The 121,896-nt window shown below is 38.6% G+C and overlaps 5 protein-coding genes and 2 pseudogenes across 12 annotated transcripts; 5 read left to right on the top strand and 2 right to left on the bottom strand.

Moving 5' to 3' along the window:
• Positions 1-637: 637 nt before the first annotated feature.
• On the top strand, positions 638-13,159 carry LOC112553676 (annotated as a pseudogene).
• Positions 13,160-16,568: 3,409 nt separating this feature from the next.
• On the top strand, positions 16,569-26,187 carry LOC112553694 (annotated as a pseudogene).
• A 4-nt stretch (positions 26,188-26,191) lies between these two features.
• Positions 26,192-30,790, bottom strand: LOC112553684. Its single transcript, XM_025221071.1, has 5 exons — positions 30,348-30,790; positions 28,227-28,383; positions 27,485-27,585; positions 27,070-27,156; positions 26,192-26,357 (listed from the first exon to the last, which is right to left on the bottom strand). The coding sequence occupies exons 1-5, from the start codon at positions 30,388-30,390 to the stop codon at positions 26,206-26,208; spliced, it is 540 nt and encodes a 179-aa protein (XP_025076856.1). The 5' UTR covers positions 30,391-30,790; the 3' UTR covers positions 26,192-26,205.
• Positions 30,791-32,196: 1,406 nt separating this feature from the next.
• Positions 32,197-35,337, top strand: LOC112572506. Its single transcript, XM_025252220.1, has 5 exons — positions 32,197-32,442; positions 32,918-33,388; positions 33,785-33,885; positions 34,109-34,186; positions 34,526-35,337. Exons 2-5 carry the CDS (start codon positions 33,027-33,029, stop codon positions 34,654-34,656), a joined length of 672 nt encoding a protein of 223 aa, XP_025108005.1. The 5' UTR covers positions 32,197-32,442; positions 32,918-33,026; the 3' UTR covers positions 34,657-35,337.
• An 11,689-nt stretch (positions 35,338-47,026) lies between these two features.
• LOC112568124 (syntaxin-17-like) lies at positions 47,027-53,869 on the bottom strand. The gene is made up of 8 exons (XM_025245241.1): positions 53,765-53,869; positions 52,685-52,907; positions 52,134-52,359; positions 50,021-50,160; positions 49,626-49,677; positions 48,957-49,042; positions 48,446-48,575; positions 47,027-48,262 (listed from the first exon to the last, which is right to left on the bottom strand). The coding sequence occupies exons 2-8, from the start codon at positions 52,877-52,879 to the stop codon at positions 48,036-48,038; spliced, it is 1,056 nt and encodes a 351-aa protein (XP_025101026.1). The 5' UTR covers positions 52,880-52,907; positions 53,765-53,869; the 3' UTR covers positions 47,027-48,035.
• Positions 53,870-54,234: 365 nt separating this feature from the next.
• On the top strand, positions 54,235-103,436 carry LOC112571784 (helicase with zinc finger domain 2-like). Of its 8 annotated transcripts, XM_025251106.1 has the most exons (45): positions 54,235-54,351; positions 55,264-55,339; positions 55,739-55,766; positions 56,553-56,753; positions 57,116-57,152; positions 57,569-57,690; positions 61,468-61,614; positions 62,911-62,953; positions 63,372-63,646; positions 63,779-63,824; positions 65,657-65,813; positions 66,152-66,326; positions 67,030-67,186; positions 67,429-67,685; positions 69,004-69,631; positions 69,887-70,035; positions 70,860-71,018; positions 71,408-71,635; positions 73,802-73,991; positions 74,246-74,558; positions 75,385-75,595; positions 75,982-76,014; positions 78,186-78,293; positions 78,773-79,042; positions 79,321-79,556; positions 80,061-80,385; positions 81,048-81,187; positions 81,454-81,645; positions 82,810-83,194; positions 83,774-83,917; positions 84,814-85,089; positions 85,875-85,950; positions 87,956-88,266; positions 88,456-90,465; positions 90,714-90,978; positions 91,195-92,623; positions 92,934-93,019; positions 93,535-93,807; positions 94,558-94,814; positions 94,942-95,067; positions 96,311-96,523; positions 97,556-97,777; positions 98,597-98,750; positions 99,140-99,307; positions 100,064-103,436. In XM_025251106.1, the coding sequence occupies exons 2-45, from the start codon at positions 55,269-55,271 to the stop codon at positions 100,174-100,176; spliced, it is 11,406 nt and encodes a 3,801-aa protein (XP_025106891.1). In that variant the 5' UTR covers positions 54,235-54,351; positions 55,264-55,268; the 3' UTR covers positions 100,177-103,436. The 8 variants fall into 8 exon arrangements, with proteins under 8 accessions (XP_025106891.1, XP_025106977.1, XP_025107228.1 ...); XM_025251192.1 differs by lacking the exon at positions 75,982-76,014; XM_025251443.1 differs by lacking the exons at positions 54,235-54,351; positions 55,264-55,339; positions 55,739-55,766; ... (1 more) ...; positions 57,116-57,152; positions 57,569-57,690 and adding an exon at positions 59,046-59,137.
• Positions 103,437-105,303: 1,867 nt separating this feature from the next.
• Positions 105,304-120,722, top strand: LOC112572438 (long-chain-fatty-acid--CoA ligase 5-like). Its single transcript, XM_025252158.1, is given in 25 exon segments — positions 105,304-105,980; positions 108,700-108,922; positions 109,348-109,456; positions 109,974-110,038; positions 110,962-111,063; positions 111,669-111,768; positions 112,063-112,166; positions 112,169-112,236; positions 112,361-112,433; positions 112,521-112,553; positions 112,923-112,974; positions 113,619-113,692; positions 114,034-114,111; positions 114,740-114,874; positions 115,685-115,767; positions 116,068-116,218; positions 116,733-116,805; positions 116,962-117,050; positions 117,743-117,859; positions 118,254-118,307; positions 118,655-118,744; positions 119,185-119,232; positions 119,234-119,287; positions 119,754-119,825; positions 120,013-120,722. Coding segments are annotated over 24 exon segments (2,145 nt in total). The 5' UTR covers positions 105,304-105,980; positions 108,700-108,742; the 3' UTR covers positions 120,154-120,722.
• Positions 120,723-121,896: the final 1,174 nt, after the last annotated feature.

The following is a 121,896-nucleotide window of genomic DNA, read 5'->3' on the forward strand; positions in this document are numbered from 1 at the left end:
TCCTTCATCCGGGCTTGGCACCGGCAGGTTACCCGTGGGATTTCCAGGCGGAGTTTTTCTTTTCCTCATTCCCACGTAATTAGGGATTTCTTCTGGGAAAAGCTCCTATAGCGTTGTTGGGTTCTTAATAGGGAACTGCGATTCAAAAAGGAGTCAAGAACTGCTGCTTTATTCCACTGCATTTTTTGCAGAGAGGGACCATTAGCACAAAGGTACTCGAGGGCGTGATTCATTCCATGACATGCAGGATTAAGGAATAACCAAAGTGCTTTTCATATCTCATCAATTGCTTGCTTGGACCTACGCAGCAGTCTTCTCTACCGAGCGTCGATCAGCTGAGATTGGACGGAGACAGGAGTTTATTGCGTACGTAAAGAACCGCAGAATCCAGAAATGCAGACGTAAATTATGTAAGGTCAAGTTCATTGCTCACTCGACCTGCTGTTTCATACTCCCCAACCCTACCACAATCCAGGATTCTGTACACCTTTATAAATTTTTCTGTGCGATACCTCGTGTCCTACATTCCGTGTCTAACAAAAAAAGTTACTAGAGTCCTACACGCTAGTTTGTAAACTACATTTTTAAGGTTAATTGTAAAAGTTTAGTAAAATAATTAAATGAATAGCAACCCTGCATACAACATCAATTAAACGTTTCAAAAGACTAGGAAATTAATTCTACGCCTTTCAAAATGTCCGTTCCCCGCTTCCCACACCAGATGAAAACATAGTAGACGCTATAAAGTGTTCAGATGTTCTCGTTGTCCAAACATTCACCGCCCGAGCTAATCGGAACGTCGGGCTCTAAGTGGTAAACGAGACTTTGCTCTCGAGGTAACAAAATAATATACTCTGCCATACATTTATGGCGCTTGAAGCTACTCACAAAAGCAATAATTTATAACCTTGCAAGTCATGCCCCATGGCTTTGGACAGCCATCTAGAGAACGCCCCTGCCTGGACAGCTGGAGGCACCTTAAAAGTGAGAGCAACACAAAGGCCTTCTGCATTCTTCAGTCCCAGGCAAACATGGCGGTAGGTACAGGCTAATATTTCTTGCAAGATGTTTTAATATCAAATTTAACTCATTCACCTGTCTTCATTCCAGACAGACGTGGCAGTATGTAGAGGATAATTTTTTGCGAGACATCTTACTTATATATTTTTTTGGTTTCCAGGTTAACATGGTCTATGTAAAAAAATGCTTTTAGGGCATTATAAATAAATATACACATTTTAATTTTAATCTGCTGATCAGTTTTTGCTTTCAATTAGAGTGCGGTATATAGATGATGCCATTTTGGCAGGCCTTTTTCATATTAACTTTCATTCTTTCTACAAAGTTTTAATTCCTTAGGAACGTTGGTACTTTTTTTTTGAGTTTCACTTTTCTTGTTCTATTTTTAAGGTATTATTCCTAATGACGTATTGTGTTTAAATATTATATATATTTTTTTATTAAAAATTTAGAGAATCGATTAGCAGTGTAATTTTTTTAGGTTTTGGAAAATGTATTATTAGAAATTATTAAAACACTTATGAAAATAGGTTTCACTGTCGGCAGCAACTCTAAAATCGTCTTAAGCAAAAAAAAAAAAAATCAGGTTTTTGATTACAATTTATGTACTAAATCATTAAAATTAAATATCCTGTAAGAGAAACCAAGATGGACGAACAAAGGACAAAGGTTACTTTCTACCTTCTGAAGCAAAGTGTGACTTTTAAATGTTTTGAAATTGTGCGAAGGGTGCGACCAAACAACTTTTTTAAAAAATATATATAGATTTTTGAAAACGTACGCATCTCTAAGTTTAGCGATATTCTTGCACGCACAGCTGAGAACAGCACCGAGGTTTGTATAGGCAAGCGAAAGAAACAGTGAGATCAAAGAGGTTATTTTCTTTGGTGATATCCTTATAAGAGAGACAGAAGCAGCGAGAATCTTAAACTGCCGAGACCAGCCCAGACAGTTTTACTAGCGACTGAGGTCACGAGTGTGTCATGAAACAGTCAAGCAGTGCTGAATTCTCTGTTTCTGCGGATATCAAGCAAGGGAATAGTGAAGCTGCTGCTTATTTTCACTGTTCCATCTGTAGGTGTAATGTTACATGCAGTAGGTCACTCCTATGCTCATCTTGCCTGTCCCCTGTCTCTTTTGTCCTCTCACCGAGACACTCCACTTTTTCAACGATGCAAAAATCTGAGGGAAATAAAGCACTTTCGCCGCACAATAGTGTCATAGATATGATTACACGAGGCCAGCTATCCACTTGAAAGCATGACGTTGCCAGAAATTATGATCATAAACCTTATCACACTTTAAGCCTTATGACTGTAACAAAGAAACGCGGTCTGTGTGTGAGAGAAAGGAGAGTGAGTTGAAAGAGAGAGAGAGTATGTGTGAGTTGTGAGAGTGAGTGTGTGTGTGTGCGGGAGCGGCTCTAGGACAAAATGGTTTGATTAATACATTCAATTCTTTCAGATTTAGCGCATTAGTAATTAGTATTAGGTTGTTTTTACTGTCGCATACTTCACCTATGTGTTCTTTTATTTCCCACCATCTACTAGCCATAAATAAAAGTCAATGGCGTCCTCATGAGAGCATGAAATAAAAGCCGTCACATTTACTATCATGCGAGAGGCGAAGTTGAGTTCGTAGGATGTCAAATAATTGGCGGATTTTGGCAACAGCACATCGAGAAGAATCCGTAGAGACAGCTACGAAAAACAAGGGGGTACCTTTCAGTGTCATCAAGTACCTTCTATGCGTCTCTTTTGTTACGACGGATCTGTATCTTTATTTTGTCAAGTTTATTAAACATTGTTCAACTTATTATATATTCATATCCTTCCATTATCGCTTTCTTTACTGCAAGACCCGACATGAATAATATGACCTCTCCCTCCCATCAAAAATTTGATAATGGCCATTCCTATGAGTTGTTTGTTGCTGCTTTTTTTAATTGCAGCGCTTGACATCACATTGCTAGAACTCCTTCATGGTAAACAAACAATATTTAAACCAATTGCAGTAGGATCTGAAGATTTCATTACACTTTGAACACATGCTGAAAGGACTCAGCAGAAACGTATATTTCTTGAAACTCCAATTTATCTTCAAACAGAATGATTATGTTAGCCATAAGTGGCATGAGCGGTTTGTGACGCAGCTTTTCATCCAAATTCTGACGATACATTATGTAACTCTCGTCTCTTTTTCTCTCTTGTTTCTCTGGCCGAAGGTAATTTCAGTTTTCAGGCTCATGATGACATAAATTCATAGCTAGCACGCGCATGAAGTGATGTATGATCCGGTCTTCCACAGGGCGAGCGCGTGCAGTGGGGGAGGCAAATCGAGTTTATTCTGACACTAGTAGGTTACGCTGTTGGCCTGGGCAACGTCTGGCGCTTCCCCTACCTGTGCTACAGAAATGGCGGAGGTGCGTACTTTCTGTCAACAGTTAGACTGAGGTGTATTGTGCCGAGCTAGTATTATGTAGCCTTTCTGAACCGGGAACGTCCTTTTGATGAAACGAAATAATTGTAACAGTAATGAAAATACTATTTTAAAACATTTTCATTGTGTTATTTTATGTATCTATATATTTTTGTTATTTACAATTATTTATATTCATTATGTTTTTTTAAATTTACAATTATTTATGTTCATTACAATTATAACAAATAAAAGACCTAATATACAGATATATATATATATGACGTTTGTAAAATTAATATGACCGATAGGTAAAGAAGTACACTGAAGACAAAAGAGTTATAGACTTGATCAGGTAGTGCACGAGGACAGGATGTGATAACCGTCGTCTTTGACTTGTCCGTAACGGCAGGAGAACAACAATCTTGCTAACGTTGTTTCTATGACATTTCTGTAACGTACAGGTGCCTTCCTTGTCCCTTACGTCATCAGCCTCGTCTTGCTGGGAATTCCCTCTCTTCGCCTTGGAGCTCTCCTTCGGCCAGTACGGCCAGAAAGGTCCTCTCAGTATCTGGGACGTGAACCCTATTGCCAGGGGTAAGTAACCCAGTGTCTTTGTCACTTGCATTAGATCGCTTACTGCGTTGCATGGCTGTTTAGACACTAAAATTAGCAGGAATGACTGTCAGCAGACGTTTACTAGGAGGTGAATTGAGTACTGTTTTTTTTAACTAAAAATACTTAGCAATTAAAATGCAAAATAATGCACAATACTTACAGAAAAACTGTGTGCATTCTGTGTCTGTATGCAGGTATAGGCTTCGCTTCGATTACCGTCTCTGGTATTCTGATGATCTACTACAGCGTCGTCATCGCATGGGGCCTTCGCTTCCTCATCGCCTCGCTGACCGACCACCTGCCCTGGATAGACTGCAAGAGCTGCGACTGTCTCATGTATTCGCAGAATCTTACAGAGGCAGAAAAGGAAGTCTTCAGGACGAACAACTCATTCGGATTAGACTGCAGTGAGTGGACAACAACAGCTTTTGAGAGTGAACTAGTATACGAAAGCAGTCTTCTCCACAAAAATTTCCCTTTGCTGTTACAACTTGTCAATACAAGAATAGTTGTACCAGGATAGTTCTGGTCTACGCCTTGTTTGCAGACGTGCACAAGTTCGTGCTTCGTTGCAGTCGCAAATGAAGTCGGCCTCTCTAGCGCGCTAAAGCTACAAAACTAATATTAGACATTTTGAGAATTGTGACCGTATACAACCTTTTCTGGTTAACTTTAATCATTTAAACTTAAGCTAGTCATTGCCTGTGATATAACAATGGTAAGCAATTATTTGTCGATTAAAACATTTCTGATGTCGTGCTTTCAATGTTTTACAAGCTCTAGTTGCTAGTTTTTTAAACTTTGTACACTGGCGCTGGTGTATACTAAGTATGCTGATCTATTTTGATTTCAGCCAACGTCACACTTCCAGATGAACCAGTGTCTCCCAGCGAAGTCTACTACACGTAAGCGCCATGATATGATTATAAAGACAACATTGGGGTGTCCTTACAGTGTTGACAACATAGTGACGGTTTTTATTAAAAAAAAGCACCATTCTTAACTGGAAAAATATGGAGGAAACGTTTGATCAAGCATGTAAAATTTCGCTAAATTTGTTCAGACTTTTGTCCACATGTACATTTGTTTAGATAAGACCATAGTGGTGTATAGACCTCGTTCTGGTATTCTTTCTATAAATATCCCTTAGTAGCGTGCTGACATCTGGAAATGTATATTTTTGTTATAGACCTCTTTTCCAAAACTCTGATACTAGCGTTGACACTGCGATATGTATGCTGAGGGAATGCGTAGATGTGTGTATGTGTGATTTTTGCGAACGTATGCGTGGGAGTGGGGGAGGTAAAGAGAGTAGGGAAGTAGCAGCGAAATGAAAGTGAGAAGAATAATGATGACCCTTTCTTTGCTCATTCATCTGATCAGGAAGGAAATCTTGTGGATGTCAGATGGTATCGATCAAGGTGGGACAGTGCAGTGGGAGCTACTGCTGTGTAACCTGGCATGCTTTGCCATTGTGTTTGGCGTTCTCTACAAAGGCATCCAGTCCCTGGGCAAGGTCAGGACACTGCAGGCAACACTGTTGACGGCTTATAGTGTTGCCAAGAAAGTCTCACGTGGGACACAAGAGAGAATCACTGACTTTCTTCATTTCCCTTTCTTGACGTCTATCTATCTTGGCGTCTGTTCATGTTTCTGACAGTCTAACTCTTTAACTGTGATAAACTTCACTGTGGAAAAATAGTTACGAGAGAAACGTAATGTCCAGACTGTTGTACTTATATGTTATTACGCTTTTCCTTTCTCAATCTTCATTTTGCATTTTAGTACATTGTACCCTTGTACCAAAAGCAATGTACGTCATGCGCTAATTGTGCTGCAGGTTATGCTTCACGTACTCATGGTGTTGCAGGTGGTGTACTTCACGTCGCTGTTTCCCTACGTGTTGTTGACGATCTTACTTGTCAGAGTCGCCATGCTGGATGGCGCGCACGAAGGCGTCAAATACTATCTGACTCCTCGATGGGATAGTCTCAGTGACGCTTCGGTAAGAACTCGTTTGTGCTTGTTTCACGTCTTAATTAAGTCTCATTAGCTGCCTTATCAAGTCTTCGTTACGGTCTAACGACGTTTTGCGACCCTTGAGCTCCGCCCTCGTCATACATTGCGATACTCCATGACGTCGTTAGTGTAGCTTTAGAGGAGTGCAAGGTGGTGGCGTTCTGGTATGACAGAAGGATATGTAAAAGCAAATAAGCCAGGAGTAGGAAACCTTTCCTACTCCAAGAGCAATATTGATAGTTATAATTTCATTCGCCGGACATAAAAAATTATCTACTTAAAAATTAGCTTGCTATTTTTGGTTAAGGTGTAGTTTCGCCACAGTGTGTTAACACTTTTGCACTGTTGTCTTCTGAGTAAAATGTGTTTATAATTAGGAAGTTCCTAGAGGAGACAGAGTATATAGTATGATGGAATTGAGATGTGGAAGCAGTGAAAACTGTACGGCCAGAGAGTCACATGACAGTACAGAAAAAACAATTTTCACTGAATCCTTGAACTTTGTTTCCCATTACCTTTCTTTACCTGTTTGTTAAACCGCGAGGTTTTTTGTTTTGTTTTTTTTCGTTTTTGTATTGCTAAGCATACTGAAAACATTTTCCCTGACTAATCATCCATTGTCTTTGCTGGCCACATATGTGAACAGGCTTGGAGTGATGCGGCAGTTCAAATCTTCTTCTCCCTCAGCTGTTGTAGCGGTGGGCTCATTGCTATGGCCAGCTACAATAACTTCAAGAATAATGTCATCAGGTGAGCTAAGTTCGTTTTATGTCGTTATACCCATGTACCAGCCTGTTCATTAATTCCGATCTCACATCAATCAGTTTCTCACTAAGCAGCAACTGTACTGCACGAGCGTTCGTTCATAAGTTAAGACACATTTTCCCTTAAAATTTATAATCTCTCGTGTGACTCTCGTGGCCAGGGCAGTGATTTCAAGTGCGGTAAACGGAGCTTCTAGGTGCTGATACGTGGTGTGACTTAAAACTATGTGCTGGTAAGGGGTGCCACGTAGTTAGGCGCTTGTACGGGATATCAGGTATTGTTAGGTGCTAGCACGTGATGTCAGGTGCAGTTATATATGTAGTGTTAGGTGCAATCAAGTGCTGTTAGGCACTTGTAGTTACTGGCAGATGCTGTCACGTCATGTCAGATGCCAAGAATCTTCATCTTTTAACAGGGACGCCATCATGGTGCCAATAATCAACTGTTCGACGAGTTTCTATGCCGGTTTCGTGGTCTTCTCAACCCTTGGCTATATGGCCAATGTGAAAGGAACAGACGTGGGCAGTGTAACCAAAGGAGGTAAGAGAGAGAACGAGTACATCTCCGCTACTGCATGTAGCAATAGATGGAGTTCTTTCCATGGGACTTTTTCTCTTTACCTTTACCTACAGCTTAAACGAGACTGTTTTCAGCAACAGTTTCAACCTGATCTTTAATTTACATGCGACATGCTTCAAATTTTAGCTTCACTTTGATCTGAAATTTAAAAAGAGGAAAGTACACGAATTCTTTTGTTTGTCATTTCTTTGTAGGTTTTTTTTTTAAAAAAAAAAACATTGCATATTTGATCTTTGGTATTTAGGTAAGTGAACCCAACCGTAACCATACCCTTAACTTATTTGCTGGTTGACTGGCCCATGGGGCCTGACCCACTGTGTTTCTTGATTGCATCATAACCTCAACAGTGGCGTAGGAATAGGGAGAGGGAAACAAGGGGGGCATCCGGTGCCTCAAAGAAGATACTGAGGAGGCAAGAATGCGAACGTCGTCTACTGTCAGCATGAAGTTGCTCTCATACAAAGCCGAACATCTTCCCACGCCACTGTCTAAGCCTTACAGTCACTTACTGTAATCAACACATCACCGAACACAGTCCTCTGGCCTTCTTTCGCAAACACAATGCTATTAGTTTTTTTTTATCCACGTATCCACCCAAGAAACATGCCCACAAATATCATGCACCATGCGTCGAAACTGCAGTCCACAATCCTCTGATTTTCTCATTCTATAGGAAATCAGAGGACAACAGTAGAAACTTCTTGGTACGCAAAGAGAATTACCATTGAGACCAAAAACGCATTTTATTTTCAAATTTTTCATTATGTTATTTATTCTTACTTTTTTGGTGGAAAATATTTCTACGCTCACCCTATTCTAATGTTTTTGTTAATTATTTAGTCGTTTTCAAGATCTCTGCTTATGAACACCATACGCAAGTTTTAAAAATTGGAATCGTTGTAAACGTCATGTTACAACAAAACTCAGCGCTTTGTTATAAATGATTATGATCGAACTTTGGATTTGTTCTTTAGGCCCCGGTCTGGCGTTCATCGTGTACCCAGAAGCCATCGCTCAAATGCCTGTGTCCCCTTTGTGGGCCATTTTCTTTTTCATTATGCTGTGTATGCTGGGCTTCAGCTCTCAGGTAACAGCTCTTGCCTACTTTCCATTGATATACTACCTTTCATGGAGGTTAACGTCGAGAAGTTGCCCCGCCGTTATCTTTCCTTTAGGCACCCCGTTAATATTTCTCTCGCACTCATTGCGTTTTCTTTATCTTGAGCATCAGCAGTATATTGTAGCTTGACAGAGAAACAGGCCTTTTGACAGCCTGTCAAGATGCTGTTCCACACACCGAAACCTACTTACGATTTGGAAGTCAGTGTACCTATGTATCTGCCTATGCAAAAAGCTGTACATGTATAATTTACTTGTTTTTTTTTTTTTACATTTTCCGTTTCAGTGTTTTATATGTAGATAATATTCCTAAAAGATCTAAGTGAATAAAGTTTCATTAAGTTTTAGACTATCTAACATAAAAATGCATAGAGTCCTTCTGATGAATGTGAGAGGCTTCCTGCTCTCTCTCTCACACACACACACAGACATACACACAACACACACGCATACACTGAGTGTTTCGAGAGTAAAAATAACAGGTTAAAAAAAGACAAACCCGAGTTCAACGTAGGCCCCATTACGAACTGGGGGATAATAACTGGGGGATAATAACTCGTCACTAATACGATGAAAAAATGAAAAACACGCAGGTTGTTTCCCTTTCAGTTTTCCACCGTTGAGACCGTGATCATGGCCTTCATTGACGAGTACCCGCAGTTTCTAAGCAACAAACGCCGTATCCTAGGTGTTTCGGATTGCGGTGTGCAGCGTCGCCTTCCTGCTGGGCATACCCATGATTACTGAGGTAGGCCTTTAGACACGCACCCACAGCGTTGACTTATAAGCTCATTGAAAACATCTGTTAAACTTGTGTGTTTGATCAAACTCTATACACCGTAAATCACGGTCCAGTTTGACTCTGAACGTGTCTTATTATTTAAACCGAAAGTAAAAAATGAAGAGAACGGCAATGACAATGACAGTGGATGATAAGAACAAAGCCAGTTCTTTATAAACGTTATTGGTAAGCAAGAAGTGTGTTTTTGTTTCACCGAATGGCCCATAGAGAGAAATCTACTATGTTCAGCTACAAAAGTAAATAAGGAACAAAATGCAGGAAACAATAAGAAATCAAAAGAAAATTCCGAGAGAATGTATAAGAATAATTACCAAGTTTGGAGTATCCTGGCTGGAATAAACATATTCACCTAATATTGATCTACTTAACGTATACGCAAATGTATTCACGCAGAGCAGTTCAGCTAATCGCATTTTCCTGATATACTTCTGTGATGATAGAACTCCATCATATCATCTTCCTAGTCACCTCGTTAAGTGTTGATTGTCTCCCAGAGTGGCTCTTACCTCCTGGACCTGGTGGATTCTGCTTTGCTAGGGTTTCCCATGCTGGTTGTGGGGCTGCTAGAGTTTATGGTGCTGATAACTCTTTATGGTGAGTCCAAGTAAAAAGCCAACTCTAGGTAAACTGTTATGGTGGTATAGTGTAATTTTTCCTAAGCATTTTACGTTTACTTGTCAATGTGACGAATATTCCTCACCCCAACTTTTCATTCTTCCTGTTTCCCACAACTTTGACAAAGCTGCGATGAATCTCACTTGAATTGCTGTTTAACAGGCTACAGAAACTTCGCTGACGACGTTCGATGCATGGTAGGAAGAGACCCGTACATCTACTTCAAGATATGCTGGGTGGCTGTGTCTCCTGTTCTGCTGACGGTATGAAGCTCATCTTCTGCGCTCGTCTTTGTACCATTTAGAGTATTTTTCCAGTTTTCATAGAAAAACGTGTGAAAAAGCTATATTTCGCCTTGTGAATTGTTGAAATAGAGTAATGATGCATTCAAGTATTCTTTCACTTTCTCTATCACACACACACACTACCTCTATCAGACATCTTATTAGACATATTGGCAAGATCGTAAGGGATCAAATTATCAAGAGCTAACAGAAACAATACTTTCATCTACTGCGCAGGCTGTCATCATCTTCAAGGGCTTCCAGTTTACACCACAAACTCCAGAATGGGCGAATCTCTTGTACTGGCTCATCGCCATTTTCCCCATCGCCCTAATTGTGCTCTGGGGCTGTTTCTACATTTGTGCAAATTCAGCGGTATGTTACTTGTCATTTGTTTACTCAATTGGAACCTAAGAGTCTGTAGGAAGTCCTGTTCTCCTTTATAGTTACATTAGTCCCATGATACGTATGAAAAGGGATGGTATGTTCATTGAACATCTAAATAAGCCACTATGTAGAGGGGTGGATGTATTTTTAAGTAGAGATCTCGACCACTCTAATAAATTGTGGAAAATTCCCCTTTATTAGCATTAGGACACCAAGGTGTGTAAACAAGAATAAGCGTTCAACCTAACATAAAAATACTGATAATCCGGATTTATCAGCATTTTGTAAGACAGTTTGTGTGAGCAATATATTACAAAATGACATGAAATTTTGTAGATTTCGTGATTGTCAATCTGTGGAAGTTTTACAGTGAATTTTTGACGTGTTTGTTGGCGGCCTTCTGATGTCAGTCTGAGTCTTTGGAATCTTTATGTTTACCAAGCAGTCAAACCATTTCTTTAAAATAAACTTTCTTGCAATTCTGATGACTCATTGCGAGGAAAGGCCTTTGCCTTCATATGGCCTCAACTGACCTTTAAACATAGTCTCTTAAAATCTTGATTTATTTTTCTAGATTTACTCATAGCTAATTAATCGCATTAAGCTTTCCCATTCGTTGTTGTCGTCATCATTTATTGTCTTTACTGTCAGTATCACTAGTACAAATAGAAACATACTGAAAGTTAATTTTCTTTTGTCTGTGTAGTTGACTCAACCAACTGCAGCTTGGTTCGCGCGTAGACAGACAGGTTCAAAGATAGAGATGTCCGTTGACGTGTCAAAAGAGGATTCTCCTGACAGCATAGAGAAAGGCAAAGGTGGCGATGAGAAGGGTACCAACAGCCAGTCAGGCTCCAGCAATGGTGTCTTCACGGTGAAAGTATTACCAATGGAAGAAGTGCGCGACCTGGATAATGACACTCCGTACGACATGCTGGAAACCATCACCAAGGCAGGTTCCAATAAGTGGGCCACTCCTGACAGCCCCAGCGGCCACGCCTACTTCAACAATGCCTACAACCCGAGAGGAGACGAGGAGATCTCCTTGACAAAAATGTAGCCAAAGGGGTAGGTGATGGATCAAGCCAGACGGCATCTACGTCACAGCACTTCACTCAAGCAGTCACTGATCACGATGGTGATACAGCACGTGCATGGAGGAGACCACAGCAGCTTGTTTGGACTCGATATCACCCTCCTCACAACTTTTGTAACTCTTTTACCCATGAAATTGCCGATAACGACGTTTGCCACGAAGTACAAATGTGTGTGTGTGTGTACCTGTTGCGCGTGCGTGCGTGCATCACAATTTTACGTATTTCAATAGGTTTCTGATCAAAGAAAATCTTTTTTGGAATGTCTTTAGAAGTGATTAGCAGTCTCAGAGAAATGGACAAGTCATTTCCAATATATGAAGCATGAGTGACTGGAAGTGCAGCTGCACTCTTGACTGCTTTAGAATTCGAACAGCATGAAGTCTTCACCTCTTAAAACTATAAGAGATAGTACATCTCGAGTGACCCACTTCTTTTAAAAGAAGTCTTAAATCCACATAAACATGTCTCGATAAGATTTCTACCCAATATTTTTACTTCTACAATTAAGATTGAATGAGGTCAGATCTTACAAGCAGTCCCGCTTTTTCTAATCTTCACACATGGCGTTTGTGTCATTGTACACCTGATGTACTAGTTACCGAGTCCGAGTTTTCAGTAGCACAAGATTGGAAACCTTCTTATGTCTTTGTTTTATATTAAGGTGCCTTAGATTTTGCCCTTATTCAGTATGATTCTTCAGTGAATGTTCAAAATAGGCAACAGAGTGCAGTTAAAGGTTTTAAGTTTTGGGACTGAACAAAAAATTACACATACAAAGATACATTCAGATGTGATACTTTCGCGGTAGCAATACAGCGAGGCATGCTGCGTGGTAGCGTCAAATAAAAAAAAAAAATTTGGTCAGTTCGACTATTACAGTCTACAAAACGTGGAGTTGTCAGTCCAACGTGTGCCTGTAATCGTGTACCAATTTGTACAGGATCTTGTGACCTTTTTATTACGATAATAATATAGATCATGTTTTGTAAGCAGATACTTCGCGCGTTTAAAAAGATTCCTCAACATGATGTCAAGAAATTTTATACATCATTGTGTACCGAAGCAATAATGGTATTAAGCATTTTGAACAGATCGGGAAGTCATCAGACGCTATCTTGGTAGTTCAATTCTTCATAATATATGGAGAGCATGCTGATCAAGTGTGTACACAATTGTCCTGTGTGTGAAGACTAAATTCCTACCGCCTAAAGTCATTATAAATCAAGGCAATGAGTATCAGAAAGGCAAACTCGTTGTATAATGCATATTGGCTCAACTCGACATCAGCTACAATGATGGCATCTCATCATGTCTCTGCTACATAGACGTAAGGCGACGCCTGGCAATCGCTGAGTGAGACTCACTGGGTAGAGTCGATGGGGTGGGCTGGTATGATTTGGACGCAAATAAAACATGTATACGACAGACACTCGAAATGCATTTTTTAGATATGCTGGAAGAAGGTTTGCAAACTGTGTGTGTGTGTATGAGAGAGTGTGTTCTGTGAACTAATCTAAAAATGGCTGAGTATTCTGTCTTAACATACTTAACATTCAACCTATCGAAATGTGATAGTAGAGTGAGTTAATTACTCAGAATGTTAAACTTTCCATCATCAATGTATCAACAAGTGCAGGTTCTTTGCTACGCGTGTTTAAAGTGTTTGCTGTTAAAGGAACTTTGTTCCTTTGCTTCGTTTGATCAAGTTTTTTTTTTAAATTAGACAAAACCTTTATCTGCACGAAGCACGCCCCCCCCCTTCCCAAATGATATTGTGTACCTGCACATGCATAGCTAACATACAGACCCAAACATGCAGGTAGACAATCCCACAGACCCAGCATACACATGCATCGAGGATCTAACACATCTAAACAGACAAACTCACAGGCATAAACATATGCATAGATAAACACCCTCCCTAAATTACATACAAGCTTACATACTAAACATACTCAAATCTAAGCGTCCACATAAACAAAGACATGCAGACATACTCATGCACTAAAAACTCACGTACACGAGACTCACTGACCAAACATATTTACAGACTCAAACACGCAAAGGAACTCACAGATCCTAACGTGTAGATAAAGTCACGTGCACAGACATGCACATCCAAACGAACATGCATTCATTCTCAAGAATACACAGGTGAGTACATACAGACGTATTCAACACTGTTCACTCACTCGCAGTGTGCACAGCATTACACAACCCTGTCTTGGCCAATCAGGTGTGAGGTCAAAGAGACATTACACGGCATGACCTTTGTTGCCCTCTTGTGGCCTGGAGTATAAACTAAAGTACAGACTCCACCGCCTGAACTGATAAAAGTGTCGAGTCTTGTCATGGATATCGCTGAGTGACAAACTGCTGTGGACAAAGTTTTTTAAATCCTAACATCCGAGCCAGTTATGTCTGTCTCTCCCTGTGTGAGTGTGTAAAACCGTGTTTTCAAATTTCAGTCTAGCAGACATCGAACAAAACTTGTTTTCGGTACACAAGAGGACAGACTTTTTCTCTAGCCACTGATCGTTAAGGTCATCTCCGTTTCGTTCGCATAAATTGTAATAACCAAAGATGTTCTTACATAGTGTCATCTAGAAGAGCACAGATCGAAAAGAAAGACTTACTGGCAATCACAACAGGTATGTTGTGCCTCGCTAACCCAGTTGCAGGATAAATATTCTGACGACAACGAAATGCTACCTACAAGTATAGACTGAAAAGTCATCCACGAAATTCTGTGGAAATCCGTTTCATCATTAAAAAAATAATCAAGCAGCTCTTGAGCGAGCTAATAGACGCTTTGCATGTAGATGGTTTCAGCTTATGGGCTATTGGTTTAAATAGCGAGGGGAAAAAACTTGCAAAAAGAAAAAAATCTAGAGTATTGATATGCGATATGAGAGTTTAATTCTATATCATTTTACAGAATGTACACATAATTTATACTTTCAAACCCATATTAAGATATTCAAGTTCTAAATCTGCTTTCTTGATGTACAGGAACTTCAAGAGGTTTGTAGTGAACAAAGTTAATGTAACAATTGCAAAAGGCCTAGTTCTAAAATTAGATGTTCCAGCTGAAAACCCTAATATCGGCATCTGAAATGTGAATGCTATTTTTTTTAAAAAAAAAAGATTAAAGATCCATGATACTTTATTCTCCCCCCACTTCCCACTCAGGGCTATTGAGATTTTCAAAAGTCAATTATGCGCATAGCATACAATGTACAACATATATAACATCAAATGTATAATATAAGAATATTAGCACCAATCTGCACGTGTTCACGAGCAAATTCTTGAGCAAGGATAGATGTTATTATTAGCGCAACTGTGTACCCGGCCCCAGGATGACAGCTACCCTTAACTGTCTGTATATATGACAAACGGAAGCATGATAACGTGGGGTACTTTTATCGAGGAACAATTTTTAAGTAGTTAATATTAGCACATGTTAAAAACTAACATCGGTTTTATCTCTCTCACCACTTGTCCCTACCTCTTGTCAATAGTTGTGTGTGTGTGTGTGAGAGAGAGTCTTTAGCTCTGCGCAAACATTACATTTTTTCAATAAGAAAACAAGGCTTCAAAATATTTTGCACATTCTAGATTAGATGCTGTAGGTAAAATAAAATACATTCAGTTCTTAAAATCTGGGATTTATTCCCCTAGTACAGGTTGTAGTACCATCAATACGGGCAAAACCTTTCTGATAAAAAGCTGCTAGCCAATATTTAATATACTTTTTGTATATGACATTTCTGCCCTTGACATTTAACAAAAAATTGGGACAAAGTCACAGTGAAGTATCTCTTTAAGTTGCCAATAACCACCTACAGTTATCGGATGGTTATAAGGGTTACTTGTGTTGGCACTAGATCACCTACTAATTGTTATTACTTTGATTGTATTTATTTATTGATGGAAAAGAAATTGAAGTATTTACCAAAAATAAGAACATGTTTGTCTGACGAACTCAGTTATGGTCATTAACTTCAAACCCGACAGGAACACCAACCCTTGGGGAAGCGAATAGCCGAGTGGTTAAAGCGCTGGTATCCGAACTGAAAGACACGCTGGTTCGAACCCGAGTAGCGCAGCAGATTTTCCCAGTCGACCGAGCCGGCAGGAATGGGTATCTGACTCTATAGAAGATTGGGAAGGTAAAGCAGCGAGGGAGAGTAGGCTGGCCCCTAGAAAAGGAGGTCTTTAATACCTCACTATCCAACGACCTGAAAAGGTTAGGGGACAACCTTTGACTTTGCGTTATCAACCCTTGGTAACAAATTATAGGGCATCAATTACTGTTCCTGCATAGATAGGCTCAGTATATACATGCATATGTACGGAAACTCAGTTTAGTCATTCGCTTTCTGTGGCTCTCCAGTGCTCTGTAAATGATGTCTTCAAAGGTTTCCTTTAAATTATTGTGGCCAGCTGCTTTTAAAATAAAAACCTTCATTAAATTAAAATTAAATTAAAAAATATTGTATTTGATGTCCTAATACCAGTGTACACTGTTTCTAGAATTTCGGCTATTTTGCCAGGGATTTGTTCAGAACATCTAAGAAGTGCTCAAGGAAATCTACTCTGGTTTGTACGTTTCTTCGAAAAGGAAGCTGATGTTGATCTTGAGTCAAACAGACAAAAAATATATATAATAAATACATAAAAATAGCCACTTCTTAGTTCGGCACCTGAAAGCCACTATTACCGACTCTCGGCAGAATGTCCTATTTGCTACCCGTCAAGTCTGATAGGAGTTCCGCAGAAGTGAAGTGACCTATGTTCTTCTCCACAGTTCTTGGCCCTCGCCAGATAACCAATGGCCGTCTGCACCTAATGCCGTGTGCAACACTTAAGCTGCTCCTGATCTCGTTTCGTAATCTCAGGTCTCGTCTAGGCCACGAGGAACTTAATCTGCTCTCTCGGTGTCAAAGATTTCGGGTGCTCTAAGGATCTCCGGATGCTTCATATGTTCTAAACAGAAACCAAGCGGAACACAGGGGCTGGCAGTCTTTTTTAACAATGGCCGTGAGTATTTGGGGTATCTTGATGGTTATTTTTTTGTTTTGTATACACGTGACACTGATACTTGTACTAATTCTCCATCTGATAAAGCGACAAAGTTTAGAGGCTTCATCCGTTACAGTTACCAGTAGATTCGATTCTTTATCTGTCTAAGGGAAACTAAGTGCATTTAATTTCGTTTAGCAGTTAATGAAGAAATACAAATATCCAAAATGCATTCTTTATAATTATTATCTTTGGCTTTACAAAAGGTTTAAATGGCTGAGCTCAAGGGTGTATATACACGAATAGCTCACGCCCAGAGACACAGCTATGACACTTTGCATATCAGCTGCTTAAAGCAGCTAAAGATCTCTGACCCCAAAACAGTGGATGGCCGAATTAATGGACGAGTGAAAAAGAGCAAAAAGAATCTTTTAGAAATTTGATACTACTTAGAACAAGAATAGAAATGTAAATAAATATGTTCTTTATGTCCCTTTTCCCATTTCCCGTGACAGCTTGCATTTTTATACGACTGTTGATCTACTGCTCCCTGAAATAACAGTAAACAGTGGTGTCTTGTTTATTGCACTTGTAATTCACTAAAGGATAAAAGGATCCAGTGGGGGAGGCAAATCGAGTTTATCCTGACGCTGGTGGGTTACGCTGTTGGCCTGGGCAACGTCTGGCGCTTTCCTTACCTGTGCTACAAAAATGGAGGAGGTATGGCATTCCAAACATTTTTTTGCAAAGTTCTAGAATTTGCAGACTGACACACAGTACGAAGACATGTAAGGAGAGAGCGAGAGAGACAAGAGGAAACTAACGAAAAAGGCTAAAAGATGGAAAACAAAGAGAGTAAGAGAGAGAAAGAAATATTTATTTAAGAGTAATCACAATAAGAAAAGGTTATGCTTTTTACATCTAGAAAGTTGACCAAAGAAACTCTGAAACATTATACAGGGAGAGGGGGAGTGAGAAAGAGTGAGATTAATTGGCCCAGGTCCTACTTCCTTCGCAATCGTGAGTTTCTGTGTCGACTGGGATCAAAAGATTACGATTACAGCAAGAGAGGAGGTTGGTTTTCTCTCAAACAGGCAGAAGTCCTATACAGAACCCAGAAGGGATAGTCCCAGAATCAAAACATCGCAGGTTGCGACTATGATTTTCCTACGCATTTGTGCAAACCGTCTCTTCATTCACCCTTTTAATGGGTGTAATCAAAATGGAATACTTGCAATAGTGCAGCTGGTGACTGCTTTTGAAGCTGCTTAAAACCAACGGTTGAAATGTGAACACTGCAACTTTGATTCTTACATCTTTCTTTTGGTGGTAATTACCTATATATAATTTGCATTTCAGGTTGATACATATATATATAATCGTGTGCCTATTTCTCTAGCTCTCTTTTTCTTGTTCCTTGTCTCCTCTCTTTGTGCTGATGTGTGTGTCCCTATAACATTTAAGTTTCTTATTTACTGTGATGCAATATTATATATTTTCCAAAATTCTTTGGAAATGTGTTTATGTGTATTGTTTACTGTTTAACTTACTGGGTACTGATATAGAGATTCATGTGAATATATCCCTATAACATTTAAGTTTCTTAACAACTGTGATGCAATATTATGTAATTTCCAATTCTTGTCAACCTTGACTGCACGCCGACTGTTCTGCCAAATCAAATGATTGTCTTGTTGAAGAAAAAATAATCAGTAGTCGGTTAACCCCTCCCTGCACAGCAACGATAAACAAGAAGCTATTTTCACAATATATGAAGATTGTCACCTTTTACTACCTGCTGTATAAACGTGTCTTGCTGCACCAAGTCTTTGTCCTGAGCATTCATGCTAAATACTCCTCCTATCAAAGTCTGCGTGTCAATAAGACCCTAAGATAAATTTATCCAGGATCCTTTTTAGATAAAAATGTCAGTTTGTACGCTCAGGTCATAGACAACTGTCAAACAGGCAAGTCTACCTAGAAAAAAAATATGGGAAAAAAGGAAGAGGTGAAAAATTGTATTAGTTCTGACATATGCCTTGGAAATTGTCACATTTTATGAACTACACAACTGAATGCGTATTTCTTACCCTCTTCTTAAAACTCTCACCCTCACCCACCCCCATTGCTAAAGGTTTTTTCTGTGATCTACAGGCGCCTTCCTTATTCCTTACACTATTAGCCTCATCTTACTGGGAATTCCTCTGTTCGCCTTGGAGCTCTCCTTCGGTCAGTTTGGCCAGAAAGGTCCACTGAGTATCTGGGACGTCAACCCTCTGGCCAAGGGCAAGTAGCGGCTCGTTCATTGTTTGCATTATATTTACTGACTTGTTAAACCTCTTTAATTGGCACACAGAAGAGAGAGCGGAGAATCAGTAGACTTTACATGCAATTTTTTTCTCAAGTGCGAAAAAGTGACTGAGCCTGTACAAAGACCAGACACATCAGATCGAGAGAGTAGAGTGGCATAAACTCGGTGCGGATATAGATAATACCAAGGTATCGGCAAGGACTGGCGGTTAAGTGTGTAAACATGTATGTGGTACACAGATGAGGTGAAGTGAATAACGACTCAAAACTACTCACCGCTATAATAAGCCTTACTGAAATCACAACACAGCCATTTACCACTTCAGATGTCATATAAACCGGATGAACAGATTGACACTTACCTCCTGATTTTAAAATCAAAGTAGAGAAGGAAGTAAGAAAGTGAGCAAAAATCATACAACGTTGACAGTTTACGGCAAATATGAAAATACAGAAGGACATTCCAGATAGTGATAGTATCATCAAAAGAATTCCAATATTGCAGGTAGCAGGCGGAGCCAGATATGGTCTATCCATAAGTTTTATATCACCTATCAAGAACTTTAAATAACTATGCAACGCATAGGAAGCAAAATTGAAGAGAAGACTAATAGAAATAAACAATTTTTTTTTTGCTGTTCACGTTTGTAGGTCTAGGGTTCGCCTCTACAGCTGTCTCTGGTATTCTGATGATCTACTACAGCGTCGTCATCGCATGGGGCCTTCGCTATCTCATCGCCTCGCTGACCGACCACCTGCCCTGGATAGACTGCAAGAGCTGCGACTGTCTCCTGTATTCGCAGAATCTAACGGAGATAGAGAAAAATTTTTTATGGACAATAACTCCTTCGGACTGAACTGCAGTAAGTGGACACTTGTGAACGTACCGCTGGAGCAATTACTAACCAATTCCTCTTTTTTATCTCTTTGTGTGTGTCCGTGTGAGAGAAAGACAGGGCACCCATGATGAACTTTACAATTCTGTTCTCATCTTTACTAGGCTTGCCAGTTATGATGTGAGCGGAAACAATCACTTGGATTCTTTGGTCATTAAAAGTATTTTGAGGACAATTTTTGTCTCTGTAGTTAGGTGTAGCTGTTTTTCCCAAACAGAAGTGTAGGTAACCTTTTTCGTTTAATTACAGCCGGGGTCAAACTGCCCGATGACCCGATATCTCCAAGTGAAGTCTATTTTAGGTGAGTGTACATTAATCTTGCTGATGTTCTGCTATGATAGACTAGTTTCTAGTTTTATTCTATGGAAATGATACGCTAGACCCCAAGCAGAAACATTATGCTCGGAGAAGACTGCATTTTGTAGATTATTTTATTGCGCGAAGGTGGGTCCATTATCTATATATTTATGCTCGCGTATGAACGAGAGAAAGAAAGAGAAGGATAAAGAATACTTTGTTCTGAACGTTACTCTTTTCATTTGATCAGAGACGACATCTTGAGTCGGACAAGTGGTATTGACGAAGGTGGGACTGTGCAGTGGCAGCTTCTGTTGTGTAACCTGGCCTGCTTCGCCATTGTGTTTGCTGTGCTCTACAAGGGGATCCAGTCCCTTGGAAAGGTCAGACCAGACGTCAAGAGACAGCATTGCCATCTTGCTAGACAGTTTTTATATATCTGTTGTTTGTCTGACTGACTGTTCGTGCAAGACTTCAGGAACATAAACAGTATTTCTATGTGGGAATCGAAGCATACCAACAGTTTTTAACTTGACATTTCGCTTCACTGTCCTCAGTTACAATTATGCGCTTCGTATATTTATTACCTCCCCGTATTATTGCGTTGCAGGTGTTTGTACGTTCCATGTTGGGTGTAACGCATGCAATGTACGTCACATACTCATTCCGTTGCAGGTGGTGTATTTCACGTCACTGTTTCCCTACGTGTTGCTGACCATCCTGCTCGTCAGAGTCGCCATGCTGGACGGCGCGCACGAAGGCGTCAAATACTATCTGACGCCTCGATGGGATCGTCTGAGTGACGCTGGGGTAGGCATTGTTGTTTTGGTTACATCTTTCTGACCTTATAGAGACACATCCTTTAGTGTTACTGACATCTGATGCTTGGGTATCCCATAATTTAATGACACCCTGTTGATGTCTGATACTTTTGGAACGTCGTAGTACCGACGGTGACATGATTGTAAAAAGAGTACAATACTACTGTTAGATACACTTGCTAATATCTTTTTAACAGGTTTGGAGTGATGCAGCTGTTCAAATCTTCTTCTCTCTCAGCTGTTGTAGCGGTGGTCTCATTGCTATGGCCAGCTACAATAATTTCAAGAATAATGTCATCAGGTGAGCTTCACTCATCCTTTATTTCTAACTCATGACACTTATTCTGCCTGTCTGTCGTGTCTTTTAGTCTGTCTATATACTATACTCATTCTGTTTGCTGGGAGCACATTCCATTTATCTTCTGTTAAATATTTTTTTATGGAGTCTTTGATTCCATTTTGTTATAACTGTAGCTAGAACAGATACTTTCTCTTTTAACAGGGACGCCATCATGGTGCCAATCATCAACTGCTTGACAAGTTTCTATGCGGGTTTTGTGGTCTTCTCAACCCTGGGCTACATGGCACATGTTAAACAAACTGACGTAGGCAGTGTCACACAGGGAGGTGAGCCTGTCATTTGTTATGTGTATAGTTCCTTTTTAATGTTTTTTCTTCCAAAGCTAATGAAGACAAACTTTATTGTAATTATCACTTCCTTTTGCTGCTTAATTAATGTTAATAGTGACTATACAATTACTTTTAATATGGAAACAATCATATTTTTTATACTTTACCCTAAGATTCCTTTGTGGATCTTTGTAAGACCTGTTGTACGTTGATGGATCCGAAGATTATAAAAGCCACAAGAACTTGTTTCTGGCAGAACATCGTGGATTTTTAGAAATCTGTTTCCCTTCTACCAAAGTTCTGTTTGTTGTCTTTTTCTTTCCAGGTCCTGGTCTCGCTTTCATCGTGTACCCAGAAGCTATTGGACAAATGCCTGTGTCTCCTCTGTGGGCCATTTTATTTTTATCATGCTGTGCATGCTGGGGTTTAGCTCTCAGGTAATGCTCGTCACGTGTACCGGGTAGATTCAGTAACAGAATGTTGTTCAATACACGCTAACAATGAACAGGTTCTCAAACATGATAAACTGATATCCTATTGATAAAGATTCAATAGGTTTCTTCGTACCCTGTTCAAAATGTTTAAGTGAACAATGTATCCTGCTGATAGTTTCAAAAAAAAAAAAAACAACCACGCAAACAAACAAACAAACAAACAAACAAACAAACAAACAAACAAACAAACAAACAAACAAACAAACAAAAACCCCAACTAAATGTAGCCTGCATTTAAGGCTTTTTGCTGTTGAAACTATGTGGTAAATGTAAATAATGTTTTCACTGCAGTTTTCGAATGTGGAGACGGTGATCACGTCCTTCATTGACGAGTACCCGAAGTTTCTCTGCAATCGTCGCCGTATTCTGCTGTTTAGGATCTTTGTGTGCGCAGGCGCATTTGTACTGGGCATACCTCTAGTTACTCAAGTAGGAACCCGTACAGACACAAAATAATATAGACACACACGTTAAAATACATGAACAGTACCATAAATACGCACAGCATATACATATCATACATATGTATGTACATATATGTGTAAAAATAGTGTTAATATTTCTGTGTCTGTCTGTGTGTGTGAGCGCGCAATTAAATTAAAAACATAGTACATACTTGGAAAGATAAAAGAATAGCTGCAGAAAATAATATTGTGGGTGTGTGGTTGTTTTATGTGGTCATGTAGTTTATACATTGCATATAGACAGGAATACAAATCGATGAGAAAATTTTTCAAAAATCTAATCATATTACCTGTCTAAACTTTTTATGGTGTCATTCAAGTTTTTTGCTTCTTTGACCGTCATTTGTCTCGCCATGCTTGCAGAGCGGCTTCTATCTTCTGGACCTTGTAGACTCGGCTTTGCTGGGGTTTCCGATGCTGACTGTGGGGCTGATGGAGTTTATGGTGCTAGTCGTTTTGTACGGTGAGTCAAATTCAAGTCTTGTACTTACAGTTTGTAACAAATGCTTCTCTTACCAAACCAGAAAGAAAACTGTACCTACTCTGGTGTGCTATCTTTCGCACACGTGTGAGAATGGAGCAATAGGGAAAAGATATATGCAAGGACAAATGAAAATTTCTTCCTTGGCATGCTCGATTTTCTTCAACCTCGTTAATTGTCAGACTCGGACTAAACTTTCTGCTTTACAGGCTACAAGAATTTTGCAGAAGACGTCCGGTGCATGGTAGGGAGAGAACCTTTTCTCTATTTCAAGGCTTGCTGGATGGTTATTGCCCCTGTCCTTCTAACGGTATGTACCTCAAAGCCGTTCATCTATAGCTTTTTTTCATTTTTTCCCTAAAAGGTTTGAGAGAATCTGAATGAACGGTATTTGTGAAGTTTTGAAAGAAGCATCATACGTAACTGATTCAGTCTTGCACCATATTTCCATTGAAACCTTCACTTCCAGCATTTAAACGCCTACCGGAGTACATTTTTTCTCAGTGTGGTTTAGTAGAAACAGTCGAATCCAAAGCCCCAGGAGGCCGGTATAATGTGTGTGTGTGTCCGTCCCATCTCTCCATCTCTGTCTGATCTATAAACCCTTATTAACCAGGTTACATAAAAGTTAGGTAACTTAGGGCTAGGTCAGTAGGTCAATCGGAAGGATAGGAGTTTCTTTGAATGTGGGTGTTTTATAAGCGGTACAAAGAAAATGGGAAAAAAGACAAAACTATATGTCCCAACATCCTGTGTCTGACTTGAAAAAAGATCAATGCACAAAAAATTCTTGCGCCATCAAGGTTACAGCCACGTGATGGTATGCCCCAACATGGCAACATGAAGATGACTACTTCTGTAGACAGTGCACGAAGTGTCTTGCAAAGGTTACAAATTCTAAAAGTTACACTCTTAATTTTTAATGAATGAATAATAATATCATAAAAACTTAACAAATCACTGGGGAAAGATCCAGTAAAATCTTTAAACTTTCAAACCTCATCCTTTCTTTCTGCCTGACACGGTTACACACACAGTTCCACAAAAGATTTTCTGTCTTCCAAACTTAGATTCGTTAATAAATGAGAAGATAACATCAGACTACACAATCGTTAATCTTGTATCCTGATCTGTGTACAGGCGCTGATCATCTTCAAAGCCTTCCAGTTCACGCCGCAAACCCCTGACTGGGCGAATCTCTTGTACTGGCTTATCGTCATCTTCCCAATTGCTCTAATTGTACTCTGGGGCTGTCACCACATTTGTAAAAATTCAAAGGTATGTTACCTGTCCTGTTTGTATTCTTTGGGAAACATCTAGTAGACAAAGATGTCGAGTAGTCCTTTATTGGTGTGTTCTTTATGTTGTTTGTAGTATTGGTGTGTTCTTTTACCTTACAGGACTATGAAATAGGTGACATAGAGGATTATTAGAAAATAATCCTTTGTTATGTTCATTGTTAAGTATCTTTTCTTTTAAAAAATGTCTCAGAAGATATCTTGACTCAATAATAATAAGCATTTCTGTATCATATTCCTTTCTGTCTGATGAGGAAGCTCATTATGTTTAAAAATACTTTGAAAACACAGACACACACGCGCGTGTGTACGCTAGGGAGTTTAAGAAAGAAATCTTCATTGTCTTCTTTAAGAATTCCACAATTTGCAGTTGTAAGAAAGAAAATGTAATATGTAGTTCCCTGTGTTTTTTTCTGTCTAGATGACACAGGCAACCCCAGCTTGGTTTGCGCGTAGAGAAACGGGTAGAAAACTCGAAATATCAATCGAAGTATCGAACGAGATGTCCCCTGACATGCTAGAAAATGGCAAAGGTGACGACACCACGGCAATGACCACGCACGTCAACAGTTACGACGACCACTCCTCCATCAAAACTGACCACGTCTACATAAACAATGCCTTCGACTCCAACATTGGCCTTACGAAAATGTAAGCAAGCAGCAGATTTTACACCTCGTGAAGAACATTTCGTCAACATCTCGTCAACTTTCCGACACTGTATGAGATGCATGTTCCTGATACCGATGTAGATGCAGCCTGGCACTGAACAGACTATATCATTCTGTACTGACATCATCATGCATTGTCAACAAAAAGGATGCTGTAGCTGACAATGAAGATGACAGAGAAACCGTTGACAGGATGGAAATGAAGATCACATATATATGGTGTGTGTGGATGTGGGTGTGGGTATGTTTACTTATATATATATATGTATAAATGTGTGCATGTGTATATTTGTGTGTGTTTACGTGCGTGGGAGTTTCCTTTGATGTTTATTCTCTCTCTCTCACACACGGAGAGAAGAAGTTTTTATTTGTGCGTGCACACTTTCGCGTGTGTCAGAATCAAGAGGAGGATAAGTGAATGGAAAAGTTAATGAGACGCCGCAAAAAAGGGAAGAAGATGAATCTACACTTTTCTGTTAAACAAAGTGACAGAAATTGCAACACTTCTCGGCTGCTTCAAAATTCTGATTCTTGAGGAAGGCCGGATGTGAAAAAAGGGAGTTTGCAAACTTCTCAAAATTTCTTCCACGACCCTTTTTCCTTATTAAAATTAAGTGTGCGCTCATACATTACCCGCAAAAGTCAGAGATTATTAATTCCCAAAGGGAGAAAACTTCTGATTGAAGATAAAAATGTTACGTGTTCATAGTATTATTACTGAGTGTTCACAACAATCCATCTGGGCGTTCAGTCATATTTTTTGTTCATAGCAAAATTTTTAACGAGTTCACAATCATATTTAGCCCTGGCAGAGATTGAGAAGGACTAGTGTGTGAGGCACATGATCACTAAGTTGACCCATGAACTCCAAATGCCGAAAATTTGTGTACATTTACAATATTTGCACTTGATCATGTAGATGCTTTTTTGTATACTGTATAGAAAGGAAGTTGCTTGCTGGAAGCATAAACTTCTAACAATACGCTTACTGCATGCGCGCACACACACTTTCATCCCCGAACAAACACACAAATAAACCTGTTTCCACATGCCATTAAAATGTAATAATGATAACAAAAACCATTTTATGTTTTAATGTCCATTGTATTTTTTTTTTAGATTTCCTGTTTTTTGGGGGGCTCGTCCTAAGAGCGTCTTTAAAGTGTATGGAGACAATACTGGAGAAGACAGGCTTTTATGTGAAAGTGTGTTCTGATCATCCTGATGCCCCATTGCCTTGTCAGCTAAGAAACAAAGGAAGGCATTATAATTTCTTTGATGATGAAAGCAGACAAAACTGTACAATTTCAATCCATCACACACACAACACAGAGGAGAGAATACAATATACTGCGCTTATAAGCAGATAGAAAATTTAGGGACGATTAATGCCAAAGTGTTGAAGTAGCAAGTCACAAAGTCTTAGAATTCATCTGAGTGTTAATTTTTGATAACCTCTGTTAAGTCCTTTTTTTTATTCCATCCTCTCTCTTTCTCGCCTCAATTATTTATGCGTAAGAGTATACATAGATGTATGTGCTTCTATGTGTGCTTTTGACTATAGCTGCTTGTAGTATATGCACAAGACATGTTAATTAAAACTAAACTCATCACTCATCATTTCCTTCCAAGCCAAAGAAGTCAAAAAAAGACATTGCTACTTCAAAATTTCCGAAATTCAATAAAAAAATTGAGCATACCTGAGCCATTTTGAAACTAGAAGCTTAAAAATAATTCTTTTTGTAAGAAAACCTCTAACGCAATAAGACGATAACAATGAGGATATTGAGGATGTAGTTAAGCTACGGATGAAAGCAGCTCAGCAATCTTCTGTTTCCGGTTTGCTGGTCTCCCTATCTGTATGTTGCGAGCTGATTGGTTTAGCATTTGACTAAAATAGAAAACATTTTGAGCTTGAATAATTAAGTATTAAGGACAGTACGTTGATAAACTTACATTTTGAGATGAGAGTGATGGGGGTTTCCTTAATATTATAACATGTCGCCTCCAAGTCCGCGTAAATGCAGTGGAACTGGTGTTGATCTGAAAACAAGGATGATGATTATAACAGCATCAACAACAAGGATTGATGAAAAAACAAACAAATATAGTTAATATTTGATAAACAACGATAACCTTCCAGACCGGACATTACTTTTGCTCTGAGACAGTGGAAGAACATACACAATGAGGTGGACATGAGCGTGTGAGCTCTCTCAGACACATACACAAGCCTCAATACAAACATTTACACACACACACACACGTGCTTTCATTTTCTCCATTTTCTCTCTCACAAACACATTCACTCACAAGCCACACTCACATAAATTATTTCTCTCATTCATACACACACTACTATTTCTACTACCTAGTAAGAAATCGAGAGTTCCTCTCATGCCATCCCAGCAGGCATTGGTAAGCCGAGTTTTCTCCAGATTGTTAATGCACGTGACAGCTTGCCGCGCAGCCCTATTCATGGTAATGAAAACATATTTAATAATATCAAAAAACTTTGTTATTTCCAATACCAATTTTCAATCACGATCTTCAAAATATATTACACTCATCCCCCTCCGCCCAAAAAAGTTATCTTTAGGTTAAGAGACAAACTGAACTCAGTCGGTCACGGACCAGTTCAAACTTGTCAATAAACAATTTTAAAACATTTAGGCTTTCTTTCTTGTGTTAAGAGAAATCAATGAACATAATAGCTAATCAATTATCTTAATCAATTTTAATAAGAAAGGTACTATCTGGACAATAAAATGAAAACTATTGTCAGACAGAGAGTGGCAATAAGGTGGCAATCAGGGAGAAATGTTAAGTGTGAAAGTATTTGTTGAAAAATTTGTGAAGGTTGCAAGTGACTGAGCTTACACCTTTAGAGAATATCCGTTACATAACTTCCTTTCTTTTTATTGCCTTCCTTCATCAATTTTCTCCCAGTAGGATATACCAGCATATCCGTGTATCCTACTGGGAGAAAATTGATGAAGGAAGGCAATGAAAAGAAAGGAAGTCCCCTAATATTAATCTAGTATACTACTGCTAATAGGGATACTAGGGTAAGGTTGCAGGGCGGGTACAAGGTGGGGTAACGGGGTACATACTGGCACTGGATGTTTTGTCGCAGGCAGGTCTGTGATGCACGCATAACGGGGAGGAACTTGAGGTGAGCCACTCCAAACGGAAGCAGACACGAGTTGAACAGGTAGGACTGCTCTGATTTGTTGCAGGCAGGAGGCACTGCTGCAGATTCTGCTGAGGCTGCAAACACGCACGTACACACAAGCACACACAGAGACATGCACATACATAAAACATACAGACAACAAGTAGGCACACACACACAAAATATATCAGTGGGCATCAGTGTTGAAAAAAATGTAATAAGCTTGTAGAACTAGTTAGCAATCCATTTAAGTAGAAAGTGGTCAAAAAGAAATATTATTATTAAATAGATTACAAAGCTATCCATGTAATGAAGGGGCTTTAAGTTCGTACACTGTTTGCCTCCCCTGGCTCACAGGAGGCGCCATCTCGGCAACTGGTGCCAAGCTGAGTAGTAAAGATTCCTTACAAAGATCTTTAATAACATTAGTTAGTACGACTTTGTATATTTAAAAAGCAACAGTGAACACGTTTCTATCAGTATGTGCATCACATATTTCGAAGAGCCGGACAACCAAGATGGCGTGTGATGTCGACGTCCACTTGTCTTCATAAAGGTAGTTGTTTGTTTGGCCTGGCGTGAAGTTCACTTGCTCCACAGTGGCGCTGATGTCAGTCCCAGACGTAGAGAGGAGTTAAAAATTTCCCTGACACCATCAAATGACACTGAGCAAGACAAAGAACCTGCTAGTCGGGGCTCGGTCACGCACGTGATGGGGTGTGATATATTTAAGTGCCTAAATAGGCAGGCACGAGAAGAGAGCGAGCGAGAGAAATGGCAAAAGAGAATGTTAGAGAGGTTCAGTTAGTAATCGCAGTCACATAATATTTTAAAATATCTAAACTTCGAGTTGGATGTATGGTGTTTTCTTGTATATTTAAGTAACTTGTTTCAAAACTATAACTCAGAAATGCATTTATAAAGTGCAGTCTTCGAAAGTTAAGACGGTGAATGAGATATAGACCTATTCACCGTCTTTGGTTTTCCATGATATCAACGACTGTTACTTTTTGCCTCAGAGTTTTTTGTTCATTCACTCATGTAATTCCTTCTCGGGACTAGTAGCTTCAACACTTTTGTAGCTTACCATTTGGAGGACAACGAATTAAAAAACCTTGTCCTCTCTTTTTTAAATCTCATTTTAATTTTAATTCATAATCATATATTTATATATAAGATAATTTGTTTTTTTTCAATATGAATTGCTCTACCACTCCATCATTGCTCGCCGCGGTGAGCGGCCGGCGAGAGAAGAGCGATGACTTACGTCTAAAATTTTGCTCCTAAACATTCGTACGACATAGGGGGGAATGGGTGTTTTACGCCGTGCCAGCAGCTGAGGCTATATTACGGCAAGGCAGCCAGCCCTGTAAACAGATGTCACGTGCAAAGAAAGAACAGCGTGCCCGAGACGAGAAATGAACTCAGGGCAGCCAACTTTCACTGTATTGGTGACAGGCGCTAACTGTTGCGCCACCGAACCGCCTACTTGTGTTGGTGGGGGGCACGAGGGATGCTATGACGACTGAACAACTGTGTACGAACTTATTTACATTGATGCATGCTTAGTGACCAGATTTATGCAACAGTGACTTGCAGATTCTTACTAGTATGCGAATGAGAGCTAAGTTGAAAAGAAGGCTAACGAGAGCAAGAAAAAGTACTAAAAAGCACGAGCAAAAGGGGAAAAACACAAAAAAAAAACCCCAAAAGAAATAAAGCAACACACAACACCACCAAAAAAGTGCAAGAAGACCAAGAAGACATTAGTGTTCATCAACTTTCCACTGAGACCATGCAGCGTGAAATGTTAGACTGATCAGATATGGGGTTAGCTGAAGACCGTCAACTTTCCAAAGGTCCATAAAGTCCCACAGTAGTGGGAAAACACTTTTGGACTTTGCTCTAATCCCTCGAATGTTCGCTCCAAAACCATTGGTTTTCTGTGACCTTCATACACAGCTAGCTTAGACACTTTGGTCAAACGTTCGACGACATTTTCCGGGTAAAAAGGGTCTTAACATGCATCCATCCAAGCAGCAATAGATGAGGCACTCACCCCAGAAGGTAGACAAGAAGAACAACACCGTGCAGGCTTTCATGGTGGCTGCCTCAAGTTTTGGTTTTTCACAGACTCAAGTCAGGTTTCGATAAAAACTGTTGAGCCAGTCTGCCTTAAGGCCGATAAATACTTATAGTAGGGGTGATAGGATATTCCGAGAAGGCGAATGATGAGTCAGGCGTAGTTCTCAAGAAAACTCTCGAAGACAAGAAAAGAAGGGAGTACAGGACGTCGTTTGTCTTCGAGTTGCCCGCAGGCGTCTACACATCCTTCTTACACTTAAGCTCCGCGTGACGACGGTGAATAAATTTCGGTTTCTTGTGATCACGTGGCTTTATTTAATGTGTCCACTTTCTTCCTTTTGGTTGCTATTACATTTTATGTTTTGTGCTTGTCGTTTTTTTCTTCCCATCTATAACTCACGACCCATCAACATCAGTGCTAGCCCTGTCGCAATGTGTCTCCCTTTCTCTCTTTCTGCCTGTCTGTTTTCAGTTCCACTTTAACCTCTACCGTCTTATGCTTTATCACTATCTGATTTTTTTTTTTTTTTTTTTTCGTCTTTACAGAGGCTTCAAATTTATGAAGTTTTCAAAAGTGCACATGCCTATTACATCATAGTTGCTGCTTTTTATATAGCTGGAATTCCGTGGGGAGTACTCATGGAGCGCAGGTAAGTCGTTGTCTCGGGTAAATCAAAGAAGCGCCCAGATTTCTCGGATGCTTGTCTTATCCCTGGGACAGTGGTTATAAAGCAGTGGCAAAGATTCCCTTGGGGTAAGGAACATCAATGTCTCGAGAGTTTGGACAGTCAGGTGTGAAAAACCAAAACGAGAATTTTTTCCTTGATTTCCTCATTTTGTACCCAGGTTAATTATGACTTCTCTTCGTTTTATGAATATGGCCCCAGACAAAAATAAAAACGACCGATTACTAACATAAGTTTTTAATGTTACCTTTTTACTCTTAGAATGTATAATGTACATTAGTGGGGGAAGGGTCGACACAAAGATCCGATCATGGATCGTTGTACTCGGTGACTGGAACACCAAGATCGGCCTACCAGCAATGGGCAAGAACAGCTGGTAAATTTGGCCTGGGCAAAATTAGCCACAAGGGCCTCAGAAGTTTGCACAAAGCGATTGATTCAACTTAGCCAACACCTTACATCCCCGCGAGAGATCGAGGACGGCCACTTGGCATTCACCAGATGAATTGGTCCATGACCATATCGACTTCCTCCTGCTACTCAAACGCTTCAAATCCAGCATCAACAAGACGAGGACATGGCCATGGGCTGACAAAGGCAGAGACCACGACCACAAGCCTGAAGTTGAAGATGAGGATGAAAGGCGCTCAAACACCCTAATTTGCAGAAGCTTCAAGACCCAAATGTTGCAGAAGTCGTCAGGAAGAGATTAAAAAAAAAAAAAAAAAAAAAATGTGCTGCCCTACAGTTTCCTAAACATAACAGGGCGGTAGATAAGCAAGTGCTCTTTTCTTTCTTTCTTTTTTTTTTTTTTTTTTTTTGCTTAATGGTTAATCAAGTGTTTCTAAGACAAGTCGCTACGCGTAATTATGTATTAATTCAAAATAGCTAAGATAGGGACTGGATAAATAAATAAATTCTCGCTTCAAGGAGACTCTATCTAGAATTTTCTTCCCTTTTTAATGCTAAGCCTTTGTCATGCCACGAACATGCATATGGATGGGAGACACTCGCCAGCTCTTCATGAGGACAAAGGCATCCCTTATACTGACAACTTAAACTCTCGTTGCCCACATGTGACAAGTGGGGCTGGGACTAAGTGTCTTTGTTTCTTGGACAGAAAGCGCAAGACAGAGAGCAAGAGAGAGAGAAGCAGGTGTCAGTATATTGTGTTGTAGAAACAATGGAGGAAATTTATAGCGGGCAAGCATATATAACTGTCTCTTAAGTCAGGCCCACCTGTCAGACAATTTTTTTTAGTCGTTGTCTACATCCTCTCTCTGCTTAAAATCCTCGTTGGAGGAGAACGTTTCTTGTCGACCGTTTCCTCGAAAATGGCGGGCTATTTGGGTGTTTTTCTCTTTGCCACTCTTCTAGTGAAAGGCAAGTACACTTTGAGGCTGCTGGGGATGTCGAGTTTAACAGGATGTACCTAGATTTTTGATGCAGATGTGTAGATGGTGCATGCAATGCTAAGATAAGCAGATAATAGCATCTAATACTGTAGAATTCTTGCAGAATGGGAGTAAGCGTGCTATTAATGTTTTAATGTTTAGAAATTAACACAATTTGAGTGAAATTTAGAGCATCGAAAGATGAGTGTTTTGTGTTACATTCATTCCATGATCATTGCTTATTAGACCGGACGCCTTCAAACTGTATGTCCATGCGTAATTGATCATGTTGTGCTGTTTGCGACAACAACAAAAAAATGTTTACTATTATTACTTCGACAGCTACTAATAATTATTCCGTTACTCATTGCAGACGCTTCATTAACAAATCCTTTCTATACATCCATCCTCGGCAGTCTAATATCGCCTTTTTTTTTTCTTTTTTCATGCGGTTTGACCCTCAGTCCATCCTCAGTCTCCGTCCCTCCTGGAAAGTCTCATCAACGATGTGCTAGGCCCGGCCCCTCCAACGCTGGTACAAGCCAGAGCAACATTGATCAGGGGCCCAGCAGCATGGCCCAGGGACCTAGCAGCATGGCCCAGGGACCTAGCAGCATGGCCCAGGGACCTAGCAGCATGGCCCAGGGACCCACCGTCAACGGCGATGCCTTCGCTAGTAACACAGGGCCACAGATGAACAGTCTCAACTCCTTCGGCTCGGGCTCCTCTGGGCAGCAGATTTCAAATTTCGGGTCATCCCAGAGCGGAAGTCAGTCGTTCCTCCTGCAGCAAGCGGGAGTCCGACCTCAGTGCAATAGCACTGAAAGGCAGACGCTGTACAGATCCTGCGCCATGAGCTTCGGAATGGCGCACATGCAATATTTCAGACTCATGGCCAGCCAGCGCAAGTGTCGCCCCGAACTGTTTAGCTGCAAGTAAGAAGTCTGATTATTTGTTTGATCACAGTAAACGTACAGCGAAAGATTTAGATGCTAAACACCATTCTTAAAGCAGGGCTTCTGCTTACGCAAAAAATTGCGTACAGTACGCATTAACAGTTCAGAGGACCCCTTCAATTTTCGTCAATGGGGTCCCCTTCAAATTTGGCCGAAGAACAGGAACCCCTTAAAAATCTGAAGAAGATGTCCTTGGGACCCCAAAGAATTTAGCCTTAGCAGAAGCCCTGGTAAAGCTAAAGCTGGGTAGGTTAGAATGTATTAATAGAGTAGAATGATATCACATGGCCTTTTACTATATTTTGTATATTTAGGCACCCGTACCGACATATTTTAACTCATTAAAATATTAATAATGTGGGCATTTCATGTCAGTCGGGTGGACGAACTGGTCCGGTGTACCAACAGTCAGCCCATCAGGGTCATCAGCAACAGGTGCTGGATGATGATTCGCAATGTTCTCACAAGCTTCTTGCGTGAGTTGACTCAATGATTTTTATTTTGATATAAGTTGATCTGAATAGAGTCTTGCTTACTTTTGTGGAACAGTGTATAAATATCTATATATCGATAAGCACCTCGAACAAGGCAACTTTTTAAGAGACTCTTTATCCTTGGTGATGATTTGAAAAGGTAAAAAGGAACAAGACAAAGAGCCTTATAGATAGAAAACATTTAATGTGTTTTGTTTTTTTCCAGAACAACAAAATGTTCCCTGTAGCTTTGAAGATATTTATAACCAATGCAGCACCAAGTCAGCTGACATCCTACCACTTGGTGAGTAACTACTCACTTCCTCACTACAACCTAACGTGCACTCAGGCAGACAGACAGATAGATGGAGAGAGATTTGGGGAGGAACAAACGATGTGTTGCATGCTTCAATGGCATTCTATGTGCACGCATCTTTGACACGCTTTTTGTTTACTTCATTTTATTTCCAGCTTAACTACCTTCTCTTCTCCAGAAGGGATAAATATAAAAGGGAAACAATTGTGGTCCAATGTACATGTGTGTGTGTTTCTGTGTGTGCGCGCGTGCGTCTTTGCCTATCCGTTTCTCCGTGCTCGACCCTTCTAATTCGCTCATTCGCTGGCCTTCGTCTCTTGTTTACAGAACAGCGTCCCCAGACCGGGCGGGGGATCGACAACAATCCCCTTCCGAACATCATGCCAATCGTCATGAGACACGTCATGCCTATGGTGATGATGATGTCTTCCGGTGGGGGCGGCATGTTCGGTTTCTAACATCTTCAGCTGAAGCAGCAGATCGGCAGCAGCAAAGAGGGACGACAACTGTTTTGAAATTGCCTCAGAACCGAAACTAGGATACTGGCATTTGAGGTTCTACTACCTGCAAACTCACTTCAGTCTACATAGACAGTAACACATGCCTGACGGACTGGGGTTTGGAACTGTGGATTAAACATTTACTCTTCCCTACCCCCTATATAAGTACTCTGTCTTCATGGCTCCTAATGACGAGGTTTTTTTTTTTAAAAAAGCTATTAAGGATGTCAGGCAATTCACATCATGTGTACTGTCTGGTGACGAGAAGTCCAGATAACTATGGCATTAACAAAAGAGTTGCCTCGTGATCATTTTAATTACCTCTAGCATGCATTTAGGTTGTTTTAGGACAAGTCCTAGAAGGGCTTTCATAGTCGAAAGTTAAGAGAGCGTGGATGGGAATAAAATAAGTGCCGGCTATTTCAAAAGAAAACCAAAACGTTCATTACATTCTTTGTTCTCAGCCGGGACTTCCACTTCCTGTGTACTCGTCATAGTCCTGTACAACATATCTACCTTATGCTATAAATTCATCTTCTTATGCATGATAAACAACTGATACAATCAAACACCCTGCAGACCTTGACTTTCCACTTCGAGGCGTTTTGATAAATAAAAACCATGAAGATATATGCAACACCTGGCAAGTCAAGTTTTTGTTTTAATGCGCATGTGCAAGCAGGAGAGTATGTCAGGTCATCGTTCTCTTGTGTGCGTGTGGGTATGTGTGTACGTGCGTGTATGTGTTCGTGTGCGTGTGTGAGCCATTCTTCTTCCTTCATGAGTAATATTAAGACTGTCGTAATAAGTGTTATTCTCAGCTGCAGCAGTGCATAGTTAGCAGACAATACAAAGCCTTTTGTTTCCAGTAAACATGCATATATTATCTAAGGCAGATGTTGTCTGTAGTCTGTTACAAGATGTTAAATCTGGTCTCGCATGCGTTTGTGTCATCCTGTTTTCCCCTCTTGTCAGTTTGAGTCTGTTCGCGAGAGACCGTGTCTTTGTCCTTAGACTTGAGAGATTATAAGATGCGACTGTGAGAAAATTTCACGAAATTTATGTGGTTTGAAAATTATCGTGGCTGCTTTGGTTAGCGCAGATTGGAACACGGTGAGGACTCCGATGTAGTTCAAAGGAAGAAAGGAGGGAGGCACGTATGTGTGTGACAGACAGAAAGACAGACTCCAGCATCATTTTGAGTTTGTACCTACATCCCGGGTCACTTGGAGCTGGTTTCAGCCGGTCGACATCGGTGGCGGACTCTGGTTGAGGCTTATGTGCAACCTGATGCACGAAGAGGAATAGATAGATAGACCTACAGCCCAGTAACAAAAATGGTAAGTGATAAGTACGAGTCTTGCAAATTTAAGTTCCCCCTTTAATCAAACCTGTCCTATCAGAGTATGAAAATTGACATCTAGAAGCCCTCCTGTCTCCGATGTACATGACTTCACTACCTTTGCTGGTGTGTAGACTATGGTTTCCTATGAACTCTTGAAATTAAGAGGCAGCATGGCGATGTAACGGGCAGATTACGCTTTTTTCACTCGAAGGACGTTCGGTGAATTTAAGGTTGCTGCACATCACTGGCTTTGAAAACGCATTTAACGGAATCTTTACTTTCGCAGAAAATTGTACTATCAAAATCGTTTAAGGAGTTGTTTTCGCGGGTTAAATTTATGGCCCCAAAGAGCTCACACATCCGTCTTCATACATCACAGTCATTGAGAACTTCCTTCTAAAAGGAAGTGACACCTTGTCTTATCTGTAACGGCGTATTTTATTAATTACCACGGAGTCGTCACACTATTGCTCTTGTTGAGGACATTCGCTGGCTGGCAAGACGCTGGCGAAATGCTGGCCAGACATTGGACGACAGTGTTGGAGAGCGACTCAGATACTCTGGCCTGCAATGAACTTGTCATCTAACTACAAAACGACCATCAGACTCAGCATCAGAACAATTTCAAGGACCAGTGGGGTGCTTTTTTGTTTTTTAATGATTAAGTAAAGTTCAGATAAAGACACTATTTCCCTTAGTCTGGTTAATTTTTTTTCCGTTTTAGATAATAATATACTCCTGCAAACATCTGATGAACAGAAAGAGGTCAGAATTTTGACAGTGGAAAGGGTGAAGAAGGTTATATCACTGGGCTTTACTTAGGTCTTCATTTTATCCGTTGTGTGGGTATACTGTTCACTCAAAAGTTTAAAAAGTGTACTGATTTTGTCTGTACATTACTTTTCTCTACATTTCTTAATGATTATTAGTCATAAAAAGTTTTTTTTTTCTAAAGCAAAAGTAGAAATAATGCGGGGCTCATTGCAGCCTGCACGATAGTTACACGGGAGGCACGTGGATTACCATTCCAAAGTTTTAGTTGTGACTCCTACATTTCAGGAAACGTTGAAAGCAGATCACCTATTGCTTGACTGATCGTGCTTTAAAAATGGCCAGAGAAGACAGTGTATTACTACTGATGATAATATAATTTGTAAAGCGCGATTCCACATGTTCATTCGAGCTCAGTATGTACGGAAGACAATGAAATAAATCGACAGCCGACTATATCCACATAAACCACATAAACGTCAGAAAGCTGCTGACAGTGACAAAAAAGGGAACTAAGTTCGCGGATGAAGGATGGGTGAGCGGGCTAGCATGCTTGATGGTGCAAGAAGAATCTGACTGGGATGGTAAGGCGTAAGTAGCTCAGAAAGGTATGCTGGTGCAGGGTCATGAAGACAACAGTAGCACACAGTCGCATATATGTTATAAACCCTAATTACACATAACACACATGTTCTGGCATGTGTACCTGGCGTTGCCCAGTTGCTCTATTCTCCTGACAGACTGTTAACGCTCAGCAGGCGAACCTGATAAAAAAAACAGGGGGGAGGGCATTGCTTTCTCTTAAAGTCTCTCTCTCACACATACACACAAATACGGTTATAGTGTGTGGTCTCTGTGCCTGTATCTGTGTGTCGGTGTATATATGAGTTTATGGATGACACGGATGCGACACTAATTGCAAACCCTGATGTCTGACCTCCATTAATTCGGTCAGCATGCAACACGAGGTTAACAAAAACAAATTCTGTACGTCCGGGTCTCGTGTGCTTACCTTTCAAAGAAAAAAACTGCAGTTTTCCACGCAAGTCATGTCTCTCTTTTCACTTCACGTTAACATCTTACTTTAGTTTCTAAGGTTTATCCTCATGCCTACGACTAACGGGAAAGCGGTTAAACGGTCCGTTTACATCGTGGTTATATTTGTCGGCTTGCTGCTCGAGAACAGAATTTAAGGAATGCTACTGAGCTCAGCTTGTACATTAAAAACTATATGTGCTCTGGACACCCTCAGAAATATTTTCAGCCAGGGTTAAATTTGACATTTTTCTTCCTTTTTGTAATAACCGTTGGGAGAATGCTTTGAGTGGAAACTCTAATTACATTATATCTGTCTGCCTGTCTGTCTGCCTGTCTGCCTGCCTGCCTGTCTGTCTGTCTGTCTGTCTTCTATTATAAATATCAGTAGCCACATACCATGACATCTAATTTATAAAGACTAATTTGGATGTTCACTTTTGTGTGTGATGTTCTGTCGTAAATGTTTGGGATTTTTTAATGTCTTCATGTGTACAGATTGTATTTATTCCTACCGTGTCTCCCATCTGTAGCGGCCCAAAAGGCCTATACATGGCCTGGATGAGTCAAATTTATTCGTTTATTCATCTTTGGCGTACATAATTATCCATTTATTTCAGGCACAATCTCCAGGGATGGATCACAACCATGAAGGCATAGAGAAACACACACACTCTCTAAATATATATATATCTCAACGCAATCAATAAAGTCACTAAATCCATCGGCCGTAATGACTCTAGATTATTTTATTCTACAATATCGAGCTTTCACTTTTCTTTGCTGTTAAAACCTCGGCAAGAAGACACGAAGAGATTCATAGAAGACAAAACCATAGGTGTTTCCTGACATGAATCATTGTACATTCTGTGCTATGTATTGATTCCACAAATCAGACCAGAGAATGAAAGCAAACAGAAATGCTGTAAGACCTCGAACTTTTGAGTCGTCGAGGACAACTATTCTTCTTAAAGATCACGTTAGGCAATCACGAAGAAGGGAAAAAAAGGGGTGGGGAATTTAACATTGTTTTCCCAAGGGAGCAAATCTATCTGCTGTACAACCATTTCACCATTATCTCCCTTTGTACGTGTTCGTGTGTCCATTCGACGAGAGAGCTGTTTGGACCGGCTAATCGACTTGGCTTAGAAAGTTACTCCATGTCTTGTTTGGTAGTGAAGATATGACAACCAATTTCACCAGACAGAATTTGAATGCCTGTTGTATGCGGTCGGATTTAAGTTCTCGAAGCCGGCCACTGCTTTCAGCATGATGGTGTATATATTCTTCGTTTCGTTGCTTGCAGACCTTCACCTGCATTGTTTTCCTAGCATGTAAGTATGCAACCGTATATCGCGAAAAGTCAGCGATTTTTGTCATCAACGATCAATCTTGGCGAATTTTTTGTTCAAATCAACTAGAAGCGAAACTGCTTTCATGCAGGAAGTCTTTCCAAAACGCAGCATCACCACGCCCAGGTTCTAAAATTACTCCTCGTTTTTATACTTCTCTGTTCGACATTTTCTTTGGCGAGCTGAAGGAAACAGTCGATTTTTCCCGATTGTTCCGCATCTTTTAAAGCTGCATGCGAGCATTAGGGACAGACGCTTTGCGGGCTAAGTATTTCGATCCACAACAAAAATCAACAAAACTACAAACGTTTTTCTACATGCTGAGCACTCCTTCAACAAACACTCACCGGGAGTTATCACCACCTGAAAAGTTGTCCCCCTTTTGCCGCCAAATATCGCCATAGTTTGCATACATCTTGAAGATGCGTGTATTAACGTACATGAGCAAATGAGTTTACAAGCTTTAGTAGAACTCTGGCAGGAAAAGCTCATCACTTTAAACCGATTATGGAAAAATGCTTCACATAAAAATCTAGAAATATTTATATCTTTTTAAACGCGTAAACGATTTCATTTACATGAACTTTGTGGTAGTTGATTTTTTAAAAATCATTACACGGAATTTATAATATTTACTGAAAATAACATAAAATGACTATATGAAGTATCAAGAAAAAAGTATTTTAAAAAACCCACTTCACGGACTAATACGGAATCCCGAAGAATGGCCATAGACCATCGTCATCAAGGGACGATATAACAGCAAACGTCATATAAGCAATTATATTAAGCACCATCTGAATTATGATAGTGAGTGAGAGAAAAAAAGAGAGAAGGGCACAGTTTCGATCTCTTTCTGTCGTGTAAAATGTAGGGGCTGGTATCTGCGAGAACGCAAGACGCATTCATTCATATAATTTAAGCAATAACAATATAAGGTCACCTGGAAACCTTTAAAAAATATTTGCAGGCAGGATGTAAATTTTAGTTTTATTTCTATGAAAAAAACATTGACAATTTTATTCTTTAGCTATTGACTGGCAGCTTTAAAGAGATTAGTTTTTTTCCTCATTCCATTTGCTCTCTCTCCTGTCATCGTTATAAAATTTAAAATGTCAGGCCTGCGAGATGAACACAGGGCGCATATGATGACTTTTTACGCAAAGCCTTGCTTTTTTTTTTTTTTTTTTTTTTTTGACTGTTCTGTTATATCTGCTCTTGACCTTTATCATTGTGTGCATATAGATTGAATTTGTTCTTGTCCCTTATTCCATCTATAGCAGCGTGCAAATGCCTGTATGCTGTCTGTAAGAATCATCTGTTCATTTATTATGAACCGTATACTCCATTTATCTCAGGCATAATATCCAAGGATTGACAAAAGCCTGGTAGAGAAAGGCAGAGAAAGTGACGAACATGGTCTGGGTCCCATCAGTGAGAGTGGTCGATAGTGTCTAGTGTAGCAGAAATGTCCAGTATAGTTAAGGCAGAAACATCACCACTATCGAAGGCAGATTATATCTGTGGTTACTTTGACGAGGATAGTCTCAGTACTGTGAAGAGGTCTATATGCCAACTGATCTTTGAGGGATTATGTGGTTCTCTTGTAAGCCCAGAGCTGTGTCAGAAAAGACTTTCTCCATCTTAGAAAGACAAGTTGTAAACTGGGCGGTTTTTCAACACGTAGACTTCTTAAGCAATAAGGAGTGGCCTCGCCATGGCATTTTTAAACAAATATGGGAAAACACTGTTGACAAACTAATATTTGCAATATTTGTGATGGCAGGAAATAAAACATCTAAGCAATCAAGAAGAAGGCAATGGTTCCAACTGGCAAGTTGTTGTCTTGACCTTCATAATAACCCTTTATATCGGCCTCAGAGATTAGTTGAAACTGGTCAGAAGCATCCCGGAAGGACATCACAAGAGACTGGCAGGTACCGACATCGACTCTAAGGAAGGTTAAATGTTTGAAATTTTTCTAGTGAAATAGTCACTAAGAACGTTGCGGTAGCTGTGAAGCATGGTAGGCACTGGGCAGTGGTGTTGCCTTGCTGAGTCCAGTCTTTCGGCTGCAGATGTCAAACAGCCTCTTGCTTCATAGATTTTATAATCTATGTGTTATACACACATGCATTTATTACATGCTTACCTGCATTTACAATGTGGTTGTAACTTTTTTTTCGCTCACCCCTGCTTGTGGCAAACGTCTGAGGCCAAGAGTCAGGACGACACTTTGGCGTGGTCATTTGCCACAGTATAGCGTGGCTTATATCTCTGGGCGTAGGTCTGGCAATGAATTGCCCAGGTAATTCATCACCTGCTATAAGTCACTCACGACCTAGTCTGACTTGACTGTTTTACTGGTTGCAAATATCTTTGTGAGCGCCCTTCAGACAAAAGAATAGTATACTTGGAAACATAACGAGTTCCATTAGCTGATTGTCTGTAAGGACAGCAAACTAATTAAGTAGCTCACACACACTTCACACACACACACAGTTATAAAGGATCAGTGGATGATCTTGTGTTCCTGCTCTGTACAGTTTCAAACTTTTTTTCCCAGGGATATGTGAAAATGGTGGTTTATTGACAGTTCATTGCATGTAGACATGCTGCTATGTCTAGCGTAAAGGGCAAAACCTCTCCTTTGTCAATGAAAGTTCACACAAAATCTCACCCATCGCTGTTTCTCGGTGTGCTGATCGATAGTCTACCAAGAAAGAAGAAGAAAATAGAAAATAATGAATAAATAAGAATGGATCCTGTATCAGAATATATAAGCGAAAGCAGCATTCTGTCAGCAATTGTATTTATCAGAACAAAAACAGAACCTTGCTTTAGGTCAGAAAAAACTAGCCTGGCCTTATTTAGTTGACCGAAACGAGGAAATGAAAGGTTGAATAGTGGCGTGATCGGATGCTCGGCTTTGGGGACAAACTTCATGCTGACAGTGAACGACGTTCATACTCTTACATTAAAAAAAAAAAAAAGAGACAGCCATCCACACACACACAACATATGCTGGATCCTATAGAACTTTATCATTTTCTTAGGGAAACCGCTACATCGGAGGTCAGATTACATGCGATATACATTGCAGGGACCAGGAAAAACGAACGTTATACTGAGGAAAATGATAATTCAAGGGAAGCAAAATCTAGGTTTTACTATATATATCCGTAGTGCGATAGCCCCCTTTGTACTCTGGATTTTCGCCCTAAAAATATTCCCACTGTCTTGCCTGAGAATTTTCAGGTGGGTGGGAATCTTCATCACCTGAAAAGAAATTTGATGGAGTTTTGGATCGGAAAAATCCCTATTTGAAAAGCCTGTCTTCAGCCTATAGGAGCAACAAGACAATAGTTTTGGGCAGACTTGAAATAAAATTTGTTCCAGATGGACGACTGGCTTTAGCACAGAGAATGTTTCGTTTCTTGCAGTCTTCAACTTAGGAATTGGTGTTGTTCTAACAGGCATAAGTATATATTCTTATATAAATGAGAAGTATATTTTATTCCTCTTGCTCCATTGACCTTTGTGATCACTCTATCTTCCTCGAATCCAGAATGACCACCGTGTGCCCAAACTAATACTGGTTTTTGATGATGATGCCGACGACGATTTTTTTTTGTTTTGTTTTGTTTTTTTGGCAAACAGTTTTAAGCCCGCCTTCATGGTGAGGAAAGTGCTGTATAAATCAATATCAGCGTCATCATCACTATTATTATTATAGCGGAGAGGAGTAGTCGATTTTCAGTATCATTGATCAAACACGGCGGAAATTATTATTTTAAAAAATTCAAATCCATAAGAACATAAATTATATGCAGGAGTCTTTCGCAGTAAGATGCAGTGTAACCACGCCCATGTAAAGCTGCCTCTGGTTTCTGCTCTTCGCGATTCGACACTTTCCTTGAAGAGCACAGTCGATTTTCCGATCGTTATTCATCTTAAGAATACTAGGGAAAAACCATTTCCCTGTCTCTGTCAATGCTCTTTACAAACTACAACACAGCAACAAATATATTTCTACACGATAAGCCTTTATACTTTTTTTTTCTCTTGGATGCATACAAAAGGTCTGCATTTATGTGTACATGTCATCAGTGAAATAAAGATGACTGGGGGTAGGGAAAGAGATGGATTGGACAAGGGAGAGAAATTAAATTACTATGAACGAAAAGAGTGAAATTAAATGGAGAGAGAAAAATAAAAGAGAATGGATAGAACGAGACAGAAACGTATCTGGTACTGAGGAAGGACGAGGAAGTGAAGGGTCTGAAACTGCAAGAACATCGGAAATATGAAACTGGGTAAATGGGTAAAGCAAATTTCACAGCAAAACGCTGAGGCAACCGAAGCCACGACAACTGCAAATACAGCATCACCCTCGATTACACAGTACGACGTGAGCTATACGCCATTCCTTACGACCCTCTACACTGCGACCTGTTAACATTTTTATTATCACAACTGCAATGATCAAAGCGTAAACACAGTATAGTAACAAATCACTGAACTTGACAGCATAAATGATGAAAAAGTCTTGAAAATGACAAAGGTAAACTTCGCCGTGTGATGAATGGCAAATAGAACACGGAATGTGATTAAATACGAATTCCTCGCTAAACTGCAGATGTAAACTTGATCTGCATGAATGGATGACTTAATGATTTCTTGAAGAACACTGAGGTGAACAACTTTAATGATTATGGAACGGTTCTATAATCTAAAATCTGATTATGAGCTATAGCAAACACATCAAAAAGCATTTTGGTGAATTTTTAAAAAGTTTCATACACAGTATTTTTAAATAGTTACTCAAAGTGCCATAAAAATTAGCATCAATATACAACCACTTAATGGAGAAAACAGGAAAAGATCCACACCCAAATTAGAAAGAGAAGAGAGAGAGTGAAGAAGAGCAGGTAAAAAATAAAGCCACTTGTAGACAATGGTTTATTTGATATAATTACACATTAAGTGACTATGCTTAAAAAAAAAACAAACAAGAAATTTCAACTGTCAGTAACCGCTAGATTTACCAATGAAAATATAGCCAATACAATGCATGGTGTACACGTTGTAAGTTTACATGGCCTATGCACTGTCGAGCTTTTCATTGCACATTTACTTGACTAATCAATGCCACAAATGCCATCTGAAATATGAAAATCTTTTCTTTTGACCTCAGATCGTATATCTATATGCACACAGAGACTAACACCATGGTTTTGCACAGTTCTTTTTTATCAGCACTGGAAGCAAAACAAAAACAAAACACCTTTGTAGTGTAGGATCATGCAGATCATCCAAGCATGACAATAGTCTTCAGAACTTTCTTTGAGTCATGCGTTATTGTTACTAAATAAGAATCTTTTACAAGAAATCACTGACTCCCAGCTAAATTTCAATAACTGAGAACAGGGATAAAGCTGGGGTCAAAGACAAAAGAGAATGAAAGAGCAATAAAAATGAACCATTTCACTCACTTTAAATGATATCTGCATCAAACACAGGCTACATAAACATTTTACACCATGAAATAGTAGCATCCACATCCATCAGTTTCCTCTTCTGTAAACACATTTTCAAAGAAAAATATACTTACTCTCTCACATAAAATGTGCTGAGATAATTCAGCATACCAGCAATAAAAATGGATTTGTTTAGGTACCTTTTCCAAAGATGTGAGACAAAGAAAACAGCACATTCGCGTTTACGATTTCATTGTCTATTTCACAAATAGACCCATATATAGGCTTTAACTTCATAAATGCTGCAGTGTTTTCTTGAAAAGGCAGTCTTTCCACACACATCTATCAGCTGTTTCAATCTAACCGTTTTTCAGTGAGTGGGTGTGAAAGACAAAAAGTTATTGTATAGCTTTATAGTATGTCTAAAATACCAAAACTATGTAAACAAATGCATATTTAGGAAGCAGTTTCTCTCCAAAATGAGTCACTGCCACATAGCACAAGAACAATTACACAGAAAAGGAAATTAATGTTTCATTTTTTTCCCGTTACTGAAATTCATGGCACCCATAATATTTACATGATTCGCTTAAAGCTAACAAAATAAATAAATAACAATAAAGCACTACCATTTAATCCAAGTGGTTTTGCAAGACGTTGTGCTATTGGCACCAGAGAAAAATCTCTCTGGTTGACTACCATTAATAAGCTGTACTATTCTCATTGCTTGTGTTACTTTTGAATTGTGCTTTTCCTACATATGCTTCACAACCCTAAATGCCCTAGGAAAAAATCTTTCTTCTCATTATCAGCAGAACCATCAGCAGATGAACTTGTATTGATTTTATTTAAGTACTTTTAAAAAGACCATACTCCATGCAATCATTTCTTAACGCAATACATCTGTAATAAACTTTTTAAAATAATACATCTTTCATTAAAAAATAACCCCAGTCAAAATGTAGCAGAAAAATAACGCTATCATTTGTTCATTACCAAAATGCATAGTGCATTTTAATAATTACTACTTTTGGTTTTTTTTTAGAAAGCGGGGGTAAATTTTAAGTTCTGATATCGCTGATGTCTACAGACCATGTAACTTTGTATACATGCTAATGAAATGTTGACCAATCAACAGGCCTACCAGAAATATTAAGTCTTGACATATCTCCAAAATTCCAAGCTGAGAACTGTGATGTTCAGAGATCTCATTTGCTGTTTTGAATTTTTTGTCTTGAAACAAAATTGTTCTTTCAAATTTGCGGAATAAGTATCTTTTAATGAATTAAACATACTGATCTGAAATAATTTTACTCTCAGGCTAGCCTTTACAATATATACATGAAATGAAAGTAAATGCCATCTCTCAAAAGCAATGAAGGAAAATAAATTTAGTTTAAAGTAGGCAAAAAAACCCATTTACCAATAGAAGTCAGGAAAATATAAATAAAGCCTTAAAAATGGCAATAATGTCTAGTTAACAAACTTAACAAAAAGGTAAGTTGCAGCCAGTTGTACATACTGCTACATTACACATTGTACACAAGTGCTCTGCAGGAACATTTGATGGCAACATTGTAAAAAGAATGTTCTGTGTTATAAACAGTTTGGAAAGGACTGGACATTCCCCACCCAACCACCACCACCAACACCAAAAGAAAACAGCCACATAAAACCCCTTATAAAACCAAATACTCTTATACAGAGCTTTCAGTTTCTCTCATCTTCAACAATATGAAACATTCTCAATGTTAATTTTCTCAATAATGTATGCATTCTCTTTTGGACTCTCTTTTGCACACTCAAAGGCATTCTTTGCAAACTACTGTCAATTTCAGACTATAAGCTGCAACTTTTTTTTCCCCAGCTTTAAACCCTCAAGTGATGCTGCTTGTTTGTGGATTTTCCGATACTGATCAATTTTTCAATGAGCTCCATGTTAAAGTGTTAATTGTTAACATTGTGACAGTGTTGACTGTTCACATTTTTAAATGAAAGCCATATGCAACTGAAGCATTCAACTCAGTTGCTGAAGCACACACCTTTATCAAACGAGACGAAATACCTATGATGCAGCTTTCAAGTTGCTATATTTGCAACTTATAAACCAGTGTGGCTTTTTTGAGCAAAATGCAGAAATTTAAAACAATTTGAGGATTATATATACAGATGCTCTCAACAGATCAAAATTTACAGTACATAATTCCAGGGAAAAGAACCAACCAGAATGTCTCTAACCAAGACATCAAAAAGCGCAAATGGGGCTGGATAGGACAGGACGCACCCTGCACAAACCAGCTGACACCATAGCCAGGCAGGCACTTGACTGGAACCCTCAAGGGAAGGGGAGAGTTGGGAGACCAAAGCAGACTTGGAAAGGAACAGTAGAGAGTGAGGCAAAGGACGTCAGAACCACATGGGCCCAAGTGAGGGGTGCTGCCCAAAACCGTCTGCTGGCAAGGTGTTGTTGCGACCCTATGTTCCTCAAGGACTGATAAGGAATAAAGTAACTAAACTAATTCTAGGGCAATAATGGCTTTCTTTGCTTCTCTGCATTTTCCTGAAATAGTCTGCAACCCCAAGGGCCCCAGTTGACTGATTTTTGGCTTTGTCTTGGATTTTTGTGACCTGCCTATAGAATTATGCAGTGCATATTGATGTTTGCTTTTTGACACTTTCAGCCATGTTTTTTTCTCACCTAATGATCCCGTGTTTGCCATGCATTGAAAGTAAATTGCTTGTTGATTTTAAAATCAGTAAATTGATGTTCACTTACTTTGCAAATACAGTATATTGTGAAAGACACTTCTCTACTTGTTTTCATTTTGTTTTTTTTAAACCACATCTGAATCTGCTACATCTGGTCCACTCTATAGTTATATCATAACAAATATGAGAAAAAGCTTTGCAAAGAATCCAGTAAAGGAGACAATTTATTTGATCCTAAAGATGTAATGGATAATGCAAACCCCTCTTTGGTACCTGTGGTTACAAGATCTCTTCCCTCTGTATGTTGTTCTGTGACCATATGTACCCTTCTGCTGTCATCTGAGCAACTTGTTATTTGCTCTTTTTGAGAATTACCATAATTCTTCATGCAAATTGTTTGTTTCTTCTGAAGAAAACCATGTTTCTCATATTACTTCAACTACAACTTCTTTATCAAGGAAAGGGTAAATAACTAGTAGATGTGATAAGTAAATCATTCTTCCTAAACACCACCAACTCATTATGATGCTTGTGCAAACTTTAAAAAAAAAAATCAGGGTAGTTAAAAATAAAAATTCACAACTAAAAAACACAACCATACTGAAGGCCATGATATGCAAAACCTCATCTCAAGTCACTCAACTGTCAGTCTTCACTTAAAGATTTTGATTTCCCATGTTCTCCAAAAACGAGTCTACTCAGCATGGAGCCCTGTGTACCATGTCCATCTGCAGAAGACCTGTCAGGCACTTCTGATATGGATGTTGACCGCTGAAGAGTATGGTTTGCTTTTTCTCTTTCCTCCATGTTAGTCATCTCCATAGCAACACTTTTGTTGTGACGTGCCTTCAATACTGAGCCTCCAGCAAATCCTGTGAAACATATTCAGTTAGACAGGTCACTGATTATGTTTTGAAGAACATCTTTGAGGGAAGGCCCACAGTCACATTGATGGATAAACTTTTCTTCTGAGTATGGAAATCTTTTTAGATTCTTTACTGAACTCACACACATGCACACACACACACAGATGTGTGTGATGTAAAGACACTGACCTGCAGCAACCCCTCCTAATGCTCCAGCCAGTCCTATCTTGGCACCTGCTATCAAACCGACTGGACCTGCCACCACACCACCAATGAGGGCACCTGCCACAGGGAAAATGGCAGCTTTGTACTTAGCTGCCTAAAAGAAAAAAGAGAAAAAAAGGCCTTCATTAAAATATTGTGGAGACGTGTACATTTATGTACATGCATGTGTATTTCTGCATATTGACCGCTGTCAGAGAGGCCAAAATGTTCACTCACAACATTTAAAATAAATAGTGATGCACTATACCGACCCATTTTGATAGACCTTTGCAACCTGACCAAGATCAATTTTAGTTTCAAGAAATTTAAATATTTTATCATTTAGTAAAAAAGTCATACAAAACTTGCTGATAATAATATTAATATTAGGAGACGTGAATCATGCATGGATCCAGCAAAACAGTGAATGACGCTCATTAAATGTTTACAAAAGTACCATAAAAAGAAAATGAAATTTAACTCAAAAGACACTAACCGATCCCAGACTGATAGTTCCTGCTCTCACATTCTCATGGGCTGTCTCAATATTATCCTCTATTCTATCCACAGCTTCACCTTGTTTCTGAAAATAATAAACAAATGATGAATATGGCAGATGTCAAAGTACTGTAAGATAATAAAGTACCAATTTGCATGACTATGGAAGTACACAAAGCTAGAGTATAGAAGAAAAAATGAAGATTAGTCTATTGACATCTTTCTACTTTGGTTAAAAAATTAGTTGCAATGATATGCACTTTCCTCAGAAGCAGTTTTATTTACTTTTTAATGTTTCTGGAACTTATTTCATGGAGACAATTTCAGGTGGATCTTGCTTTCTATTCGGTGCACTTCTAAAGGTGTATGAGTATTGTGTAGTGCATCTAAGCCAGGGGTGCTCAACCTACGGCCCGCGGGACATATCCAGCATGATCATTTTAACCAGACACAACATAATTTCCTGATTCTGGCAAAACTGCCATGTTTTGGCCTACGAGATTTCATATCATGTCAATGCGGCCCTTGGGCGAGAAAAGGTTTGGAACACAGGATCTAACCTCATCACAGTAAAATATAAAATGTAAAGTTTATGCTCAGATACAAACGTGGTTTAGAATTTATAAACATGACGAAAAAGAAAAAACACATCATAAGGTTATTTTACCTTGAACATTGTCAGCAAATTGGTGCACCAGCTCATTCAGTTCTTCCATGCTCTGTTGAAAACCAACCAAACAGTAAGGAAATAAAGTGAACAAAAGACAGAAGGATACCAAGAGGGACACACACAGGCAGAAAAGTATAGGCACATCAACACTTGATAGATTATGACCAATGAAAATAACAATGTATTTTAAATATTTAACAAGATATGGGTGTGAGAAGGTAGTTAAGAAAAGACTAAATATTGATATTTTAAAACAAATTATAAAAAAATTCAGAATGTGCATGTGATTGCAAATATATATTATTAGTGAAAAGCCAGTCACTGCCACTGGCATCACTGCTGCTATCCACAGTAAATTATCATCCTCATCAAGAACAGGCATGGCATCACACCTCCTGCAGTTCCTCCCATGATGCTGCAGCTGGCGTGTTTTCTGGCACAACATGAAGTTGAAGATTTGTATGCAGCACTGGAAAACCATCTGCTACAGCCAGCTTGCTACTTGTTTCCTTGGTCTCCACTTGAGGCAAATCTGTGTGAAAGTTCTAAACCCTTTAAAATAAAACTTGACTGATAAAATTGGAAGAAAACTTTATTTGTTTGTTATGTTTGGACATACCATTCATCCTGAATAGGTTTGCTTAATGCTATGAATGACTAAAATAATAAATATCTCCAGATATACAATATAGTCTTTTGATCTAATTATACCTGTGTCCATAACCCACATTCAACAGAAAAAATGAAGACATTAAAAGAAAATCATCAGCAAAGAAGACCATGCTTTTAGATTAAGAAGCAGGTGTGGTCAAGGAAAATTTAAGCATAAAAATGTCACATCTTCTTCTTTAAAAAGGATTTATATAGTGCTTTGGAAGAAAACAGCCTAAGGCAACAGATGACACCGAGGATTTTTCAAAACCATGAAAGTTCGTGCATTGAGCTATTGCTCAAAAGATTTAATATGCCACTAGGGGGGGGGGAGGGGCAAGTTGAAAACGCTGAGTGAAGAATTATAAATGTTACTGATTCCAGTCTGTGAATTGACGGATTGGGCCCCGCCCTGGCTTTAGCCTGTAAGCGAGAGGTTGAGTGCTTATTTCCTAGTTACTGAAACTTTCTGTTTCTCCACCACCAAAAAAAAAAAAAAAAAGAAAGAAATAACTACTACGTTAGTCTAACTGCACATGAAAGGTGACGGGTGTGGATATGTTATAGGAGGTAAGGAAAGTTAATGCCACTGACTTTGATCCGAGTCTCCGACTACTGCAACTAAAGAGAGGACAATCGGACAACCACCTCCTGGAATGACATGACATATACACTGATGGGGTCATTATTCTGCATTCCTTTCAGTCTCCTTCTTTCGCTTTTCGCCTACAACACAGAGTGAGCTTCGTGTAATGTTATTTTGATTTCACGATGTGAAGGACACTAAATGTTCTTAGTAATGTGTTATGGCACAACTGTTAACTTAGTTTGTCTAAGTTTTTTTTTTTTTATTATTAAACTGCTTCTTTTTCTCTTGCTGTCAATGATAAAACGAGATATCCCTGAGGAAAAAAGTGACTTTATAATAAACGTGTGAGGGCACAAGGCTAAGAACGGGCCTGCCTGTGTCCATAACCCCATTCAACAGAACAATGATTCAAATCATCAGCATGTTGTTTTAGAAGCCTTAAGAAGCAGGTGGGGTTTTGAATCTTCCCAATCCTCAGTTTCAAATATGTAAAGTTTAATACCTTCAAGGCTAGAGAACAGTGTTTCACACTCATATTTGCTATTAAAGCACGATAAATGGATTGTCTGATGAAACTGACGACACAAGCATGCATGCCAAGAGCCAATATGTTATGTATTTCTGAAAAAGAGATGTAAGGTATTCTTTTTTTAAAGTTCTGTGTGTGTGGCTATGTCTTAAATGCACTGGCAGGGAAATGCAAACTATGGATCTTAATACTTTAAAAGATTGTTTGCAAAGGTGAAAATGGAAAACTTTGGGAGTTTTTTGGGCAGAAAGGTATTCTCAGATTTTGGCTTACACTGATAGTTCTTCATATGTTACAATGCACAAAAATAAATCTTAGACAGCTTTTTCTGCTTTACCCATGCAGCACAATAAGTCATGATCATGGCTTTGACAGGGAAGCACACAAGTAGATAATTTTTACTGCAAAAGTCCAAGCCTTCTCCTTTCCATAAATATATAGGTTTCTTGGTCTAAGAGCTGTAATAATGAAAACAAACATCGCCTAATGTCGTCTTCACAATCTTTAGTTATAAGCAATTGTCTTCATAAATACTTATATGCAGTGCAATAAAGGTTAACACTGAGGTGAAGGTTTTCAGCTAGGGCTTGTTGGGCTTGTCTACCCCTCCTCTAAGATCAACATATTGTAGGTTCAAGTCAAATTTGTGTGTGCATGCATGTGTATGTATGTGTTAAAGGAGAGGACAGAAAGAAAAAAAGAGGTTAAAATGAACAGATTGTATGACACTGATTACCTGGAGTCAGATCTTTCACTTGAGACTTTTTCAAGAAATTTTCTACAGCTGCCACAGACTTGATTCTGACTTCCTGTACCTGGCTATCAAACTGTCCAATGTCATCATCATACACCTGTGCACGGGCTCTCTCAAGTTCTCTTAAATTGGCTTGCACTTGTTGGACAGTACGAGAAGCATTCACCTGTTCCTTATGCAACCCCACCCAGTCCTCTGCAGCAGTCAGCTGGTCATATATATATAAACAATTTATTAAAACAGAAAATACAAAATCCTTTTGACAGTCATTTACAAACATACAATTATTATTCTGAAATTACTATGTTTACTAATTTATCTTTTCTTTGATTTTCAGAGAAAATTTGCAGAAAACTTTGCTATTCTTTGTAGTTTAAATTCCTACATATGTGCACAAAGCCCATATCTCTATACATATACAGACAGAGAGTATGGATAAGATTAACATGTAATAAAGTGTGGGAAGGAAGATATAGATCAAGGACAGAAAAATATGAGACAGAAAGAAAAATAGTGATCAAGTAGCACCTTACCTTGTCAATATTATGCATATGCTTTAACAATCTGTCAAGATCAATATCAAGCACTGTCTGAAACTTCTGAATGGATGGCCGTAAACGGCTAATTGGAAACTTCTGCACATTTCCAGCCTTATTCTCAGCTTTCTGAGCTGCTTGTAGCAATGTCTCTTCAGACTCTGACCTCTTCAGTGATGCCAGAGATGCCATTTAGATGTATGTCATTAATGTTCCACCTCTGAAAGAAGAAGAAAAAAATGGATAGTATCTAACCAGAACATTCTGATGAATGTAGAGCTCTTCAGCAAAATGATAGTTTGATTTTCATTCAGTTTAAAATCTTAATAAAGTTCCAGTTCTGAAAGTTATTCAACATAATTAGTATCATAAATCCCAGTTATAATCAACATGAATACTATTTTAAATCCTGCATGGTCACACCTCTTAAATTAACTTGCTGCTCCTGATATTTTAAAACAAATTTTATTTTAAAATATGTTCTTCTGTTATAATTGTTGATCTGTATGGCTTGAAAAGTATTAAGGTGGAAACTACTGCAATCCAGTTCCAAGATAACTTAATTATTTCATCAAGTGACAATGCACAAGGAACACATGATTTATTATCAGCTTGTGGATTATCATGCTTTTTATTTGTTTGTTTGGCATGTGTTATTTCTAAAACAGTTTAAGATGTTATACAAGCACTTGTTTAATGCTTGTACGTGCTATGTACATATATAAGTTGTAACAGAATACCACTAAAACTCAAATTATAAAATGGAATGAGGCTAATTATATATAATGATTGACTGAATACAAATAAGAAAAGTAACGTTCTCGGTAATTGCATGACTGACAAATATTCCAGTGACATGCTTTCTATTTACCAGCGTAGTGTGCTACTATACTAGTCTTAAGACAGGGTGAAACGGAAATCCGAAGTTGCTTTATATTTATATACAAACTAACGCGAAACTTATTGTATTATAAAGTTTCAATCTGTCTTCTATAGCATGCATCATAAGTGACCTAATGGAATATTTTCTATTCGAACATAAACATTAGAATGTTGATGTAAATGATGGATACTCACTAATTTGACTATCCCCTCCCTTCTTCTAACAGGATAGATAACTCTGCGTTTGTTATTGCAGAAATTTCGGATATCCCCGAGAATTGTCTTTCATGTTAACCCACGTCTCGTTATTTCGTAAAATTACATCTTATTGCAAAAGCATGTTCTATCGTTCAATATAATATCTTACTTCACCCTATAGTGCCTAGTATATAAACATAATACAGCGCTGTAGTTAAATATTTTAAATAATTAAACATCTGTATACGTTTATCATCAGTCTTAAGTCGACAAAGCCCAATTTTATCAACATATTTTGATTTTTGCGCTGCCGCTCGATAACTCATTAAATGTCCAGCTAGAAGACAAATGAGAACATCTTTGATTAGTTTAATTGCGAAGAAATAAAACTTCTGTTATGAAATAAAATGTTTGTGACATCATCTGAGATTATTTACGCGTTTATCGCTGCGTTGCCAATCTAAGTTTTTGCATCACCCTTGTGTTTGTGCAGTGGCTGTACACAGCCATGTGCGGCCAAATGAAAGCATGTTTCCAAGTCATCATTGTTTAGTTGGTCGTGTACCTCTTTGATAACTTTAAAGGTACGTTTTACATCACAGTATTGAAGATGTAAACATTTATTCTAGTAGACCGAAACATGAAGCGGAAAATATACGATCTCATTTGAAAGTATCGCACTAGTCTGAGATACGCGAAAGTCGTCTTTTACCAGTCAGCCTTTATATACAATACATACCCTGATCCGGTATATGTTCATCGATACAATTATCCTGCCATTTTTGTAAAAATAAATTGTTATGAATACACTCTGAACCAAATGTAACAAGCATAACCCTAATGTTTTTCAAACATTTTTCTGGGCTAGATCGAGTGTTTACTCTGTAGACTAATGGCATGCTATCATTACTGTTAAGGAATTTCTTCCTGCCTCATACTTCATTATCTGTAGATCGTATAGTTGCATTTTAATGATTGCTTTTCAGAGTAATGTACTTGAAAAAAAATCTTTACCTTTTTTTTTGTTGTTGTATACAAGTATGCTTATATTGGGTGTATCAGAGTTTATTTACTATTCCTTTATTTCTTTGTTAACCATTTTAAAAGCATAGTTTGACTGTCTAGTACAAGCAGCTGCAATTAACTTCTGAACTGTTTTAGTTTCATGAACTCTACAGTAAAGAATTCTGTCTCTTCAAAAGTTGTCTCATTTTTAAAATAGCGTGAAACAAGTAACATGCCATGATTAGCCTTATGTTCAGTAGAACATGCTGATTACCTGAAAGCACAAAGACTTCAGCCGAAAGAGAAATATATTCTCTCATCTAGTTTTCTTTCACTTTTTTAATCACTAGCTGGATTGCATTTTCATTCAGTTGTTGCCAATAATTTTTCTCAAATCAGACAAGACACATTTTCTTCTATATTTTAATCACAAACTTCTGTTTACGTCATTTCATCTAATCCACATTTTTGTTTCCATCCTTTGTATCTAGACAATATGGATTTAGCAGCCGAAGAAGTACGAAAGCAGCGAATTGACAGAATTCAGCCATTCTTACGAGACTTATGGTATAATGATTTTTTTTTTTTTAAATTTATGTTGTTGTGAAATTATCAGTTAACTTAAAAATAAAGCTCTTTTTTAGTATTCATCCTTCCCTAGTTAGATGGATTTTTTTTTAGATATAAAGCAGATTTAAAGTGTCCCCAGTAGTGTAGTGATTACATTCCCTTGTCACCACAGTGAGAGACATTGCAAGGCTGGCTGTCAGTGGTATTTTCCAGTTACCTTTTCTCTCCCTCTCCCCTTATGGTGTAAAATCACTTCTAGGTGGAAGCACTTTCCTTCCAAAACAACCAACCACCTCAACTTGTTTGAGACTCTCTCTCTTAGTTTACCTGGTATAAAATCATAATCATGATCTTTTTTATTTAGAGTGTAACATTCATTTTTCCCTGTTTTTGCAGTGCCCAAAAAGAACCAAAAACAAACAAGGTTTGTGTCTTTTACTTAAAATTTAATTTAGAACAGTTGTTTAACTGAATGTAACTCTTATGTATGAGACTATGGCATAACTATAAGTTAATTTGAGCTGCTTAAATGAAATATAATTTTGGATGCCTATTAAAAAGATATAGTTAGTGTTTCATTTACAATGGCTTTTACACAGACAAGGGTATCTGACTAGAAGAGTAGGTTATCTGTAAGAAAAAAACTGATATTACATTTTGTGTACCAAAATCTACAAAGAACTGTTTCTTTAGGCATCTTGAAATAATGGTAACCTAAATGTGCAGTTCCAAGAACAGCTCTCCCCTCCCTCCCCCCGACCTTACAATAAACCTCTCCTTAAAAGAACATCAACAAAATCTTTTTCAGTTTTCCTTGGCCTCTTATCGCAACAGTTAGTGCATGTCACCAATACAGGGTTGGCTATCCTGGGTTCAGCTCTTGTCTCAGGCACCCTGATCTTTCTCTGCATGTGGCAGCTGTTTACGGAGCTGGTTGCCTTACCGTGATATAGCCTTAGTTGCTGGCTTGGAATTAAACACCAATTCAAACTCCCCCCACCCCTCTTTTATAGCAAGACAATTTTTTTCTGTGCACATTTTTATCCAAGCAGTTTTTTAATATAAATTCTAGATGGAAGGCTTACTTCTAATTTTAATCAAAGATTATGACTATTTTTAATAATGATGAGACCACAGAGTTCAATAGCTTTCTTACTCAAAGCTGCATGTGTGTTTTCACATGTTTTTTGACTTTTTTCTTTATTTTCAGGCTGTGCTTCTGGTTTTAGTTCAAGATCTCAAGGATGAAGGCAATAGCTTGTTCAAAGATGGAAAGTTTGCTCAGGCTAGCGACCACTATAGAAATGCACTCTTTGTTGCTGACATTTTGGAAGAACGATATTATCATGAAATTGCTAATGATTTTCTGACAACTCTTTATGCTAATGGAGCCCTATGTTATCTGAAGTTGGTAAGCCTGAAGCTTTAAAATTACTAGTTTCTTTTTTGTCCCATTCTTTAAAGCATGTAGTACAACAGGATAACTTGGTTATCATCTTCTGTAAACCAATTCACTAAATGTATTAATGCATGAATATCTGTGCATGTGGTGAATGATGGAGGCTATTTATAATTTTCATTTCATTTCAGTTTCTTTTCTTCATTCAGATCATATTAACGATGAATTAATATAATACTAATGTTGAAGTAATATAAATGCAATTAGCAGCATTAATATTATTACTTAGCTTAGTTACATTAGTTCAAACTTCTGTGTGCATGTATGTGCAAACAAACAGTAATAGATAACATTCTAATTTTATTTTCCTCCAGAACAAATTCGAAGAAGCTCTTCATAATTCTGAAGAAGGTAAGGTACTTTGACTGGATAGCCACAACTAAAGTGTACATAATAGAAGAAACTTGATTTTTTATGTAATGGGTTGACCAATATTATCCATTACATTTATATCTACGAAACCTGCATTGCTTGTGTTATCAAATGGTCTTTTATAACAATCTTGTTTGCAGAGTATCTGAAAACATCATATCCTGTCTACTTAGTCACTAAAACTATTTAATGAATGCACTGTAACAACATGCACATTTATGAAAATAGCAACCCAACTCTGTCTAGATGCATGCAGAAGAATAAATTTTTTGATCTGCCAAGTCTTTCTCAACAAAGAGTAGTAGACAAGAGAAAAGAGAAGATGAGTGCTTGAAGGTGCTGGGGAACATGCCAGTAAATAACAAGTAAAAATGTTTTTTTCTTTACTTTTGAAGCATTAAAGCTGCAGCCTGAAAATCTAAAAGCAAAGTACCGTAAAGTGCAATCATTAATGGGACTAAAGCAGTATGAAAAAGCACTGAAGGAAGCAGAGGATGGTTTAAGAAAGCAACCGATGGTAAGTGTGCATAAATGTATTTCTATTGTCATTTGGTGTGAACTGATGTAGTAAATTGTGCATCTTTTGATTACTGTGCAATCTAAGGTTGTCATTTCCCAAACCTTACAATAAGATTCACTGCTATAAATCAGAATATGCTGGAAGTGCTGCTTGTGTGCTTGGGGGATGGGGAGAGGATGTAATATTTATAAGACTGTTGATAATACAGCTTTTTAAATGAATTCTAAGTGAATCTGTTGCACAACGGAAAATAACATTGAGAAAGATTTTGTAACCATCTTTCTTTTGCAATACAAATTTCAATTTTTGTTTGTGTGTGGTTTTTTTTAATCATTTTTGTTGTGGTGGTTGATGATAATGGTGATAACAATCAGTATGTAGATTGCTGTTGCATGCATCTGCTTTGTATAGTATATAATATATATAGAGAGTATAGTTTATTCATGATTTTTAATTTGAAAAGATTTATTCATCTGATCTGTTTCAAACCTGAACATTATCTTTCTATTTTTGATGCTCTACTAGAATCTATCTTACATAAATAAAGATTTTGATTGGCTTTATTTGTCGCATGGTATTTTACCTGTCACAGAGATGGGGGGGAAAAAGAGAACAAGAAGCCTGTTTTTAAAGTTTTTTGTGAGTCCAGTGGAGACTTGTCTTCCAGGCCAAGGGGTATTGAGATATTAAAAATATATCCATACATATTCACACGTTCCTATCATTATGACAGCTAGCAAAAAAAAAGAAAAACTAATTTTTGTTATCACTTACTCATTTTTTTCTTTTCCAGCCTGGATATGTAGTAAAGTAAAAGCATATAAACACATGTAAACAAAGGATAAACACACTCTTTTTCCCTCTTTCACATATGTTCTGTTTTGTTTTACCATTTCTTTGCCCTCCAAGGGGTTCAGTGCATATTAACACACACTCCCACCCATCCTAATCGAATTTTTTATTTTATCTTTTGGAAAGCCATGAAAGGATAATGTTGAACGCTCGATCTTAGGCCTGAACTGTACGCTAAGGTACACAGCAAATGACGAGGATTTTTTTTGTTTTTTGTTTTTTTTTTGTTACGTGTATCAATAGCCAACATCAAACTGGAAGGGTCTACCCCGTTCTTGGGTTGAAGGTCGCATGCATGATTCTCCAAAACTGGTCCACATAAGCCGTGGGCAGCCGACGAGCATTCGAATCTATCCCGTCATGTACTCGTATGTGTCATGTCATTGACAATCCCTTGCTCGTCCTCGAAATTTTCATGATTATTATTATTCACTTATACATTTACGTTATATGAAAAAAGCTTATAGATTTATTGAAATCTGCGGTTGCCTTTGGTGGGTAGGATAAAATTATTTCGCGGACCAGACGTTTCCACCCCGGGTCTGAAAGGACGTCTACGCATTGGCGGGAATGGAGTTGGCTAATAGTCGGTGTGAGTTTACAACAAACCTAAGCGGTTTTTTGTTGTTGTTGTTGTTTGCAGAAGCCATAGACATGTAGTAGGTGTCGTTCTTACGTGCCGTCGTCGGCAACACATCTGAGGGGTCCTCCCTCCCCTTCTTAGCACAGACTTACTCAGATCAAGGTCCGTGCTTTAAGAGTTTGAAAGAGTCGTCATTGGCAACTGCGGCCCCTGAGGGGGACGGATATCTGCAATTTTTGCTGATCAGAAGTTTTTTTTTCGTTGAATATTTGTGGCTTCTTTTGTTGTCGTTGATGTGAATGAAATATGAACGCGTAAAATCTATGTTTTATGATTATAGTAACGGCTGTCCGTTGGACACGGTCTATCCGAAAGGGAATTCCCCAACCGTTACTATTTTTAACCTCATACCGCCATTATGGTCATTGCAAAATCTGGACACTGAGGACTTCAAAATAGTATGTATGCAAGTGTAGACATTTGGATATCATCGCTAGAAATCTGCTGGAAACTCACAGATTTGAAACTTTCCTTCTAGCGAGTCCTTGGAGCGTTAAACGAGCACGATAGTCAGCAGACGTATTATAACAAGTGTGCAGGACAGCGTTATTAGAAGCGAAGCCAAATGTTTGTTTTATACCAGATTGCGTCGGTGTTAGCAGCCTTTTCAAGTTCAGCGAAATAAGCAATGTAATTGATTAAAACATATGTCGTGCAAGATGTGCTTAACAACTTAGTAGTGTAGAGTGACGTAACTTCCATTTTTCAGGAAGCCCATTTCTGAAAATATTGCTACTTTCAGTTTGTCAAGAAGTGAAAGGTATTGCCATGTCCGATGACTTTGTAGAAACATTAAAGGGAAATTGGGATTGCATAATGATACATGTCTGTCGTTTTGCACTGAGAAGATTTTATAATTATGGAATCGAGATGAAGTGTAAAATTTTAGAGGGAAAAAGTTCGGTTTTATAAACTGGAATGGTGGGAGACGAAGCAGGTGAATGTTGTTTTTTTTTATTTAAAAATCGTTCCTACGATAATAATTAAATTTAGAATCGGTTTCACGATGACTAGATGGCTACTGTAATAAACAAAAGTAACTTAGACTTGTTACTTTTTTGGTCAGGACTGCATGCATCATCGTGACCATGATAAATTTGCACCAGATGGTATACGCAGAATCAGTTGCTGACAGTCATACAGTTTCCATCTTGATAAACTAATCTCAAGAGGAATAAAAATCCATTTTCAAACAGTTCAAACTGCATCCCACAGAAACTTAACTCTGTTCCGCAATTCATGCGTTTTTGGAGATTGACAGGTGCAGTGGTATGGTATTTCTGTTAGTTTTGTATACTTAATCTGATATTGGTGAATTCCTTGTTTAATTGTTTGTTGTAATTTGTCATGTAGTTGAATGGTATTTTTTGTAAAGTCGTTTCCTTGCTGCAAGGGCAGAGCCCAAAATCATTTTAACAATTGATTTCATAATTATTCATAAACATACTTCAACTCCCTTGTGAATCAGATCAGATGTGTGTAATTGCATTCCTCAGTTGTGGATTTTTTTTATTAATATTTAGTCATTTACCAAAATATTTTTGTATGCGGAGTTGTAGAGTTGCTTAAACTGACAACAAACACTTACAGAAACATGCTTTGCTCTAAATATCGCCTAGGTCTTTACATGCAGACATCTATAGATCAAGACACCTGTCTTCACCTTTTCTTTTACAATCTGTGTTGTACTTTGTTGACTAGCATTTTGTAATCAATACCTTCTGAGTGCTTTCAGGGTAAGAGGCATTTCTGCTTTGTGCTTACTGATTCTGTGACCTAGATGCACCATTCAAAGAATAAGGCAGAAGTGAATAATCTCCATAATCTTTTAACTGCATTTGTGATTTTCTTTGACAAAAGGAAATTCTTAAGTTTTACTCTGATTTACCTATAGCATGCATTGATGCATGTGTAATGCTGAACTAAATGAGAAACTAAAAAGTAAACTGCAAGGGAAAAAAAACGATAGCTCTGCTTTGTTGAAGACTCTGATTGCTGAATGCATATCCATGATGCTGAGAGCCATGTTTTCGCCTATTTCACAGGCAAGACTTGTGCTCCTTTAAGTTTTTGATAAATTGTGAAGAAAATTCTATTTTCAGTTGATAGTTACATGATTCACGTTTGCTAGCCATATGGGTGTGGTTGTTGGGTAGTGATCTGTTTGGTCAATGCTGTGTTTTAGTTGAATTGTGTTCAAGATATTGAACAACCTTGCCTGTTTCTTTCAAGCTATACTGCTGATTGGAGTTAACACGTAAGTGCACTATATTTTACAGGTATTTCAGGATTGTGTGGCTTTTCTTGAGCAAACTCTTTCAAGTGAAAACAGTAAGAAATCTGCCTATGCTTCAGTAACTCTTGGATCTGCAACAGATGAAGGGAATGAGTGGTTAGCAGATACTAATGCTTTAAAAACTGAGAAGGTATGTTTTTCAGCATCTTTTGGCGTTATGACTTGACAGATTGTTAATAACCTATAGAAGCATGACCCCATAAGCGTGTGAGCATGTGTGTGTGTGTGCGCGCGTGCATATGTGGACATTCATATGTTTGGTGTACATGAGCATGATCAATGTACTTGTAATTTTTGCTTCTTGAATTTCTTGCTTTGGTGATCTGTAAATGGCAGGTTGATGGATTCAGTTTTACTGTTTTAAAAGGAAAGGAACTGTTAGACTATAAGGTTAGATACTGGTGGTCTGAATTATTTTTGCTCCTGATTTTGGGTTACAAATAAGTTGGTTCCCTTCAATAAAATCTAAAACGGCTCCAGGATGGTTCATGAAAACACAATGTTTCTATACTCATTCCCAAATTTGTGATGTACCAAACGTGGAATGCTGCGTGGTAGATTTTTTCAATCACCACTGGAACCCTGATTTACAGCTTCTAATCAGTGGGAAAAAACAGGCAGCTGGAAGTCTGTGAGAAAGCATTGGTAGTGGCATGTTTAGAAATTTTATGGGAAGGGTGTAAACAGTTCACTTATTTGTATCTTACCATTGAGAAAAGAGGGTGCTGGCTTCATTTGTCATTTGTAAAATGCTGCTTTCAGTACCATAAAATTAAATTTAAAAAATGCAGGGTGGGTGATTCATTCTTTTTTTTAAGCCAGTTTTCTCCAGTTTGCTAAGGTCTTCCTCACGTTAATCTTGTTCAAAATGGTACATCACAATTCTTAAATCCATGAGGCCATCGTTCTAACAATCATATTAGGAGACTTAATTTGAACTCTTGCATTAGAATCATAACTATAACATCACTTGACAACAAAGCATCTCTGCCTCCATGAGCTATACTGAAGTGATTCTTTAGACCAGCAGTTCTCAACCTTTTACTTGTGACGCCCCCCTGATGAACAAAGGTACGTCCGCGTGCCCCCCTTAGCCAGCAATGTATAAGCTAATTTCACTAATACCAGTATAAGAAACTTTAAAAAAATGACCACCTTCGCGCGCCCCCCTCCCCAGGGGGGCGTGCCCCACAGGTTGAGAACCGCTGCTTTAGACATTATTGTAGGTAAATAGTTCTTTTGAAAGTGAGGGGCACCAAAAGAAGTGTTGCATAGATCTGTTTTGAGGTGGTTGTAATTATTCTGGAACAGGAGAAAAATGCATTTATTTATTTGCTAATGATTTTAAAAGATAATGAATGTTTTGTTGTGTTTTTACTATGTGATTTCAGTGTAGGAACTAATGCTATGTAGTTTTCTTTTGCAGCAAAGAAAAGAAGTCTTAAAGAAGATGCCTAAAAAGAAGAAAAGTAAGGAGACTCTTTCCCCTTTATAAAGAAAGTCGTTTTTCTGGAATGGTGTTTCATCTTATATACTCTTAATGGCTAGAAAGTAGATAATTTGTGTTGGTGAGGAATAGGAAGCATTGGGTAAATGTTTTCAACATTGTGCCCATCTGGGTAATCATTCTCTTAGAGCAACCAAATATAGGGAAACAGTAACAAAATTCAAGCTGTGAGTAATACAGTCTACCAAATGGTTTCACAAAATGAAAATTTTAAGATGTGAATGAAAGTTATGGACAAATTTTTTATTTTTTATTTTGTATTTCTTCAATAACGTTTTCAAAAACAAAACATGCAGGTTATAAAATACTGTTTTTTGTTCAGCACTAAATGGCTATAAAATGTATGACTGGAACTTTTTAGTTCTTGTGATATCTTTCAGCCAAGAATAACCAGCCTTTAGTAGGTCAGCAGCGTAAAGATTCAGCTGACAGCGACGTGGACTCAGATTCTAGCGACCTAAGTGATGAACAGTTTGTTTCTAGCTACACGGCGATTACTAGAGGAAGCACTGTTGGTGCTGGTGCTTCTAAAAGTGCGTCTAATTCATTACAGACCAAGAAGGGGTCAAATGTTCCTCATATGAATTCAGTGCAGGTGGATAATAGCTCAGATGCACTGTATCAGTCCATGGGATTCAAGAAAGTTGGTGCTAAGGTGAGTTTTATTTAAGGTAATCTGCTTTGTGAATCTTTGGTGTTAGTCCTTGAACTCATTCCCCACAATCTTTATGTTACTCCCACATGTATGCATATATTTATTTTACAGGTTTAAATTATTTTGTTGCAGAAAGAATCAAATGGAATGGGCCTAGATGACTTTTCAGTGGTTCAAGGTACTTTTTTTTATGTTGAAAAAGAGATTTTCATTTTATACAGCAAAGCCTTTTAAGACCTTCCTGATTATGACCCCTCTTAGTTAGGGTCTACAAATTTTTAATGAACACATTTTGCTAGATAAATATCAACTCTATCATGACTACCTTCCCATCCCAACAGTTTAACACATTTGTGTGAATGTTACACCCCTTGTAATGTGTTTAATGCTGACAAAACTGGACTTTAATATAAAGCAATTCTATCCAAATTGGTGGTAATAAAAGGCACTTGGGTCAAAAATTGTGAAAGAGAGAATCGCTGTCTTGGTTTGTGTTAGTGCCACTGGCGAAAAGCTGAAGCCATTGGTTATTGGGAGAAGTACAAGACCAAGATGGTTTCATGGCCTTCAGATTTCAAATCTTGGTGATGATTATCATTATTCAGGGAGAATAATTACACATATAAATGGGGAAAAAAGCATAGATCTGTCGACAAAAGGGAAAGCCTGATTTGGACCAATCTCAGTATTACAAGCTGTGGATTGGTACAAAAGATCCCTATACATGCTTAGAGCAGACTAGCTGTTACTGTTGGAACCAAAAGGCTGCACTTTATTTGTTGTGTTATTGAATTTTATAGGATTACTGGATGTCATATTATTAACTTGACATAGACAATAAATGTTGTGGATTAGTGTCCAAGTAGAAGCTGGAGTAGAAAAGTCTCTTTAGATGAGAGTACACGTGGATAGTAATTTATAAACTAAACAGTTGCTAAAAAAAAAAACAAAAAACAAAAAAAAAACAGTTAGAATACACCTTCCTGTAGTATTGTATCTGTATTATACAGTTAGTAACTTGAAGACTCACTACTCAGGTTTGTAAAACTTGTGATTAATATTTTGAAAAAGTCATATTGTTGTATAGTTATGAGAACACCCAAATAGTTTTAAGGAAAAAAGGATATTTGCACATAAATGTGTGAAAGAAACTGTAGATGAGAAAAGGGGTAATGTGCTGTAAGTTTGTAAATGTATGGATAAATAAAAGGAGACTGTAGGTGTAGTATAATCTATTGTGGTGTTGTCAGATTAATCAGCAAATGTATAAGCTAAAGTAGAATTTTATTAAAGGTTATTGATCAAATTACAAAGATCACAAAAAACAAGAGATTTACTTTTAGATTAGATGAACACACATATACATAGATCTTGTGTACATCTTGAGTACATGAAGGTGAAAACGGGTAACTTCCACTACATCTGTTTTATGGTGGTTGTTTTTTTGGGGTTTTTTTTCTTTTACTGTTGATCAGTTAAAAAAAATTAACTCTAAATTTTGTATTTTTCCTTATCATTTAGTTGCTCATTTCCTGATATTCGACACCTAAACTTCTGTCTTAACTGCCCCTGTACAGGTGTTCAAAGTTGCGGTCTGTTGATCTCCCTATGAAAACCCCTTTCAGTCATGACATGACTTTGGTGCATTTTAGCAAGTCTTAATATGGAGGTTTAACTCTACCAAGTAGGATTTTAAACCTGTGAGCTATACAAAGCTTGCAGCTTGGTGTTAAACTGGTTTGGGATGCAGAAAGAAGAAAGCTTTGGAATTCTTGACACCACGGGTGTTTTTGCATCAATTGGCAGTAATTGTTCCTGGCATTTGTTAACTCTCAGAAGAGCTGTGAAGTTTAGTTGTTCTCTACCCACCCGTCCACTCTCCATAGGTTGCTATAAGAGTTTCTGTTGAATCTTCACAAAATACTACACTTTTATGCAGTTTAGCTATAGTGTAATTAAAGACAGATTTGGGTGAGAAAGGATTTTTGATGTCTCATTTAACATGTCTAGGTTCAGCACAGCGGGGTCATACCACAGGTGTTGCTGCAGGTGGTATACCTCGTAAATCGAAAAGTCAGGTGCAAGCATCAGCCACCTCTAAACTACCACTTGTTAATATCAGATGGCCTCTTGCAGATGAATTTCAGTTTCGGTTAGCTTGCAAGATGTGAGTATGCAAGATGGCTTCTGTTGCAGATTGCTATGCTATTGTTGTGGTTTATGTTAACCATCAGTTGACTATTGCTAAAATTTGCTTTGCTGTTTACATTTTCATGTTTTTGAGTATGTGACTGTTAGTAGTCACATTAAAAAAAAAATTACATATTCTGATCTTTGAAATTCATAGACATACCTTAACCTGATGATCTGGTTTTTTGAAGTTTTATCTTGCTTTGTCTTATAAAACTGCCTCATTTTCATTAGTCATTTTCCTTGTATTTTTTTTGCAATTTTAAAAGAGATCATTTTCTGCATCCATTAATGTGCTGTGCTGTTCTATTTCAGCTGTTTTATGAAAACTGGTGAAGGATACAAGGGCTATAATTATGTTCCAAATCAGGCACACAGTTGTAGTAGAGAGTACTTAATTATTCGACGTCTGAAACAGAATGAAAATTTAAACTGGATTAAAATACGTCCTTTTCCTCAGCTCTTTAACAATCGATTTGCTGAATTTAAGGTATGTAATCACTTCCTTCTACTGCATATAAAATCTTTCATTGCTGCAACCAATATTTTAATCCACAAAACATGGTCATCATTGTTAGCTTAATTATTCTTTTGTAAGGAGTTGTACATCATGCCAAAAAACAAATTTTGAACTCACTGGACACATTTTCTTGCATAATTCTGACCACTAATGCATTGACATGGAGTGATCAAAGCTGGTATGATGACTATAATATGATCCAAGCCTAATTTATTAATAATCCAAAATGCCTATAATAGAAATGCTACTTTTATTTTATGAACCTACTTTTATTGCATTCATTCATTTCATTCCGTAATACAATGGAACTCAGCAGAGGTGAACTCGCGCCAGCAGGCTCAGTCATGCACCTGTAAGAGAAGGTCGACCATTGAACCGTTGGTCGTAAAACATACTTTACTAAGCTGAAATGTTAACTTCATTGCAAAAGTCTTCTCAGAATTCCATTGTCGAAGGCATTTATCTTGCAAACTGAGCAAAATCTTTGAGAATTAATATCTAGTTCAAACTAGATCGAAATTCTAAATTTTTCATTTATGTCAAGCTTATGTTTACTGTCTGTTGCTAGCAGGCATGCTTATACACACATGCACAGAGGTGCACACTTCAAGTTAATTTTGTCTCTATTTTTTTAACAGTCTAATTTTTTTCTTATATAATTAATACATTGCAGATGTGCCAGCAATTTGCTAATGCATTGCCTTGCAAAATTGGGGAGATGCGGTGTACCTTTCCACACAACAATATTGAGATGAAAGTGTGGTACATGGAACGTGATGGAGAATTTTCTGTTACAAAATTTATAGAAGATCTTTGTAATAACGAAATTGGTATGTTAAAAGCACTTTTTTTCTCTCCTCAGAGTTCATTTGCCAAAGTTGACATTTTTATTTTGCATTTGTATATGTACAGGCATACTATATTGCACCATGTATCTTTCCCCCTCCTTTTGTATTTGAATGCTACTGTTGTGTACGATTTGAAATGTAATATGCTTGTCGTTGTTTAGTTTGTGTTAGTCCTTTGGTCTTAACAGTCTTTATGCTAACAGATATGTTTATATCCATTGCAGATACGTCGGAGCAGCTAGCTGCACGTCAGCCACAATCCTTATCTAAATGTGAACCAAGTATGATCCCAGGTCTTAATTTCACTGAAAGTCAACGCCTTTCTTCTCCTGCACCAGTAAATGAGCCACTGCCTATGCGACCTCAGGTCCCAGTGTATAATCCTTCCCAATTTGTTCCTCCTCCGTCCCCTTTACGCACTAGTGCCATTCCACAAGTCAGACCTCAAGAAACTGCTGGTCCTGCCATTGAATTACTGAAGGTAGGTAAAGCAGTAACCATCAACAACTTTTCATCTAAATAGGATATGTTTTAGCTTTAAATACTAACCTAAGTCGCTGTAAGTAGGTTTAAACTTGCTGTCAGGTAAACAAAACAAAGCCCCCTAATAACTTTATATATTACAAAAAATGATTGGGGTATTTTCTTTTTAAGAAAGAAATGTTTGTTGACCAAAATTCTAGCTTCTAACATCATGACCTAGTATCAAACCTATGTATTTTAAAAAGTTGACACCTCCACCCCTCCAGTTTGTACTTATATTGACAGTTATCGTTTGCATTTTAGTAGGTGTGTAAAAGGTTTATATCAACGAGTTCTTTGTTTACTTAAGCATATTTTAACAATACTGCAATATACTTGTTTGGGGGGCTGGTTTAGTTTATGTTTTTTCTTCTGTGTTATACTTTTAGCTGCTTTCTGTTGTTTGCTTGATTGCTATTGTTTCTTATATGACTGGTATAACTGTTGTATTTCACCCCATGAGAACCAGCAGTCATTGTTGATCCTAGCTTCACTCTTAAGTTTAAAAACACATACACACAGAACTCTAGTTCAAATTTAGGCCGTAATCTAAGGTGGAGAAAAAGTGCCCACAATGTGTTTTAAGAACTTGTCTGCTGGTTGATCTTTGCAGCCGATTCACTTAGCTCTCGTGTCAAAAGAAAAGAAGAGGGTTGAATTGTAGTAACAGTCTTGATGCTTAATACTTTGCAAGAGTGAAGAAAGGTTACAAAGTAAAATGTATTTTAAAAATGTCAGTTTAAAGTAAATGTGACATGTAGACTAATCTATTGATAAGAATGTGTTAGTAAAAGTAATTTAAAAAATGGTGCAAGTTCCTGGGTGAGCATTTGGCAACCTATCTTTTACCTTAAAAATAAGAAAACGGGTATTACAGTGATTGCAAATCATTCACACTGGTAGAAGCAGTCATTTTCAGTGCGACAGCTGTAGACTTTTGCAAATTACAATAAAAACTTAACCTAATCACTGATCAACATGAGACCAGTTTGTTCTATATTGACTTTTCATTAAGGTTCATAATTTTGAAAAAAAAATTCATACGCCTATGAAATTGGCTTTTATAACAATAATAATCTGTTTTTTAAATTTGCTTATTATAACAATAATAACCTGTTTTTTAAGAAATTTTTAAAGACAGCTTTTTTATTTTGTAAACTTGCTTTATAAAAGAATGCACCAGAGATAAAATGCATGGGGTTGTGTGCCTGCACACAGTTGTGTTTGTGCTTGCAGGCATACTTTTGCATCATTATATGTTTTCTGATTGTTTGCAGCCTCCTGCTTCAGCGACAGCTCCCAGGTTTTTCAATGAGTTTCAGTCAACACCTCCATTAGTGCAAAAACCTGCTCCATCTGCAAGTGCACCTTTATCATCTCCACTCAAATCACAACCAGGCCTAAATGTCATTGACAATCCACTCAAAGACTATGACTTCAAGGTTGTCTGTCCACAGTGTTTCAAGTTTGACAACTTTCCTGGTAGATACAAGTATATACCTTTCACCCATGAATGTGAAGAAAATGTTTTGGCCTTTAAGCGGAGAGGAGCAAATGTCCCTTGGGTGAGGGTTCGTGAACGCACAAACCATCGTGAGTTTTCTGGAAAATATATAATATGCAACAGCGTTATGCACAACAGGAAAGAACTTTGTCGCTTTGGTGAAGGTACCTGCAGCTTTGCACACAATGAGGCAGAACAGGCACTGTGGGGACTTGAAAAAGATGGCAGGTTTTCCATTGCAGAATTCATCCTGCAACATCGAGCTGCCACTACACACCGTGGCTTTTCTCTTAATGAGCTTTTGAAGAAATATGGAGGCTACTTTACATTCATTTGTCGAGATTGCTATTACGGGCGCCCACCTCGTATTAGCGAAGGGCATCCCAATAATACTTGCACAGGTTAGTAAAAATCTATAAAAACCTAAAATTTTATATTTTGTGAAAAAATTATTGCTTTCTTTCCTGTGTGATGATGTAACAGATTTAAGCATTCCTTCTGCGTTTACATTGATCTGCTTAGTTATTTCTGAAAGTTTGCTCAGTTTATCAAATACATTGGAGTTTAGTGTCTACCATTTGAGTTAATTTTCTTTAATACTACTAATTGTTTATCTGCACTACATGTTATAAGTGTTTATTCTCCTTATTAATCAGGAGAGGCAAGGCATCAGTGGGATAGATCGAAGGTATTGGCTCACATTGACAATACAACAGACCAAGTGACACTTATTGATAAGAGGAAATTCACTAGCAAGAGTGCTTTCTTCAGAATCTGCAAGTTTCTTCATTTTTGCTTTGATCAAGTGAGGAAAATAAAATCTGTGCTTTGGGTTTTTACTTTTTTATAAATGCATCATTATATCATGTTTTTTATGAGCAGAATTAATTTGAGCTGCCATCTTTTTTGAATTTTTAGACCATTCGCAAACATCACTGATAAAATATTCTGCATCTTGTGTGAATTATAGATTGTAAAAGATAATAACCACAGAATCTCACTTGTTGTTATCTTTTATTGTAAATTATTTTAATAGAAATCCAGATTACTTCATTAAATGTACATTCCCATAAGGTTTTAAGATCACTGAATAATATTTTAGGCAAACATAGCTGCAGATGATAGATATTCTCCATAAATGAGTTTCACACCATGTTTCTAAACTGTTCTAAAGAAGAAAAAGAGTTTCTAAAAAATTGTTCCTGTGCCATTTAGGTATGTTGTTTAAGTGCATGTTAATGATATTCTGATCGAAACCTCTGCTTAAGCAGTTTTATCTTATATAACACAATTTTAGTTTCAAAAATTTCTAATATTGTGTTTTGTACTGTGTTTATAAAACTGATTATCTAAATAGTTTTAAGGCCTAAAAGTGTTTAAAAATAAAAATGTTGCGTTGTGCCACATACCACAGCTAAGTGAATTTCTTCTAAATTGCATTTTATATGGTTTTTCACAAAATGAATTATTTTAGAACTTGGCTGTAATGGTTTAATTTGAAATTAAAGAATAAATAGTCCTGCATCAAATCAAATTACCCTTGATACCAGTGAAAAGAATTCCTGCCAGTTTGCTGTTTACATCCATAATATGCTAGTCAAGGTGTTTTGTCATCCGCTTTTATTGCAGGTACAGGGCACATGCCTTTCAGCCCACAGCCTGTTGGAGCGTGATGTGTGGATGCTAGAGCGAGACACAGATATCACAAGAGAGCAATTAGTTGAACAGAGTCAACGCTTTGCTGCTGCTGGGAGTTTTCAACAGCAGTATTTTCAGAAGCAACAGCAGGTAGAGTTTGGAAAGACAGCTCTAAAAGAGGAAAACAAAATCCATAGAAGATAAGATTTTATCGAGGGGTAGATAGTATGCTGTCATCCCTCCAATCATTACTCATTTTCCTGCATTAAAAAAAATTCCTTTGCTTTTGTTGCCCCACCTTTTTTTTAAAGGAAGGAATCTTGATCAACTGGCAGTTGATACAATACCTGAGAGTGCAATATAACTATGATTAGATTAAGTACATTTGCAGAAAAAAATCATTTCATTTTATATATATTTTCCATTACCTTTTATCCATCAGTCCTTGCTGTCAAAATGTTTAGTGGTAATGTGTCATTAAAAAGCAATAATGCCTATTTAAGAAAGCTTCATGTGTTCATATGTTGAATTGTTTGCAGACATGGGGTGACAGTTTCAAATCTTCAAAACCTACAGGACCTGCACCGCAGGCACAGTTTGCTGGTCCAACACCAGGTTCAACAGACAGCAGCAGGTCAGGCAGAGAGAAGCTCCCCCATGCTGTGCAGGAATACTGTGGAGTTTGCTGGCGCTCTGGTATCAAAAGCATGCAGGATGGCGAGGCTAATCGCTGCTCAAAAGGCCATACCAACTTTTTGGCTTTAAAAGTATTTTTTTTTTTTTTTTAATAGCAATGTGAGAAAGCTGATGTGAGTATAGTAGAGAAGGAGAAAGATAATTGTAGATGGAAAACTAAACCTTTACACTCAAGGAAAATGTAGCACTCACTAGAGCTTCAATAGGCCTTTTTCAGTAACTAAAAGCTAAGTGACTAGTGTGTTCAGTACACACCACTCAGATGAAATCAGAGCATAATAAGACTGTTGTACACTGGTGGCAGTTGGTGTCACCCTGTTTCTACTGAGGAAAGGTCTTGCAGCTGTGATGTAAATAGTTTTTCATTGAGTTAGTTTGGTTGATGCCCGTGTATGTTTTAATGTTTTGGTGTGGGGGTGTCGGTGTGTGTGAGAGGAAGAGATTAAGAAGGAGCGAGGAATAGAGATCCTACATAAATATGTGGTCCTTATAGGTCCTTACAGGTTTGTAGATTTGGGGGGTGGGCAGAATTAGGACTTATAAGTGCTTGTTTTTAAGGAATGGGTACTTATTAATTGTGATCAGGACCTTATTGAAAAAGAGAAGTGATTATTAGTGCTTTTTTCTGGGGAAGGGGATGGGCAGTGAAGAAATAAGAGGAATGGAATTGGGTAAAAATTTTAGGAGTTCAAGTTCTGAATTTATTTGCAACTGTTACCTGTCAGCAGCCAGGAGAGGTATGTCATAAGGTTGGGGTCATAAAAAGTTCTGTATAATGAGCTCAGTGTTTCCAAAGATGAGATCAGGCTGATGACTAGAGGGCCCAAGGGTTGACAGGTGAAGGGCAGCCAATTATAAAATACTGTGTGCAGTTTGGGATATGAGCTGTTTCTTTCAAGACATTTGTTATCAAAAACACTATTTAACAGTTTCTCTTTTATTTAATGATAGGTTTTTTTTGTTTTGTTTTGTTTTGTTTTTTTGTTTTACAAGTTAGAAATTTTTTTAAAAAGTGCTGTTCTTTCTTTTGAACTTTTGCATATTGACATCATAAAGAAATTGATATAAGCATAATATCATGGGGAAAAAACAAGGAAGCTTCACATAAAAAAGGCTATCTTAAATAAAATAAGTATACTGTAATATTTCTTTCAAAATTGTTTTGAGAATGGGGTGCGGATCCCACCTCTGACAAAAGTGAAACAAGAAAAGCAAGTTATTTACTTATTCTCTTTAAAGAAACCACAAGATAAAAACTGAATTTTTCTGACATCTTATGTCAAGATACAACTCAGCCATGCACCATTTCAAAGGCTTGCTCTCTCATGTGCACACAGAGAAGAAAGAGTGGGGAGAACAAAATGATTCCTCTTTCAGAAAACAAAGCCATTAAAAAGAGGAAGAGTTGTTTTGTCTCCTGCTGAAACAGGTCATGTAGATAAAGACAGCTTGATTGGATGAATAAAGTATCACTGTAGACATGCTAACAAATGTGCTGTAGTTAAGTTGAATAATGCTATGATGAAGGTGATTACAGCTTCTACAAAAAAGAACCTTGTAACACCAGACATTATAATTGCTGATATTCAATAATGAAATACATAAAAAAAGAAACAGCCCATGGCGAAAATAACTGGCTTGTTCACTTAACACAGGATTTTTCTTATAGTGCTGAAGGTAGAATTATTTTGATGGTCTAAATAAGTATCTAAATTTATATATAAAGATATCTATGCACTTTATGTCATAAGAAATACTCAGATTTTGTGAACTTAAGGTAGTATGGGGGGTAAAAAGTGATTTGGTGGTCTGGATTTGACCATGCTTAGTCCCAGGAAAAATGCTCACTCCCACCTGTGCATAAATGAGAAGTTTGATGTGCTTGCATTGGATAACAGTCATATGTGGCTGTCTTCGAACTAACAAACTAAGGAAACTTTTTATGTGGCAAGGCAGTAAGCATCAATGGTTAGTAAAAGATTACAGAGATAGGAAAATGAGTGACAGATGACTGTAGTTTGTTTTGTATGCAAGTTATGTGAGCATCCTCAAATGGTCCTTATAATAGGTTTCCAGGTCTTTAGAAAGTCCTTATTTTCAATGTGGTCAGACCTGTGTCAACCCTAGTTTAATTAATGAAAGTGATATTTGTAAGGATGAAATAATGACCAAATACTTGTATGCTTTTTTATGCCGGTTGTTCCACGTGATTTTTATCTTATATTTATTTTATTCAGGTTGTCATGATCTTACCTGTATTACGTGAGTTGCGAAATTTACCTCGCGTCATTCCACGCAACCTGAACTTCACAGTGTGCCGCCAGATACTTGAAAAAAGGAAATGTCAGTTCATGGGGTCAGGACCATGTCAGTTTGCACACTCAGAGGAAGAGCGGGTTCTGTGGATTTGGATGGCCCGCAACAAAAGTGAGTATTTGTCATGCTTAAACTTTAGACACATTGTATAGTATTATGATCCCTATTTGAATTAATTATAGTGTCCAGGTTCTTACTGTTTTTGGATACCACTATTTCTCAAAGTCGCCACAGGATATTATAAAATCCTTTTCTGATATGTAATCATTTAGTTGTGACTGCTGTAGAAGTTTGCCCAAACTGTAAAGACTAATGATAATAGATTTGATAGTCAATATTAATAATACTGTCACCCATCATTGCAGTGACAACAGCTGAGGAGGTGGCCAGAGCTTGGAAAGAAGAGCAACAGCAACAAAAAGTCAAGATAAGTCATGGTGACTCTGTGGTTGCTGTGACACCAGCCCGACCCTTCAGCCAGATACGTACACCTGTAGGTCTTCATAACACCACGCACTACTGTCGCTATTGCTCACACCAGTGCAACAGTGATCGGCAATGGGAAGATCACTGTTCCACAGAGAAGCACATCTTCAATGTCAACTCAGACAAAGATCACCAGTGGAACTTTCGCCAACCTCCATGGGGACAGGGCAGCAACTTAAATCTGTGCTCTAAGTGAGTGGGGAGAAGAATTTATAAATGGACTATCCCACTTTATAGAAATTTAAACTAAATGGCTACTGAACAGCCTTAGACATAATTCATATTTTAGTGAGTTTGGGTATATTTTGTTCACATCACTGTTGTCAGAATATTTCCTAAAGTTTTGTCTAATTTTGATAAAATTGTATAGCTTTGTGATTGACGATGTTTTTTTGTTTTTGTTTTTTTTTAAATTGAACTTCAGTCAGATCTTTAGGTGCTGAAGAAACAGGTTTTTCATAGCAACGAAAGTTGGGAATTGCACTAAATTTTTCTAATTGATTTGAGAATGGTTTATTTTGTTACAAAGTATGTGCACAACATATATGCAAAATATGCTAGGTTTATCTTTATTTACTGTATAGATGCAGTTGACAGCCATTTACATAGAGTAATTCATGTAGTGTTAAACGCTAACTCGCTAAAATACTAAAATACCAACTTATTAACTATATTTAAAAAACACTGTTCTTCAGCCACCTTTTTTAAATTTCTGTAAAGAGGAGTGGTCTGTGCATCTTCAGTCAAAAGTTTCGAAGGAATATTTAGTGGTTTTATCATAAAAAAAACAGAAAAATATCATATTGCAACTTAAATGTTCACCTTGTTGAAACCTCTTATCTTAGTCCAATATCACTGGTTGCTAAACATATTAATAAATTATCTGATGGTTGGTCCACAAACGTTCCTAATCACTTGGCTGATAAATTTATTTATGAGGTGTCTATTCTTTTTTTATTTTGTCTTTTCTCTGGTAGCATACATTTTGACAGATCTATTACTTATAATTTCTTCTTAGGCATATGGGTGGTGGCCGCTGTCAGTACTCCAACGTACCAGACATGTTCAACCTCTGTAAATACGCCCACAGTGTAGAAGAACTAGATGAGTGGAAAGAGCGTTTTGAATGGCGGCAGATGAAACGCAGTATTGCCAAAGAGCAAAATATGTTTTCATACATGGACACACTTCTTGAGGAATACGAGAAGGCTGACTATCGTGTTGCAGTTGTGAGTATAGTTATAACAATAGGACTTTTCTCATTAAATACATGATGAAGTTGACCATCACATTGTTTTGATAATTTCTTTTGCTGCCAAGTTTTGTAAAACCAGTTAAAAGCATTTTCCCATGACCTTTTTTTTTTATTGTGCAAACTAATGCTACTTACTTGCTTTCCCTGTCTCCATTGCTGTTGCTGTTTGAAAGATCAGCCCTTCATTTTTCCTTAAGAAGCATTAATAATTGTTGCCATCAGTTACAGTTACCTAAGACTCTTACTGTCAAATTTGGTTGTAATCATATTTTGCGTACAATTTTTGTAATGAGTTGCACATAATTTTTTTTATTTAGAGCTTTCATGCATTTTATGAATCCTATTTTTCTGTCTCTTGAGGACAACAAAAAGGTTGGCTCTCGTGTTGCTATTGTGAGTATAGCTTCACTTGTAGTCTAAACTTTATGATTGTGACAGTTTACAGCTGTGACCTTGACTTTTTTTTTTTTTTTCTTAGTCTCAAATGAAAACATGAGTATTGCTTTTTAAGATCAATCAGAGCTCTCTATGTCAAATACTTTTAAAAAATTTTACTGGGACTGTTTTTATCCTATATTGTGAATTTCTCCCCCACCTCTAGTATTAAAGCACTCTTGATGTGCAAGCTGACAGCTTGTTCAAAGATATTTTAAATATTTGTTCTGCTGATAGCAGAAACTGTGCTTTTGCTGTTTGACTGCTTGCTCTTATTCATATGATACATGAATTAATCTGTTTACTATCAGGAAATTTAGTAAAATTACACTATCAAATTTTCATAACATACGTGTTTCAATGTGCACATTTGCACAATAAAAATCTGTCTGTTCTGTGTATGAACAAATTGCTAAAAAAAAAACCAACCACTTAGCTTTTAGAAAGAACCACATACTAATGTGTAGTACCAATGGCTGGTGAAACTGTTGAAGTAATTGATCTAAAGACCCAGTTTCCATTGATCAACTCATGGCTATCTTATTGGTTGCCAACAAATAGTACAGTAAGGTAATTGAAGTGGCATTCATTTAAAATTTTAAAGAAATCATTTGTTTCACTTATCATTGACATGGGGTTAAGTTTAGTATATTCACATGTGTCTGGGTTCAGCTTCTAACATGCATGAACTAAAATGTATCTTAACACACCCAAATAATAGGTTTGTTCTATTAAAACATAAGTGCGTCAGTATACAACAGTAAACATTCATTAGTCGCTCTGACTGATCTGCTTACTGTTACTTCTCAGCAGCTGCATGTATATTAACATTCTGTGCCCAAGGTGCATGATTCTGACTGCTACTGCCTGAACAAGCAGAGACCAAGGATCACATGATATCTGAAGTTGATAGAGCCATGTGTCAATTTCAGACTTAGTTATCAGTCCTTGATGGACAGTGCACTTTATGAATTTTAAAAATGTAACTTTAAATCTGTGATTTTTCTAATTTTTATTTACTTTAAGACAGCTCAAAGCTAACAGAATAACAGTATGTGAATGGAACATAAATGCTGTTAAGCATAGTGAACTTGGAGCTGCAGCCATGTATGTCGCTTATGATGTTCTTTCAGGGTTGTTGGTAAAGAGATATACATGACTTTCACTGCAAATTAACTGCAGATTTGAACATCAGAATTTATATTTCCTTTGGCAAGACACGCCAAAATAAAGGCATGAAAGTTCCCTTTTGCTGTACTTGAACATCATCATTAATCTTATGTTTTCTCATGGTTGTAGATGCCCTAGTTCTGCAACTGTTTGTTATTTGTTGTCCATTTTCTTTTCTATTTTTGGGGGCTACCTGCATTTCAGATGTAATATTGTGATAATAGCTTTATTCTTGTCACTGTGTGACATATCAATCAGTTTGCCACAGGGAGTTTTTGCCTGTTGAGTCTCATTTACAGTTTATGAAATCTGTTAGGGACCAAAATAATTTTCTTTATTTTGTGAAACATGGAAGTGATTATGATCTTGGTTTTGTGCTTTAGATACATCAACCTGGATTTGATCATTGGATTGATAGAAATACTTGTGCAGGATCAATTTTATCTTCCCCATTTCAAAATTCTGATATTTGGACACAAATTTAAGAAAGACGTTTGTAGATTAGTATAGGAATTGGCCATAAAAGTGAAGTTATCAGGTAAATTTTAAGCCACTTAAGTAGACCTTACATAAAGGTGAAACTTTTTCCATCATGTCCTTTCCCAATACACACACAGAGAAACGCATTCTACCATACCATTAGTTCATGTAGCTTTTGGCCAAGTGCTTGTGCACAGGAAGTCACTGCCAGTTTTAGAATCCTTCACTAAACATGGTATGATTCTAGTTGTGTCACAGCTGCTGAGAGGAGAAACGTAAAAGCCGTTGCATTAAATTCAAGCATATCTTCAAACAATGAAACAGAAACTGAAATGAAGAATTGCAGCAATTTATGGTTTTCTTAAATATTAATGTCAGTGTTCCTGAAAACCCAATAACAGCAAAAAAACAACTTTTTTAAAGATATGCAAGTTTTGCCCTCTATATACTTAATGCACTATGTATGTTTTGTTATACAGATGTCTGAAACTCTTGAGGGTGTTGATGTAAAGTGCTCAGAGCCGCTAGAGGTCTACCGGCAGGAGAAGAATGCAGTTTTTAAATGGTCTTTTATGTTGAAAACCACGGTAAGCTACTGCTCACTTATCTCCAGCCAAAGTCATGATTTCATCACTTTCGTTTTGTAATAACTGGGCTTTCCGGGTTTTTTTTGTTTTTGTTTTTGTTTTGTTTTGTTTTTTAAATGGGAGAAATCGCTATTTTCAAGGTAGCTTTCAGTATGATACATCTAGACAACTAAATTTCTGAACAAAGTTTTATTAGTCAAACCAGAATAGTTTTAGGCAGTGTGTTTTGAAAATAAAGTAGGGAATGCTTATTGCATATGAGTTTTGGACTTGCTGAAAGAAAGTGAATTTGCTGTAGAAAAGAATGGGTAGGCATTATGTTGCCATAATAGAGAAAAAGAGTTTATAGAGCCAGGATTTAGAAGATCAGCACTTTTAACTAGAGAAAAAGTAGTGAACTGTGAAGAAAATATAATTGTTGCACCAAAGAAACTGCAATTTTTCTTTGTTGTTACCATCTCTCACCACCATACCTACAGCTGACCCTAACACGTGTGGCACTCCTGCATAACCATGCACGCCTTCACTTTGTGCTGCAATGCACAGATGGGAGCAAGCAACAACTGGCAGCTGGTGAGCTTTTTGAGGATGTGGACAGCAAAGGTAACCCATGTTACCGGGTTACTGTCCATTTCTCTGGAGGCATGTTTGGATCATTCAGTCAGTGGGTTGTATTTGACTTTGGCAGCAGACCTGTCCTCTTGCGCAAGCTTAACGTGGAGCTTGGCCTTGAGGAGATTCATGACAAGGTGAAAATAGTTTCTAAATGATCCTTTCTGAACATTCTTGTGAACAGTGTGTCAGCACTGCTAGAGAAAGATTCTTGGATTTCTCCACCCCCTTCCTCCATCAACCATATTTTTATCATACTTATTTTGTAATTGTACAAAATTTGAATTTTATAATAACAATTACCTCTTTTCTAAAAGTCTGGCCTTTGATTATATTTTTTCACTTTGTTTCTAAGGAATTAGTTTGATCATTGCCTTTGCATTTCAGCTCTTCAAATGTCATTCTGTTCACACAGGTTAGAGATCTGCGCAAGCAGCTTGCATTTGACAGATGGACCACTGAAAACCGTGAAGTGATTCCTTACCAGTTCACATATGATGAGGTAATATTGGACATGATGCGGAAATACAGAGAACCTAAGAACATTGTGACACAGGACAGCATGCGTGAGCTGAACAGCCACAACTATGTGCATAAAATGCACCGTTTGCTTGATCTGGAGGAAGTCACAAGACATAGAATCATTGCCAGGTGAGACTTCATATTCAATCAGAGAAAAAGTTGCATATATATATGTTATAAACCTAAACGTATATCTTCAGGTGACACAAATATGATTCAGCTTTCCAAAAAAACCTTCAGAAGGCTTGTAGATAAATTGTGAGAATTATTTAAGAAAAAATCATCTGCATCAGCCAAACCAACTTGCATGTTTTAGCACCTTGTATCCTGCAGGAAAGCCACCCCAGTTGAAGTCCCCTGATAAATACTTTCCGCTGTAAATGATGCCGGTAACACTACATTAATAACATTCCTGGCTTTACAGTTATTGCAGAGTAAACTGTTATAAAGTTTTAAAACTAATGTGTTTTAAACAATTATGTTGGGTGGGTTTTTTTCAATCACCTTCAGGTTGCTGTCACAATTTGTACACCAGTTTCATTTGGAATAGACTAGATATATAACTATAAATAGACCTTGGAGTTAAAAAGTCTCTTTTCAGTCAGTTTGTTTTCTTTGAATTTTTCCACCCAGCTTTAACCTGGTGGCTGAAGCAACTTTCCTGGATACCATTAGTGAAGAAAAGGGTTCGTTCTTTGCTCCAAAGGGTGAATTGTTCATGAAGCTGCCACTAAGTGAAAATTTGACAGAGGACACCCCAGCAGGCAAACTTATCCTGACAAGTGTGCGGTCTGTTTTGCTGGCACTCAACAACAGTAGTAAGCAACGAGTGTTTGAGGCAATCATAGTGAGGGAAGAAAATTTCAATTATGATGGCCGTGGGAAAGATTTCATCTACCTCTCTCTTGCACCTTCCTGTGTCAGGGAGCTGAAACTGAAGCATAACATGACCGCTGAAGTAAGTTTTTGAAACAAAACCTGCATGCACGCAAAAGGCACCACAAGAGTACTCTGTTTTACATATTTACTTCATCCTGTAATTGCCCTTGCAGATTAATAAAGTTGTATTGTATTCACCATTCAAACTCTAGGAAGGCTGTAGCCTTTCATGTGATGTGGACACAGTTTTCTAAAGTGTCTTTGCCCGCTTAGTCTGCATCTGTTATTCTTCACCTGTGCTTCTGAAATGATGTATTGATAATGGCTATCCTCCCCTTTAAAATCTTAGTGCAGATTTAAGGCAGTTTTAGGGAGTTCTGCTCAAGTGCCCAAAGGAAACTTTGAGAAGAACAGTGGAAAGGGAGATGAAAGGAAAGGGCTGGACATGGGGTCACTTGGTTGAGGCCTTATGTGCAACCTGATGCACAAAGAGGAATAGATAGATAGCTTAAGTGCCAAGTATTTGGTGGGTCTGGCATTTCTGTTTTAGTAAGACTGAAAATATTCCCTTTGGCTTCATGCACAATGCATTGCTAGGTATTAGGTAGATGGCTTGTGTAAAGAAGTCAGCTAAAATGCATTTATTTTATACTTTTTTCTATTTAGACTGTTTTGAGCAGATTGAATTGTGCAATATACCTTCAGTTTTTGTGACTTAATTTAGATACTTTTTTGTTGCAGGTAGAAGTGCAATTTCAGATGGATCGATTGCACTTTGTTCGTATGCACTATGCCCTTGACAGCCTCAAATCTACAGAAATTGCCTTTCCAGATGTCACCAGGATCAGCTCACTGAATGAACAGCACACTCTAAGAGTACAGTAAGTTCTGGCCAGTTTGGATTATCCTCATTTGTGACTTCCATTGTACTAAATAATTTAGCAAAATATACTACACAAGGGTTGTGGACTTTTCTTTTTTAAGTAATGTAATTGAGTTATACCATTTTTTTCAAATCTACTAAGCATTAACCTTCTGATTAGCATCAAATTAAAAAAATAAGCTATTGTTTTATTGTTATAAATCTATATACAAGATATTCTGCTACCTTGATTTCCTTTTCCCCATACCTAATGTGCACATTCAGATCCCGTGCATTGAATCAAGACCAGATGGCAGCAGTGCGGCACATTGTAACTAATCGTGTTGGCTACACCCCACCATTTGTCATGTATGGTCCTTTTGGCACTGGCAAGACAGAGACTTTGGCACAGGCTACCATGGTGCTGCTTCGTGAAAGACCTGAGTCTCGTATCTTAATTTGTGCTCAGTCAAACAGGTGGGACATTTATAGTGTGTAGGTCAAGTTTGCTGTTTGGTGAAGGATGTTGCTTATTTCATGTTTAGTTCTAATCTAATCGTATCGTCATCATTGCACATCAGTTCAGAGTTGAGTACTTAAGTTTACATACTGCATTCAAGTTTATGCATTAATATTTTGGTGTTTTTAATGACAGCACCCTCCCTTAACATTAATTTGAAAAACACCATTGGACAAAATACAGTAAAACCTCCTTATTAAGACATTGCCATTTACAACCCACTTTTAGTTTTAAATCAAAATTTTCACAAATATATTTCACTATATAAATGTCATAGTTATTACAGTTAACTCCCCAACTTGACTTGTCACTGACAGTTTGTGCTTTATTATGACTTTTTGTAAATGTCACATGTTGAAAGAAACTAATAACATTTTTAAAAAGACTGTTTCTAGCCAACTGCTTAGTGTGTGTTATAAGTTTCTGCAGAAATCACATAAAATAAATTAAGTAAATTTTGAAAGAGACTTCTTCATTGGGTCACTGGTCATTTTAATCCAAACTATGTCGACCTTGTGATGATGATAAAATCTTTTAAAAAAATCCTTAGTCATCATTATTCTTTTGTTTGTGTATTGATTGCTCTTACCTGGAGAGTTCTCCCCTAAATCTTCAGTCAGTCAAGGACAACAATGGTACAATAAGTAAGCATGACCAAGGGAAGGTGAAAATGACAGAACAGCATTATGATATGGTTTTTAAAAGCTTTATTTCAACTTTTAAATAAATGAACTTGAATTTATAGGTGTTTGAAGTCATAGTTCGTGAAATGAAAGCAGACTGGTTGATCTTACTACAACCCCTCTCAGCAATGACATAATTTTGGTGGATTTCAGCAAGTCTTAATAGGAAGGTTTTACTGTATAGGATAAAACAGATTGAAAATGTTACTGGCCAATAAATTGCCACCACATGCATAAATTTGAGATCAACAGTGCGGTTCTTGAGAGGTCACACGATCACAATGTAAATGAGAAAGAGGCATAAGTTTCAAAAGTTTTATTTAATTGCTTGCTGTCTGTTTTTCTGTTTTGTGCATAATCCTATGTCAGTGGGTAACCAATGAGCTGATTTATTTCAGTTGTCATGCAATATTAACTTATAGTTTTTTTTAATTGCAGTGCTGCAGATCTGTATATCCAGAAATACCTAGATCCATACCTGCAAAAGAGTCGCAGCAGCCAGGCATCTGTTCTGCGTATTGTTGCAAAAGAGCGACGCATAGCAAGTGTGAGTGCTGAAGTTCAAAAATACTGTTGCATGGCTTCAGATGGTCAGTCTTTTGAGATCCCAACAGAAGCTATCATACGCCAGCATCATGTTGTTGTGACAACTGTTGAGATGTCCCTGCATCTTACGCTGATGAATCTGTATGGTTATTTCACTCATATTTTTGTGGATGAAGCTGGACAAGTACTAGAGTGTGAAACCCTAATGCCACTGACCCTGGCCACAGACAAGACATGTGTTGTACTGACAGGAGACCACATGCAGATAAGTCCCAAGGTAACTACAGCGTCAGTTTTGTGGCTGCAATATTTGTGAGAGCATTGCTTTGTAGAAAGGTACCTGGATGAAACAATAAATTTTTATATTGATAATTGCACTAACAGTGCACTGAATTGGTAAATTCTTTTTCATACTAGATGACATGACTATATGGAGATCACTGTGGCTGAATAGGGTAAAACCTGTTGGGGTATGCTCACTAGTTGGTTGTATTTGTTCATTGGTAATTTCTGACCAATCATGATTGGACAGTTGGAAATGAGGTAGCTAGAGTGTGATCTCCATATAGTCAAGGGATCTGGTAAGTACTCTGACATTTTTTTTGGGGGGGAGGGGTAACGTATTTGTTTAAAATCTCATGAAATCAATTCTGGAATGGATTTAACAAATTACAATCCAAATTAGGAGTACAAGTTTTCTCTGGAAAGATTAAAGGCTGATCATCCTAGCAACAAAGAGGCCTGCCATATATGTGATCTAAACAGGGAAATTACAGTTTAAGTATTTTAAATTCTTTGTTCTGTAGTTGTTGTTTTTTTTTTCCATTTTTGATGCAAAAAATCCTTTTGATTATAGGTGTACTCAGCAGAAGCTAGGCGACAAGGGCTCAGTATGTCAATGCTTGAACGACTGTACCTTCACTATCAGCATTATCATCAGGGTCCTGCAAGCCTTCAGTGCCCACTTAATATTTTCCTCAGCATCAACTACCGTACCAAGGTGTGTGTCTGTATTCCAAGCAGGTTTGCTGCATCTTCTGTATTTCTGTACTTCTGAGCCTGCACTATTTTTAGTATCTGTGTTCTTACTGTCTGCAGTGCCTTACTAATATCCAAAGACCAAATCAGATCCTCCCGAACCCAAAACTGCCACAGTCTGGAAGCGCAACAAATGCAGTGTATGGCAGGCTAGTGCTGGCTACAGATTTGTTGTGACATTTATCAGTTCGCCAGCATGCTAAATAATGCAAACTATATAGTGCCAGCTTCCATGCGAGCAAAACTATAAAATTGTCTGTGATGCTTCACTCTTGAAATTTCCAGATCCTTACAAGGATGAATTACTATTTATGCAGTAGAGTTTGTGTTTCTGTTGACATTATTGTAGGCCCAGTTCTGGCACTCTCTGCTGAGAAGATGGGCTGAACAATAACAGCGTTTGTTACAATGAGATGCTTATTCACAGGCTGAAGCATGTAATTCAAAGAAAATGCAGAGGTTATCTGTGGAAAGGCACTGTGGTATTCCATGACTGTCTGTATGCTGCTGCTCATATTGTTGAACCCTCCAGCAAAACTTAAGTCTGTGGTATTGGTTCACCCTCCATATAGTCCCAATCTTAACCCTTCAGACATTAAGGGTCGTCCATTGGACAAACTGAAGGAAGTGGTGCACGTGGCTATTTAGCTGCCTTATCGAAATTTTTTTCTTTCTAAGAAGCTTGTGCAATCATGGAAGAATTGCATTAAAAAGCAAAGGCCCTCTATTAAAAATTTATGTGTTATAAGAGTTCCATTTTTACAAAGTTCATTACTGTATTACAAATAGTTATTGACTCGTATATCGCTTCCTTTCTACAAAGCTTCTTTCAACTTTTATTTTCTTCTTCTTTTACAGATGGAGATCTTGCGGTTCATTTCGGCTGTATTCTATGGAGGACCAGACATTCTTAAAGCTCAGGGGAATATTCCTTCTGTGGTAGAGTTGACTCCTATGATATTTTATGCTGTGACAGGCCGTGAGATTCAGGATGCAGACAGCACTTCTTTTTATAACACAGCAGAAGTGATGGAGGTGGTTGAAAGAGTTGTAGAGCTGGTGACCCATTGGCCTCAAGAATGGGGCCCTGTGGCACCTGAAGAGATTGGCATAGTCACACCATACCATGATCAGGTAAAATTCTCAAAAGTGAAATTTAAATACAAATTTTTACAAAATTCAGGAAAATGTCATCTAGGGGTACAGATGGTTCTTTAAGGTCAAGAGCAAATTCAGTAAATCTAGAAACATTTTTCATGACAACATAACTTTATCCTGTAAAACCTCTTTATTAAGACTTTCCCAATTACAACCCCCTTTCAGTTATGACCCAAAATGTTTTGGAATTGTATGTTGAAGCAAAATTAAGTAAATTTTAAAATAGATTGCTTCTGGCTGAAGGTGTATCCTATACAGTTAAACCTCGGTTTTCATCAATAATCTGTTCCAAGACAATCAGCAAAATACAAAAACGAGGCAATTACTTCCACATGAATAAATGTAAATCCAATTAATTCATTTAAGACACTCCAAAATACATACCAAAAACATTTTATAGAGAATAAATGTAGTGTTTAATGCTAAAAACAATAAGCATTTTTCTTTCTGAAGACTCCTCTTGGTGTATGGAAGACAGCAAGGAGGGGAGAAACAGGTGCAGATATTGTTTGGAAGGGGAATCCCCCTCCATAAGGACATTTGGTATCTGGGCACTATCTAGGGTTACATACACTTTGAAACTACATACAAGGGTCAGTTGCCAGTGGCCATGATGAATAAGCCTTGATGGTCATTTGCTTAATTTAACCTTTTCAGCAGGATATCCTCTTTGAGGCATGGTTGATACAAGTTTTATCTGTGTGTAGGTGTGTGCCTTTTATAATAAAAATGAAATTCTGCATAAACTTAATGTTTCTTAGGTGCGCCACATCCGCGGAATCTTGCGCAAGCGTCGCCTTAATGGTGTGAGAGTGGAAACTGTTCAGAACATGCAAGGTATGTCCACAAAACCATTTATTCTAATGATATTCTTTTTACTTCATATTTCAGGTGTTTGATATCTTCATCCCTACTGTAAAAGGTCTGGTGAAACATATGCTTTCATTCTCCTTGTGTTATCCTTTTGATTTACCCAGTGTACTGTAACTCATCTGGATCATATATGTTCTCTCAGTTCTAGTGTACCATGCTACAACATAACTGAATTCATTGTGGAATTTTTCATTTAATAAATAACTCAGATGATGCAGATATTCGCACTACGCAACATCATTGAACAGTGCACAGAGTGGCAGAGGCAGCTCTATATGAACTTCGTAGATTTCCAGAAGGCTTTTGACAGCATCCATAGAGAGAGCCTTTGGCGCATCCTGAGAGCATACGGAATACCAATGGAAATTGTACTGCTGATCAAAAGCTTCTATGCGAACTTTTCATGCTGTGTTGGAAACAGTGACATCTACTTTGAGGTCGGGACCGGAGTGAGACAGGGCTGCGTGATGTCTTCCCTGCTCTTTAACCTTGTCATTGACTGGTAATGCGCCATACAACGGAAGATGAACAAGGGGCATACGATGGACACTCTCCACGAACTTAGAAGACCTAGACTTTGCCGGGACTGGCCCTGCTGTCACACACCACCGGCACATGCAGGAGAAGACGACTCGCTGCACACTTTTGCGCAGCAGGTCGGACTGCACATCAGCCAGACAAAGACAGAAGTGATGACCCTGAACACACCAATCCAACACCGATCAGCATAGAGGGAGAAGACCTGCCGATGGTTGAAAGCTTCACCTACTTGGGCAGCGTGGTCACGCAAGATGGAGGAGCAGGCCGTGACATCCAGAGCAGACTGAGCAAAGGCAGGGGCATCTTTGTAGCCTACGCAACATCTGGAAGTCGACACAGTACAGCATCAATACCAAGCTGAGACTTTACCAGAGTCTGGTCATGTCCACTCTACTGTATGGCTCGGAGTGCTGGCGAATGACTGACAGCGACCTCAACAAACTGTCAGTCTTTCCACACCAAAAGCCTGCGAAGAATCCTGGGCATCTTCTGGCCAAGGACAATCTCCAACAAAGAACTACTTGCCCAGTGCGGGCAGGAGAGTATGGCCACCATCCTGTTGAAGAAGCGATGGCGCTGGATTGGTCACGTCATCAGAGGCGGGAGCAACTCCATCATAAAAACTGCCTTACACTGGACGCCAGAAGGAAAACGCAAGCGAGGTCGGCCCAAGATCACCTGGCGCCGAACTGTGGAGGCAGACATGAAGACCCAAAACCTCAGCTGGGGTACTGTGGGGAGTCTAGCCCAGGACAGGCAAAAGTGGAGGTCCTTTGTCGCTGCCCTACGTGCCGACCGGCATAACGGGAACTAACTAACTAACTCAGATGATGCAGTCACTGGTTTCCTGGCATTAGAGAACTTGGATTTCTGTAAAAGTTACCTTGGTTGGAAAAATGGCATGAAAGTATTAATAATTTCTGCACCTGCATAATTGTAGTATTATTATACCATTGAAAAGTTTCTGGCACTGGTCCTCAGTACCTCTAAGAACTCACTCCCACCTATATGTCCAGATGACTTCTTCACTTATCTTCTGATGCCAAGTTTCTTTGAGTCCCACTAACTAAAAAAAAAGAAGTATGGACAGAGGTCTTTCTCCTACCAAGCCCCATCAACTTGGAATGGATTACCCATCAGCCTTCATCACTGATTACTTTACTACCTTTAAGTTTAAACTTAAGACACCTCTTTTCAGATTAACAACATCACTGTGAACCTCTCCTGATCACGAACATGCATAAAGTGTGTCTGTAATTTGTGTATGTTGTAGAAGGGAACATGTCTGTTGTATGCAAATGTGGGTGCATGGTTGTTGATGATTTAGTCTATATATGATTTATGTAAAGCACTATGGACAAATCTTATATAAATCCTCATCCTGCCTTAGCTTATTAAAGTGATTTTCAGTAAATGCTATTTTTTACAGGAAAAGAGTTTCGTGCACTGTTCATCTCTATAGTTCGTACACGCCACTTGCTGGAGAGTGACCACATGAAAAGACTTCTGCAGGATGCAGAAGCTATAGGAGGCATTGCAGATTTTGCTTTCTTGTCGGACCCCAAGCTGTTGAACACTGCTCTCACTCGCACACAGTCTGTGGTGGCTGTAGTGGGAGACCCTGTGGCCCTTTGTGCCATTGGAGAGTGCATCCAGATCTGGCGTACCTACCTCAAACATTGTACCAACATGCGCAGCGTTCATCCCATTAGCATGAACTATGAAGCCATCAAAAACCAGGTGCATTTGATTTTCCACAATGCATATTTGGGATATTTGTCTTAGAACTATTTTTAAGAACATGCCTTGAAAACTGATGTTTGCTCTGATGCCTATTATGTCATAAATTTCTGCATTCTTTGCAATATATATGTTACATATTCATTCCATAAAATAGGGAAGTAAACTTCAATTTGGCTGTGCTTCCAGGTGGTACACCTACAAATGTCTGCAGCTGGAAGGAGCTTGACATACATCACAGATATGTGTAGAAATACAGATGTTTTACCCAGACTTGCAGTAAAACCACCACCTTTGCAAAATGATGGGTTCACTGAGAACTATATCGATAAGGGGCCACTTCACAGTGCAGAACCTTTGGAAGGGAGAGGATTGAGCGTGGATCACCATGAGTTATTATCAAACCCAACAACTGTTTCTGGCAAGCTAAGAACAAAGAAACTGGAGGGCACTGAAGTGGATGAAGAATTTACTATTCATCCAGATGAGATCCTCCTACAGCTGGCTCAAGAATCAGCAGCTTCAGACCTCCCAACACAACCCCATTTTGTGGAATGTGTGGACGTGCAGGAAGAGGGTGGCATTGCTCTTGTCACCTACAACATGAAAAAGTGTGATGAGAGTCTAAGGACAAAGATGCAGTCTGCGGCTGCGGCTAGTAAAGAACTTTATGAGGATACAGAGATCTTTTCAGAGATTGACAAAGACACAGGAAAGAAAGCAGTTTATTTCAGCTACACAGAAGCCAAACTTGTTGAGTTGCTTAAAGAGAACCCCATTCGTTTCAAGCTGTGTACCATCAGCACTAAAGGAGACACTTGCCTGGCTAAGGCTGTGGATCCATCAGACTCTGTGCAGGAAGTTGAGATAAGAGGACCTCTTCGTCGAGGACATGCTTTTGATGGGGATGAAGTAGTGGTGGAGATTCTTAATGCTGAAGATATAAGTGAAGAGGATGAGCAGGAGAGCATGGAGGTGCAGGGTCAAGTAATTGGTATCATGCAACGTGCAGTGAACCCACGATGCCGATCCTTTGTTTGTTTTACAGATGTCAGCAACACCAGCCTCTTGACCCCTATCAACCCTAGCATTCCTCGCATATACAATGTGGCAGCGCGGAAGCACTTGCAGCGCATCAAGAGAGGTTATGTTGTAGTGTACAAACTTACCACTGAGAAACAGGTGCAGGTCAGTCATTATGCAAAAGTAGACCCGAAAGAGCCTGAGGCAAAGCTATTTGTGGTGCGTTACTTGAAGTGGGTGCCTGGATTTTTCAATCCTCTGGGCATTGTTGTTGATGTTCTGCCTGCAGGGTCTGACCTTGCCTCAGCACTCACAATACTAGACATCGAGTACCAGCTCCCCAGGCAGCTATCTTCAAAGGCTGCACAAGAGGTGGAAGAGCTGTATGGGGCAAGCTACCAGCTGCCAGCAGACATTTTTTCAACTTACAAGGATATGAGGGATCGATGGTGTTTCACAATCAATTCAGCGGATGCCTTTGGCCTTCAACAGGCATATAGCATTGATCAGTTGTCAGATGCAACTTATGAGCTAGCTGTCCATCTTACAGATGTTCACTATTTTGTGGAGAAAGGCTCTGCTTTGGACAGGGAAGCACTTAGACGAGGAGTGTCTGTTGCGCCTGTCGACCAGAAGCCTCTGCACTTACTCCCAGAGCGCCTTTCCACTGACCTGTGCAGTTTCCGGCCGGGAGAAGGCCGCTTGGCTCTTTCAGTCTTTATGGTTGTCAAAGGAAGTGGAGATGAGTGGCATGTCACTCAGACTTCTCTTCGCCACACAGTGATCAGTTCCAAACGAAAATTCTCTCTTCAGGAAGTTGAACACATCCTAGATGATGTGGAAGGAGCTCAGAATGACTACCTGTTGAGCTGTGTATTGGTGCTGTATCAGATTGCTCTTATGCAGCGGAAAAGTCGCCTGGGTAATGCACATCTGGACCCTCAGCTCACTCCTCAGCAGATGACAACACCACGTGCTCACTGCATGCTGCAGGAGGTCATGATCATGACCAACCACCATGTGGCCCGCATGCTTCTAGAGTCATTTCCTGAGTGTACTCCTCTGGTAAGACAGGCAGCACCCAATTGCCAGAAACTGGAAGAATGGAAATCTAAACATGCAGCTGATGCTGTGAACTCTGTAGCCCTCACAAGACCTTTCCTGAATGGAGCTAAGGTTAGTTTAACTTTTTTTTTTTTTTTAAAGCAAATTTGTAGTGCAGATTGTTCATCGTATTATATTATTACCAGCTATTTAAATGCCTTATCAGGATCCAGTTAAACAGAGGACGAAATTTTACTGCTGTAGGTGCATAATTCATTCTCATGTAAAATATTTTAAAATATTAAAACTCATGATAACTGCTATCCACTTGCATGTCTTTTATTAAATAAAACTCCCAATCTCCTTATCCTTTCACACAGACATGCACCTGCCGAATGGTATGCATGTGTGTGTCTTCATACATGCGAGACCAGAAGGTAAAACCTTTGGATCACTTTGATGTCATCACACAACTTTGGAATCACCTGCGTGAAGCAGCATCTTTAGGCAACCATGAAATTGTGCAAAAAACAGTTGCAACAGCAGACAACCACCCGCAGTCTAGCGTAGCATTGGGCCACCTCCATTCCATCTTTGAACCTGTGCAGCTCGTGTGCTCAGGCAATGTTGCTGATGACCAGCGAGGTATATTTTGTGACAATTTCTATTTCATTTTCTTTCCAAATTAAAAAAAATTTTTTAAATTATTGGTTTTGAACCACTTGAGAAACATAGGTTTTCCTGTTCCTTTTTAAATATGTAAAGCAGGTATGGTATGTTTTGCATGATAAGTTGCAATATAATGTCTTAGTGATAGACTTTGTGATGTGTGAATTGTTTTTATTTATTATTTTAATCCAGGTCATTACAGCCTGAATCTACCCTGTTTTACAAGCATCACCAACCCTTTGCACAGCTACATTGATATCGTAGTACAGCACCTGGCCTCAGCACTAGTCCAAGGACTATCCTCACCTTACAGTCAGCTGGAAATAGCACAAATAGTGACTGCCTGCAACTATAAGCAGAACTTTGCCCAGAGCTTTGCCAAAGCCAACATGACCACCCATCTTGCTGCTGCTCTGCAGGATCGCCCATTGGTCCTCTTTCCAGTGATAGAGTCTCTGGATGAGCAAATGCTGACTTTGCGTTTCCCCACTGTTGGCTGCATTCAGGACAGAGAAAAGATTGTGGCTTTAACATCTTTAGGACCAGCTACGGAGCCCCTGATAAATCCTGACACTGACCAGGTCAAATTGAAATGGCAGATGCGGATATATGATGCAGCTTATGCCTTGCAGCAATCTCCGTCTGTTGCAAAAACAAATGATGTTGTTGAACTTTGTGCAGACCGCTTTGTTAGTTACATTCCACCCTTTCAGTGGCAGAGGCTGCTCAAAGCTATTCGTGAAGAGAACGGTGAGAACATCTTGTCTATGGTGCCTACTATTCAGGAACATGTTCATGAAGCCCTGGCAGATGGCCGTTTTGCTTTGGATATAAGTTCAGAAATTCGTCGTGCTGGTCAGATTCAGCACTTTGCAGAGTTTGGTCTCTCTTTTCATTCTTCTATGGTGGTGCAAGTTCAGGTTGTAGCTCAAATGTTCAGGGGGCTGCTTGTTCCAAAAATCCAACTCTTCAGCTTAACTCCAAGTTTGGATATCTGTCTGGAGCACAGAAACAATCCTACTGGCTGCTTTGCTAAAATGATTAAAGTACCAGCCACCTTGGCCACCTACTCTGATGAGGCTGCATACCAACAGTCGTGGCTGCCAGTGCTGGCCCTTGAAGCAGCCGAGTGTGCTGTGCATAGCCATGGGTCAGCAATGATTCACAACGTCTACATTGCTTGGAGTCAGGACTTGGATCCCTCAGGTAATGGACCACCTGCTGTTTATGGTGAGTTCTCATTGACTCAGGCCTTCTGCAAAGACCGAAAGATCCGCCTTTCAGGAGACAGTGATTCGCCAGATGGTCTGAATATGTTTGACCTTGAGAGATCTGTACCAGCTCCTCTTGATCTTGTTTGTGTAAGATATGCTGGGCTACAGCTTCCAGAGAAGCTTGGACTGGATGAGGCAGTTGCAGCCATAGTCAATACAGGGTGCCCTGTCACCTGGGTGGGCCATTGTGTGGTGGTAGGCGTAGGCCGAGACAACGTGGGGCTCATTCACGTGCGAGTGCGGTTGCATGCCTATGCCATGAACATGCCAGAGGTGCTTCTTGACCCACAGGTAGCTGCAATGCAACCTTGTTCTATGGAATGGATCCCCAGGACACTTCTTTACAGGTATGCAGGATGTTGTCATAAATGGTGTGACCAAGCTGCACATGGTTTTTAACATAAATGATTAAGAATCAGAAAAACAGTTTATAGCATTGAGAAATTATAGGGTTGTGTGTGTACATTGTATATTTTGTGTGTGATGAATGCTTTGTGTGATATGTTGTGTATTCTATGTTGTATGTGTATGTTTATATGTGTATGACATTGTTAGCCATCATTTATTTTTCAGATTTTTATTATTGTGTATATGACCAGTTTTCATTTCTAAACATTTAGTACTGATGGATACCACTTTTGTACTATCTGTCCTAAGGCAAATGGAGCATGCTGTAGCTTGTCTAAAAGATGCATCTGACTTAGCAAAGGATATTGCTGTTGGCAGAAAACCTGTGGAAAATAGTAAGTTTCTCCAAATATTTGTGGACATGTAATTGATCGGTTGGGAATAGATATTGAGATTTATTTGTAGTTGATCATGCAAGATTTCAATTTATTTCCATGTTAAAAATTAAAAAAAAGACTTTTTACTTTTATGTACTTTGTCATCCTTACCCATTTTTTTAAAACTTTTGATCTAGGTTGGCCTAAACAATCTACTCATCTCTTATAATATTGCTATTTTATGCTATGAAATGGAATTTTTTTCAGGAGTGCACTGTTAGTGATGACAAATTTACAAAATTAATTCAAACTTGTATTGGACAATGAACAGGATATTAATAATGAAATATATATTAGTAACAGTTAATACATGGCATATTAATATTGGCTCAGTAATTTTTAAATCTCATTTGCAATGTCATGCCCAGAGTCTTTTTCTGCCTGCATACCTGGACACATTCATTTCCTGTTTTCAAAAAATCAGTCCTGATGTGTGAGAAGTGAAACATCATGTTTGGGAATCTTTATTTCAGTTGATCTATCTGATGTTGACTTCCTGGTGGAGAAACTCAGCTCAAACCACATTCTAAACCCTGAGCAGAAGACAGCAGTGGAAATGGCCCTCAAGCAAACCTTCACAGTCCTACAGGGATCGCCAGGCACGGGCAAGTCCTTCACTGTTGCTCATCTTTGTCGCCTGTTTGTGGAGCGCAACCGCATGACACCTCGGTCCACGAATGAGAACGCAGCACGAGTTCAGGTGCTTATTTGTGGACCTTCTGATGCAGCTGTGGATGTGGCAGCTGGTGAGTAGCAAGTTATCCAGGGATTTTTTTTGGGGGGGAGGTGGGGAAAAAAGAAATGGTGACACAACTGTAACATATAGTTACCAATGACATTTAAGACAGATTAAAGTGTATTAGATATAAATAAATTATGCCAAATTAATAAATATTACTTTTCACCCTAACCATATAAACATATAAAACATTTTCATGATCTAGCCACAGTAAAAACACACTAAGCTTTAGCTTCATGGTTAGTGGTTAAAGGCCAAACTTTTAGCATATGACAGGAAAGAATGATTCAGCACAACGGAGGGAAGTGAAGAGTACACACAGTGCTGGTTACCCTAGTGATCATTCTTTGTTAATTGCTTCATCCTGGCCTGACAAGTACCTTTACCTTTACTGGATCAAATCCATTCTTTCCTGCTAGACTGTGAAAGTTCAGCCTTTGAAGTCAGGGTTAGTATCCTAGTATCCAAATACTTTGCCTGTGGGAATTTACTGTTCTCTTTTAAGTAGAGAGTATCAGTGGAGAGCAGATGTAAATGCTCAGTGTCAAAAGGATGTCAACCATAGCATGCACATGCTATCTTCTACTTCATTCATTTTACATGCTTGTATGTGAAGGTACTTATTTGGAATAGAGAAGTTTGTGGGAGAGCTTATCTTCTTACCATGAAGGCTTTATAAGAAAACTCATTTCCACATCGGGGAATAAAACCCTGAATAAAAGTAGGTATTACATTTCAATGGTTAATTTTTGTTCAGTGCACCTGATGAACTTGGATGAAGGTGGGCTTCGGATGGTGAGAGTCTACAGTGAGCAGGTAGAACATATGGCCTTCCCGCTGCCACGAGACACTGTACCACCATGGAAGTTAGAGGTGTGTCATGTGCAAGAAGATCCCACCTTGACCAGCATCACACTGCATCACATGATTCGTCAGAATAACCGTTTCAGTGAACGGATAAAAGAGTTTGATACACTCTTTCAGCTCTACCCCCAAGACATCAGCGATGATCAGGTAAGATAAGAAGAGTTTATTAATCTATGTACATATACAGTGCAGTCTTACTCCATTGTTCAGTTGCAAGAGTCTATGTTCAGTCTGTGTAGAAGTGACATTTTCTACTCTCACTGTCCATGTTCAGGTGCAAGAGTACTTACAGCTGGTGCAGCAGGCCCAGCAGATAGAGTTGAGACAGGCAGAGGTTATCCTTGCTACATGTTCTGCAGCTGCCAGTCCAAAGATGGCACGCACCACTAACATCAGACAGGTATGCTTTTACTTGTTGAAATCTTCTGGAAGTCTTTTTTTTTCTTTTCAAGAGTTCACTAAAGGAGAATAACTTATAGATTAAGACCGCGGTTTTCTAACGATGGGGCGCGCCCTTTTGTTGGGGGTGCGATGTGCTTACAAAGGGGCGTGAAGGTGGTCATTTTTTAAAAGTTTCTTATACCGGTATTAGTGAAATTAATTTACATTGGGGGACGAGCGGATGTACCTTTGTTCGTCAGGGGTCGTCACAAGTAAAAGGTTGAGAATCGCTAGATTAAGACAACTGTCGAGATAAGCTTCAAGCACAGTTCATTAACTGGTCTGCTGAGACCAACACTGTCAGGTCTTGGCTAGTCCTGTGACAGTCAACCCTCTGAAACTACAGCAAGTCAAGGCTGAATTATGCTGAAATTCTTAATGTCATAAGTTTGTAATGTAGTTATTTTTACATTCATTTCTTTTTAGCAGGTCATTGACCTCCACTCCCCAGCTGAGAGTCAATAAATTGAAAACACAACAGCCTCATAATTGGAAGCTGAATCCCTAAAGCCTTATTCTTCAAGTTAAAAAATTTCTGCTATCAGCTTCTTCTGTATATGGTCCTTGACATTGTGATATTTGTAGTGTAAGTGCTGGAGTAGTTTATAAAAGAAAGGTTTTGGCATGCTTGTGACACTGTTAACTCATAGCCATCCCTTCACCAGTGACTTACACCTTCCCATAACGTGATATGCTCCACTCTTTCCCAAAATGTTGCTGGCCATAGTTCCTCTGCTTCAATTTGTAGTATAAAAATATGGCTTCATGAGGGATGACCCTGATGTCACATGATCTGGAGAAATTCCCTTTTGGAGTTCTTTCATTTGACCACAAATTGTATAGTAAAGGCTAGCCTTCAGTTTGGAAAATTACAAGTAGATTACATTGTGTGGTCTATTGTAAGGTGCTGTATAATTTTAATGATGATAAGAATTGTATTAAATACAATAATCAATAATTGTATGCTTTTAATTGTGGATTTACACAATTAACCCAGAAAAATATGGCATTCAGGTTAAGTACAACTTAAATTATTTAATCTTAAATAATATATGAATTCTTTAATCTTCAATAATATATGAACATTATATGCTTGGGTTATTGATAGCATAAGAAGACACTTTTTAAAATGTAATATTAAAATCTTTAGCCTGTTTCAGTGAAGAAAGGTCAAGTGCTTAAAAACATTCTTTGTGATGCAGATAATCATTGATGACTGCGGAGCCTGTAAGGAGCCAGAGAGCCTGGTTCCCATTATTCTGTTTAAGAGAGTGAAGCAGGTGGTGCTGGTTGGAGACCACAAGCAGCTTTGCCCCATTGTCCATAATGCCACAGCACGGTCTTTGGGGCTGGAGAGGTCACTTTTGGAACGATATTCTGAAAGTGCCATCATGCTTACTGGCCAGTACCGCATGGTGAGAAATTGTTTATGAGTTTAAATGCCTGTGTTTACACCATACCAGGTGTCAACTTTAAATTTTCTTTTCACTCCCCGTGACTAAATACCAGGTAGTTTGCATCCTGGGGATGTAGCTATGTGTCTCCTGTCATCATGTCATCTAGTAAGTCTGGAAGAAAGAGAATTTACTTTAAAAGTTTTTTTTAAACTGTGAATCATTTTTCTTTGTGTGGTTTTATGTAAAATGGTTGCTGTAAGTAACAGTATAATAATATCAAAGTCTGACATTTTGAACATTTCGCAATAACCCTGCATATCAGCAAAGTACCATTCATTTAGCCAGCCCCTTGATTTTAGCCATGTGTCTTTAATCTGATTCTGGTGGACTGGCTATGACTGATTCTGCTCAAAATGAGAACTATTAGTGACTTCTTGTTAAGCTGAATGAGCACCAAGAATATGGAAATGATCTGAATGAGTCTAGAGTTCCAAAGTAAAAAAAAAAACCCAAGAAAAGTGCATATATTTGAAAAGGTTGAAGTAATCAACATTGAATAGGAGAGAAAAATCACAAACATTAGTCTTACCTTGTGAATCCCATCAAAATAAAGATCGTGTGAGCAGATCCAAAAGCATCACTTGACTAAACCAAGGCTTGGGATTTTCCTGAGTAACCTTAACTTTTATCTTATTCTGTAGCTAATTAAAAAGGATTTGTTTTCTTGTATAATCTGCTGCTATTGTTGAGAAAACATGAGTGTTATTAAATGTGGGAAAAGGAAAGTGGGTAGGGCAAGTCAGGTAAGCCAGAATGAGGCAAGTCATCTTGAACAATATTCTGGAATGAAATAATTCCAATACTGAGGTTCAAATGTTTAGTATACGGAAGTTGAAGGTAAGCGTCAAGTTTGCAAGTAAAACAGCTGTTTCCATTGCCTATACATTACAACCATCCGCAGCATTAGATTATACACTGTTCCTGTCATGCTGACAGTAACGGAGAGTTTGGTGGTCTAGATAATCATCCAAACTTTATTTAATTCTTCAGCATCAAGGCATCAGTGAAATCTCCTCATCATGCTTTTATGATGGAAGGATAAGCAGCGTATTAAAAACCCAAAATGGACCACCAGCTCTTGATATCTGGCCAGGTTCACGAGCACATCCTGTTGTGTTTTGCCACCTGGTGGGACTTGAAGAAACTGTCACTGTGGCTTCAGAAGAAGGTGTGATACTGTCAAAGTGTAACCCCAAAGAAGCAGATGTGGTGGTGAGTTGATTTATTTTATTTGTTTGTTTGCTTAGATTATGCATGTCCATGTTGCTCCAGTAATCTTGTTTCTCGTCCATAAAATGCAGTTGTTTTTTTTTTTAGACCACCACTCCTTCACTCTCCTGCTCCTCCCGCCAAGTTCAAATTGTTGAGTGTTTTCAGACCCCTAGAATTATTAGAGATTTTATTGACCAGTTGCAGAAAAAAAAATGCATCAGTGTACATGCACTAATATTATGATCTTAATCCCAGATGTCAATAGTATGCCTTAATTGTTAGTGTGTTATACATGTAAAGTTGTCCCACTAGTAATTGCTGGCAATGATTGGTGAAACGTTTTTCGATGTCTAGTTTATTGCAGAATGTCTTGTGTGATGAGTCCTGTAACCTGAACTTGTATGTTTTATGACCCTTTGAGTAAAATCATTTTTTTCAGATCCCCTTGGAAAATTTTTCTGTATACAGATTTCTATGATGGAAAGCACTAACTGCAGTCTTTGTACACTGTAGTAGTAGCAGGGAGATTTTCGTTTGCCTTTCATTATCTTAAATTGTTTTATTAAGGCAATGCAGTACCAGCTTTAGATTTACCAGCTGCTTTCCTCTAATATGTCTTATGTCTCAAACATTTCTTGTAAATGAACTTATAGCTTAACAAACTATCTCTGGCTATTGAAGCTATCATGTAATGTTTGGTCACTGTCTCCATTTAAAACTACACAGTGACTGCTTTGATTGCAGTGTGCTGAAAATTTGATTTCAGATGTTATGCAGACAATAGTTAAAAAGTATGGTCGGTCTTGATTTTCTTTTCAGGCGGATATTGTAGGAGAGCTGGTATTTCACAAGAAATTGGATGTGGAGAGCGTGATTGTGGTCACGCAGTATCATGCCCAGTGCGGACATGTCAAGCAGCGTTTGGAGCAGCGTGGCTTGGATGTGGCAGTCACATCCATCCTTGACTGTCAGGGTAAGAAAATGGCTTTTTACTGATTAGCATTCCTTTCTTTGTTACTTCATGTGTGTGTTGCTGCTGTTGTTTTGGTTGTTGTTGTTGTTGTTGTTGTTAAAAGGCATAGACAAGTAGAAAACTTACTCATAAAAAGTAAAGGCCAAAATATAGAAAACAAAATCTTATTTCCATGTCTGTACTTCATGCATAGTTGAAATCAGTTTTGTTACAGCAGAATGTATTGGTGGGATTTTCTACTTAATTTGTAACTGAATAGCAACATGAATTCTTCAAATATATTGAAAAGTTCAAAGGCTTTATAAATGTAACATAATGACTGTATGTTCAGATTTTACAGCGCCGATCCAACTCTAAGGTTTTTTTTTTTTTTAATTTGTGTTTAACAGGTAGTGAGTATGACTATGTCGTACTTTCCACCGTACGCTCAGTACCAAGAAGTCAAGTGGAGAGACAACCAACAAATGATTGGCTAGAGCGCCACCTTGGGGTCACTGCTGATGGACATCAAATAAATGTTGCCTTTACAAGAGCAAGAAAAGGCCTCATCCTTACAGGTCAGTGGTACCAGTTGCCTGTGCATGACTTTCAGAATGTGCATTGCATTATCTTGTTATATCTTATTATATAGGTCATGAGTGAATTCAGATGTCAAGTATGAAAAAATATGCATTTTTTTAAAACAGATTTTGCTCTTTATTATTTGATTTTCTGTCAAATGAAAAATAAAAGTAACTTAGAATAAAATTTAAGTACAAAATGTTTTATTGAGATTTGTCTTTTAGTGCTCAGCATTGTTTTTCTGGAGTGAGGTTAGAAGTGGATTGCTGAAGTCTTAAAGCATGTCACGTGAGAAAAAAATGGTATTCACTTTGGATCATCCTCATTGGTCATAAATCTAATTAAATAGATCAGCAATAGGTCTGTGTGATAGGAAAAAAGCCTGTCTTTTTATAGGGGTGGTGAGGTACACAAGAGTAATATAATTTTGTTAAAATTACTTATTGTTGATGGTATTAACACAGTAGAGGTCATTTGTACATCTGTTCTAGAGTTCATGTATATCTTGGTTAAGAATGAAGTGATAATACTTTCTTGCAACCATCTCTCTTCCTCTACCCTTAACTATGCCTCTTCATAGTCATCAGATGTCAGAAGTGCATCCAGCTTTGAAATAACTCAAATCCAGAAGTGTGTCTGCATCCTCACTCATTACCAAAGCACCCAGACTTATTCTGAATTCTTACACCTGTCATCCTTCAGCTAATATTATTATTATAATTATAAGACTTTTTTTTTCCTTTGGTTGTCAGGGAACAAGTACCTGCTGCAGTGCCATCCTACATGGCTCAAACTGCTGACACATTTTCGCCAGCTGAACAAACTGGTGGATGCAGCACAGTTCCTGCAGAGTATGGCAGCTTAAGTGTTGACTTTTGATGGGTGAAGTGATTGAGGACATGACAGTCATCTTCAATTTGTGATCACCTGATATTTTTCAACTGTCTAGAACTATAAATAAAAAAGAAGATACAGAGAAAGGATGCTGTTATAAGACTCAAATATTTGATAAGCTTTTTTTCTGTAATCTGCATGAAGGTAGCTTTATTCAACAGGGGAAAGTAACACACTCATTTCTTTTTGCCATTTTCTCACAAGCAGCTGTGGTGATACCGTCAGTGACTCAGTAAGACATTCACTTCACACTTAATCTCATATACACTGGTAAGGTAAGTTTCTGAGTCCATATCTTGCCATCATCTTCAATTGCTGTTAATTATATCATTTTCATGGTTTGCTTGTGTTTCTAAGCGACTTATAGTCATATAGTGAGTGAACTTTATTTCATCAGTCTTTGAAGTATCTTTGATCAATATTTGTTTATGCCTCTAGACAGCTGTGTGGCACAACTTGTGTCCACCATTTTGCGATGCTATATTGTGCTTTAAGTCCATGCTGTGCACTTCCTGAAATTCCTTGTGAAATTACTCTTCTTATCTAAAACACTGTTGTGTTCTGAAATTCTTAGGTAAAAACAGTATAAATATATTCTATAACATGGTGTGTATCAGGACTGCCATTTTCGTGTTTAGCCAAAAAGATGGGATGGTTGGATAGAAAATGCAGATATGGCTCTCGAGATTGACATTTCTCTCTCTCTGGCCGTGTCATGGCCCTTTATAGTGTGAGTGAGCGGATAGAGAGCAGCTGTCTGTGAAAATTATTTTGTGTTGCTTGTATGAGAATTGCAGCAATACTTTGTACAAAAAAATCCCAAGTAAGCATTTTGCCCTTTTTTTCAGGGGGAGGGGGGTGCTGCTCAGCTGCTATATTTTGAAAGGGCTTGTGCAGGCCAGGGGAAATCTTTTTTGTTTCCCTATTCAGATTCTTAAAGTTATTACCATTTAACTGTTAGACATTTTTTGTAAAACCAGTGGTTGATTCAGAAAGCTAAGTTGTATGATGTTTTGTTATATTTCAGTACTGTTCACTTTAAAATGTATTTGTGTAAACCTGATGGGGAAGTTCCTTGTACAACAGTATTGTTCTGTTGGTTTAGTTCTTCACTTTGATATATATATATTTTTTTTTATTTAATGATGATTGTTTTTGCTATGAACTGTTTTTGATATAAATGAACTTTATATAAAAAGGCTAATTAATTTCATGACTGAAACATAATCTGTCATTGAAATGACAAAGACAGCTATGCACATTTCCTGTGGTTTTGTGTGATACAGGTGAAATGAGCTGCCATTGGAACCTGCCAAGTTTATCATGTAAACAAAAATTATGATGACTACATCTGTTAGTAATTTTAAAAAAATAAGATTTCTTTTTTAAATGCAGAATGTTACTGACAACTGATCAGTAGAACTTTTATATGAAATCATGTGTTACTCTGTGAATGCGTTTTAGATGTTTAAATCATGTTGACTATGCATTTTCTTGCAAGGTTTGTGCTGGAAATGATCGTTGTGCTAACTGGTTTTATATCTGCAATGGGTTTATCATATAATATTTGCATTGCTCTGTAGAAATGAAAGACATTTATTTGCGATTTAAATGAAGTTGATTGATTTTTCGACCATGGCATGTTATTGACCACAAAAAAGTGTTGGGTTTTTTTTTTTGGGGGGGGGGGGGGGGAGGTGGTTCTGCAGCAGCTGTACATGAGTCTCACGACGTATTGGGGGATTAAGTATAGTGCGCATGCTAGTAAGTAGAGTGTGTATGTTGGTAACAAAGAGTGTGTGCTTCATAGAAATGCTTACATTTCAGTTTGTCTACAGCTGTGAAGAGAAAACAAAACGGAAGTGATCTTGATAGTCATTGGTTTGTCTTGGTTAATACATTTTCATTTGCCCACTATTCCTCTCTCCTTTTTCCCCATTTCCAAACTTTTTTGGGAGAATGGGGGTGGCGGAATCAAGGAGGCAGTCTGACTAAAAAAGAAAAAAAAAAACTGACAAAAAAAAAATCCTGTTCCATGCCAGCCATGGGAATCCTCAGATGCTTGTGAGTTCTTCCCCTTAACATGGACGCCAAGTGAATGGCATCTGCCACTGCATCGTCAGCAAGTCAGATCTGCCTGCTCGTTCCTGCTTGTCAAATGTGTCTATGCGCCTGGTGGTGACCATGTATAGACGTTTAGTACTTGTTTTCCTACAACACCATGGTGTTGATGTTGCATAATTGAGTTTTTTGTGATTATGGAATCGATGAGAAACTTCCTGGTATGCAGGGAGTGTCAGCATTGTTTGTTTGGCTAATTATTATTTGTGCCTTGTATATCAGTTTGGTATGTTCAAGAATTGCCAGCTCTGGCTTTAGAATGAATGTATTGTTCTTGTACAGAAGGCTGTGCTGCAGGTTTTTAAAAATGTTATGTTTGCCACATGACCTGCATTAACCCAACTTGTGCATTCTTCAGTTCACTGGATTTTTGACTGTCATTATTTAGAATTATCCTTGTAGCTGGAGCTATGATTTTTTTCCCTTTATGTTTGACTGTTATCATTCTGAAAACGTGGTCGGTTAAGGAAAAGGACTCATTTTTAAACATGAAAACTTTATTCAGGAGTTAAACTCCCTGGTAAATCTCTATACACCTTTTTTATTTGATTATTAGTTTAATGGGATGTGCTCAGTTTCAGTATTTTGCTAAAGGCGCTCTTGTGAATGTTTGGCCACAAAGCTCTTTCCAAGTTCTTTGGTTGTAAAGACTTCTTTTTGTAAATTTTAGGACTTTCTATATTTTAAAAAAAATTTTAAACCATAGATTTACATTGTAATCAGTTTCAGTAATCTTCATTTATTTTTCAGAGCACTTATTATTGCCATGACCATGCAAGTATTATTTAAACGTTTTGCCTATCTTGAAGTATCTAAAGAATCATCACGCTTGTTGCTTTAATGATTTGTCCATGTATATGAACAAATCGAAGCATAAATATAAGCAACACAAGTTTGTTTTTTAAATGATTTACTGGTGCATTAATTCTAGAAAGAACATACTTTCTCAATGTCCATTCTCAAGAGAGTGGCAGTGATAACGGAATATTTTTTATGGTTTTGCAGATGGGACTGTCTTTTTTCACCTGAGATATTTGTTCAGAAACATCAGACAGGTGCTTATTGTTTGTCATCTCACCATCAGTAAATAAATACATCTTCATTTGGGCACGAAGGGTTCTGCTTTAATATTTACATCTCAATTTCGTGCAGATGAATTTTAGAAGAGAATGAATCTTTATGTAAAGATAGTGTTGGTCAAACACGGAGACAATCTGACATGCTGCCTCCTTCCTTACCTAAGACTATAATTATTAGTGCGACCTAGCCCATCACTGCGACTATATTAGTCAAGCCAGCGCATCACTAAGACTAAATATGCGAACTAGCACAGTCTTGACATCACGGGTCGCATTGAGTGAGACATCGCAAATTCGCAATCCGGATGTCAAGCTTGATGACGATCATTACACCGCTGAGCCACGGAACCAACGCTCCTTGAGCACGAGAGGAGGGTGGGACGGGGAGATTCGTCTTTGGCTGTTACTAGGCTCTGAGACCCACGGCAAAATTGCAGCATAGCACCCTGAATTTTTCGAGGATCAGACGAACTTTTATCTTACCAGTCTTTTTATCTTCTCGAACAGTCTGTCCCAGTCTCCACCCCATCTCCAATGGTTGGTTGGCAGGAAAATGCTTTTACCTAGAGACAATTTCGCATAATAATGGAGAGGGACAATGATAGGGAAGAAAGCATCAATCGGGGAAAACCTGACCGCCAATCTTGAATCAAAGACCTTTTAGTTGTAACCAGTGGTGACAAGCTCATGCTTTAACCACTACAATACCAGATACCTCAAAAGATGTTCATCCCCCTCCTCACACTATTCATCCGGTTTGATTTTAAAAACTGTTTAAACTAATTTTTCGTGTTTCTAGTCACGATAATCTCTTGGCTGCTATGGGGCGGTGGAGAGTTTTAAAGTTTTGTTTTCCTTTTTAAGTAACAGTGTTGATAGAATCTGTTCATCCCCCGTCATTGTCAGTTTTGCGCGCGGAAACAACACGCAAACGCTTATGCATACAACTCTATCTGGGACTTGAGGGGACATGGCAGGGGGGAATGTGCTTCACAGGGAAACAAGTTTCTGACCTTCAGCCAGCATCATAGGTCAGGCTTGAAAAACGACTGGCAGAGCTGGCGGGAGGTAAATGACATCGAAAAACTGTTAAATCGTCTGCACTATTTGAACGCACGTAAACCCTCGCGTGCAAGGACAGGAGGGCATCGCGGTGTGGTGATGTTACTCGTCCATGTGATTGGTCAGATCTGCTCACGTGATTTCGTTTGCACAAATATCTCTTGTGCTTTCTGACTGATTCCGAATTCAAATGTACTTCCGCACAATCAACGGACGTGTGGACTCGGCAACGTGTGCAATGCAAGTTTAAAAGTCGTCAGACGCGCATGTCTTTTTTTTTCTGAAATCTTACGTCGATTTGTACACAGAGGAGGAGAGATGGACATCAATGATTTGAAGTGCTGAAGTAAATAACCCATGACATAAAACCGACCGGCCTATAAATGTATTATAGGTTCCACGTGAATACACTGGCCCGGTTTCACAAGCATGAGCTATGGCGGAAACCAGACTGTACAGTCATCGTCGTTCTGACGACTCCCTTTTCAACGACCCTTGAACGTCAAAGATTATTGAACCTTTTCTCCAGTTGACGCCGCACAACCGTCACAGTTCCGATTTGAGTCCAAGAACTCACACATTTCCATCAAAAGTTACAGTCAGCTAGCATCCTCGGAGCTGGCTGCTGCTTTTTCTACAGCTGACGTGTCACATAGGTGGCTTAGTCCTGGCTTCTTTTCAAATGATATGATTTATTTATTTATTTATCTTTTGCTTGTTCTCATTTCTAAATAATTTCGAGATTTGTTAATTTATAAAGTTCTCTTAATAAATGTAATTTTTGTACATGGGAACTCAGTTTTCAAAAGAGGAGCAGAGTGTAATATAAAGTCAGCGCTGTAATAAGAAATGCTGTTTTTCTTTTCCTTCCTCTTTTGAAGTTTTACCGCCTGTGATGTGCATCTCACGTACAGCTGCAAAACTGTCTTGAAACAAGATCATTTTCCTAGGTCAGCCTACTATTGCGGGAAATCGACCTTTTTTTGCACTACATAGTGGCGGAGTAGGGTCCTTGCTGTGCTAAAGGTGCCCGGCGGCCTACTAAATAGTCCAAAGGTTCTCCGAAACAGCGCCACCAATGAAAGTGATATCGCCGTTGACAGTAGTACAGTAGGTGCACACCCGGGGTAACAGAAGTAGATGGCAATGCATCCCGACGATGAAAGATAACAGAAGGCAACACAGATTATGACCGACCGACGATACAGGGAGCTGCGGTTATCTGTCGTGCATGTGCACAAAGTCTAAGTGGAGGGGGTTGTTAGGAGGGTGTGGGAGTTGCAGTATGATAAATCGTTTGCTGACTGCTGTACCTTGCTCGAGAGTAGGTAGGCAAGTGGCTGTACAGTGTTCCCTGGTGTTTGCTACTCCTCTGGTGTGTCGCTCGCTGATTTTGTTGTGTCGCTGTCGTCGCAGTGGTGACGAACTGGGACAAGGTACACCACGAGCTGCGACAACCTTGGCGGGTTAGCCACGTGACAAAGCTGAACTGGCATTTCCTCCGGCACCTGAGGTAGGTACTAGAGTGGTTACACTGGTTAGGTTGTCTTGGAGAAGTGTTGAAGAAGAAACGCACGTGTGTGTCTGTGTGTCTGTGAGAGAGAGAGAGCGCATGTGTGCGCTTACTTCTGTACGTGCTGTTGCATAGGTGATAAAGCTTCACTGTTCTGTTGTGTGTGTGAACGCTTTTGCATCGGGGGGCAACTCCTACCGTTGGTGTGTATGAGAGAGAGAGATGGCTGCAAATTTTCACATAATTCTGCAGTGGGTGTGTTCATGTGTGTGCATGCTATTACATCGGTGGGAAACTTCCACTGTTGTTATAGCGCGTATGGTGGGGAAGGTTGGGGTGTTTATAGTTGAAATACATTTTTCTGAGTAACCATACACAAGAAGCTTACATACCCACCTTACCCCTTTCCTTAAAGCCAGCACACAGCCTCGACAAAAGATTTGCTTAGCGCGAAAAAACACCGTCAGACATATCTGATAACAGTTCGGACCATGAACGGAAAGCACTTCAAAGTTTCTTTGACTGTCGATTATTCAGCTTGTCAAAGAGGCCTTGTGTGTGTGTGCTACTTAGAATACCAAATACTCCGCTGTTTGTTTAGAAGACAAAAAATAAATCAACATTTAAATGTATATCGACAATCGCACACTGAGTTAGACAGACATACTCGCAGTCTCTAATGTTGAAACACTTTTTTAAAATTAAATATCAAGTAAATCACAAAGTACAAACGTCCATTTTTCAGCTAATACATATTAAAGCAATTTGATTTTTAAGCCATAAATCACATGATTTTTTTTTTTTTTTTTTTAGTGAGGAGCGATATTGATATTATCTTTTCTAAATTTCTGTGGGGCGGTTCAAAGAAAGTCGTTAAACAGTTTTTAGGGCGGTTGCATAGCTGCAAAGCGAGGATAAGTCGTTGCCTCATAAATGGTGGATGAAGAGGGCGAATTACATATGTATATGTTAATTTATACTGTGTCTCCTGAACAAACTGCCAATCTTGTTTTAAACAAAAAATAATAATAATTTTTTAATTTGATAAACGAAAACACTATCCCTTTTTAACGCCTTGCAGTATACACAAACATCGCTTAGTATATCTATCATTCAGCGAATAACCTAAGTGTGCTGTTGTTTCTCGTAGGCCATAGATAGTACTTTATCATATCCAAGCAGCGTATCTAACTTACAAAGACTACGTAGACTGCATAATGATGATGTGGTTGAGAAATGTTACCTGACACCTTTTCAGAGAGAATAGCAATCGGAAAAATTGAGTAGATGGTGAACATGTATCTCGTGGACAAATGCGAGCTCGTACTTGAGATTTGTATTGAGGAAAGTACAGCCAACTCGGGCATAAAGTAAATCCCAGCGGGAAACACCTCAGTAGACACAGAAAAATAAAGTAAATAAACAACAAATTAATTATCTTCGGTTGTTTCCCCAGTGTTTGTATCCCCAAACTCCTTTTTCAGAGTGACAGTCAAGGGTGTGTGTCGCTAACGACTGGGTGAATCTCAATTTAAGATACTATTTTACCGAGTGTGGAGGTGCTCAATGTTATATTTACTGAGAACGCGCGGGGGCTAACCAGATAGCGATCAACTCTTTAGAATATATGTCACTTGCAAAAAGTTTCTCTTTGAGGAAAGGCTGGCAGGCAGACATTTTCTTGAGCAACTGTTTATAAACACACTAGAAATGTAAACTTGTCTTTATGGTAACATGTACTGAACAAAACCAATTTATACAGGCCTAAAGAGAAAGCAGTGATCCATGGTAAAAGATAGTAAGAGCTAATAATCAGATACCGTGGGTGCTATTAAACTCTAGCAGCAGACTAGAAACTGTTCAGGGTTTGGTACACATTCAAAATTATTTGATTTGTTTGGTTTTGTTTAAGTTGGCGGGGTACTGGTCTCTTGGATAAAGAGATATATTTAGCAATCTGATGGGAAGAATCCTGTAACTGGAGATTACCTGATATCACAGTTGTAGATGACTTATGGTTGTGGTCACGTGTTGCTAGGAACTGGGACCATTCGATAGCTTGGAGATTAATTCACTGGATTTTGGAAGGTCCCTGTTTCGAGGCATGTCCGGACCTGTAAGAGGACTACTCTTTAGCCAGCAGAAACGAGTACCTGATTTATCAGTGAAGGGAAAACACCTTTAACCCTTTTACAAAGTCACTAGGTGACACTAACTTTTAAGAAAGTCTAGGGAGTCCGGTTTCATTGCTTGGAAGTTATCGTCAGAGGCGAGAATTGACTAGCTTGTCTAAAGTTTGATTATGATCAGCATAATTGACCGTTAGTTGATCATCGAAATAACGTTTTATAGACAAAATCCATCAATATTACATGTCTCTGAGTTAACAAAGCCTTGACGATCGACGACATAGTACATGCATTAGTTTCCCTTTTAGTATTATGATTTTTCCCATCTGGCCTCAACCGCTTGCTGCGATCTGATATTTATCAACAGATTATACATGCTGCGTTCAGCGTGGCTTTACCGCTGTAGTTAAAGTATGAAGTGATCAAATAAGGGTTTGTTCACTTTTTTAAAGAAAATTATTTTAAATCAGAATGGTGCCTTTGAAAAAAAAATATGAATACTTTCTAATAGCTTCCATGCAAGAAAACTGGGGAGGTGAATCAGACTGACGATTGTTTCCGTTTTTTTGTTTTTTTTTTTTTTGTTCCAGAACAGACCCTAGCAGTTCCAGAACCTTCCCACAACAGTTCCAGATGGCGGACGTGGCACTGTCGCAAGTGCAGGAGATGGTGCGGGAGAACGCTCGGCTGCTTGGAGTTGGCGTCCTGACCCTTGCCGGAGCAGCAGCAGCGTCCCTCTACCTCAACTCTCGACCGGAACCTTTCCTCCCTCCGATCGATCCTGACAATCAGTCCATCGTCATCGACGAAAAGGTTGGAAAAGGTCGAACCAGGACACTGCGCTGTCTAGTTCGCCTTTCGATAGACCGAGTCCCCTTGCGCACAGCTAAGCTACCCGTATTGCGCCCTGATTTCCCCACTTGACCCAATTGTTTGAATGAGTACCCGACTCTATAGAGGGTCGGGGAAAAATAAAGCAGCGAGGGAGAAGAGATCGGCACTGACCTGGAAAAAAATGTGGTGTTTAGCCTCGCTTCCTACTGACTAAAAGGTCACGGCGTTACCTTTTAGTCCATCATTTAGGCTAATTTTCGTAAATAAAATATCGTCTCGTACATAGATTCTCTCAGTCATCTGAAAAAAGTCATACTCTGGTAGACATTGAAGAGTGTTGACTTTCTGGTCATGGGAGATGACAGAGACATTTTATTTGAAATGTTTTTCTATCATTCCGACAGGAGAGAGTGAGAGCCAGCGGGCTGCGGTCGGACACATCGCTGTTCACATTCCTGTACGACGATGCTAAAACGACTTACGAAGCGTTTCTGCGAGGTCTGAGAGTGTCGAGTAAGTAACGAGCCTTTGGGTTGGCGAGAGCTGAGATTTGTTTGTTTAAACGTTAGACAAGGGGGGACACTATAGCAAAGGCATGCGATGCTCTGTCATAGCAACAAAATAGAAGATTAATATATATTTATTGCTTTACAACAACTGATGATCCATCAAACGTTTTAACACAGAGAGGAAGAGATGAGAGAGGGGGAAGGACAGAGTATACTCACACACACAAAGAAAATGCGAGTGAAAAGAAATTGGGACGACAAGAGAGTTTCGTATTTATAAGTGTCGTCTTTCGTGTCGTCCTAATTTTTTTCTTCGCTAATTATTTTTTTATGCACTCAAGTCTTTCACGTTAAGTGATCTTTATTGTGGTGTTCGTAATGTTTCGGATGGTGATAGTGGTTTTCATTACCCCATCAACTTCGTACGAGTGGCTGTTTTCATGGTCCAAGCTTCCCGCTACCGCAGGAATAAAAACCTCATGACGAGTAACATTGTAAATTATTACATTTCTCTTTCAGATAACGGGCAATGTCTGGGAAGCGTTCTGGACCTGGAAAACCGTTCATTTGGCTGTCCTATCAAGAGGTGAGGTGGTGATTAAATGGCAGGCTGGCATGTAGAGCGGATCTGCCTCCACAATAAAAAACAATGAGAAATGGAAGCAAGTAGAGCTGCCATCGGAAAATCGTTTAAATATCTTACAATTCTGACGATAAAAGGGCAGATTGTTAGAGACGACAAAGAAATTTTATTTTTAAATGGCTTTCTACTTCCGGTACGAGCGCGTGACCTCCAATCCGAGACCGCGTTTGTTTGTTTTCTCCGTTAGCTTGGGACACAAAAGAGACGGAGAAAAGAGAAGAGGGTAGGGAGCTGAGGAAGGGAGAGGAAAGAGAAAGAGCACGGACAGGAGAATGCAAAACCTGCTCAAGGTAGTTAACTGGTCTGCATGATGCTAGCTCGATGTGAAAACGCGCACTGACGAACGCAGAAGTCCCCGCCCCGTCACCATTCACTATTTACACGTCACGTGTGTACACGATTTCACTAGTTTACAAAGTAGTGGCGGCGGATAGTCGAGCAGTTCACTCACCTGGCGTCCAAAGCTGAAGGTAAACCCATTACGCTAGTGACATAGCATACGTCACCCACGTGACCCAGCTGTTGACGGAATAGTGAAGTAAAGCTGTCTATAACCTGCATCCTGTTGGGAGACTAATCTTAACTGTTTTTAAGACAAGTTAAAAATACTTCTAGACTATTATTGATACAGACTATCATGTTTTGAATCATAGATACGACAATTTTCTAATCTCTATTCGACTCTTCAGGGCAGGAAATTAAAAAAAAAACTTCGCTTAATTAAAGACAAAATTTCCAATTTTCCTCATCTTTACCGGTTCCTGTTCTACCCAGAATACTTTTCGTGTCACCGTGTTAAGGTTTTTGAAATTCAGACTGCCAGGTAACTAATGCTAAGGTGTGTATACTTTCATGTCATCTTGCAGGTAAAAGACAAATCCCACAGATTTGGATCTGGTTTGATAAACGCTGGAGTAAATCCAGGAAATTCATCATTCGTTGGTATCTACAGCAGCAATCGTATTGAGGTGAGCAATACAAGTTGTCACTACAGAGCCATGAAGTCTCTCTTTCTCTATCTCTCTTTAATGGCGGTGGCGCAACGGTTAGCGCCTGTGACCGATACAGAGAGGATTGGCTATCCTGGGTTCAGATCTTAACTCGGGCATACTGTTCTTTCTCTTCATGTGGCACCTGTTTACAGGACCGGTTGCTTTGCCATGATAGAGCTTTAGCTGCTTCCTCTCTCTCTTCTGTTTCAGGTTACAGTGGGCTGACAGCACATTCACTTAACATTTTTATTCAGCTTCTTTTTCAAACATTCTTAAACAGCAGATCCCATTTAATTTTGCTTTAGCCAGGGCGAGGCTATAATAGTCTTCTGATATAACCGCAAATAAAAATCTTTTACTCTGTTTATGATTGCTATTGAAAACCACAGAAATTAATGTCATAAACTAGAAAAGCTATTGTCTCACTAAAGTGAAGGTAGTGAATTGGATAAATAAAGAGGGTTTCTAATTATTACACATTTCATAATGCTGTTTTGATATGCAAGGAGTAGAAACATTCTGAAGCCAACTGATGAAAACGCGCCTGTTTTGTGTCCATACTCACCTGCTCTCCTTTGCAGTGGGCGGTGGCAGACCTCGGGTGTCAGACTTTTTCAATAGTTCCTGTGCCCCTCTACGATACCCTTGGTCCGGAGGCATGCAGGTTCATCATAAACCAGAGTAAGTTCTCTCATCTTCTTAGAAACTGCTGACTTGCAAAAAAGGTAGAGAGATTCATTGTAAAGATATTTTCGTAATGGGAATTTTGTGAGCATTGCAAATATAATTTTATGGAGTACACCTGTAAAGCAAAGGATGTTTCTGGCGACACTGAGCAACCACGTCTCAGCCATATATAAAATTAAAATTGTTAATTTGTCCGTTTGCTTCGCTTGATTGCAAAGATGTTTTTAAAGTAAGGTAAGGTACACTGCTGTCGTGGTTGAAGGACAGATGGTGAAATAACTGTTACAGCCAACCTTTCAACTGTTATCTGCGACAACACATCAAAGGTCAAGAAGCTACTGGAGGAGGTCAGCAAGACCCCTTCTCTCAAACGGATAGTAGTCATGGATCCTAACATTCCGACGATCTCAAGAAACTCGCTTCTGACCATGATGTGAAGCTGTTTACTTCAGCGAGGTTGAGGTGAGGTCGTCTTTCAACATCTAGACATTTCTACTGCACATCTGCGCCATCTTGCCATTACTTAGATCCTTATATCTCTCCATCAGCCATGTTGATTTCAGACTTTAATTCCCTTTTCTATAAGTGCTCAAGAATTTTTGATATTGAGCAGTAAAGGCAGGTCTGATACCGCTAATATTGTGCAAATTTTTCATATTGTACGAGCATATGTTTATATTTTTCAATTAAAAGTACATGATATTTTTTGCCTACAACCTACGACTTTTTCCTTTTTTTCATTTCAGACTTTGGGGAAGGAAAACCTTCAAGATCCATTGGTAAATAGTTCTCATTATTTTGATGTGAGCGAACCTCTGTCCATTGTCAAAAGCTATTGAGATTTAAGGGTCAGTTAAAGGAGGTTATCACGATACCAATACAGCTCTTTTGTTAGTTTATTACTACTGTATGAGAACTCAATGGCCTTTACTCCTTCTACCATTATACACAATCTCTCTCTCTGATCCTTTTCATGACAAAATTCTTAAGAAAAAGGAAAATAATTTGATTGCTAATACAATTTCTTTTAACCAACTATTGCCACCAGTTTTTTTGAAAATCAGAAATTCAAATTCACAGACATCCGTCAATTTTTCTAAAGGTATTTGCAGCTAATATTGTCAGAAAGTCTCGTTTTTATTTTGCAGCCACCTGCACCAGATGACTTAGCAACACTGTGCTACACAAGCGGCACCACAGGTAGAAGCAGTTTGAGAGCCAAGAAATAAGTTCGTCAGTTACAACATCCATTATCAGTGTTAAAGGTCATAGAGAGCCTTATCACACCCCTTGCCAAATGTTACGTCACCTTCCAGGCTACAAACGTCACTATGTACAGAGTGAGGTCAGCAAACACTGACGTCACGATTGTACATTGTACATGGATAAGTTTATGCTATGAAGGCCTCAGCCAATGGGAAGACTGTACATATTAATTAGTAGCTAGAAAACCGTGACGTCACGATTTTTACTTCTGTCTATGCATAGTGATACTTGAAGAGAAGAGTAGTTTCCCCTGATTTAGGGAAAAATTATCTTGCTCTGAGCTAGGCATAGTGACCAAAAAAAAATACCACACCACTAGACCTTTAGTATTTTCAACTCTATACAGTAGTTTCACTTTCTCAAATCAAAATCAAAACAGACTTTATTGTCTGTCCAGGAGACCCAGGACAGAAATTTGTCTTCGCTCACAAGGGCAGGCATACATATTAATACATATTTCTAAAGGAAGACACTTTGGGGAGCAGACATTTTTTCAATGATTTACATGCATCAAAAATACTGTTACTAGTGTAACATTATGTTGTATAAAAATGCTCTTGACATGTTTGTCTTTTTAGGAGACCCAAAAGGAGTGATGCTGACTCATGCCAACATCGTGATCAATCTGTCAGCAGTGTACTTCCAAGCTATGGCAAGTACTCTACAGAGTGATCCATTTATTAACTAGTACCTTAGTTTGAAGCGGAATTCTGTCCTCACCATTACAGGTTGAGATTTAAGCTGATATTAGGAAAAATTCTGTAGCACAGCATACAAACTGAAGTTTTGAAGATATACTTGTAATTAAAAAAGTATTTATTTTCATGCGAATATCATTCACACACTCAGTCTAATATAACTCCACACAGACAACTAAAAATTTATGTGATACACTCCTGTCAGAGCTTCCGTCAATATTGTGGGAAAATTGAAGCGATTGCTGTAAGGCGTGCTTTTATTTTGATTCTCATTTATTTTTTTTGTTTGTTTCAGGGGATATTCAGCCTAACATCCGCTGACGTACATCTGTCCTACCTGCCGCTTGCTCACATGTTTGAACGAGGGATGCATGTGCGTACAAAACAGCAAACACGTTGCAGACATGGTTATTTTTCTGTAAAATAACTCACATTTGCTCTGAGCTATATACCCTGTCACACATGCGATAAGGCAGCAGGAACAGTTATGCACATAACTTAAAATACAAGATATTTGCATTTTTCCCTGAAGTGTATGAAAATACACTACTGTGTAGTTAAATGGGCTTTGCTTGTAACAAAAAACATTTACTGTTCAGTAATTTCAGAGACAAATATTTTTTCACAATAGAAAATACTAAACAAAACAAACACAATGCAGTTAAAAGGTCTGTGTATCACTTTGCCAAAATTTTGTCCTTGATTAATGTGTGTTGATTTGTAAAGAGTGGTTGGTTAACGGCCTTAACTAGTCAGCTTGGCCAGTTTTTTTTTCTGATAAAGCACACCTCACATATATGGGTACCGCCCCTTATATATATATATGCCTCCAAATGCTTTGTCACTGGTCTGTCATGACTAATATGGACAAGCTATTCCAGTTTTTAATACAACACACTTAATGCAGCATATGAAATACATGGTGAGGATGTGGCCTGTTAACAAGGTTCTCACAGAAAGGAAGCAAGCGGTTGTAAGAGTTGGTGGTGGTAATGTTGCAGTCGATGATGTTCATGCATGGAGTGAAGATTGGCTATTTCCAAGGTGACATACGAAAACTTACAGAAGACTTGATGGAGCTCAAACCTACTGTCTTTATTACTGTTCCTCGTGTTCTCAACCGCATCTATGACAAGGTTTGGTTTTATTTTTCCTGTATTTTCTGTTGAGTAACAAAACCTTAATCCTGAGTAACAAGAACGAAAGGTCGGGATACATAACCTCCAGAGATATATATATATGCTTGTATCTTTAATGGTCACAAAGTAACTGACACTTTGACAGGTACTTATGCCTTTACTCATATATTAGTCGTGATAGCTTTTTTGGTTGATCCTCCAGCTGGATAAAATAGAGCCAAGCAGAAGGGCCTATATCGAGAAGGGTATATGAGCTACCATAGTTTTTTTTAAACCTATATTTAGGACATGTTTCGAAGAAGAGAGAGCTAGCATTAAATATCGAAACATCAGAGAGAAAAGCACTGAATGACAGTGCATACTGTAAATCATTATAAAATGGTGGGAAAATCCCAGACTAGTTTGTACATGGCGGTATCGTATTTTGGGAAAGGGGATATGCGAGTGGTTAGAGCATTGGCTTCAGAACTGGGAGGCGCGCTCGTTCGATACCCGTGTAGCGCAGTAAACTTACAACTGTCAACGCAGCTGGTGAGGACCACAGCGGTTTGGAAAAGGTAAAGTAGTAAGACAGAGAACAGAGAATCGCTGCCCTCATTATCATTCTTACCCTAAGAAAACTGGTCTCTAACACCTCACATCCCATCAACCTAAAAAAAGGGGAAAAAACACCAAGAAAAGTTAGGGAACGACCTTTATCTTATTTTTTGTGGGGGAAATGGTTGTGAGATTAGAAGTAGGATAAACCATAGCAAATCTCCGTGATTATGTCTTGTAATTGAGTTGAGTGTGGTGCCTCGTGCGCAGATACAAGCTGCAGTTCACCACAGCTGGTTCAAGTCTCTGCTCCTGAAATGGGCTTTGGCAAGCAAAACAGCTGAGGTCAAACAGTAAGTTCTCTCTAGTTCAACGTATTGTAGGGCATATTTTTTAAACGACTAGGTTGAACTTGGTACCTCCCCCCCCAAAAAAAAACCATAATCAACAACAACAACAACGACGACGACGACGACGACGACGACAACAACAACAACAACAACAACAACAACAACAATACTGTTTACCGACATCTGAGTAGACAACGAATGTCCAGAGTTAGGCAGAACTTACAGATGATCCCAGCTTGTCACTGATTGGTTGTCACCTGGGCAATGTTTGGTTAACATTTTTTTTTCACGATTTCTTTTCAGGGGAATAATTCGCAATAACACCATATGGGACAAGATCGTATTCGGCAAAGTCCAGAAACTGCTGGGAGGACGTGCACGGATCATCTTGACAGGCTCTGCGCCAATCGCTGCATCTGTCTTTGATTTTATTCGATGTGCTTTCGGATGTTTTGTAAATATATTCTCTCATTTTTCTTTCTTTCCTTGTTTTCTTTTCTTTTTTTATGGTTTGACGGAGGATGTAGAAAATAGGGGAAGGGGCTCAAAGGTAGTCTAGGTATAATTTTCACTTTAATTGCTGGCTGCAGTACTTTTGCTGATCATTCCCTCGAGCAGGTATGCAAATATGCAAATATGAAAACAAGTCAAATAGGCAAATTGATCTTTGTTGGCCATGTCAATCAAACTATTCTATCATGCACATATTGAGGTGTAAATCATACTATATTCTACTATATAACTTTAATGACAGTTCTAAATCCTGCTATTATCTATTGCACATGCCTGGTTGAAATCTTAGTATTGTCTACACTACAGCTTGTCTGCGGACAGATTATAACTGCTAGTGCTCCCTTCAACATTTTATTAACTAACGGGATGCCTCGTATTGTTTATAACATGCACAGCATGTCCATTGAATGGTGTAAATGTTATTGTTCAATATACCACAGCTGGTCTTCTGACAGGTGATGGAGGGGTACGGCCAGACAGAATGCACAGCAGGTGCGACGCTGCAGATTCCTGGAGAGACAGGATCTGGTGAGTTATGAAGGAGTGAGTGAGAATGAAAAATAAAATAAAGTCACTGAAAGAAGAATGAATAAATTTATAAGCAATAAAGTTGCAAGAAAAGAGAGGTGGCATACAACTGGTGAGTCAATCGTCACGCTCATCAGTGTCGATGTCTGTGCGCAGGCCATGTTGGTATTCCCCTGGTGTGTAACTACATCAAGCTCATTGACGTAGAGGAAATGGATTACTACGCCAAGGACAACGTGGGCGAGGTGTGTACAGTTGTTACAGAGTAGCAACCAAACTGTAGTCGCTGTAGAATATTTGAACAACACTGTGGTCGAAGCACTGTACTATAGAAGATCATACATTATGTGGTTGTATACTAATACTTACGGTAGAATATCGAGATAACTCTACAGTCACCGTAGAATACTGTAATTCTCTCGTTGTATAATACTTACAGCTGTAGGTTCTCTCTCAGACAGTGTTTTATAATAGATTGTACTTTTTCACTAATGATGACTGTTATCCAATTTGTCATTGTTCTATTGCTTCTGTCCTAAAGATGAGAGACAAAAATAACTGACAGACAAACAAAAATAAAATAAAGCAAGCTTCGACACATTTAAGTATCGGACTTCCATATCGGATGCATTAATTTTTTTCAAGCACACCTAAACAGCTTGCACATCGACGCGATCTTTCAATTATTATATTTGTCCTGCACTCAAAGCAACACTTTGTTCTGCTGTAATGTTCTTTGTTTACATTACCACTCTACCTTCTCTTGTCAATATGACCGGATGTGTTACATCGATATTTTATTTCTTTTCTCTTTTTATATATATAAATTTTTTTTCACCATGTGAGAACATTTCCAAAACACAGGCTGCATATTGTGGATTTTTGCTTAATGAATTAACAACAACTAAACAATGTAGAAACCGCAAATGTTTTACAGATTTGTGTCAAGGGAGGCAATGTCATGAAGGGCTACTACCTCAACCCTGAAAAGACGGCAGAGGCGCTGGACGACGATGGTTGGCTTCACACAGGGGATATCGGAACATGGCTGCCGGTGAGTGGTGCACCTGTACTTCCGTTTTCTGGACCAGTGACTGTTGGTCGTTTCATCGTGTCCTGTGTCTGCTCAGCTGATTATCGGCCTTTTGTGTGCCATACTTATTAGTACCTTGTGGGTTTTTTTTCTAAATGTATTTTGTTTCATTTTTCTATTTTGATTTTTTCCTCTTATTTTTACTTCTTTGTTCCTTTTTTCATAATTTTCCATCCTTATTTTGCTTTTTATGTCTCTCATTTCGTTCACTCTTTTTTTGTTTTTTGTCTTCGTTCTTTTCTTGTATTTCTTGAATTGCTAGCGATTGCGCATAACGTTTGCAGTTATACCAACTGGCATTCTGATAAGTTTCAGAACCGATTATTAAGAAAGACTTACCTTACTTTGGTTGCAGAACGGAACATTAAAAGTCATTGACAGAAGAAAGAACATCTTCAAGCTTGCGCAGGTAAACTAGTTCCGCCTAGTACATTATTGTGTTACTTTGTGTTTTCGGGAAATGTGCAACCAGTTCGAGAAACTTTTTTTTTGAAACAACAGCTGTCTCATTTTCAACCGTCATGAAGTTTGCATTTTCCTGTTGTATTAAAATAAATTTTTATGCCTTGTAAAATCTTGCTAAATAAGATCCAGGCTTTTTTTATTGTCATGACAAATCCTGCCTCAATTAACAGAGGATAAGTAGACCAAATCCCAACTACTACCAAGTCGAACAATAAACAGAAGTAAAATGTCCTCTTGTTCAGTTAGGGCGTTTTCTAAAGTATCACTACTGAGTAATTATCCTTTGACTAGGGAGAGTACGTGGCGGCCGAACGGATCGAGAACGTGTACCAGAAGAGTCAGTTCGTGGCCCAGGTCTTCGTCGAGGGTGATAGTCTCAAGGTACGCACCCGTTCTGTTTTTGAAGGATTATAACTTGAAATACTTAAGAAAAAATGGTAAAATAATGATAAGGCTTTGTCAACATAATTATATTATGTCAAATTGTCAAAATAGTTTGGCATGCAGCTGTCTCCGGATATTGAGTTGCATGGCAGACGTGATGTCGCCAGACCAAGGTTCTTACTATTCTTATACAGAATGATTGTGTTCATATGCACAAGTTGTTTGTCATGACTCTACACAATGTTCTCGCAATTATTATTATATCTAGCTATATTTGTATAGACGTTGTACTAGTCGTTTTTAAGTAAAGTATTTTTGATGTTATGATAATTGAAATTATTACGCACAAAATAGTTGTGAGTATAGTTCACCAGATTTGTACCATTGTTATGCATACGATACTTGTCATCATGACACTCTAGTGACTTTCCCTTCAGCCGTGCCTGATGGCCGTGGTGGTGCCTGACGAGGAGGTGGTGAAAGCCGTTTGCGGAGAACAACGGACTTCCAACTGACATGGCGAAGTTCTGTCAGTCTCAGGCATGTTATTATGACATTAAGATTAGGCAGAGGTGTTGGTTTGGATGATTTTTCTTTGAACAACTAATAGCCTACTTGCCTCATGAAGGAGGCATAGCAGAAATCGGCCGTGAGAGCCTCAAAGACAAAGCCTTGTATCCATGTAATCATTATCATGTGGATTTGCATCAGCCAAGTTACATTCATTGTCTCTTGTCTGTCCGTCCAGTCGACATTCCTGTCTGTTTTTGTATTTGCATGCTTGCCAATCGACTTGTTATGTTTGCTGGCTATTTTTTGCCTTCGTCTCCGTTGTTATATCTTCCTTCTCAACCGCATGTCGGTTTCTGTCTTTCTTTCTATCAGTCTTTCTGTTACTCTCTTTTTCTTTCTCCACCATCTCTTTTCTCACCTCTCTCTCTCTCCTTCCCCTTGTCTGACTAATTTTGAACATGTTGAGTGTTCTCTTCCCTGTCTTGGTTTTCAGGCTGCGAAAGACATTATCCTGAAAGACATGATTGAGGTTGGCAAAGCTAACGGGCTCAGGGGCTTTGAACAGGTGAGAATGTTTGTAGTCAGTCGCGTAACTTTACATTTTGCGCATGTGTTTAATTGTATTGATTAATACATTCTTTCGCATGCTGCGTGGTAACATAACATCAACACTCTTATCGGCCACTCACTAAACATTAAATACCTTTACATCACCAACCGCTGAAGCTCTAATGAAGACTTCTTTGTGGCAGACGAAAGACATCTACCTGCAAGCTGAGCCCTTCAGCTTGGAAAACGACCTCTTGACCCCCACCATGAAGAACAAGCGACACACACTGCGTAAGGCGTTCAAGGAAGTTGTGGATAGTTTGTACAAGAAGCACGACTTGTAGTGAGAGAGAACTGGACCTGTAGATAGCTTCCTAACAGCCATTGCCGCTTGCAAGTGGACAAAGAACGCAATGGATGCCTCTTTTTTTTTTTTTAACACAAAGTAAACATCGAGTGTGGCCATGAGTCACAATGAAAACTTGTTCTATCATTCACATCTGGTCATTTGGACCAGGGCTCAGGATAGTCTCTACGGCACATGTAAGTGAAAAATATATCGGCAAAGGACACTGGATAGCCTTTGTTGCTAGTCATTCCCTAGTAGGGATCAACCAGACAGCTCTTTTTTTTCGATGAGATCGTTGAATTATATTGTTCCTTCCGGCAGTTGGTGATGGTGTCAATAACTGGCAGAAAGCAAATATTTTATCTCTTAGAGTGTCGGGATGTATACCTTTTTTCTCTGCTTGCAAAAATCTTTGATCACCAATATGCGTATATGAAATTAAAATTTATTTTTGAACTAAAATAATTTTTATGGCTACATGACTGTTTTGTTTTACAGATTGACATAAAGGCTTGAAATTACAAGTGCTTGTATTTCAATGTCAATAAAACACTAAATTTTTTATCGCCGCTGCTGTTAAAGAAGGAAAGTCGTGAGAAAAATAGCAGCCATGGTCAAATAGATCGCCGTGAACATACACAAAAGATATTGATGTTTCTTCTTCTATTGTATTTCTCTATTCTTCATTTCTCAAAGCTCTTTTCATATTTGTCCTTTCTATCTCCTGTTGAAAAGCAGTCAACCTTCTTTCATGCTGTCTTCATATGTTTTCTTTTTGTTTTTGTATTGTTGAAATTTCCTGACCCATAGCTGTTGACTACAGTTCAAACCTTTTGGCGTGATGTTCCACTACTAAAACATTTTTTTCGAGCAAACAATAGTCCAACATGTAGGACACTTTAAAAAAAAAAAAAAAAAAAAAAAAAAAAACAAAAAAAAACCAGCTGCTCTTAGAGCGTCACACATGTCGTTGTCGTCGTTAACATCATCGCAATGTTCGATAACACACGTTTGTCATTAACATTTGTCCCCTTGTCTCTATTTTTTTCATAAAATTTTCTCAACAGTGCGTTAAATATGTACTAACACGTGGTTGCCTTTTATCACTTGTGTTCGTAGCAGCCATATATGCTACGAAAGATTTTAGGTTTCAAACAAAGCCGAATGTAAGAAATCAAGCTTACAGGAGTGAGGAAATAAAAGCCTTATTTAGCTCGGGGTTGGTGAGAGGGATTCGTCTCCTCATCTTCACCTTTTACACAGGTATCACACCTGGATCAACTTGGGGAAGGTGATGATAAGTATGCTGCGTCACACGGTTATCGAACCGGGTAGTGTTCAGATGTCATTGCTGTAACCACTCGGCCAACCGCTCCGAACTCAGTGTAAGGTTGACTCCACGGAGGCGACAACACTACACACACGAAAAAAAAAAGGATCAGTTGGTTGCGACATCAGTGGTCAATAGGTGGTTGACTTGGCAACGCTGTAAGCTTACACACTAACCACAATTCTGTGAAAAGCGCCTGGAGCCGCGTGCATTTTCCATTTGTGGGGTGAATTATAATTTACCCAGAGGTAATAAGAACTTCAGTCCTCACAACCTAATCAATGGTTACACATCGTTGGCTTCTGTTTTCAGTTTTCAGTATCAGGGGATGTTGAGAACGTGACAGGTTGCACATGAAACAGTTCACCTGTACATTAGCGATAAGCACGTTTAGAAGAATTATTAATA

This window comes from Pomacea canaliculata, linkage group LG1 (genome assembly GCF_003073045.1).
Source record: "Pomacea canaliculata isolate SZHN2017 linkage group LG1, ASM307304v1, whole genome shotgun sequence".
NCBI lineage: Eukaryota > Metazoa > Mollusca > Gastropoda > Architaenioglossa > Ampullariidae > Pomacea > Pomacea canaliculata.

What these genes read in the sequence shown, in the direction of transcription:
- LOC112553684 (XM_025221071.1), bottom strand. Translation starts at nt 30,390, where the DNA reads ATGAAAGCCTGCACGGTGTTGTTCTTCTTGTCTACCTTCTGGG. An exon ending in CTTCTTGTCTACCTTCTGGG is followed by an intron (nt 28,384 to 30,347) that starts GTGAGTGCCTCA and finishes GCGTGTTTGCAG; the next exon opens with CCTCAGCAGAATCTGCAGCA. An exon ending in AACTCTCGATTTCTTACTAG is followed by an intron (nt 27,157 to 27,484) that starts GTAGTAGAAATA and finishes CCTTGTTTTCAG; the next exon opens with ATCAACACCAGTTCCACTGC.
- LOC112572506 (XM_025252220.1), top strand. Translation starts at nt 33,027, where the DNA reads ATGGCCCAGGGACCTAGCAGCATGGCCCAGGGACCTAGCAGCATGGCC. An exon ending in CCCGAACTGTTTAGCTGCAA is followed by an intron (nt 33,389 to 33,784) that starts GTAAGAAGTCTG and finishes ATTTCATGTCAG; the next exon opens with TCGGGTGGACGAACTGGTCC. An exon ending in AGCTGACATCCTACCACTTG is followed by an intron (nt 34,187 to 34,525) that starts GTGAGTAACTAC and finishes TCTTGTTTACAG; the next exon opens with AACAGCGTCCCCAGACCGGG.
- LOC112568124 (XM_025245241.1), bottom strand. Translation starts at nt 52,879, where the DNA reads ATGGCATCTCTGGCATCACTGAAGAGGTCAGAGTCTGAAGAGACATTG. An exon ending in GAACTATCAGTCTGGGATCG is followed by an intron (nt 48,576 to 48,956) that starts GTTAGTGTCTTT and finishes TTTTTCTTTTAG; the next exon opens with GCAGCTAAGTACAAAGCTGC. An exon ending in ATTAGGAGGGGTTGCTGCAG is followed by an intron (nt 48,263 to 48,445) that starts GTCAGTGTCTTT and finishes TATGTTTCACAG; the next exon opens with GATTTGCTGGAGGCTCAGTA.
- LOC112571784 (XM_025251106.1), top strand. Translation starts at nt 55,269, where the DNA reads ATGGATTTAGCAGCCGAAGAAGTACGAAAGCAGCGAATTGACAGAATT. An exon ending in CTGACTATCGTGTTGCAGTT is followed by an intron (nt 75,596 to 75,981) that starts GTGAGTATAGTT and finishes CTGTCTCTTGAG; the next exon opens with GACAACAAAAAGGTTGGCTC. An exon ending in AGACATAGAATCATTGCCAG is followed by an intron (nt 79,557 to 80,060) that starts GTGAGACTTCAT and finishes TTTTCCACCCAG; the next exon opens with CTTTAACCTGGTGGCTGAAG.